The sequence below is a fragment of the Oreochromis aureus genome, linkage group 22 (genome assembly GCF_013358895.1).
Source record: "Oreochromis aureus strain Israel breed Guangdong linkage group 22, ZZ_aureus, whole genome shotgun sequence".
Lineage (NCBI taxonomy): Eukaryota > Metazoa > Chordata > Actinopteri > Cichliformes > Cichlidae > Oreochromis > Oreochromis aureus.
The window spans coordinates 12,907,095-13,051,273 of record NC_052962.1 but is presented as its reverse complement, the minus strand read 5'-3'; the positions used below and the strand labels follow the sequence as shown (position 1 = coordinate 13,051,273).

General features: G+C 41.2%; 2 protein-coding genes across 2 annotated transcripts; one reads left to right on the top strand and one right to left on the bottom strand.

Annotated features, from left to right (window-relative positions):
- Window positions 1-34,029: 34,029 nt before the first annotated feature.
- Window positions 34,030-127,145, top strand: dlgap3 (discs, large (Drosophila) homolog-associated protein 3). Its single transcript, XM_039605131.1, has 13 exons — window positions 34,030-34,157; window positions 56,295-56,369; window positions 100,519-101,675; window positions 109,511-109,725; window positions 112,559-112,661; window positions 113,626-113,842; window positions 115,098-115,636; window positions 116,935-117,029; window positions 118,003-118,222; window positions 119,298-119,592; window positions 119,681-119,772; window positions 119,958-120,104; window positions 120,734-127,145. Exons 3-13 carry the CDS (start codon window positions 100,593-100,595, stop codon window positions 121,049-121,051), a joined length of 3,324 nt encoding a protein of 1,107 aa, XP_039461065.1. The 5' UTR covers window positions 34,030-34,157; window positions 56,295-56,369; window positions 100,519-100,592; the 3' UTR covers window positions 121,052-127,145.
- Window positions 127,146-128,844: 1,699 nt separating this feature from the next.
- On the bottom strand, window positions 128,845-132,466 carry LOC116309486 (tissue alpha-L-fucosidase). Its single transcript, XM_031726097.2, has 8 exons — window positions 131,905-132,466; window positions 131,605-131,739; window positions 131,065-131,202; window positions 130,872-130,977; window positions 130,514-130,714; window positions 130,029-130,219; window positions 129,505-129,604; window positions 128,845-129,420 (listed from the first exon to the last, which is right to left on the bottom strand). Exons 1-8 carry the CDS (start codon window positions 132,438-132,440, stop codon window positions 129,286-129,288), a joined length of 1,542 nt encoding a protein of 513 aa, XP_031581957.1. The 5' UTR covers window positions 132,441-132,466; the 3' UTR covers window positions 128,845-129,285.
- Between the last annotated feature and the right edge of the window lie 11,713 nt (window positions 132,467-144,179).

Genomic DNA, 144,179 nt, shown 5'->3' with positions numbered 1-144,179 from the left:
AGATGGACAAGGTGAGGGTCAATGTTAAACCAATGGGAGTTTAAAAGACTGTGAGGAGAGATATGTGTAGGACCACCAGTGATTGAGAGCTTTGAAGGGATGGGGGACAGGGTCAGCAGAAACAGGTCTGGATGAAGGAAGACAGGGAAAAGAGAAAATTAAACTTTAATTTGAGTTAGTACGCTGTAGATCACCAGCGTTGTACATGATAGGATCGAGGCTCCGACCTCGCTGATCCCCACATATGACAATACTGAGCTTAATGTGGCACAGAGTGGTGATTCGAATACCTTCCCTGTCTAGAGGAGGGCAGACGCAGGAGGGTGATGGAGTAGAGAAGTAGCTTTTGAAATGCTATATGGACAGTAGTGACAGCAGCAATAACAAAACTCTTTTCACATTTTATTTCTCATATCATGAAGATCATGGGTTTAGGTGATAACCTTAAAAACAACTGTTCAAAATTTCTGACATGGATCCAGTCTATAGAAAATACACTATATTCCCTAAAGTATTCCCACACCCATCCAAATCATTGTATTCAGATGTTCCAAATACTTCCATGAACACAGGTGTATATAGGTCAAGCACCTAGACATGCACTGTTTCTACAGGCATTTATGAAAGAAGGGGTCGCTCTCAGGAGCTCAGTAAATTCCAGCGTAGTACCGTGATAGGATAGCTCCTGTGCAACAAGTCTAGTTATGAAATTTCCTCATTACTGCATAATCCACAGTCTGCTCTTAGGGGTCAGCAGATTCTGAAGGGTATAGTGCGTAGGCCTTCAGATTAGCTCAAGAACACCAGTCTTACATCGCCAAGCACCATGCAAAGCATTGGAAGACCTGGTGTAAAGCACACTGCCACTGGACTCTAGGGCAGTGGAGTGTCCTCTGGAGTGACATTTGGGGCTGGCCACTTCCTGTTCCAACATGACTGCACACCAGTGCACAAAGCAAGGTCCATAAAGCCATGGATGAACGAGTTTGTTGTGGAAGAACCTGACTGGCCTGCACAGAGTCCTGACCTCAACCTGACAGAACACCTTAGAATTAGAGCCGGGCCTTGTTGTCCAACATAAGCGTCTGACCTCACAAATGTGTTTCTGGAAGAATGGTCAAAAATTCCCATAAAAACACTAAATGAACTGTTATAGCTGCAAAGGGTGGGCTAACATCATATAAACCCTATGGATTAAGATTGCAATGCCACTTAAGTTCATATACGTGTGCAGGCGAGAGAATACTTTTTGCAGTATAGTGTAGTTGCTAGTGTGGTAGTCCACAGTGTGTCCACTTTCTGCATATGTCCACTGCATATTTATACTAAGCTTTGGAGGAGCTGAATTTATAAAATTGTATGCAAATTAAATATAACAGCTGCGCTAATGTCACTCTGCTTTTATAAATGTAAAATGAACTGACAAAATCACTATACACATAAGTTAAGAGCTCTGCTGCAGAGTAGTGGTGTCCATAGATATTTTACTAGGTGCTTTTTGCATGCTTAACAGATATGTTTGCTAAAATCTAACACACTTGATTTGCGTGTTGATTCTGGTTTTTGGCAGTCTCAAAAGAAGAAGAAGAACCCTACAGCGCACAGCTGGTTTTCCTCCCAATTTTGTGCTGTTTCTTTGAGAGTGGCAGGAATTCTGCAGAGTTTGACTGTCAGACATAATCATTTGGTTGTTATGACGAAAGTTAGATACCACAGGGTCGATTTATTCCCATCCCCTGATCCGTTACTTTTTGAGGTTCAGGTCATTTGTCCTTGTTTCCACTCTGCCCTTCTCCCTCGCTCTCTGTATCTTTATCTCTCTCATTCCATATTCAGTGCAGCCATTCAGGTCAGTTCTAATTACTGGGTTCCAATTGGAACTGGCTTTTCAATTTTTGACGCTGCAGTGGTGGAAATTGCAAGGTGCCAGTTCCAGCTTTCCCCCCAGTCTGCTGCTCAGTGCCCTCCTAGTATGACTTAATATGCCTGATACATTCACCTCACTGCGCCAACGCTTTGCAATGCAGTGTGACTGTGTGAGTGGGAGCGAGAGAAAGAACGATGAGGCTATTACTGTAAGTCACTACAAGGCCAAACAGCATGTGTAGTGCGTGTTTACACAGCATGCATTTGAATACTTTTGTGTGTGTGTGTTTTAGGATATGCGCACAGGTGAGAGAGAGAGAGAGAGAGAGAGGGAGAGAGAGAGAGAGAGAGAGAGAGAGAGAGAGAGAGAGAGAGAGAGTGAGGCAGAGAAAGTCCATGTGTACGAAGAGAGAGAGAGAGAGAAAGAGGAAGAGGCATCTCTGGGAAGGATGGGAGTGGCACAGAGAGCCCAGTCTACTCTCTTCTGTCTTTCTTTGGGTCCGCAGTGCAGGAGAAGAGAAGATTAAAGTGAAGACGCTGCTTTTGAAGTTGGGCACTGTAGAAGAAGCAGCTACAGACAAGCATAGACACACAATCTCACACAGAAACACACACTCAGAGCTCTCCTTCCTTAAAGTGAGGGAATATCAATGCTACTCAGACTGCCTTTGATTTAAACTTGACGTTATGTGATCTCGCATGACGTTTTAACATTCTCTCGACTCAACACCAACAACAACAACAACAACTGGGGGGGGGGGGGAAATGCACCTTTTGAAAAAATTAAATCCCATCAGCTATTTAAATGAGAGCAAGGTGATAAAGAAGGAAACTCATTAAGTCCTGACTGTTGCTGTTGTGGCCTGAGTCCACTTAGATACGCCAGGAGTGCCTAAAGCCCGCTCACTATCAAAGACAGGGGGTGGAAATTACAGCTGTAAATGTTTGCAGTGATGGCAAATAATAGGATTAATCTGCCATTTTCAACACACAGACAGACGCACACACACTCACCGGGTCCAGAGAAACAGGCCTGAATATGAGCCTAATGCAGAAATGTCAAGAGGTAATTGTAGGAGTAATACTGAGACTGGTGAAATGTCAGACTAACCTTCCTATTAGTGTGCAGGCTCCGACCTGCACCCTAATGCCATTCATTAGAGGCATATGGATGCTACCTAAACCATTGGTAAACAATGATCATTGACCACTTCGTGCTAATGACTGTGTGCCTGCTTTAGCAAGCATTACACATCTCAGTGAGCCTCTCAAACAGACGGATGTTTGTTCAGGAATACCTATGCACATTTCTGTCTGTGTGTTTGTTGCTGCGTCAATTTTCAGCTTTTAAATCAATCCGCATTTATGGACATCGACATGTGCCAAGCAGTCATGAAGAGTGATTACGCTTATACTGTTACTGGGATCGCAGTCAAGTGCCCGGAGTGACAAATTCCTAATAATATTACTGATTTCCCTCCAGAAGAGCTGCCTTTACAAAGTGATGCCTGTGTGCGTGCATGTGTGTGTGTGTGTGTGTCGTAAAGGGAGGAACTTAGGAAACACACAAGTCTCATAAAGTGAATATATTGGATTTTAATGTACTTGTCAAGTCAAATGGTTTCCCATTTAAAATTCTCCTGAGGCTGCAAGCGCACTCTATAGCTACTTTTTACATGACCCCAAATTCCCTTTGGTTGCACGGGGGGAAAGTACCGATAGCCTCTTTTCTCTGATGGCTTCATCCTTTTGCGTCATGCCCATCCACTTCTTTTTTTCTTCTCCCACTTACTCAGGGAGCCTAAATTTATTAAATCTGCCAACATTATTCACACACATCGGCTTAATCTGCTAAGTGCTCTGATGCTATTTCATTGTTTCACTTCTTATTTCTATGTCCAATAGTTTAGGGACTACAGAGCCACTTAAAAAGTTGAGCTGGTTATGCCAACTTTATAAGAATTTGCACCACTCCATTTTTTTAAGTAACCTATTGCAGTAAACTCTAGCATGGCAATGAAAGTATTCTCCCCATATACTGTCAATGTGAAATGTCTGTGAAAAAGTTTAGAAGACACCTCCAACTGCAATTAAGTTACTTTTTGTTACCTCTTTTAAAAATGTTTAATCTGTATTGCCTATTTCTAACACTTTGCAGCTGCTTCTTAAAGTTTTATTTGAATTGATTTCATCCCAGTGTGAAGTCAGTGAACCGAGACACACTGAAGTGCATAGGTACTGTGGTGCGCGATGCTAACGCAAAGCTAAAATCTAGAAAAATCTTCAGTCTGATTGGTAAACAAATTAAAGTCAAGTGAGTGATCGCTCATTTAAGTCCAATATCCAGCTTTCCTTAATAAAACAGTGCTCTATGGCCTGGTAGGTAATGTAAGCTCTTTGTAGCTAACTGAGAAAACGCTAATGTTAGCTTAGCCTATTCAACCTATTCAAAGAAAGAATTAAACAGATCGGTTTGTCGAAATATTATACAATAACCATATTTCTCTTCATACTGAAAAACCTCAAGAAAAAGACATTCTTTTGGGTTTAAACATTGGGAACTTTTATATTTTTAAGGTTTTATGGGTTTGGGGTTGTTTTATAGCTAGCTATAACTATTCATTGAAAAACTATTTGTAAGCATATGAAAGACAGAGTTATTCCAACTACAGGAAGTCAAAGAAAATAAGTTATTTAGTTGACCTGTTGAGTTATTTTCAAAATGAAGGTAGGTCAATTTATTCACACTGATCGCACACAGCAAATGCAGGCATATGATATGCAATCCATTTCTTCATGTTTAAATACTCTAAAATAAAAACCCATAAGCACACACTTCCATCAGCAATGCTCCAAAGCTTGCTGTCTGTGGCTCTGAGGGGACTTCTGCTTCATACACTGTACACCAAGAGAAAGGCTGCTTGAATTATTGAAGGCAGAAGAAACAGGATGAAGATGGAGAGTGAACGGGGAACTTGTGCGTGAAGAAATGAAACACAAAGTGGATGAGTAGAAATAGATGGAGATAGGGAGTGAGAGGAGGAAGGAGGAAAGCATGAAGACTGATTGGGAAGGAGCAGACAGAACAAAGAAAAGCATGAGAGTGTGGAGATGCCTGAAGAGGCAGAGAAGAGACAGAGGCAGGAGAGTGGTGGAGGTAAGTAGAATGTGTAGTTTTCCCTGTGGCTTGTTTGCCTGCTGATGTAAAGAGGAAATGGCTAGATCAGCGGGGGCTTTTACCTAGTTTAACTAGTTGCGGAAGCATGCGTGCCACACACATACTATATGGAAGCACATGCCCTTGGGGACTGAAGGAGATGAAGGAAAAGAAAAACAGACACTGTGCACTAATGACCTCTTCATGCTCAAGTTACACTGCTCAATAGAGCTGCAGAGGCTGTTGGGCTTTTCACGCTTTATTGCTCATGTCAGTGTTTATGTGTGCAAACTTTGGAGTACATCTGTGCGCGTACTCTGTGCGGGTATGTGTATGTGTGTAGTGTATGTGTCTCTGTGTGCTATAAACTGGCAAATCTAGTGGTGCTCTGACTTCCCTTGGTGCTGGCTTTGTAGCACCCAGCTGAACATGGCTGCGGATCAATGTTGTGAACAGTACACACACACTTGCATTCACACATACACACTTGGGCTTGTTTGCGGTTTAAACAGCAGGTGGCACAGATAGCAGCCACTTAATCTGTAACCATTTGGACAAATTAGCAAAGTTATCTTTTTTAATTATAATGTTTTATTAAAGGAAAAAAAAGTCATCCAAACCTAGCTGACCCTGGTGAAAAAGTAATTGCCCTGTAAGCTTGATGACTGGTTGTGCAACCCTTAGCAGCAAGAACCACAATCAACCATTTGCAGTAACTGGCAATGAGGCTTTTACTTCACTCTCGAAGAATTTGCTGTCTTTTCTTTGAGGAATTGTTTTGATTTGGCCACACTGGAGGGTTTTTGAGCACAAACAGCCTGTTTTTAGCCAATCAGAGGTGGACTTGCTGGTGTGTTTTGAATCATTGTCCTGCTTCATAATCAAAAGTTTGCTTGAGCGTGGCATGAACTGATGGCCAGACATTGTCCTTCTGGACTTTCTGGTAGAGAGCAGAATTCATGGTTCCATCCGTTACTGCAAGTCGAGCTTTGTTTTCTTTTTGGTCAGCAGCGGTTTGAAACCCTTCCATGGATGCCATTTTTGCCCAGTCTCTTCCTTATTGTTGAATCATCAACACTGACCTTAACTGAGGCAAGTGAGGCCTGCAGTTCTTTAGATGTTGTTCTCCATTCTTTTGTGACCTCCTGGATGAGTCATCAGTGCACTCTTAGAGTAATTTTGCTCCGTCGGCCACTTCTGGTAAGATTCATCACTGTCCTAAGTTTTCTCTATCTGTAGATAATGACACTCACCATGGTTTGCTGCAGTCCCAAATAACATTGTAATCCTTTCCAGACTGATAGATGTGTAGGTTGCTTTTTGAGATCTTTAAGCCTACTTCACTTTCTCATACAGGTTTAATTTAAGTGATTTCTTGATTCGACAGGTCTGGCAGTAATCAGGTCAAGGTGTGATGAACAAAACTGTATTCAGCCTCTAATAGAGTCAGATTAATCAAAGCTTATTCGAAGTTTACAAGAAGGGGTAATAACTTTTTCGCACAGGGCCAGGCTAGGTTTGGATAAATGAAATTATCATAAACTGCATTACGTTGGATTGTTTACTTGTATTATCTTCATTTGATATAAAAAAAACTTGATGATCTGAAACATTTAAGTGTGACAAACATGCAAAACATAGTAAGAAAAGGGGGCAAGAAATCCGGGAAAAGACCTTTTTACAGCACTGTAGCTGAACTGCAGTTTTTGAACCATCATTTTCTTTTGAGGCCAGACAGTACCATAAGGTGTGCCACAGCAGGTGCTGTTTCAAGGTCTGAACCAATGCAGGTTTACTAACTATACTCTGTGAATGAATAGTAACTGTTTTGTGGCTGATATGGTTTAAACTCCATGCACTTAGTTCCACATGGATATTTCTGGACTTGCTCAGTAATAGCAAAATAGTTAAAATGGAATGGCTTTCAAGAAACTTTACTCATATTGTCAGAAGTGCTTCATGATCTATTAATTATGTAAATTATTATTTATAACAGACATACGACAGGGTAGCAAACACATTAGAGGGTTACCTAGGCAACCGGCGCTGGAACGTCTGAAAGCAACCAACTGTCAGCTTCAAAGTATCATACATGTGTGAAGTGCTCCCTGTGTGGACATCTACCTGTTAGTCCAGAAAATGGTAGGTTTAAGCTTTAATCTAAACAGATGAGCTAGAAACAAAAAGAAACTCTTGTTATCATAGTAGACATTTGCTATGGTTTGGGCATTTTAACATGGGAATCACACGGTCTTATTCCCTTTGTGAGACAAGCTCAAGTGGCCATTTGAGGAACAGCAGGTTTGACAATTCTGTGTTGGCTTCATTTTTTGGCCCCATGGGTTGCCGCTTGACTAAAAGACAAGTACCAATGCCACTGTTTGATTGACAAGTACCAAAACACCACAACAACGGCTGCTACTTAAAAAGAAACTGCATTGTTGGATATACCACTAGAAGGGGGTACTTGATTATCTGGCTATTATTTACTGCTCAGTTTCTGAGCACACTGTAATCACCCTCACCTTACTGATTAAAGTTGAAGTGTGGGAAAGTTTTCTGGCAGGTAATTTCTCTATGACTGACAACGTTGCCCTCTCATTGTGAAGGCTGTCAGCGGGCAACGCATTTACTGCCGGCCAGCTGCGATGATGCACACACACAGAAAACACTGCCTGGGCTGCCTTTCAATCCATGCTGTGGCACCACTGGCCAACACAGCAGAATTACTTTCAAAGCAGGGTGTGTGTGTGTGTATGTGGCATCTGTGTGTGCGTGTCGGTGTCACATGCAGGTGTGTGTGTGTGTGTGTGCATGCGCACGCATTGATAGATGTAAAGTGTTTACTGGCAAGGCGTTCTCCTCCCACATCTGCAGATCACTCATCCTCTGGGAGGCCTCCCCTGCTTTCATCAGGCCACATGGAAAAGTGGGAAATAATTAAGGAGGGGGGGACATTGTGAAGTGGAAAAGTATAGATGAGGTAGGAAGTACAGTGGCACATGAAAGAGGAGGAGAGTGAGGAGATGGCGAACGATCGAGCTTTAGCGAAAGTCAGGAAAGCGAGCGAGGCATGTGGCGGTGAGGGCTCTACCAGTCACCATAGCAACCCTTTAAAGGCCGATCCCCAATGCAATTAGAGAGGCTTTGAGGCAGCCAGTCTGAAAATAATAATAAAAATAATGGCAAGAAAGAACAGGCAGATTTAAGGAAAACAACCCAGCTGCATGAATGAAAACCAGCTATTATGTGTCCAAGTGCGTCAGTAATTGCGCGGGCTAAATGCGGGGAAGGCGTCCATTCTTCTTCGCTAGTTGTGGGAATTTAATAATGAGGATGGCAATGGCAAGGCATGTGTATGGGTTTGATCGCGCAGGCATCTTTGATGGAGAGAAAGAACACAACGCTATGGGCTGTTTTTTCCGCCAATAGCCCAGGCCAGACTCCAAAGCAAAAGTAAACTAACACATGTGGGCAACACCTCAAGGAGAGAAGACAGAAGAATGAGGAGAGAGAGGAGGCTGAGGTTTAATTCACAGCAGGCACGGGCTTAGGCTCAGGCCACCAAGGTGATATTATCAATGAAATTAAATCTTTAGAACTTGGAAGTATTATTGCTGGCAATCCTCTCCAGTCATGTCAAAGCCCATTAAGCACAAAAGAGCACAACATATCCGGGGCACAATGCGTATCTTTTTTTTTCTTTTGTGAACACAAGCTCATTTATCATCCTTGCATAAGAGCATTGTTGTTCATAAACCGTGCATATGCAGCTTTTCCTATGCATAAAATCCTATTTATCGACTTAAATTTGTTTTTGAAAACCGGTGTGCCTCTCCTGATCTGGCAAATTCCCAGATGTAAATTGGTTTGCATGGAGACAAGCTGTTTCCTGCGTTTCAGCTAGAAAACCCCTAACGCTGATGTTCACCATCCTGTTAACTGGAGGCCTGCATTTGTCTTTTTAGATTGAAAACAGTGTAGTCACTTTCTCTCAGAGCAAAGCGTATTAACAGCGCTATTTTATCTTGTTCCTCCAGTCCGGTATCTCTTGGTTGGTGTGCTGTAATATCCAGCATATCAACCAGTGACACGTAGGGTAATACATCTTGATTAAAAGTGAACACTTGTGCTTAGTAATTTAGAGTATATATGAAAAAAAGTAATGTAAAAGCAGTTTATGTCTGAATGACAGAATATTGTCAGTTTAACAGATTGGTGGTTATTGCTTATTTCAGTACTTAATAATTTCAGTTCTTTGGCAGTTATTACAGCTTTGAGTCTTCTTTGGATAAGTCTCTACAGGTTTTTTAAAACCAAGATTAGGGCACTTTATCCCATTCTTTCTGGCACATCCTTTTAAGCTCCACTGCATGGAAACCGCCAGCTTCAGGTCTCTCCACAGATGATGTATGAGGATTAAGCGCAACCTTTGGCTGAGTCACTCAAGGACTCACCTCCTGCATTGTAGAGGCTGTATGCTTAATAGGTGAAAGGTCAGCTGATATCTTCAAGGTATTTGGCTGCATTTATCTGGTCCCCATCTCTCCCCCCATAACACAATGCTGCCACCACCAAACTTCACCACAGGGATAGCATTAGTCAGGTGATGAGCAGTGCTTGGTGTTCCCTAGATGTGGTGCTTGGAGTTCTTCCCAGAGAGTTATAGGTTTGTTTAATTAACAAGAGCATCTGTTTCTTTCTGCTGACGACTTTTAAATGCCATTAGGCAAACCCTATGCATGCTCTGCTTTTTAATCAAGAGTCTTTGCCGTGCTTTAGAATGCAGGACGATCGATGAAATGCTGCTGGGATGGTCAGCCAGGTGACCAGAACCTGAAGCTCTTTTAGAATGACTGTCATGTTCTTGGTCGCCTTTGTCTAAGCTCCAGTTTAGCCACTCAGCCAGCTTTATTGTGGTTTCGAAGTGTTTACATTTCACATTTATAGAAACCACTGTATGCCTGGAGGTACTCAACTTTACAGAGATGGTTGATACCCTTGACCTTATCTGTGGCCATCACAACAGTAGATGGTGCATGTGACAGCCACCTAGTGGTCTCCTAGTAAAGACTTAAAAGCTATCTTAGACTTGTGAAATATTTGTACAGGCAGGTTTCTTGTCTTTAATGTCTTTCAGTTTTTGAAAATAATTAAGTTTTGAACATAATTCAAGAGTTATGCTTGGACTAAATGTGAATGTCATGGTGGGATATTGTGCGCAGTTTTTTAGGGGTAAAATGACGATTTCATCCTTTTAAGGTGAACTTTACATCAGCATAAAGAGTGAGGTGCTATCCCCTAATGTAAGTTTTAGCTCCTCGGTTAAAGCAGTCTTTTCAGAGTAGTTCTGCCATCTGTTAGATGCAGTCAGATGACTCAAGTCTACCCTTATCTGTCTCTGCACTTGTACAACTAATGACATGACATGAAACAGAACAACAACAAAAAAAAAAACCCACAACCACACCTTTTAGATGGATCTACTTTCTGACGTAAAACTGGCTTTGTAGGCAATAATGGTAAAAAAAAAATGTCTCAATATAAAAGGCACTGGAAATATTCTGGATGAGAAGCAGGATCTGCTGCCTGTGCGTGCGGTGACTCAACAGCAACTTTGTTCGTATTGGAAATACTTGAAAGAGAAGCAGTGAAAGGATTTGTCATTGCCCATCCATGACAAATTGTGTTGGGGTTGCATCCTACTGAGTGTTTATATTGTAGCATTTGCATTTCTCTGGCCCGTTCCTGCAACCCCCAAAGAGAATCGATTTCTTGCGCTCGCTGCCCTTTCACGTCTCTCATTTTCACATTCTCTCCTATTCCATACTTATTTCTCCTGGTTTCTCTCATCTTGTGCTCTTTCTTCTCTTTGTACTTTCTTAAAGTCAGGATCTTTATCATTCTGCCCTCTCTTTATTTATTAATTTTTTTTGTCTTTCATTTCCTTCACTCTTTCCCCCGCCCTTTGCTCCCCGTGGCTCTCTTGTCATGCCCGCTTGTTTTATTGCTTCATGCAGTATCTCGAAGCCCATAGCAAAGCTTTGCTTCCCGGTTCCTTCCTGCACGATTTGGTGCCGGTTTCATCTTTGGCCACCTTTTTCTCCAACCTCTTTCCCTGTCTCGTGTGTTTACACCCTCCATCTGCCTGATGACTCGATCGTCTCCTTTCAGTCTCCGTGTTTGTCTTTCTCCGCATCTTCTTCTTTTTTTATTTCTTATTTCCTACCCCTCCTCTCTGTTTGCACCTCCACCGCCAAGTGTTATCCCTTCCTCCTCTTCTCCGTCTGTCTCTGTGTACTGGGTCCTGTCCTCAGCCCACAGCTTAGTTTACAAATGGATTTTCTCTCCAAAGAAACACATAACCATCTCCAGACGTCTTTATTTAACCAGCGACAGCAAATTTATAGCTGTCATTTTTGCAGATTGTTACTGGCGGGGTGACACCACATTGCAAACATACAGTATATGCGCATGTTTTACTGCATTTTGTTGCCTTACCATGTTTCTCATCAGCACTCATTCATATCCTAAGTAATCAATGTGGTTTAGGGACATTTGTACCATATTTTTTGTATACACATGAGCATGACTACCTGCAGTGACCCCTCTCTTAATCTTCCTCTAAATCCTCGGGCAAGGTCCAAATATTTATGTGAAAGAGAACCCGGTTGAGCCTCTTTGTTATTAATGATACATTAGCTTTAATGTAGCATAAAATGAAAGTTTATTGTCCAGTGTGGGCTCGCCGCCGACCGCCACCCCCATGCAATATTGGATAGGTTAGCTCAAGTGGTTAAGACTTTTCAAAACTGCCCTTTTGCAATGAATTATTTAGCATTTTCACAGTGGGCAAGTTCAGAAAAGGTTCAGGTCTGTCACACCTCGCCCGTATTTCTGCTAAAAAAAAAAAAAAAGTTGTATCACTGCCGTGAACTTTAATCACAACACAATTTGACCTGACATTTCTCATAAGCAACACGGGAAGGTACATTAAAACGCTTTTTCAAAGTAATGAAATTAGAGAGGTGACCTATTTTTTTTCTTTCTTTCTTTTTTTCACATACACAGTGTAAATTTCCATGATTGTAAAGCAGTGGTGCACAGATGAACCAACTCATTGACAAGCAATTAAGTAATTCGATGACTGATATAGAAATCAGATGCTCAGAAATATCTTGAACAACTGTCCAGAAAATCTGAATGACTTTCAAAGATTTGGCCACCAAAAAACGTTCCAGTAAAGCTCGCTTTTCTCTTCAGTGAGAGTGGCTCATTACACACCTGCTTAATGCCTTTCACGTGTGAGGAATATTCTGGTACCATTTTGTGGTGTTGCCAGTTGCGAAGAGAAGATGGGCATGCTGTGGCCATAATTGAAATATCAAGACTTTGGACAACAGAAGACTGGATGAACGTTGCCTGGTGTGCAGATTGGTGAGCCTCTGTGAATTGTAGCCAGCGTTTCCTGTTCTTAGATGACAGAAGTGGAACCTGGTGCAGTCTTCTCCTGCCCGTCTGCTTTAAGGTTTAACATATTGTGCATTCAGGCATGCTCTTCTGTATAATTTTATGTGAAGAAGTGGTTATTTGAGTTACTGTTCCCTTCCTATCAGCTGGCTATTGTACTCTAATCTCTGACGTTAACAATGCACAGCTGCTCACTGGATATTTTCTGTTTGTCTGTATAGCAGTAACCCTAAAGGTGGCCTGTGTGGGAAAATCCCAGAAGATCAGCAGTTTCTGAAACACTTCTGAGACCAGCAACCAAGCCATGTTCAAACTCACTTAAATCGCATTTCTTCCTCATTCTGATGATCAGTTTAAACATAAGGAATTCTTCTTGACCATGTCTGCATTCCTCAATAAATTGTTAATGTAAAAATATTAATGAGCAGTTGAACCTGTTGGCTGGAGAGTGAATATCTGTATGTCTCTGATATACAATTGTAAGAGCCACCCTGTAGGCTGTGACTATCCCCTGCATTCATCTGCTGTTGTGTCATCATAAGCAGCAGGCCACAAAGGCCACAAAGATTTCGAGGTTTGTGACACTTTCCACCCCGATACAGCTTCTCAATAGGATTCGAGAATGAGGCGCACAGTGAATGAAACTCCATCAGCATTCTTGGAGTAGCCCCAAACCATTTAGCGATGACAATACTATAGTGGAAGCTGACATTTCCCAGACAATGATAAAACTGGCAAGACATTTCTCAGAAAACCTGTGTCAGTCACAGGGATAAGATTCTTGTAAAGGTTGTCCAGGGTTTATATTTCCACCATGCTACCCTAGCATATTATGGTCAAATCTTCTGACTTGTGCCAGTTTGACATATATATTTATGAAATATTCCCTAGAGTGTCGGTAGGAAGAACATCAACAAAAAGCACATAAGATACACAATATAACGTTTGGGCTGTTCTACAACTACTGCAAATATATGGACTATAGTAAAAGGAAAATATATTCCACTATACAATATATAGTTGATAATGTGTGTAGTGATACGTGTACAGAAACACTTTACCTTCAAATCCTTACACAGATTTTCCTTCTCTCTGTCACATTTCCTCTCAAAAGGTGCTTTGTAGGCTCGCTTCATTATCACGTTATGACTTTTCAGCACTCTCTCCAAACCGCAGTAAATCAGTCTTAATTTTATAGTACTGTTTGTGATGATCGTGTTGCAGATATCTTGTTACTGCTGGAGCTTAAAGAATTCTCTTCTGCCACCATCGTTGTTGGGTATCCCTAAACAAAAATAACACAAAGACAATAAAGAGCTACAGCTGAGTGATTACGTACATACCCATTTTACCTGTGTGGATGATTGATAATGCTGAAATTCCTTTGTCTTTGACTGTACCTGGAGACCACACTCTGCCAACATGAGGTCATGCTTGATTATATGGTCCACAAGTACAGAAATTGCCAATATATTTGGAAATGTGTGTGTGTGTGCGTGTGTGTGTGTGTGTGTGTGTGTGTGTGCAAATAAAGCTTGTGCAGATTGTGCAGATCGCCTTGCAGCCTCTAAATGAATAATCGGGTAACACATGCTGATAAATGATCAGGGTTCACAGCTTGTGAACTGTGGTGCTGAAAAATTAGCATCATTCAGCTAGCTTACATAGCATTAGCTAGAGGATCATATGTTAGCTCGGATATTTCCAGACAGAGAAGTGGAGACTTACAAACTGGTGCTTTGCTCTACGGTACTTAATACCAGCTATGAAATTCCAGGTCTCTATGCCCCTGCATGTGCTAGTCATAAATCCCAGGAGTCTTTGTCACAGTCTTCCACCCTTCACTGTGGGTCAACACTACACAGAGGAAAGAGACACAAGCTTTTGGTGCTTTAGAAGTTAATCATTTATCCATTTGAATTCTCAAGGACGCAGATCACAACAACTGCAAAGTATGGCTCCTTGGAAGGAAAATACAGTGAAATGACGGGTGGCTGAAGATTTTCACACCACAATATATTTTGAAGAGTAAAATTAAGTGTAACTCCTGTATTCGGTCTCACTTGCTGGACAAATATTGTTTAAATTAACAACATTAAACAAAATTTTAACATTTTTGCCAAATGTGTTGAGAGATTTTCAAGTAGTTAGTCAGCAGAGAGTAATCTAACCTATTTGATCACAAAGACAGAGTTGTTTAAACTCCATACTCCATGCATTAGTCATTTTTTCTATAGGTGTGCTCAAATATTTGAAAATTGTAACAAAACTGTCATTTTAGACTGAAGCCAAGCAGCTGAGAAAAACTGTGAATGTTGATGTAATGACTTAAAGGGTTTAAAGTTAGGATTAAATGGATGTTTGAAAAGTAGTGGTAAGGTCAAAGGTTGCAGCGATGAAAACCTGTTTTTGTGTGCTTCTGCAGTTTATTCAGATTTCTCTCAAGGTTAACAACACCAATAATCTCTCACCTTCTTACCTCTACATTTTGCATGGCAGTGATTTAATGAGCTTCACCGACAAAGGAAAGTTCTATTTAAAGAGTGTTGTTGTGGGGTTTTTTAACGCATTTCCCCAATGTGTCTTCCAAAATGCATGAGTTTGTTTTCCACTTGATATACTTGATATATTTGATTGTTGCTCCATCTCTAGTATGCGCACAGTGCAATGCATATTAATACAGAAAACCAAATGTATAATTCAAAAGGAATATTTTCAAAGCTCTGAGACCTGGGGCCATAAACTTGCACCATGGATTTTTGATGCCGGGGTTGGGTTATCCATTCTGAGTGTACAGTATCTGAGAAAGTGCAATGTATACAAATCGTAGGGGGCTCAATTCTTACGTGGTGCAGAATCCACAAGTCCATGCAATCTCCATATGATTATTATTATTAAACAACACCTGCGCAGCTCGTGATTATTACATACTGCATACATCAGAGGATGGATGACATGCAGGAGATTTACAGCTGAGAAAGCAGAAACTGCACAGAACATGAGGAAGATGGATGTGGAAGTGTACCGATGGGACTAGAGTGGAACAGAGGGGGGTGGTGTGGGGGGGATAAAGATGTTAGGATGTTTTTGAAAGTGTGGGTGGGATACAGTTTGACAGAACATATAGCAAAGGCTAAATACACACATGTGGCCCAGGCAGGTGCTGTGGTCACAGCCGTAGCCTGAGTGAGAGAAAGAGGCAGTGTGAAAAATTGATGTGCCCTACTTACAGCAGCTGAGCGGAGACAGGAGCAGGAGGCAGGGGAGGCTGAAATGATGTTAGATTTTAGCAAGTAAACCGTGTTTGGGTTGTGTTTTTTTCCCCTTTTTTCTTTTTTTGTGCATTACATCACGCCAATTTGTTCTGGGCGTGGGTGTGCGCCTGTAACTCGTTTAGCTCCATGTTCTGCTAACATGCAGTGTGGCTTTGTTCTTCTGTTTTTGTGTTCTTCTTGTTTTTCTTTGTTTTGTTTTTTTTAAACATGATGTGAGTGTTATTGGTTTTCAAACCGAATGCTACTCCCCTATTAATTTAACATCCTCAGCTTCAATCTGGCCAAAATACAGAGACTTTGCTCCTTTTGCACACACCGTCCGCTCTGGAGGCCTGGGCCGCGCAGCTCTCATTAGCCCATCTCACGCTCTTCGGCACTGTTTGACCAAGTGAAGCCCTTTATCTGCTGTCCTCCTATTTAAACGAGGTGGGGAGAATATCTGGTCCCTAAAGGAGTCAGCAGAATGGAAACCGCTGCACGTTAATCAACACACCCGAGCTCCACACAGGAACAACTAAGGAGCTGTGCTGCTTTAGCCCGTTTACTCCAAGGAATAACTTAATGACCGAAAAGGATTTATGAGGGTTTACGCTGCCGGCCACATAGAGTGTTGAGTATTTGAATTTATGCTGCTCTCAGCAGCCTGCTTAATGCACTGTAGTGACCATGACTCACCTGAGGGCTGAGATAACTATTAAAGAGAGCTAGCTCACAGCATTCAACTTGCATCTTTTTACTTGTTAGATGGGAATAAACTGCTGGTGCAAGTTGGAGGTGCTTCAGGCAGACGCATCTGTAACACTGGATTTCGCTCGCAGAATACCTGTAAATCAGACTTTCTTGTTTACATCTCCCAACTTTTGTGTTTTTCCTGTCATCCGCCGCCATTCACAAGTCACAGCATTTGTATCGGATTGACAGGACATCCTACATCTGTTAGCGGTGTCTTAATCTCATAGAGACGGCAGCATTTTATCATTCTTTCTAAAAGTATATGTGGAAGTGCTGTAACACAGAGAGAGAGACACACAGACTCAACAATGCATTAAGTCTCAGGTGACAAACTGCCTCATCCGAAACCTGCCGCCATAGAGAGTGACACATAATGAAAACACAGCGTTGATGTAATGGGTGAGCATAGCTGCTTTGGTGGAACTATTGTGTGAAATGACACACAATACTTTTAAGTGGGCTTCTGCTAAGAGAACATCTTTTGATTATTATTGTTTTTTATGTATTCTTCCCTCCGACAGGCTCACCCCATCCAAACAAACAGAATATTAATGATGAAAGTGAATCTAGAACATCCTACCCATGCCTATACTCCCATACTCCTGCTGTTCAAGTGCAGAGATAGCAAAGGCCACATTTAAAGATTAGCTAGTTTAGCTAGCCTACCACAGAATGCATGATACAACTAACATCACTCAGACATCTGGTTTGGATTAACAAGGTCCCCATAAGTATGGAGGTCTTCCTCATAAGTGTGGGGTAACATAGAGCAGGAGACTGACAGATGGAAAAATGCAGCATCAGCATTGATGTAGTTTCTGTACTTTTCTGTTGGGGTGACCAGAACAGAGCCTGAAAGTGAAGCATTTGATTTACTGGTCCATTTACATCCCTACCCTTATCTATGGCCACAAGCTCTGTTTAGCGACCAGAACAAGGAGATCATGGATGCAAGCAGTGAAGATGTGCTTCCTCCAAAGGGTGTCTGGGCTCTCTGTTTGACATGCTTTGTCATTTTGGAGGGATTCAGAATAGAACCACTACTCATCTTAATGGAAAAATGCCAGTTGAGGTGGTTTGAGCATCTGACTGGGATGCCTCGTGACCAGCTGCTAGGTAAGGTGTTTTGGGCATGTCCTACCAGGAGGAAGCCCTGGGACTTACCCAGGTCATGCTGGAGAGATTACATTTCTCTGCTGGTTTGGGATCCCCTTCGCTGTTCCACTTGAATGACGTATTGTTGTAGCAGTTAGCAATTAGCCTATAGCCTATCGTTCACTCAAAAGGCGCAAATTAATTTCGTAAGTCAGGGTTCAACTGTATTTTAAACTAAGAAACGCTTATTGGTCTTTACCGTATCATAAAAACATGTAAAAAAAACCATCTAAATAAAATCTAAAGCTGGAAAGTTTATGAAACAAAATATGTGCCAGTGTCAAAACTTTTGACCATGACTGTTAAAAAACCTAAAATTAAGCGAGAGAAAAACAAGAAAACGTCTGGTCGAGCACAGTTTAAACATTGTCATATGAAAGTCCATCATTTGGAGCAACTTTACAGTTACTTTTAGTTGAAGACAGGATTTAAGAGTGATGTAAGTCCATTTAAACGTGTTGTGTTGAGTTCAGCTGTGAGGAACATAACACAGATTTCACTTCTTGACCAACAGCTGACTTTACCCTACGAGTAAAGTGAGTCCAAAACAGACAATGCTATTGGTTACTGTTATTATATAGCAATTTTTCCTTGGGAGAGCATTTTTCCAGCTGGATGGTGAGTTAGCACTCAGTTCAGCAGTTGTAATCGTTCGGTAACCATGTCTCTAAATTCCTAGTGCCACCTTTTCTGTGGTGATAAACAGAATGCCTTCTGTTGCTACAGGACCTTTATTCTCTACCATATGGGAAAAGTTTGTTATATTTTATTATCAGACATTTTAGGCTTATTACATGAAATTTCTACCCAACAAATAAACAGTGTGTTCAAAGTGTCATTTCTTAGCTCCACGTATATAATTCCAGCACCTGTCGTCCCTTCCTAAAGTCTTTATCAGTATATTATGTTTGTCCATCTGCCTCTCGTTTAAAGCGTCCGTTGAGCAGGCCTCGTTTCTCTGAGGATGCAAGACGTGCAGGGTAATTGAAAGGGGGCAAGTCAAGCAGATGGAGATGTGTGTGTGTCTGTGTGTGTCTATGTGTGTGCGGTGAAGGGAGCAGTGTCTGGCAGGAGTTAAATGGCTGGATATGTTAACTCCCCAATGAAAGCCAAAAGGAAGGCTTGCCAGATCCCACACTCTCCTGCACACGCACTCACAAGCATACGCACACCCTGCCACGTGCCTTTCATAATTCCCTTTCCATTTTGCCTGCCATTCATCTGTGTTGAATGCTGGAGGACTGGTGTTTAATTGTTTTCCTCCCCCATTTATTCTCTTATCCCATTGGAGTTTCTTGTATGTTCTCTACTTACTACCTGTGATTCTCATTTTCTGTGGCGTTCTCCTCGCTCTCCTTTCTGTTTAGTTAGGTATGAGACTTTTCCTCAAGACTTCAGGGCTTTGCTTCTGTTCATGGTTCAGACAGGCACTCGCCACAGTGTTTGCAAGCACAGATTGTCACATTTTAACATCACAGTCAGCATGAATTAAAAATTAATATTCTTTTCATACCAAGAATTTTCTGTGCTCATGAGAGCTTCCAAAAAGTAGTAAACATTCAGATTTCTATCAAGCGGTTTAATTGCCTAAATGTAACCAAACAGCAAATGAAAACCTCAACAGTATAAATGAACTCTGTGAAATGACTTACCATCCTTTGAGTCTTTGGAATAACATCATCTCATGTAGAGAGACACGAATCAACATGGTGATACAAAAAATAATAATAACAGTTATGTCTATGTAAACAAAACAGCAGAAGAGTATATTTGTTTCTACGAACATGAAGACCAGCAGAGGGGTTTATTATGAAGGATATGAGTTTCACAACGGTGTCTTTTTCTATTAAGCTGGGCTTTCTGCTTCAGGCTCTGTGTATGCTCACATAATGTCACTTTGACTTCTTCTTCTGCACAAAACGATCCCTATGAGCGTCACCTACTCCAATCAGAGATGTCATCAAATGATGAAGACGATAAAATAATGATTTAAAAAATGTATTCATAATATTATTATTAAAAAATATTTAACAGTGAAATGCAACACTGTTGCAAGTCAATGCTGTAGAAAATTGTCAGTCTTGATAATTGGTACACAAAGTGGTAAAATAAAAATTTGAATTTGAATTCAATTGTGAGTGCGCTTTCAGTGCAGTAAAAGTTACTGTCCCACTGTCTAATAAATGGCCAATGGACGACTACTACTTTCTATTCAGTTTGAGCACTCAAAGTCTCATTCACCCATTGATGCACTCATTCATACAAATCAATGGCTAAGCACTTTTAACCTATAACATTCACACGCTAACACTGCAGTGGATGCATCTTGGATTTAAGGTATTTTGCCCAAGGATAGGTGCCACAGAGTAATTATTTAATTACTTAATTAGCTGAACCATCATCCCAGTCACAATTTGATTTTTTGCACAGTAAATTTAAGCTCCGAATCTTATTCTAGAGAATGAAATAAGTCTGATCAAATTCAATCAAATAAAATAGCTGTGACAAAAGGAACGAAGGGCAACCTTAGTGTAGTGAGCAGGCTGTTAAACTACTGAGCAGTTTAATGTGTTCTTACTGTGCCCCCATTTAAGCACTGTTAACAGTAAGAATTAAGCCTAAAGGGGTCGTTTTTCGAAATCAGAACTTTAATATCTCCAGCAAAAATCTACCAAACTGTGAATTTTGTGTGCTGTTGCATTTCTACTCTCCATCTCTCTCTTCATCTTTTTGTTCTTTCAACTTTGCCATTGGCATTCTCAGTTAGTGGCAGCTACCGGGCCGAGAGGGAGATGGAAAGATGTTGAGAGAGAGAAAGAGAGAGAGGAAGAAGAGAGAGGGAGAGTCTTGATGTTTTGCTGCTCTTGTGTTCTAAAGGAAGGTTCCACCTTTATCAACAGTCTAACAGGCTGCTGTGCTCACTCATCTGGCTTTTTCCTCGACTGTTTACTGCTGGGTGTCAGGGCCCACACAGTTGATGGCGTACACGCACGCTTTCATACTCGCACATCTTTCTTTTGTGCTTCAACACGTGCACAAACCGACACTTTTACTTGACAAAAAAAGCACTTTCACCCAAAACTAATATTGACAAATATACCCAGTGGATTTGTGCATTTTTAACAGCTGATTGATTCCACAAAGCGTCTCTTTTTTGGAAAACTAGAGGCCAGTTTTGTTGCCTCAGCATTAATAGAAAATCTTGTGTAGCTTGAGAACAACTCCAAGGAAACCACTTCATCTCCAAATCCTTGACTGTTCATTTAAGGATTTAAAGGAGCTTCTTCAAGACGCACAGAAAATAATCCAGCGTTTCTATAATCCTGCGTGAATGTGCACACTCGAGCGGTCATCTCACACGTGCACACACGCGTGCTCAAATCACTGTAGCTGCAGACAGGCTCGCAGACATACACCTGCTGCAGATGCTCGGTGTGTTTCTGATAACCTTCGGGAATGGTTTGCCTGTGCGTGTCAATCATTCGCCGTCTTTACTGCGATCTTTATGCCTCCCCCGTTTGGCAGGATTTGTCACATGTGAACCGAATCTTTGATGGTTTCCATACTTCTGAAATACTCCTGGATCTTCTGGCCTTTTCATCCCCCTTCTGCTGTTTTCATCTGAGATGAAAATGAATAGACCTGTCAATCAGCCTTAGCTAGCCACCTGGAAATCATAGGATTTTGTTTGGAATACTTTGTACGCCTGTACTTTGTAATGCAAAATAATGATTACCATCATGAGTGTGTGCCCCCTGAAGGACGGACGGCATGTAAGAGCTATAAATATATCCTTACATGATAATGGGGTGTCTGTGGCTCAAGAACTCAAGGAGGGCCTCTACAAATCAGAAAGTTGGTGGCCTGATCTGGCTATTCCAGTGTGCGTGGCACTTTAGGGCTCTCCACGTGTTGATCGGAGTGTGGGGTGCTTGTTTGAACACATGTTGAATGAAGAATATTGTATAGAGCACTTTGAGAGCTCGAGCAGAATAAAAAATACTGATGGCAGCCAGTGCCTCCTAATAAGGCACCCATCGTATAAATTTGAAAATCCTTTGAAAATAAGTTATCGCGTTCAAAAGATTTTCAGAAACCAGACCTCTGACCTTGACCTTGAGGTTGAGGTCAGTGAGATATAAACTCATCTGAGATTTTTACTAGATGCAGCTATGGTATTAATTTGAAAATCCTACTTTGCCTTATTCTCCAGTTATCATTTTGACAAACTTGGGTGTCAATGCCGCCCTTACAACTGAGAGGTGAAAGTACTTTGTAAGAATTTGTCCTTTTACCAATGAATACTGTCTTAATAGTCTTACCCAGGTGTAAATTAGCATTAGCTATTTACTTTGAATACATCTAATTCTGTCATTAAGATTATTTCCTTCTGCTGAAATTTATACAGTATGTGGTGAGGTGGTTCTGTTCTGGGACCTCCCCATCCTTCCTCACGCACACGTGAAAAGCAAAAGCCTGGAGGTGTGTTACAAAGCAGCTTGTAGAAGCTTCCATAACGTGCCGTATATCAGCTGAGCCATCGTGGTTTGCCTTTACTCACTCTGCAATCAGATTTTTTGGGCAAATTAAAACCCTGGGACAGTTTCATGAGTGCAACATGTCTACTTATTCTCTTTTATAGAACAACAAATTTAGTGCATTACTTCAAAAAGTGCATTACTTTAAATGTATGTACCATTATCCAATTAAAAAGAGAAAAATATAAAAGATTTGTAGCCAAAATGTCCCAAAATCTTTTCCTGTTGTGTGATTTTTTTTCCTAACTGATTTCACTGACAACTTGGATTCATTCTCCTTACTTAGCTGAAGATGACTTTGCTTTTCCTTCCTCCAACTTGATTGTGAGTGAGGATGAGCCATTTGGAGTCACAACAACTGCTTTTATTTTCTCTCTGTAGATTGGCTGAGCTTCATGGATGGGGCTTGGTGCGCAGATAACAAACAGCTCAATATGTTTTAAAGTGACTCCAGAGAACACTGAAGAAAAAGACAGGGGCTATGAAAAACCCTCTTTTAAGTCTCTCTTTTGCCACACTGCACAGAAATTAGGGGAGGGAAAGAAAAGTGTGCTGTCTTTTGCTGTCTCATACCTTTCAAGGAGTCTGCAGCTGTAGAGTCAAACAGGACTCCATCTACTGCCTGACAGAAATGCCAGGATGTTAAATCCTGTGCGTGTGACAAACGCTGAAAAATACCCTTGGTCCTCTTAAAAGCAGGCAGTTTGAGTGTCAGAGTTTGGAAGCTTAATTGGCCAATATGTCAGTAGTGGAACAAGGCGCGAGAGAGGTGCGGACATCTGCAGAGCGCAAGTGCATCACCCTCCAAGGCCTCTCTGATTTACAAGATGTTAAAGCTAAATGTGCACTCCATTCTGATAGTCACTTTCCCTGTGGTCAATTCTGCGTCGAAACCCAAGTGTGAAAGGTGCGTGCTGTCCTCATGTTCTTTTAATGTGCCCCCTGAGTCCTAACCCCTGTGCCTTTTGGTAAAAAAAGGTCAGTTTCTAACTGTAGGATGTTACTGACAAATTAGAAATATGATTATCTGTAAATGTGGTTTGGAGTTGAGCAGAACAGTGCTGTGGTGGTTAGCAGTGGTGAAACGCAGTAAGAAGGGCCTGGGTTGGAATGCAGATTTGAAAGGTTGAATGGTTGTCTGTCCATCTGTGTTAGCCCTGCTGTAGATGCATAAGTAGAAGAGAATGGCTGGATGGATTATTTGGAGTTGCAGCTAGGACTATACACAACTTTTGTAGTTTTGCCTCTGTGGATTTTTAACCTTTTTGCATTAGCTTTTTAGGAATTACAGCCATTTTCATACACAGTTCCCCATTTTCAGAGGCTCAACATTAATTGGGCAAACTAAAATAATTTTAAATATAAGGATTAGTTTTAACACTTGGATGAAAATCCTTGGCAGTAAATGACTGCCTGGAGTCTAGAGCCCATGGACATCATCAAATACTGTTTCCTCCCTGCTAAGCCTTTACCGCAGCCATCTCTAGCTGCTCCTTGTTTGTGTTTCTCTCTTTTTACTCAGTTCTGTCTTCAGTAACTGAAAAGCATAATCTGTTGGGTTGCCTTTGGAAACTCTTGGGTTGATTTTGCAGTATGCTTTGGATTATTAACCATTTCACATGTATAGGACCGTTTGATCAGTTTTGCAGCATTTAGCTGAATATTAGCAGAGTATAGCCTTGTGCATTTCAGAATTGATTTCTGCTGCTTCTGTCAGCAGTCACTTCATCAGGAAACACTACTGATGATAAATATTAAGCACTGCGAGGATCAGACTTTTGGTCTTTAGTGTCACCTGATGCTGGTGGCTGTGGAAGGGTATATCGTGAGCCGTGTGCAGAGGAGCGCAAGTGCAGCAAGAGGTCAGCTATGCCATTAATCTTCCACTTGCTTTGCTAAGAGGTTTGGCCATCTCCTTCCATAATTGCAATGAGTATTAGCTACATTGATTCAGGTATCTTGGGCTGGTTGCATTCAAGGGTATGGCACACTAACATGCTAACTTCAGTAAATATCTATACAGTTCAAAACATGCTGTCAAGTCTTCACATTTTGTTGACAGTTATTTTTTTTAATCTTTTAAACCATTTTTAAACTACTTTAACATCTGCGAACTTGGCCAGGTCTCTCTTGTAAAAAGACTGTGATCTCAGTGGGATTTCCTGGTAAAATAAAGGTAATAGTAATTGCACCTTAAAGTTGTGCACATTGTGAAGCTGGATGGCAGCAGTGGAAATGTCCAAACTATATTATTATAAGCCTTTTGTGTGGATGTGCTGATGTTTATTTTGTGTGTGAGCATTTTTGCGCAGGCACAAAAGGGTAGGAGAGTTCCCTGAAGGAAAGACCTCATTCCAAGGCCGTGGCTGTCGATATTACAGCTACAAATCAGACCTCCCACACCGCTGAGAGCAGCAAATAGTACACACTCCCATGCACAGGCACACTCTCGCAGACTCCATCGAGTACGAGAAAGTTTTATTACCAATCTCTGCCGATACAGCTCCCATGCTACAGTTTAGACTGTGCGAGAGTAGTTTCAGGTCTTTTTGCCTTGTACATCTAGTTTGTGCGTTATGCGCTTATGCATGCATGTGTGTTGATGGCTATGTTTTTGTTTGTCCGGGTCAATGTGTGTGGACATTTCTGGGCACATGTGTGTTTTACGTGCACTGGTTTGGCCTGTTTGCTCAGTTGGGAAAACAGATTGTGCTCTATCTGGACAGGGATGTGCGGTGTAGCAACGGTGGAAATTGCTTATCATTTGACACATTTTGTCTCTGTTGCCATTTGCAGAGCATTTACAGAGGATCGCAAAAACCCATGATGCATTTCTAATGCTTTGTGTGACCTTTTGCTTCAGATTCGAGTGGTTTGACATGCTCATTTCAGCATTATATCACGGATTATCGAGCATATGTGCAAAAACAGTCACATATTCTGTTAAATGTTTAGCGTGGTGTTTGAATTAAGAGAAAACTTCTGAAAAGATTTTCCCTGTTCGTTTACATCATGCTTAAAGGAAATTCAAGCAAAGAGCTGTGACTAGTTAGTTAAGACTGATCTTAGTGACATCCCCATCCCACCAGTAGATCACACTGAATTAGCAAAATATCCTCTGACAAACCTATGTGGCATAGAAGCTAACCATCTGTAATCATTATCCATCTCATGAAGATTTGCCATATCTATGCTTATAGATAGAGTAAATAGAGAAATTAGGAAGCAAAAAAAAGGGGGTCATGGGTGGCTGAGGGAGAAAGACCACAGAGACATTTCCAACCTGTTAATGCCAGTAGATGGAGGAGGTGTGAGACAGACTCATATCACAGTTGTGTCCCTCACATGCACTTTCCTCAAAGTTGTGAAGTTGTGAGCTTGGACTCCCAACCTAACCTCAGACATTAGCTTTTCAATGTGAAAACACAAGCAGATGCATCGCTTTTAAAACAAAAAAACTCCTGAACATGTTAATTATTATAGAGAAATAATATCAAAACATTTCACTTGAATATTTTTTCTTTTAATAAAGTAATGCTCTAGAAAAATAGAAGTGTTACTTCTTATTTATAGTAATGCAATGTTAAACCCAGTCCAGATTCCAATTCCACTGCTCCTGATTCCAAATCTAGATCAGATCTTGGTTTTAGTTACTTGAATGTGTGTGGTTTATGTGCTAACATAGGTGTGCTACATGATTTGGTACATGCCACTTATTAATTTATCTGTAGTGTCACTGAACACATCTTTAACAAATAAGGATATTAAGTATTGATGGGTATAATGAAGCTTATGCATAAGTTCAATAAGGAAGATCTGCAGTCACTCATCTGTCTGCTTCCCAGGTGCTGGCAGCTAATCTAAGCTTTACATCACTTCCACTTTCCCACGCTGTCAAGCTGACTGTGACATCACAGGCGTAGTCCAATCAGCTTTCTGCTGGTCTTCTTCAGGCCAATCAGCCGTCACTCTGCGTACTTTAAATCTTCCTGCGCATCTGTCATTCTTCCTTGCAGTCGCCTTCCTGCAACCCACCTCCTCCCCATCACTGCCTCTCATCACTCAGGCTCCATTCAAGCCTCCATCTTAAACTCCACCTCCAGTGTCTAGACTCCAGGGGGTCCTGCCCTAATCCCTATTACCACTGGGATTCTGTTCTGCTGTGCTTGGCCATCAGGGTCTAACCGCCAAATACCTCAAATTGAATTCTGTACATCAATAAATAATGTTGTCAGTCTAACCAAACCTGATCTTTAATTGTTTACAAACTATCACAAAGCTTTCATAATTTAACACTGTTTCAGTTTTTTTCAAATTATATTAGTGGCCAGTGTCTTGTCGCAACATTCAGAAAAACCAGAATTCTCAAAACCAAGCCACAGCTCATCTTCAAGCAAGACATGAAACATTACTCTGAACAAGGCTTTGTTCACAACCTGTTACACTTTGATTGGGAAAGAATTGATCTCATAGCTGAGATCAGAGGTGCACAAATCCCTCACACCTTTAGATACTACAAATTCAGCAGGCTCTGATGATTTGTAGTCTCTCTTTTTAAAACTAGCAGATGATAGTACTGCTTCTCCAGTTACTTATCTTTTTAATCTTTCTCTCGATACCAATGAAATCACAACCATATGGAAATGTGTTTTTCCTCACCCTCTGTTAAAAGGCCCCCCTCCAAATTATCTACTCTTGTTAAGATCATAGAAACCCTTGTTATTGAACAACCGAAAGAGCTCCCTGTTTGTATATACGATTTTAATTGACTTTAACTCCGGTTTCAGGAAAAAATACAGAACAACTACTTTTATCGATTCAGTAGACATCAAACAAAACTGTATAGCCCTTCTTTTTACTCTAGCCAAGGAATTTGACAGAGTGGATCATCAATTTTTAAAGCAGGATGGTCCAAAAACCAGAAAAGGAGTCCCACAGGGATTGTTTCTAGGACCACTATAAAGTACTTTGTTTTTATATAAAACAATCTTGATCATAATACCATCACAGCAAACTTTCATTTTTATGCTTATTTTATGGTGACATACTGCTCTGTACCTACACATAACTGGGTTCTCTATCAGCTATAATCAACTTTTAATACCATACAATGCCTGTGTAACTGAAGACTTGTTTTGAATGCCGACAAAACTAAAACACTGAGGGTCTCAAATGCATAATCAAAACCATCTAACTGTTCATGTATCAATATAGTTCAGAGCTCTGAGTTTTAGTTAGTATCTCAATATATACGTTTAGGAACTAATATTTATTTATTTCTGTCTTTTACATCTCACATTTAGGAAGTCATGAGAAAACTTCAATTGAAACTGTGTTTTTACTTTAGAATCAAGCCTTGTTCCCACCTTAATGGGGAGGCAAACGAACTCAACAACTTCTTCAACAGATTTGACCAGCCCACAACTCCCCCACCCTCACCCTCACCCTCACCTTTACTACAGAGCCCTCTCCCCACTCTCCTACCTCCCTCGCTTCCCCCCCTTCCTGACACTATGACACCCCCCTCCTCCAACCCCTCTCTCAACAGCAGGACATCTCCTCCCCCCCTTCCAATCATCTCCCAGTGTCACAGTGGATCAGGTCAGGAGACAACTGAGGAAGCTTCGCCCCAGAAAGGCAGCAGGCCCAGACAAGGTGTGTCTTAGGATGCTAAAGGCGTGTGCTGCTGAACTTGGGGAGCCGCTACAACGAGTCTTCAATCTCAGTCTGCGACTGGGGAGAGTGCCCGCCCTATGGAAGACATCCTGCATCGTCCCGGTCCCCAAAAGGAACCAACCCAATGAGCTGAATGACTTCCGACCGGTGGCACTGACGCAAGGGCGTCGATTTGGCATGGACGGAAGGGACATGTCCCCACCAATATCCAGCGATTACTGAATTGTCCCCACCAATAATTTGATCTCTGCGAGTAAAGAAAAACAAACCCGATAGAAAGAAAAAACGATCTGTCAACGTCTCATTCACCCAGCGGTGCAGAAAGATTTAAATTACGTTCTTTCCTACGTCATGTGACAAATATGGCCAATGTGATTGGCTGTGCCTTTCAGGGAGCTCTGTTTAGTTTTAGCAGCGGCAAGCCTGCGCTGCGAGGAGGAGAGGAGGATGTCAGCAAAAAGGAAGAACCTGGATATAAGAAAGTATTTTTCAAAGAAACCTGTAAGTCACTTAAAGTCAAGTTCACTCATAAAATGTGTCCGTCATAATAACGTTACAGGCAATACCAGGCCATACATGCCAACCCTCCCGATTTTCCCGGGAGAATCCCGAATTTCAGTGCCCCTCCCGAAAATCTCCCGGAACCACCATTCTCCCCAATTTCTCCCGATTTTCCACCCGGACAACAAAATTGAAAAATCATATCCTAGATTGGCCCAGCCAATTCCAGTTTCCAACAATAGCCGCTACTACTGCAGCTACTCAGTATTAATATTACTCTTATTACTCTTTCTGGGTCGCGAAATAAACTTTTAACATATTTTCAGGCGAGAATGTAGTTGTGTAAACTTCAAATAACTTAAACATGTTATTGTTTGGCCTTTTTCAGTGTTTTATTTGTTCGTGAGTAAATCGGTTTGGCTGAGATTAAAGTTATTAGATTAGATTAGATTAAATAAAACTTTATTAATCCCTCGGGAGGGTTCCTCCGGGATTTTCACACAGCTGAATAAATGTCGAACAGAAAACTGATTAAACAGAAGTGTGAGATGGTCGAGAATCTACGCAAGCGCCCGGTTATATTTTATTTTATTTAGACAGCAAGGAGCAGACGGCAGAGGTGACGTAATTATGAAGGCTAGATCCCCCAATTTCACAGTCGCTCATTTCCGGTCTACCCGGCTTTCGGAGGACCCGGCCCACTTAGACCGCGAAGGCCGGGTCCTCAGGTGGACGCACCCTCTGAATTTGGACACCCCGGCCAGTGAAATTTAACTTATTTTTTTTCCGATAAGTAAACACTGTAAAAACCCTTTGAATGTCTCCCTAATTCTCAGGTCTCAAGGTTGGCAGGTATGTGCTAGGCTTTGGCCCACATCAGTCTAAAATTGTATGTAACCATGAAAAAAGTGTTGCCGTGTCCACCAGGACAGTATAGTATAGACAGTATAGTATAGACAGTATAGTATAGACTCCTTCACATAGTGGACATTGAGTTGTTGTGTGGGGCACCACTAGTCCATGTCTGTTGCTGTAACAGTAGTTCATGTTTAGAATAAAAAATCCCAGCTCACTGAGTTGATCGGGGCAATAGTGCCTATAATGTTGCATAATTTTACTGAGAGATCTTTTACTTTGTGGTCATCTTAGATGAGTAGTTTTATGGACAAAAACCAGCAGGTCATTCAGTGTTCCCTTAGTGCTAATGTATCAGAGATGTTGGTGTACTATAACTGAAGTAATGTTGTTAAGTCCTTAAAGTCATATTCTTTTATTGTCATGACTGTGTTTGAAGCTTTTTTATTTTTGTATGATACCTGATTTATATGGAATATGGCTGAAGTAAACTAAAGTCTAAAATCAGTCATTTGTTTAATAGTAATTTAACATTATATAATTCACATATAAAACTATGAATTGTAATTTTAAATGGTTTAAAAGCATGTAGAATAGCATATGTAGGCAAGTATATTTCTCCTTTTTTTATCAAGAAGCAAAGACAAAAAGGAAAAAAGAAAAAAAGAAACAGGGCAGGGTTCGGTGGTTGAATCATCCGTCCCCACCAATGCCAAAACCAAATCTACGCCCTTGCACTGACGTCACATCTTATGAAGACTCTAGAGCGGCACTTCCTCAACCTCCTCCGATCACAGGTACAACATGCCCAGGACCCACTACAGTTCGCATACAAGGCGGACGTCGGAGTGGAGGATGCCATCCTGTACCTCCTACATAGAGCCCACTCACACCTGGATGGGGGAAAAGGCACGGTCAGGATCCTGTTTCTTGACTTTTCCAGTGCCTTTAATACCATCCGGCCCTGTATGCTCCAGGAAAAACTGAACAGGATGGAGGTGGACCCCTGCCTGGTCGCTTGGATCTCCGACTACCTCACTGACAGACCACAGTACGTCAGGCTGAAGGACATCACGTCTGACACTGTGGTCAGCAGCACAGGAGCACAGCAGGGAACTGTGCTGTCCCCTCTTCTCTTCACCCTGTACACCTCTGACTTCTGCTACAACTCTGAATTATGCCATATTCAGAAGTTTGCAGATGACACAGCCATCATGGGGTGTATCTGGGATGATCAGGAAGAGGAGTACAGAAGTCTGGTGAGGAAATTCGTCACATGGAGTCACACAAACCACCTGCAACTCAACACCTCAAAGACCAAGGAACTGGTTGTGGACTTCGCGAGGTCCAGAGAAGGTCCACTGCCAGTTCAGATAGAGGGGGAGGAGGTGGAGGTGATCAGCACATACAAGTACCTCGGGCTGTGGGTGGACAACAAGCTGGACTGGTCATGCAACACAGAGCACCTGTATAAAAAAGCCCAAAGCCGACTGTACTTCCTCAGGAGGCTGAGGTCTTTCAATATCTGCAGGAAGCTCCTGAGGATGTTTTACCAGTCGGTGGTTGCTGGAGTACTTTTCTATGCTGTGGTGTGCTGGGGGAGCAGCACAGCAAAGAAGGACTCATCCAGGCTGGAGAAACTGATCAGGAAGGCGGGCTCTGTGGTCGGCATGAAGCTGGACACTCTGGTGACAGTGGCAGAGAAAAGGACACTAAAAAAACTGCTGGACATTATGGACAATGCTGGGCATCCTCTGCACACGGCCATAAACAACCAGATGAGTCTGTTCAGTGACAGGTTGCTTCTCCCAAAGACAAGAACCAACAGACTTAAAAACTCCTTTGTCCCACAGGCCATCAGACTGTTCAACTCCTCTCTGGAGGGGAAAGGGAGGGGAAACAGGAGGACAAAGGAGGGGGGAACAGCTAAGCTGTAGTGCCTCTTCACTTCACTGTGCAATACTTTTTGTTAATACTTTTTGTTAATAGTCAACGGTGCAATAGACTTCAATACTTGAAATGTGCAATTCACTTGTATTCTTATTCCTATTTATTCTATTTATCCCCTTTGTATATTTTATTTATATATGTCTCTGTATTTATATATGTGTGTATATATAATCTGCTCACGCTCTGTAACTTCTGTCGGTGCTGTGCTTTTGGAAACCGAATTTCCCAGAGGAACCCACCCGAGGGATTAATAAAGTTTTATCTTATCTTATCTTATCTCTTATCTCTTCTCTAATGTCTGTGCTGAATGATGATTATTTATATCCATGTGTTGTCTCAACTCTTTTATATGCCAGATTCTGGCTATGATGGAACACTGAGATTTATTACGAACCTTTAATCCCAAAATGTTGATTCTGTTCATCTGGACGTAGCGTTTTCAGTGGAAGAAACATTTTGTCACTCATCCAAGTGACTTCTTCAGTCTCAGTCTCTCTTTATAAGATTGAGCTGACTGCAGGTTTCCCCAGACTGAAGAAGTCACTTGGATGAGTGACGAAATGTTTCTTCCACTGAAAACGCTACGTCCAGATGAACAGAATCAACCTTTTAGGATTTACATACCTGGATTATTAAGCATGCATCAAGACACGAACCTTAAAGCTCTTACCCACCACTGTACATGGCTTGCTTGGTCTGTCATTGCATAGACATAACCACTAATATATTCTTTTCTGTAAGACTGTTCTTGATCTGCTGCTATCGGGGGAAAGTGGTTCAGCAGTGATATCTCAAGGGTAGCCAAGGCAGCTTCGGATTGCCTGTCTACCTGCTGGGAGTGTTTGTTGCCTCATAGAGGAAACATTTGGTGCATCAGCCTTTCACTGAGTAACTCAGAGTAACTCTAACTGACTACAGCTACATTGATTTTCTTCGTTTGTTAAATAGATTAATGACATTTACCTAGTTACAGCAAAGCACATCTGGATCTTTCACTCTAGTGAAAATTAGGCTCTTTTAAAGGTTATATACTATATCTGAAATTCTCACTGTTTTCTTGTTTTACTCTTGGGTGTTAAATCATGTATCTGACTATTAGTTTGCATACTTTCAAGCATTCACGCATGCACTTAAAATAATGCCGCCAACAACTATAAAGATGCTGTGACAATTAACTCCCACATTATGTATCATCATCATCATCTTGATCTTGAGGGTTTGCCATCTTTTTTTTCTGAAAAATTTAGCATTAAATGTACAATGATCAATGGCATCCAATCTGAAATAATTCCATGTAATGTATTTTATATTTGTCTAACATACAATACAATGGGGAGTGTTAGTAACTTCCTGTTGACGCTGGTGAATATTTTGAACAAAGGATTTCATCTGTACAGAGTACGGAGTAGATGTTTTGAATTGCTTCGCCTCATTGTTCACTGTTTATTTTTTCTGGTACAGGTAATTCTAACACAGAAACCACGCACGCTGCTTTTGTTCTGCATCTCTATTTTAAAACATATGTTTGAATTGAATGTTTTGTACTGCAACCTTGGTGTAGTTGAAACGCGCGTATTTGTGCTTCTGGGTCATGCAGTGGCATGAATTGAAGCATTGTCAGAGTACTGCAGTTTGTTTGCTGACAGAAGCCTGTGATACTGTTCCTACAGCAGCATACAATATTTTTTGATGAATATATTATTGCAGTTTATGTGTGTGAGTGAGAGTGAGTCACCCACACAGTAATATCCAAGCCTTAGATCTCTGAATTAATAAAGTTACATAAAAAAAAAAAATCAAAACAAAATTCTCCAGGAATCAAAAGAAGACATGCCCCGAATCGTCACATAGGGAGAAGTCTGGGTCCAGGCAGCTGCTCTGTCAGGCTCCTGCTCCACGATAAAGTGATCCATGGGGAGAGAGCTGGACTTTGGTGGAGCAGCAGTCTTCTTCGAATTGATTTGGCTAAGTGGCCATTTATTGTAATTAGCTAATGAATGGACTGGTTAAATGGGACAGACGCAGGGTTGTTTGACTTAATCCAGTTTGGAAAAGAGTTTACTGGAGAGCAGTTCCCCTGTTGCAATGAATCAAACAATGTGCTTCATTGGTTTTCTGTTATAGAGATACATAGTGCTCACTTTGTCTTGAAATCTGCATTCATAAATCTGGATTTGTAATAGCCTGGAAGCTACAGCTGTTTGCCCAAAGCAGCCAAAAGGTCTGATTATAAGAGATTTTTTCCCGCCTATACTGGGGGCAACTAGCATTTACTGTAAAACAAGAAGGCTAAACCAACGTGAACAGATTTCATGATCTATTTACATTCATTATTTACATTATCTGGAATTACCCATCATAACTGCAGAGGACAAGCACTCTTTAAATGATCGTAACTCAGTTACTGTTTGTGCTTGAGAAAAAATTCAAGTGGTTTCGGAGAAGAATAGACGAGCTTTATGGGGATATCACAGTAGCACAAAGCAGTCATATTCAACACATTCACATGGTACTTATCTTCTTAATATAATATATAAAAAAGATGGATAAAACAGGAACGTTGTGTCATTTTTTTCTATTAATTACATTGGTATATTATGAATGTAGCAAAAAGATATAAAAATACAGTTATAAGTCTAAAATGTATGCACTCCACAAAGCCAAGCAGTGGACCCTGTTTTTGCTGGGCTGATTCTGGCCCCCAAACCTTATGTTTGTCTGCTATTGCTAATTTCGCTCTGTAAAATCTTTCAGAGCAGGAAGTGTGGGAATTTGTTTTTAACTGAGCTTTCTGGGTTTGGTTGCACATTAAAGTTAACATGGCCGTTTTAATTCATAACTGTGCCAACGTGGACAGTTGTCTGCAGTTGACCTCTCAGCCATGTTTAGTTGGTTTTGGAGCATTTTAAGTGGAGCTGTCTGACATGTGAAATGGCTAGCTGTGAAGTACAGCCCATCCAAGAAGTTGGTGCTCCAGTTTTGGTGAGTGAAATTCTGAATTCTTGATTAGCTTGTTACTGAGCACTAATTAGCAGGTGTCTGTATCTGTGGGCTGTAGCAGTAAATAAGATTATAAATTATAATCTTACATTTGACTCGAAAAATAGAAAAATGGCAGCTGTGAAAATAGCTACAAGCCACCGGGTGACATCAAAGTGGCTACATCTATCTTATAGATGCACTTTAAGATTGCAGTTCTAAGCTATCAGGTTTAACACCAAACACCTTGACTGGGGGTTGAGGCTGTTGGTCTGGAAATATTACAGGAAGCTGTCATGTAGCAGAGGCTGCTTGAGAAAGGTTTAAAAAACACAGTAGGTGTAAAACCCAGAAAGGCCTCTGTTACTGCACATACATCTGTTAGCATGAGCATTTAGCTAGCTGTTCTCTTAGGCAGACAGAAGGTATGTGACATAAGAAGCTGGCAACATCTTGCGTGATTTTTTTTAGAAACTGACATTCAAATAACTGAGATCACTTAACGCACGTTTGAGTTCACCTCTATTTGCTACTGTAAGCAAATGGCTAGGAAAACAAAGGTTTGGCAGGGTATGACTGATAATGGGAAAACATTTATCCTGTGAAAAATCTCCTTCATTAAAACCAGCATAGCTTCAAAGCTATTTATTAAATTGAAAAGTAACACTCAGCTAACATATTTTAATTAGAGGAAATGTTAATATGGCTTAATTTTTCCAATGACAATGCATGAATTTATATTTGTATTTGTGGTTAAGATCCCTTGGACAAGCTAAACAAAGCACAATTAGGTGTTAGTGTAGCAAAGGGCTTCATGGAAGGGAAAGGGAAAAGAAAGGTGAAAATACCAAGGAGAGAGAGACGGAGAAGCGAAAGCCGAGTGGAGATGCAGACTTAGCAGAGCAGATGGTTTCAGCGTTTTTTGCCCGGGGCGCTCCGAACTCACAGAAATGACTACAAGGAAAAAGAGAGAGACAGGGAGCGATGATGAGCAGGAACACTAACTACACATCTGCCCTTCCCTTCCTCCAGTGCTTCAGAAGGGCAGAGGGAGTAGACAGAATACTGGAGGAGTTTTGACAAGCATCAACAACACTGTGCCGCAGTGTTCACGGCAATCACAGTGGACACATGGCATCCATCATCCCACGATACGTTTAACTAGCGCTCTTTGCAGAAAGACGTGATCTGCAACTATCGGTCGCGCTTATGTGTTTTTTGTAGGTGAGGCTGAGTGCTTACAGGAGCATTTTAAATAGGAAATGCAGCAGAGCTTCAGCTTGAGGACCCGTTTGACAGCCAGTAAACTTGGTGTTGCTTCACCTAAAAAATACAGTGTGGACAAACACACACACACCTATGCACTGGCTGGCTAAGTGAACGGTGAATGATAGATGAGAGTGGAGCTTTGCGGTATTGCCATCTGTTCAGACACGAGATAGAAAGAGTTGAGAGCTTGCGGTTCGTTGAGCTTCAAGCCCATCGCAGCATCCAGCTCATCTACTGTATACGCTCCACTGATACCTGGTGTGTGTGTCTGTGTGTGTGGACCAGAGCCTACTGTAGGGAAGACTGATTGCGTCTTGCTCTGTAGTACTCTTGCTTGATATCGTATCATTTACAGTATGGTAATATCTGGCAGCATTAGTCCATCATCTCTATGCAGAAGTTGATCTAAAGTCAATTCAATCTGTTTCTTTTCTCATTGAAAATCGCTCACCGTCTTACTGCTGCACAATCAATTTTCTCTGACTCTCCCCGGCCTCCTCGTCTACATGTGCATCCTAACTCCCTCTCCGTCTCCATTACACGCCTGCCATTCTCTCTCTTTACACACCAACGGCCCCTTTTAGACGCAATTGCTATCAATCGATCGTCTCATTTCTACACTTTTACCTCTTTCTGAGTTCGGCGCAGGTGAGAGGGAAAGGTGGGATTTTGTTCAGGTGTCTCTGTCTGAAAGGGAAAGAATTAAAGAAGGGGGAGGGGGTTGATTATAAGAGTGAAAAGTGGGATGAAAGTGCTTCTTGAAAAGCGAAGAGTACGATTTTTTTATTTGGCTCTGAATTGTCCGACGCGTCTGGATCCCCTCGCAGAGATGACTCACGCAATATGACATGATGACACAGTGTGAACAGCCACAGTAAGACCAGCCAGTGAACAATATGACACACAGGCGCAGATGCATAGAAAAACAGCCTCGCGAAGTCAAATACAGCGAAACGCAACGCTATTTTGAGTGCTCCATTCGCTGCTGCAGTGTTTGTGGGTGTGATGCAATCACTCCATTCGTCACCCCCCAACGCTTCCTGATGACTGGAAGGTTATCGGAGGCATGTCATAGCCGAAAGCCAGCAGACAGCTTTGCCCTTTACAGCAGAGTATCGTAGCTAATTAGAGACTATGAGTATGTCACTGGACTTCAGTGTGTGTCTGTGGCCATCCAGCCGTGGCTGCATGAGCCTCTTAAACACAGGAGTGCTTTCGTTCCACTCACCCTTTCAGTGGGACCTTTGAGATCTGATCCTAGGTTTTACTGGGAGGCCAGGCTGCCACACAGGCCCTGAGAAATCATAGCTTTATGTTTTGAAAGAAGATATTTATTTTTGTGTGTGTGTTTTCTAATCCTGCTATACCACTCTAACTGACACAAAGACATTTTTGCCCATTTACTTCAGAGTTTGTATCAGCTCCATAGCTGTAAAGCTCAATCAGACTGCTTTTCGAGGAATCACTACTTCAAAGAATTGGCAGATACTTGAATAGTTTTCTTAACGACAAACTGACTGTTCAGCTTCTGATACTGCTGCAACCACCTGTCAAGCTTTCCCATCGCTAATGGCTTGTAGCCAGTGTGAGTGTGTGATAGCAGTCACACGTTGACAGCTGAAAATCTGTAGTCATCTTTGACACATTGAGACCTTAATTTTTAGCGGATGAGTCAGATTGCTAGTTAAACTTGCAGCTGTAACTAGCATATTTTATTGCATCAGCTAGTTAAAAACTGGCATGAGTTAGTTTTCATAAGCTGACTAATATGTTTAAAAGAAGAATCTTATAATATAATATTCCTCCTCCTTTATTTACATGGGGTCGCTATAGCAGGTTACTCTGTATGTTAGGTTTACCAGAATTTTACACTGGATGCCCTTCCTGACACGACCCCAAAGGGATATGTGTCTCCTCCCATGATCGTACTGGGGCTGGTTCATGTTTTTGCAGCTGTAGGGCTGCCACGATTAGTCGACTAGTCACGATTACGTCGACTATCAAAATCGTCGACGACTGATTTAATAGTCGACGCGTCGTTTGAAGCTTTGTAAGATCACAAAAGACGCAGGAATCAGTAGTATGATTTAAGAGTGTAATAACGGACTGAAACAGAAGATGGCAGCACTGCATGTACAAGGATGCCAGCTGCCATTAAACACCGAAGAAGAAGAAGTAGCTCTGTCCCAGAATTCACAGCGCAGCCCAGCTAAATTTCCAACAATGGCGGCAGCTAGTTAGTTTTAATATTACTCTTATTATTCTTTCTGGGTCACAAAATAAACGTTTAACATATTTTCAGGCGAGAATGTAGCTGTGTAAACCTCAAATATCTGGTCAGTTTATCAAGACACCACATATTTTCAAAAGCGCTCCGACGTTTTCGGAGACGTCTGTTATCCACTTGCTCGATAGCTAGCCGGGGGCAAGGCTCACTAGAGCCCGTGAGAACACCGGACTCCCGGCAAATCGTTTTCAAACCCACCGCCTCTTTCTCTACTCAGGTTAAACATATATAAGTCACTTAGATAACTTAAAAATGTTATTGTTTGGCTTTTTTTAGTATTTTTATTTGTTCCTGAGTAAATCGGTTTAGCTGAGATTACAGTTATAGTTTTACACAGCTGAATAAACATCAAGCAGACAACTGATTGTCAGAAGTGTGAGATGCTTGAGAATATACTCCGGCGTCCAGTTATATTTTAGATAGCAAGGAGTTTATTAAACTTCACCGAAACAATCTACAAATTTCATTAAAATTTAATAAACTATCATCTTGTCTTTATTTTTACTTAGCACATACCTGAAACACTTAAAGTTGTAAGCTAATGATAGTTATATAAGAGCAGATGCATGCTGGTGCAATAAGCTGTACGTTTTACGTCCAATAGATGCATGATCTGATTAGTCGACTAATCGCAAAAATAATCGGTGACTAGTCAACTATCAAAATAATCGTTTGTGGCAGCCCTATGCAGCTGTTGGATGTGTAAAACGCTGCATTATGGATTACTATACTACAGAGAGAGTGAGGGACACAGGGAGAGAGTGTGACAACCTGGACACAAAAGGGGAAAGACCAAATAAGCAAGCAAAAGAAACAGAAAAGTAGATAACTAAACTAGGAAGCACAGAGGGAAGTAATACTAAACATCAAAGAACTAGGCATAGAAGAACAAAAGTATAATCACAAATAAATCCAGACATAAATGAAGATGCAATATAATATAGTCCAAAAAACCTCAAAACACTGGTAGCAGACCCAGGGATCCTACGATAAAGTCCCTAAATAATACAAAGAAACCCCAACAATTGGACGACCTCACTGCGTAAACGATTTGGTGACAGTGGGAAGGAAAACCTCCCTTTTAATAGGAAGAAACCTCTGGCAGAACCAGGCTTAGTGAGGGGCAGCTATCTCCCGCGACCGGTTAGGGGTCGTGGCAGATGCACGTTGAGTGAACTGGTGATTCATAATTGGCTGCGGGTGTGAAAGCAAAATAGACAAAACAACTAAAGGTCATAGATTCAAGTGCTTTATATGAGTGTGTATGAAACAGAGAGGTGTTGCTTTGAGTGATCAGTAAAACTATGAAAGCGGTATTTATCAGTGTCACCCCACATCTATAGTTTAGCAGGTTACAGTTCAGGCAGGCCACAAAGTCAAGTTTAGTTACAACCCTGTCAGGTTAGTTGAATGCCCACCCACATCAAACGGTGGGTCAAAAGTACACTTCTGTCCCTCTAATCTCATAAAACACACACACAATTTCAGCTTGCCGCACATCCCTGCAACCCACCCTCATCACAACACCAACATTTCATTTTGAGGCCGACTTAATCAGTTGTCTCGTTAATTTCTTTTGACTTTAATAATTTCATTGACTGAAATATATGTTCGATTTTTCAAGCTGCAGGCTTTATCAACCATAAAACAGTCTCAGGTGGCGTCGGCTAGGCTGTAAAATCCACCAAATCCAGTCATGCTACATTAGGCAAACGACTACAGCATGTGCTACTCGTGAACACAACCTTTAACCTGAACAAATTAATGCTGCTAATGATGCACAAGCCTTTTAGTATTTGCTCTTTTTAATTTTTTTTTAATATATTTTTTGCTCTTGGAGTCAGAATGTACACATTTCTCTGTAATTCCATTTACATGGCCTAACTTATATATTAATCGCTTGAAATCCCCACTGTGTATTATAGGAGGCTGCATATTCGTTACCAAGCCTAATTCAAGGTTGAACAGATGAAAGTACACATGCACAGCACTTTAAACTTGAAAGTGCACCAATACAAAAGCCTATAACACATTAAAAGTGTTGGAATGTACTTTGTGCTGCGCCCAATTTCACTGGAAGTGCATTCTCTATTTCAGCTTCACCTTTATTGAGTGATATGAGAGCTTTTCCAGCTTTGAGAGTCTCTAGACTCAAAACAAAAGAATCTCTTGCGGCTATATCATTGCATGCTGTTGTGCAGAGGTTCCAGCCAAAAGTCTTTTTGTCTTTTGACTGTGCTTCAATATGCTATAAACACAGGAAACTTTTTGGAGAGATGAAGGCGCTAGAATAAACACTAAATGATATAAGCAGTTCAGAGTTGAATCATTTCGAGGTGAACTTCTTTTAGAGACTGGGCTTAATTGATCCCATTATGACAGGATTGTATCTAGGCATACAGACATAACTTGAAGCGACAGCCAGGGGCATCTCAAGTCGAGAACCATCTCATTGGATTCCAGTTCATAGTGTCTGATAGCATTCGCAGTTTCCAGCAAATGCTTCCTGGCTAAATGGTAACAATTCCCCTGGGAACAGTGTGATACCACACCCCCAAGCGAGAACTTCGGATGGCATCGTCTCGTTACTTCTCGAGGTAAACAGACCGAGACTGCGGGATATGCTTACCGAAAGTGAGGCAGGTTCTCATCCCATCGTCCTCCTGCTCTTTAAAGGCTACTGCTGGGAAATTTTGTGTGAAGCCATTTCATCAGGAGCAACTTTGTCTCAGCTTGAAACTTGCACTTGTGAAGTACGGTACAGGAAATCACTGATGCCAAGCTAGGAAAAAAATCAAGATAAAAAGGCTGCAGACAAGGGCAAGGGAGGGAGGACGGAGTTCACAACCTGGTGAGTCCACAGTGAGCTCTGATCTCAGGCATCAGCTTTTATGGATATAGATTTAAGAGATGGGACTAATTAGATGAATGGCGCTCACGCTTTCTGCACTTTAATCCTTCTAGTTCTCCTAGTTCTAATCTTCTAGTTTATTTCAGAAGTGATTTCATGAACCTGTTCTCTGTCTGCAAAATCATATATGCCCAGGCTGACTGCATGCCATAAGCATATTTGATGGATTGAATTTTTTAAGGGTCAAGTTTGCACACTCTGTTTGCACTCTGCCCGTAACCTCAGGCCAGCAGAGAAGAGAAAATCGGCTGAAAGAAGCAGAAAGTGAAGAGAAGGTTAGCCCAAAGTGTGCAAGACAGAAATGTGGAGAAGTTTCATTTCTTTTTCTTTCTGTTTTTTATACTACTGCCTGGGAAATTGTGTAAGGCGGTACATGCTGTTTTTCTAATCCTCTGCTAACAGCTCACTCTTTCCTCTTCACTAGCTGGTAATATTTTTTTCCTCCTTCATTTAACCTCCATCTTCTGATAAGTGATGAACATCAGAGGCGCGCTGAGTTTAGGCAGTTTCTCTCGCTCTCTTTCGCTCTCCAGCTCTCCTCTCGTGCTTTCCCAAAAAATGAAAAAAAGAAATCAAAAATAACTGAGCTGCGGGCTTTGCTGTTGTGAAGGACAGCAGGGAAATGTAACTCTATTCTAAGTTACGCTCCTGCTGCTAGCGCACTGCATAGCAAATTATGCTTTGTGCAGCTTGTGGAGCTCGCCTCCGATTTAATGAATTAATAAAACTACAAGAACAAAAGGATGCTCTCTTTGCAGCAGGCCTGAACTCATGAGCTCATACTTTATAATCAGTGCTGCTGCTTCAGTGCGTGCATTCTGTATCTGTTTTGGCTGCATACATGACTGTGCATATGGATATATGCTTGTGTCAAGGGTTCCCACCCATATTCTCGTGCAAAATATATGTCACTGAGTGTTTTGAGTAGACTAGAAGCGAGTGCGTGGGGACGGGTAGTTGTGCAAGGCGGCGTCTCGTGTGAAACTCTTTTATAGTACACGATTTGGGGGAAAACACTGTCATTTTGGAAGTGAACTGCTATGTAGAAGTTTGACCAGCGCATAAGAAATGCATGAATTTAAAAGAAGCAGCAACATGCTCCCATGAACACTGCGGGGTCTGGACGGAGATCAGGTCTGACAGCTTTCTCTGGCCAAACATACATATTGCATTTGTTTGTGTTTTTTGGGGCGAAATTCTAATTCGTATCCGAAACAGATTTTAAGCGGAACTAAAAAACAGACTCTCATGAGCAGTGACACAAAAACTTAACTGCACAGATACACACAAATACACAAGCAGTGACATGTCAGGCCTAACATGAATCGCTGTGAAAATATTGGCCTTCGACATGTTTATACAGACTGTCAAGTATGAAAAATTGATTAGCAAAATGCCACGTGCTATCATATTGGAAATCGGAAGCGTTTCAGCGTGTGATTGAAGATGAAATGAGTCCGAGGCGCGGGCGACACACGCGTGGAGAGGGAATGAGAAATGCTTTTTTGTGTCTGTGTGGCGCGGCGTCTTCGCGTGTGAATGCTTCCCGGTGTGTCAGCACTTTGTTCCCGTGGAGCTGCTGACAGTGTGTGGATGTTCTTGCTCTGTTTAATGAGCAGATCTCGGGATTAACACGGGAAGATAACGAGAAACAGCATTGCGGGGAGAGAGTGAGAGTGCCAGTTGTTCGAATTTTCAGCGCCCTGCTCGTTTGGCTGCGCGTCACAGTGGCTTGTGTTTCCATGGTCCAGAAGTCAAGGTGAGCTGATAGATTCGAGTCCAACTAGCTCGCTATACGTGACGCCCATTTCAGCTGCTTATGGGAAAATCCAACCAACAGATAAAACACAATTACTACTCATGGTCCACAAACACATTGGGAGAAAGCAACAGCAACACTTCTATGTTACTAAGTAACAGGGTAGGAGCCAGCATTGCCGGACAGAGAATGTGCCCCCAGTCAGCTTCTCCATGATAACAGGAGATTATTATAGCTACAGGAAATGAATCAATATGAAATCATCCCCCTCAGATGTTATGGATACAGCCAGTTGTGTTTTCTTATCGAGTTGTCAGGCATCATGAAGGTAACAGGAGCTTTTTCCACTAATCCATTCTCCAAAAACTGAGAGGGTTCTAATTCCTCGTCCTCATAGCATGAAAACATGAATCCTGTAGCAACTGGGTTTTTTTGTGTGAGTGTTTTTTTAACAAAACACCTCAATTCTTTTTTCTTTTTTTTACCTGCTCCTTGCAGAGCTTTCCCTCGGGTCTTAATGCATTGAGATGGATTCCTTTAGATCACAGCCACGTAGTACAGCGGGAGCCTCACAGAACAAATTCTACTCTAATCCCTGTATTGCTTAAGGGCTACAAGCCAAGCAGTAAGGATGGCATAGCACATTTCCATGGTCCACAGATGAATCTCAGTGGGAGAGAAAAATGAGTTATCTCTCTTTTTACTTTGCTTCTTTTATCTCGGTTCTGCCTCTGTGTGAAGCCGTGGTAACTTTCTGTTTTTGCCTTTTTGTGTCTTCTAAACTTTACCGCTCGTATGAGTGGACACAGAGGCATTTAGCTAATGCGCACAGACACTGGCATTTCTTCCCTTCATTATCGCTTGGGTGGCATTTTTCACATCCATCTACTTTTTGCAGTTTCACAACCCCTGTTGTGCATGTTCAAGCACGGGTATAATGTGCAGGCCTGCAAAGTTCAGAAAGAGCCAGGTCATTAAAGGTTCTCTTTATGGTTTTTTTTTTCTAAATCACCAATACACGAACAAATTGCATCCAGATTTTTTTTAAAAACCAAAAAAACCCAAGAATGTCACCAAGTCTTTCATTTTGCCTCTACCAGCCTGTGAAACCACACTGTATGTGATTGCTGGATTGTGGGCTAATGTTACAAACTACCCAGTGGCAACTGGTGACTCAAAAACATGACAATGATGAAAAACAGACTTTAGGAATAAGCTTTAAAAAAACAGACTCCGGTAAAGCTACATAGCAGAGGCCAACAATGGATGTGGGACAGGACCCCTGGAGATTTGGTTGAGGATCTCTAACTGGCCAGGATAAGGTGGAAATGCCGTTAAGGGGCGGGTCACACACATGCAAAAGTCAGAATGACAGAAGAGCACAGAGATTTAAAGCGTAACAGACGCTGATTTGCTCGTAGAAGAAGGAGATTTTGAGAGTGAGTTTGACAGCGTGGGAAAGCAGAAGCGATGTAAAGAATAGACTAGCCCAAAAACCCGGGAATGAAGGCAGATGAGTGAACACAGATCTTCCTTATTGAACTTGCATAAAGGCTTCATTTAGCTACTTATTATTACATTCTATCATTACAAGCCTCATAGCATTCACATCGTAGTCAGCTTTGGTAATTTCGATAAACTGGCCTTTTAAACAGCCCAGAGTGAGAGATATAAACACATATATTTCACTTCTATGAAGCTGGACATTCAACAAGAATAACAATACCACGAATTATGAATTACCAGGCTGCCTGTTGCCATGTTTTCTTCGTTACAATGACACCATAGCTACAGCAAATACTGACTTTGTATTTACTGGAGACAAGGGGGAAAAGCAATAAACCAAACAATCAGTAGTTTTGCCTTTAATAAACAGATTAGATTGTTCAAATAAAAATAACCCGACAGCTGTCTAACTCAGTCTGAAGTCTGCTGCTGTGTAACAGATGATTTAGCTGTAAAACTGTTACTGTGTGACAGCTCAGCTGTCTGAGGTGCTCCTGACTGATCCTGTCGGTGTCATAACTAACTGATCGTTATGAATAATAAATCAAATTGCTACTCTTGTACCACAGGTAAAGCTCATATAATCTGGATTTATTAAAAAAGAAGTGTCATGAAGTGTTATGAGTTCTTTGTTATGAATTAGCGTTAGATTCACTTTACATGTTTAAAGATTATCTTCATAACAGCTGTAGGTCCTGATGAATCTGGTATTCTGAGAGCATTTCAGAATTAAAGGCTGTCTGTCTTTTTTGGATACTATAAATATAGAAAAATCCACTCAGTAAGCTGTCCACTCAAATAAAGACATCCTCCATGCTGGTAGCGGCACATTTTCCTCACCAGGATACGATGCTAGGTGAGTGAAGCCATGGGTTTAGTCATGACAACTGATGCAGTGAGGACCAAAGCTGTGCCAGTAGGGCAGAGCCCTCCACCTGTTCCAAGTCCATTAGTTTAACTGTTAAACAGGCTCTCAGAAATCCTACATCAGGCTAACTGTTGCATTGGCCAGTAAAAATAGATAGATACTGCTTGGTTAAAAACTTTAACTACAAAGAACTGTTTATGTGTGTTTGAAAGAGCCCATTAAATTGACATTTGTAGCTATGAAAGTGCACTAAATTGATATCAGAGGTACATAACTACCATGACGTCACCCATTTGTGTGACAGATTTATTTTACAAGTTGTACAGAGATTTGGTAGTTATTTCCTCTTGTTTCAAAAAGTAGAGGAAGACCAAGATACCAGACCAGATAGGGTTAGCTGGCTTGCCTTAGCTTTGCTGCTAATAGCATATGCTATCTATACTGTTTATAGTATATGCTATTTATAATCACATTGATTTGACCAAACAACAAATGATGTAACCTTACAAAGCAAATGAGTAAAGGTCTAAATAATGGTTGCCTTCATTAGTACTAGCTGACAGAGATGCAAGGCAGGGTTGATTAGCCTGCTGTGACTTAGCTCACAGCATATTTCAAAGGGTTGGTAGCTTTGGTCACTTTTTAGCCTTGTTGTCGTTACAGAAATGCTTCGATATCACAGCATACATGGCACAAAGTAAAAACAAGTTGTTGTTAATAACAACAATTTTTTGGATGTAATCCAGCAAATCATTGACAAAAGTCGCCATTCCATCTATTTCGATACTCCTGAGATGGATTGAAATGGATGTGGAAAAAACGGGTAAAGAAAATCCTGAAGAGAAAGCGAAATCTCTTCGTGCGTGTGCTCTGGTCACCCGTGTTGTCATCACAGGAAATAAGGTAATCACCTCCCTCTAATGATGCGGTTGCTCATCGCCGGGGGGGCAACCGTGGCCCCATGGAGGTCTGATGTTGACAATCACCACACGCGCCCGCAGCAGACATACATCAAGACGCTCACGAGCATGACAGCCAATTAATGAGAGAGATGGGATGGAAGGATGAAGGGGAGAAAAGAACGAGAGTAAGATTTAAATCTGCAACATTCCTCATTGTCAGAACTCTTCGCGCCACTTTGCTCCCATCTGCTAATTAGTGTTTGGTTGTCCCTCACTTTCTCTCTCACTCTCTCTCTCTCTCTCTCTCTCTGTGTCTCTCTGCCGGGTTTAGGTCTTTTTGACACTTACATTGCGATTCTGCTGTTTCCAGCCTTTTTCTTGCTAACTGGTATAATTTGAATATACATGATATATAAATTCATGTATGGTTTCTAATTGGGATTTGTTGCGGCTCTGTTTTACATCAGAGGAAAAACACACTTATCCAGAAACAAGCGCAATATGTTGTGTTTATTTTCAATATATACATATGTTTAAAAAATAAAAGACAACCAGAGGAAAATCTGAGGGTTGCCACTGGATGCTTTTGTTTCCATGACTTTATGCTTGCTGCAATTAATGTCCACACAAGTTATGTGTGGACGTGGGCGTATATATGTATGAAGCAAATAGGTGCAGCAGTTACCTAGAGACTGACGAAGCTGCTGTGACAGTGCTGGCCTTTAGCTGAGCACCATGTGATGGAGTATTTTACATCCGCCCCTGATACGCCGTATCTTCCATCTGCAAAAGCAATGCATTAACCCAATATGACACCAGGATGTGCGTACCTGGATTCCCCCTTTTTTTCTAATCCCACCTCTGCTTAAAGGTCACCGGATCACTTGTTTTTGCAAATAAAACTCAGACACACAGTTACGGGCGTCCTCCAAATGGCTGTCCCCGAGCAGGAGAGGCATGCATGCAGCCAGTTTTGATGCTCGTTATACTGTAATTAGACACACAAACCTGTGCGCACAGTGCAAACAGAAATATGCAAATTGCAGTTGTGGCAGCCAGTGCATGACGAGTGTTACGCCCAGCGGTTCCGCTGAAGACAACAACAGGTTGATGACGATTTAAAGATAATCACTTCCTCTCTTCTTTATTTATCTTCCTGTTTTCTACTCTCTTATTTATTGCTTGTTTTAATGAAAAAGATTGAAATATCCAAAGAGGGCGAAAGAGGGAGAAATACGCCCTTACTCTGTTTTAATGCCCTTCCTCTCCATCTCACTCCCTCATCTGTAATGGGGCTGTTTGATGATACACTTCTTTTTTTCTTTTCTTTTTTTGGGTGGCGTGTCCTTTTACATGAACAAAATCCGTCCATAAGTGCCGTGTGCCTCATCTTTGAGCGGCTGCATTTTAAACTCAATTAGCGCCCGGCAGACACAAACACAAACACACACAGGCACGCACGAGCACAGCAACAGCTAATTCGCTCTTGCCACAAATTAGAGTGCAATACACACATGCATGCGCACGCACCTGAGTGGTGAGGCTAATTTGCCCGAGCGGACCTGTGTGAAAGGAATAATGAGGCTTTGATGACTTCACTTGAAGAGCCTCGCTCCTCGCTGACATCATCCGTGACCCTGGTGTGACCCCTCAGACTTTGCTCTGATTCATTCCCCACCTCACATCATTGCCACCCCCAGAGGAAATTTTCTCTCTCCTGATTGGCTGAAGTTTAGCTGTGCCAGATAGAGTGAAAGGTGGAAAACTACCACCAGTTCTCAAAGGCTGTGAATCGGATATGATAGAGAAGAGGAAACACTTTTTTTTGTAGCTGCTATTTGGATCCATTGAGAAGAAATCTTAAGCCACTGATGTTTTTCTTTTTTTTTTTTTATGTGAAATAAAAAATCCAAAGTGCACTTGAAAATTGGCTTGCTCACTGAAAAGTGAGCAGAAGAAGAAAAAAAAGGAAATCTCCTAAACAGCTGAGGAAAGAAGGCTGAAATAAATCAAACGTGATTCTGTGCACATGTCCTTTTTATTCAAGTGTTACAAATGCAGCCAACATCAACACCCCGCTTGTTCTCATGGAACAAGAAACCATTAGCGAAACGTGAAAAAGGTTTTTGAAAAAACAAAAATTTCTGAAGAGAGCATCTCTTACGCTGAGAATCGCAGCGGGAATCAGGCTGCAAAATCTTTCCATGTGAACATTTGAATGGGAGCCCTGGTTTTACTCTCGAGTCAAAGTGACTTCTGAGAGGCGAAAAAGGGCTGCAAGCAAATGAAATCAGTAAAAGCGCCATCATCGAACAAATTTCATCTTTTTAGCCTCGACTGTTGCTTATTGGTGTGAAAACGAGAGCAGTTTAACTTGCAATCGGAGAACGATAAGTAAAATCAATGAATTTTAAGCCCCTGAGATGGTTTGAGTGTAAAGCAAATAATTGAACTGTAAATGGTTAAAGCAGCTGACGCGCGGGTTTCAGCTGTGAGCCAAAAGTCACAAATTTGTCAGTAATTCCTCATCACAGGGTGCAATTTAATCCTGCTTTGTCAGATGTCTCTGGAGCTACATGCACAGTGACCTGTGGAGTTGATGCCTTGATGTACCGGAAATAACAGGTTGATGGGATGGCTAATTCATTTTTTACTCACTGGTGACATTTAGGCATTACAAACTAAGTGTTTAGGTTTATGAAAACGGTGTAGTTTTGGCTAAAACTCATCTTTCACAACACTAACCCCACTCGTTGACATATGTCAAGTTGGGAGGGCTAGATCCCCGTCTCTATTGCCATAACCTTTAACGTAAAGGGCACACACACCAAAGTACACCTTCTCGGTAATAGAGTCACGGCAGCTGCTCTGAGGAAACCGTGCTACTCGACACCCCGGGGACGAGAACTGAATTTGTTGAAGGCTCAGTGGATGAATGCAGTTAGGATTTCCTTTAAAGCTGAAGAGAAAACTGAAGAGCGAGTTCAAATTTGTGCACTGTAAATAGCTGCAATGCCTGCTTTATGAACTTGACTCAGTCACCTCTTGTTTTATATCATCATGCTTTTCATTCATTTTCGTTTATGGCTAATTTTGACCTCCTTGCAGTATTTTTTTTTTTTTGCCTGTCATCAGTCATCATTGTTGTTCTTCCTGTTTTTCCTGTTTCAGGTCATTTCCTCACGTATGATCTTGTTTTAGCCTGTCCTCTTTGGGTTTGCAATTTGGTTAGCCTTTTCGGTCTGGCCCTTGCTCATTTTGTCTCCCTCACTGACTGCCTTGAAAATTTTGGTCTAAAGATTAGTATTTTTTTGGATGGGTCAACTATCTTTAAAAACCCTGTGACTTGTGCAAATACCGAGATTCTCTCTCAGCACGATGCAGTGACGCCCCCTTGCTGTAACCTCTGTATCATATTACCAATACTCTGTCTGATGCTAATGGACAGGCTATGCTATGTCTTCAGACTCTCTGTCTCGAGGCAAGTAAATAAATTGACACATGCACAGTGGAGCAAAATGGCATCATGCATCATTCATTTCTGTAATCAGTGCGCTGTCAGTATATTTGTCTAATGATCCATAACGCATTAGCAAGCTTGGAATTGGGTCTCGGGTGAAGGGACACTGATAAAAAAAAAATTGCATTTAACGAATCACACGTGTTTGTGCACATTTTAAAAGAGTTGCAGCAATCAAACGTACACAAACTCTTTTCCTGGTCTGACTGACAGTAATGAATGTGATTTGGATTGTTTGGGTGCTCTGGGGCATCATTGCCACCGATATACTCTCTAGCAGCGTTGAAATGAATTAATCATAACTTTAGCCATTCCCCAAACTGCTCACTTATGACTGGCAACAACAACAAAACTGAGGCAATATGGGGCCACTGTACTCAAACGCAAATCTGTTTTCTGGTTGTTTTATTTATTTATTTATTTATTTATTTCAAAGACAGTTGTCTCGGTTTCCTCTGCTGTTACTCGTCTTCCTCTCCTCGTGTCCTGTGAGAAACGAACAGTTTTACAGCAATAAATGAAGCGGCCAAGCTTTGGCGAGGAAAGAGGGAGTGAGGAGAGAGAGGTTTAAGATGTGCAAGTGGAAGGTAGTGAGAGGCTAAGAGGAAAGAATAGGAGAGGGTGAAAGATTGATTAAGGAAGTGTGAAGGAAGAAGAAACACTCACTGTATCCACCTGCTGCCAAGGAATCGCCTAATGAGAACTGAGGGATCCTTAAGAGGGAAGGGAGAGAGAAGGAGGCACAGAGAGAGAGAGCGGTACAAATGCTATGAAAAATGGTGAGCTGTCAGGTGAGTACTGGAGGGAGAACCGAGCTTTAAGCGTTTTGCCCTGACCACAGAGAATAAGTTTGTGTGAGTGCACCCATAAAGATACAAGACGGTGAAGCATTGCACAGCTGCATCTGCAGCTGCACTACACGCATATTCAAAAATATTTGCAGTTCATGCGATCCTTAACAGACATACAAAGATGTAAGAGTGGTGCACTGTTCACTTGCTTGAAACCCTCTAGAGCAAGGAAACTGACTTTTTGCATTTCATTTCCCACGTCTCCTTGCCCTCACCCCTCCTTTTACATTGTTTTCGGCCTTCCCTCGCCATTCTTTTCTCTTCTGCTCACCGACCTCTGATTCATACTTTCTTAAAAGCATTACTGACGCCTCACTCTAATGTGCAGCGTGTCCCCGGGCGTGCCTTGAGCTGGCACATTCATTTGATTTGTGTATAGTCAGAATATAGTCTCAAATCCATTAAGACAAGAGATGAGGGTACTTGTTTAGGATCCAGGTGTTAGTGCGTGTGTCTGCATATTAGGGGGAAAATGCAAAAACATCACAGACATGTTGATAAAGTAAGGTATTACACACAAACTGTGTGAAGGCTTTGTTATATATAGAAACATTTGAGCTGCTTGGATTTTTACAATATCCATCAGCTCTGTATAGAGCTCCCTTTTTATTCCAATATGTGCCTTTCTAGTGTCACAGGCACCTAAGAAATACGTTCTAACACTATGAGGGGCTTAACACATTCTCAGATGTTCCACGAACTCTCTGAGGTCTAAGTCATTATCAGCCACGACCTTAACCCTATCCTAATACATTCTAACTCACATAATTTGAAACCTATTCACATTTTACCCCAAAATACAATTTGTCTTTCTCCAAACATTAAGTTCATCACCAGTGACTCCTTAGACAACACTTATCAGTAATCACTCCCATTATGAGTCGGACTCTCTGTCAAACTTTGCCCATTAAATATGCCAGGATGCATGCATTATCTATTTTGGTCAAAGCTAAACAGAAAGGTACTCAGATTATAAAGGAGACTTATGTCTGTAATGACATTGTAATAGACTTATGTGTATTTTGAAGTGCTTCCTTAAAGGGAAGAATGACCTTTTGGGTTAAATGGGACAGAAAAAAAATCAACTAGCCATAGTGTGTAAGACTGAATGGTTTTCTGTCTCTCTGTCCAGGGTGTACCCCGGCTCTTGCTAGTATAGGCTCCAGCACTGTAACCCTAAAATGAATAAGTGGTTAAGAGGATGGATGGATGAATAGATGAATGGATAATAGTCATAGAAGGTGATGAAAATAGGTTGTTGGGTGTGCATATTAACCCTTTTGTGGATGTTACATTTTCTGCACCCATGAGTGTGCAAGTATACAGTCCAAGTGATGGGAACTTCATTGTTACCGGATGATCACTGGGCATGTGTGTGACATCCTATTTGTTCAAACTTGGTGGATTTGTCCTTGAGACACACACCAAATGTGTACTTTAGGTACACTTGGAAATAGTATAAACTATTCTTATTTCTTGTATTTTCTACTGCACTGTGTCTAGCTCTCGGTCATCTCACTCACAGCCTGATAGAACAACTTTTAAACTGCGCATTAATGTATACCTGATTTCTTTTTGTGTAATCTCCATTTTGTGGTTATCACAAAACTTCATGGCGCTGTGGGATAAAGATGATGAACGGTATATACCATATGTAGAAAATGGATAGAACTGTTCAACTTTTTTCCCTCTTTTAAGCCGACAGAAATCCTCTATAGGGTATGTTTTCAGCGCCGAAGCCAGTGTTCTGTTAATAGGATCTAATTGGAAATGGCTGGTGTTAAGGAAGTTGCTTGGGTTGTCTGAACTTAATCCTGTAGAAATCCCTAAGAAGTTATTAAAAATCTGTGTGCAGTGTCCTAAATGTAGGACACTGATTCGCAAATGGAACTAAGCTTCTAGACTCTTTGGGTTTAGCAGTTGCCCCAAAGTTGAAAATACAGTAATGCAATGGTTTTGACAAAGGCTCCTATGTTAGGGGAAAAAATAGCTTAAATATTTTTTAACAGCATATTTTGTGTTCACCAGAGCCATCGAGCAGCTGTGACATTGCACAAAAGGGAAGTTTTTCCCCAATGTCATAATATTAGCTTTACCCGTATTACTCTTTAGAAGGTGAAGATGCTGATTTGATTCTATAGTGAGACATGGGCCACAAGCCTCGGTCCTTAAACATCATATGAAATATGAAGCCACCGACTGTGTATTGAAGACCTGTTTTCTTAGCTGAAACATTAAACTCACCTGGTTTGCCAACCATTCAATTGCGCCAGTGTGAACTTTTTTATCTAGCAGGTAGCACCACTCTAATGTGTTATTTCAGTCACAAAATCAGTGATCTTGGGCTAGAAATTAGACTAATGAAGAAAAAATGGTGAAAACAGTATAAAAATAGTTATATACCACTCTCATTACTGCAAGAAAGGGAAACTTGTCCAGCTTGGTGTCCTTAACCACTTGTGTGGTGGTTAATTCACTCAGCTTACAAAATACTGCTAAGCTTAAACAAATGGAAAGCCTTATATTACATATATAATGCTTTTACGCTCTTTACCTGCACCATCTATAGAAGGTGGTTTATTAGAGCCATTAAAACAAAGCAGGGCTGCTGTAGATTGTTCTGCAGCAACCGCTGTCTCTGCGGTCTCTCGTTGCAGTGGCCAGACCAGACCTGTCCTCTGCTGACCCACTATGAACTGGCCGTGCTGCTCAGCCCTGTGGGAAATCCTTGGTGCATGTCTGGCCCTAATTAATGCCCCTACTGCAGTCTCTTATTAGACGGAGAGATGGAGAGAGCGAGTGAGAGGGAGAAAGAGAAAGAAAGAGAGAGAGAGGGAGACAATTAAGTATTGATTATATTTGCATAAATAGCTGCAGTTGTTTAAAGCCCGGTATGACCCCACGTGTTAGCGCAGCACTCTCTGGGCGCGCATTGGGAGCAAAAATAAAGAGACGTAGAATGAGGGTAAAAAAGAGGTGACCGGAGTCGAGAGAATGCATGGATCTCCTGCAATGCGACACAGCCAAGGCTCTTTAATCGAGCCATCCCAAAGGCTATGCCACTACGTGTTAACTTCGCAATTTGAACCAATTATTGCCCCATTAGCGAGTCCACTGTATTAGGCTGGCAGAAGATAATAATGTTTTTCTGTTGAGCTGGTCATCAATATAATAGCTCGGATAAAACACCTGAGGAGGTGCACTAGTCACTTTAGTGGTACTCTCTATATCAGCGGTGGCACCTAATAAATGTGGCCTTTGTAATTGAGGGGAAACAGAGTGGAGTGCATGGAGAAAAGAAGAGAAAATAATTGCTGTTCTCCTCGCCCACGTTGCCCTTCTTCCTCCCTGCTGCTCGCGTCATGCACCCCCCACTCCCGACCCTCAGCGAGGTCAGTCCTGGTGACTAATTATTTAGGTGGAAGGACTACAAAAAGTTGTTGTGCAAGTACAAGTACAGAGTCTGAGAGTGCAAACAGTGCAAGTGTGGATGTGGGTGAGTGTATTATATGCATCTTAAAAGCGTCTATGAGGATGTTGAAATCTATTATTAAATAAGCTGAAGCCCACTGTGCAGTTTTAGGGGTTATGTAGAGAACAGTTGTTACCAAAGAGTGCTCCAAATGGCTCGTCCAGTTTATGCAGAGAGATAAAAGGAAATTGCAAAGTTCACATAAATGTTAGGATTTAGCTTTTTTTTTTGTAAATCATGACAATAATAAGTTTTTTGTTTGGTTGGTTTTTTGTTGTTTTTTGAATTTTCAATCACTGTAATTCCATGCAACTATCCAGATGTTTAAAAACATACACTGGAAAATGTAATAAATCAGAATATATCTGAAAAAGTAACAACTTAACGTCTTATAAGCATAGTAGTGGCAGATGCTGTTTAGCCCCCAACATCTCTGTAACAGTGCCATATGCCATTTTGGCATATGGCTCAATGTGAAATAAAGGAGAAGGTGTAACCTTTGGGTTCCTACAAACACTGAGCTTAATGTCCAGGAATAATTCAGAATGGGCATGATATGATTGTGTGTATGCATTAAGCAGCAAAATCATAAGTACAGTGATCAGCTACAACCATGATGCCACCTGTCTAAATGCATTGCATGGTTTGTCTTGTTCTGTGAGGTAGCAGCCATTGGGGAATGCCATGTGTACTGAAAATGAAGCCTTTGGTTGTATATGCACATATATCCCAGGACATTAGTGCTCCTAGCAGAGCGCCACGTTGTAATCAGATAATCAGTGTTATTCACATCACCATCCACTGCCTATAAAGTTGAGGCCGATCGTGTGAGTCACTTACTCAGAACCAGCTGCTCGTTTCTGTCGTATCTCCAATCTGTTACATACTTTTATCGTTGTTTTTAAAAACACTGAAATATATTCATGTGCTGTTGTGTTAATAAAGATCATGTCAGCAGCCTTGTCTCTTGCTGTGTCTAATTTTAATTTGATGTTTTTGCACTTGTGGGACACTATTATAACCTAGTACTATAAATAATTACTGCAGTTTGCGCATCACTGAGTATTAGATACAAGCATGATCCGACATAAAACAATTTCTAGTGTAGAATTCATTTCAAAGCAAATGAATGAATTTGCATTGAATATGTCTGGCAATGATTTCTTTTGCTGTGAGAGAGCTGACTTGAAGTTTCTCATTTGCGCTCTCCAGTGTATTTATGAATCGAGCAGTTTGTGTTACTGGAAAACGAGAACACAAAGCAGTGTGTGTGTGTGTGTGTGTTTCTTTCAGCACTGCTGGGAGTTTTACCTTCTACATGTGCACCATACATTAACCGTGTGCCATGGACGTGTTTGCGTGCGAGAGAGCATATCAGTCTGCGTGTTTGTGCACGAGTTTAACTTCATATTTTGCGTATGACAGTGCCAGCAGGGCTGATCAGTGTCCATGCTGAGGGCTTTGTCACAGCTGACCTATATTAGATGAAAGCAGCTGGATCAGTGGCCTACAGGGACAGCAAAAGAGTTGTGTTCTAATTATCTCTGCAGCTAGCTAGCGACACATCACACCCGCGCACACACCCATGTACACACACACACACTTTTTGCGACAAAATCAATGGAGGCTCGTGAGAGCATCTGCCATGCTCTGCTTGACGAGTGACAGCAGCACATCCTCCATGTAGGATTGGCAAAAATACACCGCCTCCTGTCACACGATGCATGTTAAAACCATTTTGTGATGACTTGGGTCTCTGAATGCTACACTGCATGACACTGAGTAAAATATCATTACCAGGTGATCACAGCGAAAATGATTTCATACTGTTGCCGTGTCCTTTAGGGATTGTTAAAACACATCCAGTGCCTCGTTGATGATTTCTCTTATGGATTTAACTGTGTAAATGTTGTGTGCATATTAGCTGCTGTTGCCATGGAGCACCAAAGTAACACATGCCGACGGTGTGCATTAGCTATAATGAGGCACAGACTAACAGGAGGGGGGGGAGAAAGTCCCAGAGAGGTATTGCTAACAGCTAGCAGTACTCACTGTACTCATGCTAATGCTAATGGATGGGTAATAAAGCATGCACAGCCCTGTGGCATCCTGTAATACCACCACAGTTAGCTTGCTAGCATTTTATGTCACACAGACAAAGTATCCTATTTTCCTGTTGGCGTCTTATCGCACACACAGCTACACACACATGTTCTCCCATCAGGTGACACAGTGTTACTTTGTGTAAGCCTCGGTGTGTTTCTTTTCTGAAGTTCAATGATTTCACAGTTTCTGCTGCTTTTAGGAGGTAATTGGATGCAGCACACACTCAATTAAGCTGTTAGCCTCTGAGTCATCCCCTCCTCTTTCTTTCTCTCGTTATTGTCCGTATCTCTTTTCCATCCCTTTATTTCCATGGCTAATTTCACTCTCTCTGCTGTTATCTCGTTCTCCTCTTGTCATATCCTCCTATCATCCACCCATTCGTGGCTCCAGGGCCTGGCATTCCTAACAGGGGAGCTGAAGTGTTAGTTAGGCAGCCAGGGGAGCCTTCTTGTTTTGGGACCGACAGGCACATCTTCCACCACATTGCAGGCACCGCCGGGGACCCATTTACAGGTCGGAGCTTATGGGGAGGGGGTGCTTTTCCCATAACGGGGAGAAGGATGTACTGTAGAGAAATGGAGCTAAATGCTTCCAGCCGCATGTGTTAGATCTGGCGCAAATCTGCATGTGAGGTTTTTATTTGAGCTTCCCTGATGTTGTTTTTCCTTTGTCTCTCCCCCTGTCTGCAGAGTGACTGGGACCGAGTTATTTTTCCATCCTTTTCTGCCTATACGCATGGAGCACCATTTCCTGATGAGACTGTGGTAAGTAGAAGGCAACAGCACAATCACACATGAATGTAACTCCTGCAGCTACACGTCACCTGTACCCACATACGAATCCCACTTCTGTCTTCTGCGTCCTTGAAATCCATCCCTCGGGGATTAACCCACGTCAGTGAAACAGCTCAGAGAAAGCGGGATTCTGAAGCATGCCGCTCACTCTCCTGCATGGCCTGCCTTGTGTTTGATCTCACATTTGAGGCAATATTGACTAAGTCGCGTCTCTGGAGATGTTTGCTGTTGTCGACCGTCATGGCTGAACACTACATACAACAGTTTAAGCTGTCACTACCCTGCGTGGGTTGGTTGAGAAACATCGACATGACAAAGTTGCCATACTGTTGGCCTTGCATTTTGGAAAGAGACTGATGGCAAGAGGAAAATAGAAACAGTAGATGGAAAGATGTCAAGACAAGTACAGACTGGCACAGTAGTAAAGTAAAAAATAGCTGGCATGACTGACCGATCGTGCTGGCCCGAGGATGTACTACTATTCTTAGCTTCAGTCTCCTCTTTTTTTCTCCATCTCCCCTCACTTTCTCCTCCCTCCTTTCTCTTGATTCGCTCTTGTGACGTCAGCACTCTACAGGCCATCTGGTGTCTGGAGGTACCCTGGATCTATCTACTCTTTCTCTGTAATTGGCTAAAACCATTCAACGGACTTCCATCTATCTACCTCCCAAACATTTGTCATTTTATTTATTTATCCTCTCTGTTCGTTTGTTTAGCCTTCGTCACCTCAGCTAATACAGTTACACTCCTCTCTTTTTGACCATTGTTGGATTTACCATGTTAATGAAATGCTGAAGCTTTCACCTAATTACAGCTACAGAGAGGGCCACTTAGAGGCTAAGTGCCCTGTGTTTGTGCATTTTATCTGATGTAATACAAGGCCAGGATGTGATGGGATGTTCTATATAAGTAAAATTACACATGCATCACATTGTTGCTGTCAGAACCGGAAACTCTCTGCAACATGCCTAAAATGGCCTTGTTCTGTCGCCATATAGCGTTATCATTCCTGTCATTGTCATCTGGGTAAATATATATTCTGACAGATTTTGTGTGCTCTGCCTGAAATAACACACATTAGAAAATAATACACAGGTTGGACACCAAAAGTAGTCTTCTCTGCTATGAATACAGATCGACTTCTATGGTCACTGAATGATCATTGTCATGGCATAGCCTCTTACCATAGGGTCTATTCAGGTAATTCAAGAAGTTCTAAGATGGTTAAGATGGTTAGTCAATCAATCACAATCAAGAACACCCATTATAATGATAATTCTCTTTTAACTCTTAGTCTCTGCACAGGCGTTTTTACTTATGTGGTTTAGATTTTAGGAAAAGTTGACTCTACCTAAAAATTGATTTAGTCACCTTGACGTCCCCCTTTGGTTTGCTTTCAAATTTTAAAGTTCATTTGATGTCTTGGTTTTTCAAAACATCAGTGATGGATCTTCTTATTAAGAACCCAAGGACTTTGATTGATACACTAGTGACTTGTCAAATATATCCACACCTCAGATCTAACCTGTTTATCATCTATTTAGGCATTTACTTTGTCAGTTACAGTGGGTTCATCATGTAGATTATGTGTGCGCCTGAATGCATTTTTTAAGAAGGCTTAGGGTCCATAGAGTGGATAAATGCTTTATTACTATCTTATTGGACAACTGTTGAAGCCATTATCCGTTACTGTATTGCTACATGGTTTGGCAACCTTTCTGTCAAGCTCAGATCCCAAGTTCAAAATTAAAAGTGCTGGAAAGATAGTTGGCGTGCTCCTGTCATTTTCCCTTCAAGAGTCAGCGATACAGCAGGGTCTGAAAGTTACTGAGGACAAAAATCACATCTTTAATAAGTATCAGGAAAAAGCTTTGGGGCACCAAACTTTAAGTTAAATAGGTATAAATTTTCTATTGCCAATATCGGCTAATTATTCAATTGTAATTAGGGTAAAACTGTAAATGAGTGTTTGTATGTGTGTTTTATGTTTCCCTCAGTTGTCCAATTTAAATTTCTCCGAAGGGACACAATAAAGGCTAATCTAATCTAATCTAATCTAATCTAATCTATTTCAGTCTAAAAGAGAGCAAATAAAGGAACTTTAGGAGTCACCCCCCTGCTGGTCATTCAAAGGAATGCAGGCTTGCAGCCCTCGGCATTGACTACACTTTTCAGTATGAGAGGATACTTCCACCTTATAAATTCTGTTCTTTTCAGTGGCTTTGCTTTACTAACACATCCAAAACTGTCCTTGGAGTTTTCTTTCAACTTCTGGTAGATTCTCATTCAGGTGTCAACTGACAAAGTGGGGCTGGAATACATTAACAGAGCACAGCATCTGTGCTTTTCCTGCTGGTATAAGTCAAAATATCTACTGCAGAAAAAACCAAATTCACACGGTCAAAGTTAAATCGGAGACCATAAAGTACATTTAACAACATCAATTCCATGAATAGATAAGAGCACATTCGCAAAGTAGCATATGAAAGCACTGACAGAGTTTGTGGCCATGTGTAAAATGAATTTTGTGGTGTGAATGAAAAACTTTTTCAGAGTTCTCTTTTTGGCCCAAGGCACTTTTTAGTGGCTGCCTGATGGGAGTAGCTGTAAGGAGTGGTGAAGGAGGTCTACAGGGCCCTTAGTAATGGAAGCTGTGAGGGTCTGAGAGTTGGGTTTAAGTGGTGCTGGTGATTTTGGTTGCATGCTTGATTATTCCTGTGAGCTTTTTCTTGATTTCCACTGTGAAGAAGTTGCAGCAGGATGCTGTTTCTTGCGCTGTACCCTAGGGACTAGGCTGGCATTCAAGAACAGCTGGAAAAGCTGTTCCACCCCTACAGTTTATATAAAAGATGGATGTAGCCACTGTGATGTCAGCGATTGGTTAGTGAAGTGCCATCATGAGTCCTCGACTTTGTGTGTTTTTGGCTTCCGCATGTTGGTTTTGGGAAATGGGGAGTGACGAGTAAAGGCTGGACTTGGCTTTGGCACAAATAAAAAATGCATGCTCATTGGCTACTAACTTGGGGTTGACAATTCATTAACCTTCAGTAGTGGTCAGAAATGGGAGGTTTGGGCATTGATGCAAACTTCTTGCATCTTTACTTCTTGTCTTGTAAAGTTTATGTGCATTTCAGCAGCAGTAATTCTATCAGAGTCACGTCGGGCTTTCCTCCCTTAGTAATGTTATGTTTTTGTAATTTGAATGCTATAACTAAGGACTTCCTCTTGACTTTTCACATTAAAAGTCTTGCTGCCTTCCATTTATGGGCATATTTAATGGGAGAAAGTGTTGAGTTTTGCTGGTTATGCCTTGACATCAATTAGAATACAGCTTGTGACTACGTGTTTCACTGACAAGTCCACATGAAGCTTTTAACTGATAACTTGTGAGGAGTATTTTGCAGAGATGAGTCACTTTCCTCCATTTTTCTCCCTCACTCACGTCTCACTTCTGAATGGTTATAGGTGTGTGTGGCTACACAGGCTTTACTGCGTGCATGCGTGTGCCTGTGCGGCTCGTGGATCTGTGCCCAGTCTTCCCGCTGTGAGCATATGGTTTCTGGGAGAGTAACTTCAAACAGCAGCTTTTTGTAGCACTGAAGGACAGCATCTCATTAGGACGTGTGCAGTTTGGTGTGTGTAGCTGCAGACAGAAGCGAGCCTGCATTAGAGCAGGTTATCAATTTAGTTTTTTGATTATCTGCAGTGGAGCTTATCAGGAGGAGATAAGAGAATTAGTGCGAAAATCATTTTCCCTGAGCACTCCTGCATCCCAACGTTGTTCCCAGCAACAACGTACGAGAATAAAATCATCCCATTTTATGTTCTAATTTCTATATTTCTCTCACTGGTGCATTTTTTTTCTTTTTTTGTTCAGATAGGAATCTTTCTGCAGTTTTTGGATGATAAAAGTTTTTTATTATCGCTCTTCTTTATCCAACATGCACAAGAAAGGGACGTTCATCAAAGGCAGAATTTTCTGTTTAATGTTATTCAAAAGAAATAAAAGGAAAATGAAATATACAGAACAAAAATAGAGTCTAGTGCAGAGCAATACTGCAAACCTTGGTATTGATCTGATGCCAGGTAAATATTGCAGATACCCATACCAATGTTTTTAACCTATAAAGACAGTTTATGAGAGCGCAGCGTGTTATGATTTATGAGCCAAATCATCATTAATTTGCAAATCTTGAACACATTTTAATAACTACTAAATCACACCCTTCAGCTTTTGGGTGTTTTTGGAGACTGTAATGTAAATGTGCCTGTCTCTAAACATGTTGGGTCAGCTTCTCTCATTTAAATGTACTAAAGACTATAAATAAAATAGACACATTTCATTTCCAGAACAATTATTAATCTAACACAGGTCAGTGGGATACATATTAAACCTTAAGAATAAAAATAAAGCATCAATCGAAAGAATACCAATTCCAGCTTTGGTTTTGATATTATTGATATTTGGATCGAGTCCAGGTCGAGAGAAAAGACAACCAGAACCAGTGGCTGTATTCAGTCCAGAAATCAATGAAAATTATAAACTGAACTATTATTTTCCATGTCTCGATCTATCCGTCTTTTTTGCCCCCTGGTCTCATTCCCACCCTCATTTACTCTCTTTATCTCCCGCCGGATGATTTATGGATATCTTTCATCAATGCTAAAAGCAGCGCTCGTCTGTTCTGAACTACTGAAGACCTGTATCATAAGATGAAAGAAAAAAACGGAGAGACTAGAGTTAAAGGCTTGCAGCCTATGTAATGCGTTTGTCTGCGTGCAAGTGTGTCACAGAAGAAGAAAAAGAGCGATGAAGTCGAGAGACGACAGGCAAAGGGAGGCAGAGACTGTCTCAGCCGTCACATGATTTAATCAAAGCCATCCATCACATCAGGATAATTAGACAGCAGCATGGATCGCACGGCCAGAGCCCATCAGTTAGAACGCACGTACACACAAACGCGTTCACACCCATCTGTACTTCTATCCAGAAAACAAGAGAGGGGGGACCCGGCACAGTCAGCACTGTATCCATTCAGGACTGTCATAGCAAAAACATGTTGGCACAAAATTTAGACATAATAACTCAGCGACAGACAATGGGGAACGGTTTGAGCGAGTCGGCCTAAGTTGGTCTCCATTAGTGGGGCTTTCAGTTCTTGATGGCTAATTAATTGTGCAGAATAAATGCTGGCAGTCAGAGAACTCTGCACAAAGCCAGATAATGACCAGAGTTCACGGCCTGACTGCAGACAATGTCGACAAAAAAAGTCAGAAAGTGTCATTTATGTCTTAAGACCTGTCCTACAATAAGAGGAAAAAAACTGAACAAAACTCTGCTTACTCCTAATCTAGCTTTCCATTGTGTTTTAGATTTTATGATAAAACCTGTACACAAAAAAGGCGTAAAGCTTTAAAGCCACACTAGTGGGAATTATATGATAACATGTGATGCAAAAGGACTTGTATTAACTTGTATTAACAAACCCTCACATATTAATCTTCCGAATCTGTTTTGGACCTATTGCCCTTAACATTATATGCTGTAGTCGAGTCTCTGCACTTTAATCACATAATTTCGAGCAGCAGTGGGTAGCTGTTTCCACTAAATGGGTCTAAAAAAATTAATCTACATTACCAAATGTCAGGCAGACTAAACACAGAGGAGCCTTTGGCCTCTTAGAGATGGTGTTTTTTTGTGTGTGTGTGTTGTTTTTTCAGATGGCAGTGAAGTTTAAATAGAAAATGCGAACGTGACCCCAAACAATGCTGAATTGCCCACATCAGCTTCATAAATCACATGGCCTCTAGCCAAAAAAATGCCTCGTGGCTTAAATAATTTCCTCTTTGCTGTGCTTTGAAATTTCCTTTTGTTAGTGACTTTTGGTTTGGTTTGATCCATGAAATACATTTCCTGAGCCTTGAAAATAGCCTTTGTGTTGCAAGGCAACATCTGCTGCTTAAATAGTGCGGGCCTCAAGGGTGTTTAAATTGTACCAAGTATAAGTATTGTAGTTGAGAGAGAAAGATTAGTGCTGCTGTTGTTAACAGCTACTATTATCACTTCAAAAGACTTTTCTTTCATCCTCCAAACATTACAGTTGAGCTTAAGGTGGATTTGGACTTTGGACTTTTTATTCAAACTCAAAAGAACAGAAGCCGAAGATGTTTGTCGTAGTATGGTCACACCAAAAACAACATACTTCAAAACGCTCTAGGTAAGCCTCACCAGTCTTTACTTCCTGTTAAATGCTGCCACATTGATTTTGAACTGTGGACTTACCAAATGTGAATGTCCACCTTCCAGCCAGTTCACCTTTTTCATGTGACTTAACATCAGTATGGGAAAGGCAAAATGAGGCCTTCTTCCGCTGTCTCACAGTTATTTTTAGCAGTTTTGTTAAGCTAAAGGTCAGACAGTAGTCATATCGGATGGACTTGCGACTATCCAATCAGGTTTTCGCAGCTGCTAGCAAAAGGTAGAGGAAAGCACTGCTTGAAAATCAACTCAAATAAAAAAATGGATCACCATTAAATTTGCTTATTAGTGCTTACCATTGCTCTGGCGATGAATCCTTAATCTCCTAATGGCAGCGTTACTGACCCAATCAAATCAAAACCCTTTCATTCTGGATTTTCGATACAATTCATCACCACGTGGAGCTCTGGCAGAAACATTAAGCCTTTCTGTATGTCTACTGCAAAATCCCAGAACTTGCAGTGGAAATGTATTAAGGGAACCAGAGTGATCCTAGCTTCTAGGTTGGCAATCCTTGGTGTACTCTATAATTTGCCACTGTTGCTTTTGAAGCTTGATGTGCCTTCAGTGTAACGCCCCCCCCAAGAAAACCTAAAATAAATGAAATCCTGATGGGTTGTTAGTCCTGTGATGGACTGGTGACCTGTACAGAGTGTACCCAGCCTTTCAACCTATGACAGCTGGGATAGGCTCCAGCTCCATCATGATTCTAATTGGATAAGCAGAAGAAAATGGATGGATGGATCTTGATGGCCAATTAAATCTGTTGTTTGATACAATCAGTGGAAATTTCCATGAAGTTTTGAGTGTCTGTGTAACATCTATGCATTTATCTATATGGTAATCTGTAGATACAGTCTATGCTATTGGAATCAACTTTCTAGTAATGCCCAAATGCGCATCAGACCAACAGATAAGACTTGGTGCTAATATGATTTCTCACTCACGTCCTTTGTTGCAGATGTGTTGCACCTTCACATCGCCTTTATTAAGCCTTGCTTCCTCCCTGCTTTCTGTCATGCCCTGAAAACTGTTGGAAGCCCTTTCTGTCTTTACGCAAATTGTTTAATGATGCTCCTACTAAAGTGCTTTCTTTACGTTTGTTAATTGTTGATTTTAATAAATCAAACAAAAAGGAGCACCGATGCCTTAATCCTCCTGTCAAAAGAAAAAAAAATAATGATTTAGCCAATTACATGCAAGTCATGTGATAGGTATTGCAACTAGAGATTAGCACTAATCCCTTCAAGATGTATTTTTATTGTCTTAGCTCATAATCAACCAACAATGTGGCTTTAACGCTCTGAATGATCCTGTTTTAATGGTAATTTTAAGTTTGCATTGATTTGTTGTGGGGGAGTGCAGTGGATTTATGGGCTCTCACAGGAATTTAAAAACAATATAGACTAATTAATGTGTGCCTACTCTAATAAATGTATGCCAGCGCCTGTAGACTGGCTGATCCTGCGTGATGACAGTAGGCTCTGCTCTTGCTGCGCGCACCGAGAGGTCGTGCCCTTTTTCTTTTATCTCTCACATATTCTCATTGATCTCGCGACCAAGTTGCAAGAGTGCGGCGCTCGGATTAGAGTTTTTCCTCTTGTTCTTTCTACCTCACCCCCCACCAAGCTGCGACAACCCTCATTTTCTCTTTCCCTTTTCCCTTCTCGAGGAAAAAGGCTGCAAAAAAATAAAAAATATCACATCTTCATTTGCCATTATCACCTCTATCTCTTCTTCGGATGCAGCCTTTCACACTGCATTTCATTTTCGCTTGTGACCGAGTTGTCGGTGCAGGTAATAAGATGGTTTGAGCAGAAAACAGAATAGAATTGTCACAGAAACGAGCTTGTAACAACAAATAGATTTATTCAGCTATCTAAAAGAAACTGAAGTCTGTTTCATTTCTGATGTCTTTTTTTTGTTTGTTTTTTATCCTCACATGCATAAAACTCACTTGATCACCGGTTTACTCAAGTAAAAGAGTGGGTAGATTCTTGGATATCATTGCCATTGCAGCAGTGAGCAAGTGACTGGATCAACTTATGAGCAACACACACCTCGGCTTTTGAGGGCTTTCTTAAAGCTGAACATAACACTGTTTAATTTGGGTGCAACTCCTTGTCGCAACCTAGGTTTTAATATTTTCGTGTTTGCCACCACGACAAATGAAAGGCGGAGATGTGATATTGCAGCTGCACAGAAGAAACGTCCCAGAAGTTGCCAGGCAGAAAAAAATAAAGCTGAACAGCAAACTTATCATCTCTTTATCTCTTTTTGCCGACTCAAATAAGGAACTAACACGACTCTAAAGTAGCTCTCACAAATCCAGACTCTGACGAATGTCTGTATCCTTGGACCATGTTTGCATTTGAAATTTGAAATCTATGTTAAAATAACATACGTGCTCTATATCTGGAACAATATAGAGAGTGTGAATGATTTGCTGAGGTTAAAAATGGCACATTGCAGCTATGGTTACCATGGTGAAAGCAGCTTATAGCAGACAAGGCCTGTCAAGAGAATGCAGAGAAAGCCCTGCGGTCATAGCCTTGAACATGTCCAATGTACACTGTGCACGTAATCAGCGTGGCCGGACTGCACGCAGAAAACTGACACAGACGGAGCACACTGAGTTTGATGCGCACACACACATACACCCTGACTGGTGGGTTTCAGCATTGTGCAGCATGTTGTATGTCACATTAAACAGTTGTGCAAATTTCAAAAGACAAGACCTGCGTTCAAGGATACTGTGTTAGCCAAAATGAAGTCTCATACAGCCGGTCAGGTCCAGCCCACTGAATAGCTTTGAGTAGTGTGAAAATTGCTGAGAAGAGGAGCATGATTTTTGGACTTTTCACTGAAGTGTAAAGAATGGATCACATCATGAGAGTGGTTATCTGAGCTGTTAATTTCATCCAAGACAGAGGTCTGAATCACTGTCGCCCGTGCAGCCTTCTTACCCAAATCACACCTGAAGTAAGGTGGTCAAGCAAAGGGGACCGTATCCATGTGCGTTTATGATTTCTTTGTTTGCAGTCTCACCGAATATTGGAAAACTACACTGTAAAAAAAAAAATCCTAAAAAACCAGTAATATTCTGGCAGCTGGGGCGCCAAAATAATACCAGAAAATAACAGAAAATAACTTTCTCATAACAGTTATTTTCAGTAATGACAATACAGTTTGTTGCCCTAATTTTACATGGGATTTTGCCTTTTTCAAGTGCTTTTAAACATTAAATTAGGAACATTTTAATGTGATTAAACAATGAAATTACCTATAAACCAGGTCAATGAATGCGGCAATATGAATAATAATACTTAAATGTACAGAAATATACGGTTAACAGTTGGTTTAAATAACAATAATGGATTGCATTTATATAGCGCTTTTCGAGACCCTCAAAGCGCTTTACAATTCCACTATTCATTCACTCTCACATTCACACACTGGTGGAGGCAAGCTACAGTTGTAGCCACAGCTGCCCTGGGGCGAGGCTGCCATATCGCGCCATCGGCCCCTCTGGTCATCACCAGTAGGCGGTAGGTGAAGTGTCTTGCCCAAGGACACAACGACCGACACTGAGCCAGGGCTCGAACCGGCAACCTTCTGATTGCAAGACGAACTGTCAACTCTTGAGCCACGATCGCCCTAAATAACATTAATTGATGTAAAAAAAGTTTATAAGAATCATTTTATATATTTTTCCATAGTATTACATTTGAATTTAACAGTTCAATCTTTCAAATAACGGACAAATATTTGTGAAATTATGATACATTTGTGAATGTATTTTAACAATCTAAATATGCATATGTACAGACAAATATATTTAAAAAACAAGAAAATTATGTTTTATTACATTTACAGTGATTTTATGTTATTTTACATTTGAAATGTAAAATCACAGTCTATTTATGTAAATGTAATGATATTCTAGAAAAACAGTACAAAACTGTAAAATACACAGTAAAATACTTTTATATTACATTTCTTTTTTACAGTGTAAGACATATTGCTTAAATTACACTTTTTTTTCTTGACATCGAATAAGCTGGTCATTATATAATAATGTACTTCCAGTATGTGTTGTTTTACTTGTCTGGCCAACATGAGGTAATAATGCGATCTATGAAGCCCATTAACTATGAAAACAACAACCCACAGTCATGAAAAACTAAGTACACCACCGCACTCAGTATCTTATAGAACCACATTTAGCAACAATAATTTCATTTTCTGTCTGACTTTATCAGTCTCTTATATTGTTTGGCAGGAATTTTGCACCAGTCTTCTGTACAATGTTGTTTTAGTTCACTGAGGTTTCTTGGCATTCGTTCATACACGGCTCCTGTAAAGTTAAATTTAGTTCAATTTTTCAATTCAGCTTTATTTATATAGCACCAAATCACAGAAACAGTTGATTCAAGGCACTCATTTCAATCAGGTTGTGAAATATTTTGTAGTTTTGCTGTCATGCTTGGGATCATTGTCCTGTTGCATGACCCAATTCTGGCCAAGATTCAGCTGTCCAACAGCCTCACATTTGACTCTAGATTCACAGTTGTCTTTAATGTTTTCCACTTGTGAATAATCTTTCTCACTGCAGAGATAACACTTATCTGGGATAACACTTCCCAGATTGATGGGCAGCAACAATTGCTTCTCTGATAATATTGCTGATGTTTTTTCCTACTTAGCAATTAGTTAACACACACACGTAAACATGATCAAACATACTTGCTCAGGTTCAAATTGAGCATCAGAATTAAGAGGAAAAATAGCCCAAAAAAGAGAAAATAAACAGCGAGCAGCAGTTCTCTGGTTGAAAATGCCTTGTTGAAGCCAAAGGTCAGAGTTGATAGAAAGTAAATAACCAGTCAATACAACCAAGGTATGCAGATGAGCATCTCTGAACCCACAACACATCCAACTGCAAAGCTGATGGGCCACTCCTGACAGTTAACAACAAGAATCTGAAGCCACAGTTCACAAAGGTTCCCCGAAATTGGACAATAGAAGATTGAAGAAACGTTGCCTTGTCTGATGAGTCTCGATTTCTTCTGCAGCATTCGGACGGTAGGGTCAGACTTTGCCATTAAAAAAATGAAAGCATGAATCTGTCCTGCCTTGTGTCTACAGTTGAGCTTGTTGTTGGTGTAATGGTGTGAGGGACATTTTATTACCACAGCCTACCTGAGGGCTGTTTGCCAACTGTGTATTTAGAAAAAGATTGTTTCCGTCTTCTGATGCCTTCTTCCAGCAGGATAAAACGCCACTGTGAGTTCACTGTATTCGAATGACTTCCAGTGTCACCAGATCTCAACCTAATCGAGCACCTTTGTGATGTGATGGAACAGGAGTGTCGCATCATGAATGTTGCGCTGACAAATCTGCAGCAAATGCATGATGCTGTCATGTCAGTATGGACCAAACTCTGAAGAATGTTGAATCTATTCCACGAAGAACTAAGACAGTTCTGAGGGCAAAATGCAGCCCCTCTCAGGCCTAGCAAGGTAAAAATTAATAAAGTATCGATTGAGTATATATTAGCTCTGTATACGTCTCTGTATATATACTGAATTGTATTTTATACAGGCTTTTAGTAGTAGTGAAACTGTATAACTCAGTCTTCAATTCCTTTCAATGAAGAAAAAATGAAGAGAATATCAAAAAGAAGGTTTAGGATTTCTGTAAAGACACGACACGTGACAGAGCACAGAGGGTAGGGTATGATACGTGAAATCCACGAGTGAGCCACCTGCCAACCTGGCACTTGACTTTCACTTATTTTACATCCCATCACTTTCCACCACTGCCACATTTGTCCTCCCATATCCTCTTTTCTCTATCCTCATTTTTTTGTGTGTTCTTTGTTCCCTTGACTATGCTTTGACACTCCAAAGCTCTGCTCCCCTCATTAACTCTCTTTTATGAGGATGCAGATGACAATAATTGGTTTGAAAACAGGAGACAATGGGATACAAGGATTATCCCCGGCTCACACCCACCACCTCTAGCACCCCACGAGGACAGTGCAGCTCTGCATCCTCCCTTCGACTTTCTGTCCATGTCTCTCTCCTGCAGCTCTTTCCTTTTACACGTCTTTTGTTTCATCACTGTCCTAACTCCTTCCCCCTCATCTCTTCTTAACCCTTTTCAAACTTTTTTTCTTCGCTCTCTGGATCTTTCCCACATCCTAATGTCGCCCTCTGAGAAGAAGCAAAACAAATACAATATGTATAGGAAAGTGTGCGACGCCTGAGTATTTGGATGTATGCTTGTATGTGAATAAGTGCCTGCTTGTATTCCTCTGCGTCTGAATAGGGGCAGGAGGGGGTGGAAGAAAAGGAGGGAATGAAAGGTCAAAACAATCATACTGCTGTTATTACTACCATCCTCGCCACCTCCATTACGTCCACTGCCCACGACCACTGATAACGACGAAGGGACAAGGCTCCTGAACTCCAAAGATGGCAGGGTTAGCCATTCTCAGTGACTGATATTTCTGTATTACTTGTCTTCATCTTATCTTGAAGATGTGTATAATTCCTGCGCTGTTAGGACTGTATTTCACTTCAATCATATTATTATGTCTGATTTTTCTCTTGAAGACTGTTTCCAAACCCTGAGACTGAGGTCAGTTTATTTGGGATTGACAGACAGAATTTATTGGCTTTGTTAGGAGTGTGAAATACCTTTGCACACCAGGCTGTCCACCCCGGAAAGTTCCATCAGAGTCCCCTTGGTGATGGAGGAAAGGGGGCGGATGCTGCATCACTGACTTTGGACACCATATTGTAAAGGAGGTGGTGATGGAAAGGTGAACAACATGATAAAAAGAGAGTTAAGAAGGTTTGGGAGTGGGAATAGATGGGTTATTACTATTATTAATATTAAGACCATCACCACCTGCAGCACTCCCACTACAAAGCATCAGCAGCAGTGGTAGTTCAAATAAATAGCTGCATTAAAACAGATAATGATAACTTGATAATATTAACAACGACCAGCAACCACCAACGGGAGTTATAATATTATAATAAAATAATTACGCACCAGCAGTAATAAATAAATATGAGCGACATAAAGACTGAATTAAATTAACATAGACTGGACTTGATTAATTTGAAAAGAAAAAAAAAGCCTCCCTTTATTTTTCAAACTCCTTCTCCCCTCTTCCCTCTCTGTATTTTCTCAGGGAAATAAATCATGCGTTCCTGCCAGAATTAGAAGTGACAATCACACAGCCATGCACACCGGCAAACAGAAAGAGAGTTCTGTGAAATGATAATGGCATCTGATTAAACACTGTGACTAATGCGATGTCATCTTTCCAAGGAAGCCTTGAACCTGTGACAAAGTGTTGGAGGGTGTGTGTGTGGGGCGGGTTGCAGAGGGTGGGGGTGAGGCAAAGACAGTGAGAGAGAGGGTGGGTGGGTTAAGAACACAATGGCTGCGGAAAGTAAGATATAAGAAAGAAGAAAGTAAAGGCACACCGTCATCCTCGACTTCACCTCATGCAAAGTGGAAGAGAAAATGTCAAGAGTGGTCGTCCCGCTCCTTCTCGTCGCTCTCCATCACTGTCTTTTTCCCTGTCGTTTTGTCCCTGCGTCTCCTTCTCCCCATCTGTTCTCTCCTCATTTCTGCGTCCTAAAGTCACTCTCACCGTAGCCATGGTTTATCCCTCACTCCATTTCTCCTTCCTGTATTCTCTCCATCCCTCCCTTCCAGTGAGGGCTCTCAGGTTTCAGCTGTAACTGCTTTAGTGCACGGGATAATGGTCTGTAATTCACTTCCAGCTCCTCTTTGCTGGTCAGAGGCCCACTCATGTACAAGCAGAGAGAGGTAATCAGTAATCTGTGTGTGTGTGTGTGTGTGTGTGTGTGTGTGTGTGTGTGTGTGTGTGTGTGTGTGTGTGTGAGAGAGAGAGAGAGAGAGAGTGTGTGCGTCTGATTGTGTGTATGAGGAGAGTCCTGTAGCGTTTGTATTACCTTTTCAGCCACACTGCTGTGAGTGTGTGTGCTTCTTTCTCCTCGATTGCATTCATACATGCACATTTATACATTTTCTGGATGAATGAAGCTGTGTGGGGATGTTACGTAACCCCATGTAAAAATTAAATGCCCCTAGTGTGTAAATAATGAATACACACACACACACACACACACACACACATTCTCTTGGTTACGAAGAAGTAACTAGGAAGCAACAGCCCCTCTGCCCCCCACATAACCCACTGTGGCACCACAGAGTGAGACTGCCCTGGACTATGAATAATAGAGGGATCCCATATGTGTCAGCTTGTAAAACTAGATCACCAACTGTGGGCCCAAGGAAGTTGGGTAGGCTCAGGGGTGCCCTAGGGCCTCTAGGGCCGGGGTTTAAGGCTAAGCAGGACCAGGCACAGTGTCCACTGTGTGTTGCCCGCCTCGGGGTGACACACAAAGTGGGGACTGAAACAGCCTGGATGAACATGGCAGTAGCATCTACATGTACACTTTTATCTTTGGTTTAACTGCACTTTTTGACCCATAATTGCTTTTATACATTGGGACTACATGGGGGTTATATTGGGTGCATGTGCCCCTATTTTGTTGCACACTTTCTGGAACTGAAAATAATTCAGTGAAGATTTTCCAACTTATTTTTATAGCTGCTATGAATGATATATTTACATTAATGTGAAATATGCCACTTGTAGAAATGAACATGTAGAGACTAATTATGTAGTTCTTATGTCCCTCACAGCTTTATGAGACTCTTGAGAGAGACTGTAACATCCTAACCACAAATTATGTATAGCCATACTTGCCAACCTTGAGACCTCAGAATCAGGGAGACGTTCAAAAGGGCTGTTTGGGGGTTAGTCGTCATATACATATACACACAAAAAACTTAAATTTTACAGTGTTTATTTATCGGACAAAATAAGTTAAATTAAATAGCTGTCAAATCAAATTCTTTTTTCCAATCATTTTGGAACTTGCATGCATATTTCCTTCTCTTACTGGTTGTTGCCATTTCTCTTCTGCTTCCTTTTCCTTTGTTCTGATTCCTGCGCTTGACTTTGAGGTGTCACCGTTATTATTGTCCGGCCGGAAATGGCAGCCCAGTTAAGGATGGTTTAGCAATTTTGTTGTCCAGGTGGAAATCGGGAGAAATTCGGGAGAATGGTGGCTCCGGGAGATTTTCGGGAGTGGCAGTGAATTTGGGATTCTCCCGGAAAAATCGTTTGGCATGTATGTGTATAGCCCGAGTCACACAGGCCCAGAGACTGATTAGCACCACCCTGGCAAGCTGGTTACTGTGCGTTCATTGACTGGTTGGACAGAAGCACAACCATTCATATGAATAATGTTAATATATTAATGTTAATTAATATTAACATTATTTGGGTAGGTTTGTATACTAATATGTTATGTTCATGGCTTTAGCTACCCTTAAGTGGCCAAAAAAAAAAAAAAAATGTAATAATAACATATGTAATCTTTTTTTTTTATTTAAGACTTTTTCTACATAGTCTTGCTCTGTGGAGGTGACAAGTAAAAGAAAAATGTCTAAAGGGACAAATTTGTGCTACCGTGGCTATTTTTATGCTGCGCTCATTAAATTCGAACCTGCACATGGTCAAAACAGGCTGTCTGATAGCTAAAGTCCACTGTCACTCAGTTTCATCTAAATGATTTTCCACAGTACTGAAAAAGGTTTTGTAACTGTACTGATGCTGCTTCAGCCTGAGAAAATTTAAATTCAGCTCATTTTTTAAAATGACTCTAACTCATGACGGAAAAGGGCAAAAGTTCAACAATGAAGCCATGAAATGTTTCCATTCTAATGAACAAAAACACCTTTATTTAGGTATACAGGATTGATTTGCCAAATGTAGGCAAAATAAGTCAGAATGTAAATTGTACTTTCGAGAAAATGACAAAATCATGTGGCCACATAAAATAATCCCGACTTTTCACATTTATGAATCTGAATACATTGACATTTATCTACAAGCAGCAACAGAAACACCACAAAGTGTGTCAGAGGACAGAGCCATGACCATTTACACAGTGTGTCGATAGCTTCCACCTAACTGGTGCATTTAGTTGTTCCAGTGCCTTTTTTTATTTAAGCCTCCTTAGATTTGTTTTCTTTCCCACAGTTAGTAAACTTCTCAGGTTTTGACATGGGTGTGTTGTCGCTGTCACGGCGCTGGTCCTTCCCTCCGTTGGCAGCAAGGTGTAGGGCTGCTTTGTTTGCCGAGATGTGCTCAGCAATTCAATTTCACAGCTCCGTCTCAGAGGAGAGCCCAAGAGCATAAGAGGAGAAGGGACAGTAATTGAAAGGCAGCAGAGCTCATCCGATGTCCCCTTCTTTGACATTTTCTTTCCCTTTTTTGTGTAATTTTCTCTCATATGTGTGCGTGTGCCATTGTTGGTCTGTTTTGGACAATTGACATCAAAATGAACTATCATGAACACAGCTGACTTGGTGTTTTCTCTTCCTTCGTCCGCGCTTTTATAGGCTACAGAAAGCTGGCCTGGATTTGTCCTAAGAATGTGTTTTGATCTCTGCCTCGCTTTGAATCAAAGCCCTTTACTTTAACCAATAATTAAATTACCTGCTCGACAGCAGAAATAATAATTTTGGCCACATAAAAGACTTGAATTTGAATGAAAAGGTACATTGTTACCTTTTAATCTAGTGTTTTTTCCCGCTTCAGGTTAGATTTTTGAAAAAAGTTTTCTTTAAACTTTAAAAGAAGAGTGCCAAGACTGGAGTCTCCAGTATTTCAATAGCAATATTTTTTATTACTAATTTAATTACTAATCTAAGTTTTCCTACCATTTATGTGACTTTGTAAATATGCTCCAAAACCTAATTTTGAGTAGGAATTGTATGAAAATAATCCAAAAAACAGATCCACTATGACAGACTTTATATTTAGTTTCTTGGATGTCTGGTCATCGGCCCTTTCTTCCCTCGTTGTGACTCTCGACTGCAAACAACGGGGTCTTTTACTCCAATGTAACTAGGTCTGAATGAATGTTTTGGTTGTGATTTTGGCCAGAGAGGAAGAAACAGAGTCACGCTGCATAATTCACAGGGGGATGGGAGATTATGCGCCATCTGTGTCCATATCCCGGTGGCCCTGTCACAATTGATCCACAACCCTTGACCTTTTCGGAATATTTTCCACTCACCCTGTCATGCGCGCCATGTTGGTGTGTGTGTTTGTATTTTTGGCGTGTTTAGAGCGTGAGTCAGCCTGCTGCTCGATAACCTTTCCACTGGATCGCAAAGTGCAGGTCAGATGCGCACCAAGAGTTTTTCTCTCTTTATTTTGTTGTCGCTGCAATCAAAGGTCAAGGAGTTGTTTTTGCTGTAAAGTAAGCTCAAGGAACAGATTGACTTTTTTTGGAAATATTCGTCTTTTGCCAAGTTATCGTGACTGAAGGATAAGGATACCTGCAGGGCTGTAGTACTGTCATCGTTTTCAATTTAGGCTGATTCATGAGCACGGTGGTATTAGCTGCTCTCTACCCAGAAATCACTGTGAAATCATTTTTATGGTACTTGTTTTGCTATTGTTTGAAACGGGTGTTGCAGACCACATGGTCCTTGTGTGAAGTTTGTTGTATGAAGCTCAGCTTTTGGCTAAAACAGCGCCTCTCCTTTGCAGTGTGTTAGTAAACCTCATATCCAACGCATTTTTATTTCAGGTCACAAAGTCATCAGCTGGTCTCTGTGCCAGTCTACGTTAGCTGTTTTGTCAGCCGATACCTTCCTAAGCATACAAGTAGCAGATCTCATATAGCTTATCCATAGCTGGTGCTGAACTGCAGGCATCCTTACAGTCCAACTCTTCCTTTCATTTTGTGTGTCTGACAGAAAAGACCAAACAGTCTAATGTCTAGTGTTGAAGCTGCTGCGACAGAGAATTGACTCTCTTACAACAAATTTCTCCCTTTATGACTGTTTAGATCAAATGATGATTCCAGAATGAAGTCTGTGGAATTAAGATATATATTATTGTAAATAAACATAAAGATATATCCATCTATCTTTTTTGTCTTATCCAATTTAGAGTTGTATCAAGGCTAAAGCCTTTCCAAGCTGTTTTAGTGTAAGAGGCAGGACCGCACCCCCGTGCTGTGATAAAATATTCTGTTTTTGTATATGTAATTCGTCCAATGACCAGGATAACACACCAACCACTCTTCAATACAATATTCTTGCAAGTAATGTAAGTTGGGACCCAGTTTGATGATGACATATGCCAGTGTTGCAGTCAGAAACCCTTAAACATAACTGGAGGACTGTGAACTGAAATCTCTTAGCTTAAAGATTCACTGAAAATCCCTTCACTCCTTTGTAGATTCATATAAAGAGTTTTTGTGTTGTGAATACCGGCAGCTATGGTGCGTTCAGGGCACTGCAGTGGAGAATTAATAAACTAAAATTATATGATACCTAATACTTTCCATCTGCATTTTGATCTTGATCTTCTTTGTTGAAGTGGTCCTAGCCTTAACACAGGCAAAGCGGGAATGCCTTTGAAGCAGCAAATCAGCTATGTGATGAGCTTGAACTAAATGACTATCTTACTGTAATTCTTGCCAGGGGTGGGATGCTTGAATACAAAGTATAACATGAAAGGGCCCAGAGTCTCGGCTCTCCCATAGAACACATCAAAGAGCAGACAGCCGAATGACATCAAGCTTCCCTCTGATCCTCAAGGAATCAAGAATGGGAACGAGTGGTTTACGGTGTTCCGTAAATCCAAACGCCGTCCTCGAGTGTCCCCACCCGAGCAGTTCTCTTGAATTTTCTCCACCGCTCACTCCCTCCTCTCCCTGATTCTTAGCTTCTGCAGTTGATTCACAACTCCTTTTTTCCCCTACCCCTGTCACAGCTGGCTGAGAAGCTGAGGCCGTTAAGGGTTAGTATTGATTTGATGAACGAAATCGTTCCGCTTTCATGGCACCCTTGAAACTTAGTGAGGTCACACTCCAGATGCCTGCGCACATACACAAGTACAGTGGGAGGAAGGGAAAAAAAACCCTTGTGGCCAGCCAGACTGTTAGGTAAGGCCACCCTCTCTCTCTGTCTCTGTGTGTGTGTGTGAATTTGTGGGATGTCTAGGTAGCGCTAATATGTTGTAGATTCTTGTCTGATTGCGATTAATTAGATGATGAGAAGTGTGCGCTGACAAGCTGCTTATTCTGATTAGAGAGATCAGCTTCCTGTGAGATGCAGAACTAACGAGGCTCGTGAACCTCGACACCAAGCTTTCTTAGCGCATTTGCACCTTGTCTGCACTCCTCCTCCCACAGATTTACTTCACCCCTTTGGCTGCAGAACACTCTGGCTCTTTGCTATTCTACGTGTACATCTGGTGGCGTCCAACTAGTGTCCGGGCGATTTTGGGGAATCTTTGACGCTTTTCCCTTGACGGGCATCACCACCTCTTGTTAGTCCCAACGTCACAACTGTGCAGATTTCCATGGTAGATAAAGTAGAGACTTACCAAACAGGCTTCATCTTGAAAACAGCTGCTATGCTCTACAACCACAATAAATCCTGAAAGCAGCTAAACTGTCCCATAGACCTAAGGAGAACTATTGAGAGCTAACTGACAGCAGTTCTACATCAGCGGTCTCCAACCCCTGGACCACGGACTGTTACCGGTCCGTGAGTCGTTTGGTACCGGCCCGCAAGACTTGAGGCTCGGCTGTGAAATTCATGGTTTTCAGGGTTTTTATTGGTTTTTAGTGTTATTTTTTATCGTTTTTATCATTAACTTGGTTTCCCTGGGTCTTTTCCTGTGTTTTATGCATAAATCTTCTTTTTGTCTGGTACCAGTACTGGTTTTATTTTGTTGTATTTATCCGCAACACCTTAAAGGCTGGTCTGTGAAAATATTGTCGGACATAAACCAGTCTGTGGTGCAAAAAAGGTTGGGGATCGCCGTTCTACATTACAGATTGGACCCATCACAGCTGATATGAGTATCGATTAGTGCAGTTACAAAGTAACAGGTTTAAAAAGATTTTAATTGAAATTTCACAACTTTACTGTGAGCCAAAGTTGCTCACCACTCCACCACCGTCTTGCCCTAGCATGTGGGACTATTGAGGTTTGATTGTCCAGAAACACAGTTTATATGTAGATGGAGAAGTGATGTGTAGACAGATGTTGTGTCTTAACATTGCTGTACCTGGATCAGTGCACAAACAAATTGTCGCTTAAATGTCACATTAAAAAAAATCATTTCCTCATCATCAGTTTAGAAGTGAAACGTAAAGGCTTTTTCCCAAGTGAAAATAAGCTGAATTTCTTTGTGAATATATCTGCAGCAGATGGGTAAACTCCTTTGCAAATGTGTAAATTTGAGTTAAGGTGGATTTACCCATGACTACCTCACTGAATATAGCTTTTCCCTCTGTGTAGAGGCTTTCTCAGCTATAGCTGTGTAGCTCATCTGTTTCCCACAGATGGCTTGTCAGTCACGCAGTCTCCAACTCACAAGAGAGACAAAATTCCTCAAAGTTTTACTAACCATATCCCTCTGAGTCATCACAAAGCATTGTTGTTTCTCCCAGATTAAAGATATTCTCTGAGGGCTTATGGCCGTCTATTCCATCGTCTCCATTGAGGAGTGATGGACAGATCAGTCTTGCTATCTCAGGGACACATGCAAACACACCAAAACACATTAATGTGCAGACCTGTAAGGCCGTCCGGGATTAAAAGAGTGGAAAGCCACTTAGCCGCTATATCTCACACAGTAAACAAAACAGTACGTATGTGCATTCACTCCCACACAGAATTCAATTTCACCTTTGGAAACACACAAATCACGGGCACATCATCTTCCACTACTGCAAGTCAGACAGCTAATCAAGTGGTTGTTTCCATGAGTTCTTCCCTCATTAGCATTCATTAGTGTTTTCCTCTTCACTACTTCCATGATCCTGATTATCTGTGGATCTGCAGTTGGCTCTATAAGAACAGAGGCTTCCTCAAAAAGCAGGACAGATGCAACAGACCTCGTTAATCAAGAGCGCACGCAGCCAGATTTCATTATTAAACCTAGCCTACTTTTAGAGATAATTAGTTATCAATTAGTGTTTGATTCTAGATGAGGTATCCTCTGAAATAAAATCTGTGACCCCCATGACCTTGCCATCTGATTTCATTCCAGTCGAGAGACTCTCGGGCTCATTTAAAGGCGAGCTGTGAGTACAGTTTTATCACACTCTATTTTTTTGAAGACAGAGGGGTTATCGTCGCTCGAGACCTGTGATGTGAACTTCGACATGCAGTTTAAAAGAAGTCACCACAAGTAGGGGTTTAACAAAAGATTGAAGTGCCCTGTAGCAGCTTAAGATCAAGTCTTATTGTGAGCTTTATAAGGCATAAAAAGTCCCCCCCAACACCCCCACCACCAACACACACAAAAACCCAACTCTCTGCTTTATGTGTATTTGTGCAACTTTCCAATCACTTCTGTCTTCTTCTACTAGAAGACACTTAAATTCTTTAATGCACTCACTAACTTAACTCATAACTGAAAGCCAAGCTGTCTCATAAAGTACTGTGTGAATTTGATTTAAATTTTTTTTTTTTTAATTGAGTTTAATTTATTTGTAACTGCAAGTTCACACCAAGTTATCCGTCTTTATATTGTAACATAAAGTCCTTACGAATTTAGAGAGAGAACCCCAATCTCTGATCAAGCAATCCTCTATGAGCAGCACTTGGTGACAGTGGGAAGGAAGAACTCTCTTTTAACAGGAAGAGAAGTGAATGATGTGAAAGACCATAGAGGAGTGTACAGACAGACCAAGTGCCAAAAATAATAACAATAGGTGTGTTCGTCATCATCGGATTGTTACGCCTCTCTGCAGCCCCTAACCTCTTTGCAGTGCAAGAGTGTTCAGCTGTTGCTAATTGATCACACCTAGTCAGGTGTGGATAAAGGCATACCTGAGGCAGGCTCACTAGTCTTTGTCTTAGTGGTACCAGCTATTTTAGCCAATTTGTTATGTAATTTAAAATAAAACCTCTTCTCTGTGAAATTCTGGTATTAGTCTCCATATTTATGTTGCGGCTTTTCAGCCAGATCAAACTTTATTTAACCCTGTGAGGGAAACACTGGTCAACAACTTTAGTCCAGACTGACTTGCAGCAGCTGTTTTTAAAGATATCTGTGATTCCCAGAAGATGAAGAAGTTTAATAAGTTTGGATCAGCTGTGTGTTTACTATAAGTTGATGAGTGTTTATCTGACAAAGCTCTAAAATCTAAAGTCCTGACCTCTTCTAGCATCTTCTGGTTATATTAGTGATTTCCTAGAAGTCCTGCAGTTTATGCTCATCATCTGTCCTACATCAGCATAGTTTTTTATTACAAAATACCTCTAATAACAGTATCAAGTTTGTTTCAATGTGCCACTTTCAGCTGAAATTCTATACAAACATTCATTTCTGTATTTATGAACATTACTCAAAGGAATGCAGATACACTTCCACAGAGACTTTTCATTATTATTATTATTATTATTATTATTATTATTATTATTATCATTATTATTAATATTCTTATTCTGTATCTGGCAAAGAATTAGACCTCAGGTGTAGCTATTATTTTATTATTACATAATAATCATTATCAGATATCTGCAAACTAATTGGGTAGTTAAGCTGTTGGACTTACATAATAACACAATTCTGGAATTATTATTGTTTCAGGCGTGACACAAATCACTGGTGTTATATGTCAAAATACGAGAAACAATGGAGCAACGGGCATTTGTAAAAGTGTGGTTTGTGTGTTTTTAGCTTATGTAATTCTATCCGGTCTAAAAGAAATTACCAACCTTTTTAAGGTTACATAAACATTGACAGGAATCTTAGCATGCATAATTTAAGGGTAAGGTATTCCATGGAGGCCATAAATATATTTTTATATAACTACATGACTGCAGAAGAACATTCCAGGCTCTCACATCTTTTTTAGAAGCCCACCCAAAAACAAAATGAGCTTTCTTGCATTATTCATCCCAGATAAGCCGACGCAAACTCGACTGGTCTGTTTGATCTTTTCTTTGACAATTTTATTAGATCTGCAGACTCATTTTCATTTTATCTCACTAACATTTTATTGAACTGGCAGTTTTGATTGCTATAAAAAAATAAAAATCAAAGGCACAGTGAGCCACAAACAGCAGGGAGATCCTCTCGTTCCTTTCACCCCTGCACTGAGATCTTCCCATTCTACTCTACTGAATTGATTGCAAATCTTCTATTTATAACACCTGTAAATTTAGACTTTTTTCTTTTGATTGCTTATGAGAGTTTTATAGATTATGTCAGTGCTACAGCAGGTAGAAAAGTTTCCACAATCAGGCGTTTCTTAAGGACATCTCAGCAGTTATATTTGTATTGGTTTCAACAATGGCATGATAAACGAGGGCTTGTATCAGCGCTGATTAATGAAGTCTTCATTATCTCCTGTTTTCCCTCTTCTCTTCGTTCTCGCGCTCGCCTGCTCTCATTGTTTTGCCCGGTTAGATTGCGCTGATTTCCTACTTCATAATGAGAGTGCGAACAATAGCAGGATTTTTTATTTTTTGTCTCTTCACTTCTCCTCCTTTGCAGTACTTCTCCCTTTGTCTGCGTCGTCAATGAATGACTTCTGAATGTCACTCTCTGTCTTTTTAAATCTCTCTGAATGTGAGCATTTTCATTGATTTTTAACCATGAATGGTGACTGTATGAATGAGGAACCATTTCTATTTATACCGCTGGTGACTTTTCACTGTGTGTTATTTGGGGAGGGTGACTATAAACTGAAACACCAGTTTATGAAATTCAAAAGCTGACATGACTAAATGTCAGATTTTTCAAGCGCTGGGTAACAATCTGTCTTTTTCTTTGTATTCTTACATGGCAATGTGCGTATCACATTAGATGCTATCTATTACAGAACTGAAATTACCCTCAGTTAATTTGATTTCGATAATATTCGGATAATAGAAATGCTCGTCTCTGTGATGAATATCAATTGAGCACACACGTTCATATGGCACACAGCTGCAACCTCTGGATGTTAGATGGACTGGATTTCAAGGATTTTTTTCTTTCCCCTTCATGTGCTTCCTGTCTCTCGCTCTCTCTTTTCTTTCTCTGACGCACACTTGACACAAAAGAGTACAGTAATAACAAGAAGCAGCCACGTTTCAGCAGGAACAAATTCATCTCTAAGTGAAACAGATTACGATTGTCTGGCAACGCTGCATGTAAGCAGTGGTGGAATTACATAGATCACTCATCTCTACCGGAAGCAAAAGTCTCTAGTGCTGGAATATATTGGCACCTTTGTAAATGAGACCATTCTCAGGACCGCTGTAATGTCCTAGAGGTCTTTTTATACCTGTGGATACCATTGTAGCTTTTTTTCTCAACACCTGATGCAGGCTAATAAATGCTCACATGTGTTGCACATAAAAAGCAATCAGCCTTTGCTCTAATTGGCTGGTAGTTGCGAATCTTTCAGGTTTTTGAATGCCAACCCTTAAGACCTTTCAACACTTCTAATTATGTGTTTTACATAATTGAAACCAAGTCGTGCCAGTGCATGTTTCTGCACATTAGATGTCCAATGGCCATAGCTATATTAGGTCTTTCTGCCTTATTTCTTTTAGCTTTTTTGTAGCCTGCACTACCTTCACACCTCTTGGCTGGTTTGGGGGATTTCATCCACCTTTTCACTTTAAGTTTCAATTCAGTTTTATTTATAGAAAACCAAATCACAATGACAGTCTCTTTAAGGTGGTTTATGTTGTAAGGTAAAGACCTCATAAAAATGCAGAGAAAACCCAAACAGTCAAATGACCTCCTGTAAGCAAGCGCTTGGCAACAGTGGGAAAGAAAAACTCCCTTTTACAGGAAGAAACCTCCGGCAGAACCAGGCTCAGAGAGATGTGGCCATCTGCAATCACCAGTTGGGGCTAGGGGAGGGACACAAGACAAAAGACATACTGTGGATATGTGGAGTGGTGTATAAACACATTAAAAAATGATGAATGAAGATGAAACACTCAGCGGGAAGATCCCAGCACCATAGGCCTATAGCAGGGCAACTCAGGGAGGATTGTGGGTTACCTGATCCAGCCCAAACTATAAGCCATATCAAAAAGAAAAGTTTTGAGCATAATGGTAAAAGTAAAGAGGGTTGTCTGTCTCCCACGTTTGGGAGCTGGTTCCACAGAAGAGGGGCCTGAAAGCTGAAGGCTCTGCCTCCCATTCTGCTTTTAAATACCCACAGTCTGAGAGCAAAGTGCTCTATTGGGATGATGATCTTGTCTTTAGGATAAGATGGTGTCTGATTATTCAAGACCTTGTATGTGAGGAGAAGTTTTTAAATTCAATTCTGGATTTAACAGAGAGCCAGTGAAGAGAAGCTAATATGGGAGAAACATGCTCTCTGTTTGTACTCCCTGTCAGCACACTATTAATGGTAACAGTGGTACTTTGTGTTTACTGCTAATGAGTAAATGACAGCATGTTCACTCATGAATTAAGAAGCTCAACACAGTTAACCAAGACTATAAACATCAAATATGCAAAATAAATTTTACATGCTTGATTTGCCAGAGGCTCACAGACTTGTCCATCTGTAAGATGTTGTTAATGAGTCTCACGGATGAATTGTAACTGATCTGACAAAATATTAACGATACCCAGTGTTGGCTTTGTTGCTTCCACCTGTTTGAGTTTATTAAGTTACTGCAGCTTCACAGGGTCCAGAGGTAGATCCCCAAAGTGGGATAGTTCATTTACACATATGTAACAGCATCATTAGTCTCTTTAGGTAATTCATTTAGTGTCTAGTTATTACTGACACATAAAGAGGAATAGTAAATCCTATTCTGCTTTTTAAGACAGAGGCATTTTGTATTTTGTATATATAAGTTTTTATAACTTTTTAAAATAAAAAATAAAAAATGATTAATTTAAATGAGCTTAATATATATATAGGGACTGGCTCAACACTATTACTTACACTTTGCTAGTACAGGGCAGGACCTCCTTTTGCCTAAGAACTGCATTAGTTCTTTGTGGCATAGATTCAATAAGGTGCTGGAAATGTTCCTTCGAGATTTTGGTCCACATTGACATGATAGTGTCAAAGAAATGCTACAGACTTGAGGGCTACATATCTATAATATGTATCTCAAATGCCACCACATCCCCAAAGTTGGATTGTGCAGGCCATTTGAGTACAGCAAACTCAGTGACATATTTGTGAAACCAGTTTGAGATGATGTGAGCTTTGTGATGCGAAGCGCTATCCTGCTAAAAGCAACCAGCAGAAGATGGGTACACTGTGATCATATAAGTGGACGGGCATGTTTGGCAAAAATACTCAGGTAAGCATTTAAGTTATGTTCATTTGGTACTAAGGAGACCTAGGTGTGCCGAGATAATATCCACCACACTATGACACCAGCAGCAGCCTGAACCATTGATAAAGGATACGTGGATCCATGCTTTCATGTTGGTTATGGCAAATTCTGACCCCACCACAACACTTTGATGTGGTCCAGTCTTCTGTTGTCCAATTTTGTTGAACCCGTGTGAATAATACCTTCAGTTTCATGTTCTTAGCTCACAGGAGTGGCACCCTGTGTGCTCTTTTGCTGCTGTATCCCATCTGCCTCAAGGAACCTGCTGCTTACTGGATATTTTCTCCTTTTTAGAACATTCTCTGTAAACCCGAGAGATCGACCCAGTTTATGAAATACTCACGCCATCTGCTACCAATAACTTTTCCATGTTCAAGCTTGAAGTAAGTCTTTCCCCCCCAAGCTGATGCTCAGTTTGAACTTAACCAGGTTGTCTTGACCAATCCTGACCAATCATAAATAAACCGATAAAATATTATCCCCTTTCTCTTCTGGACTATTTAACGGGCCTTCTCATTGGTTTATTGCCAATGTCTAATCATTAAAGTGCTGAAAGAAGGGTTAGAAATGTTTGTATTACTGAGCATGCATCAAGACCAAAGAGCTCATTTAAAATCGGTCTTAATCCTGAGGAAAAGCTTTTTGGGTTTTTTGTTTTGGTTTTGATTTTTTTTTCCTTTTTCTTATTCTCTCTTTAGTCTAACTAGGAAGGCAAAGTAAGATATTCAGTCCTGTCTCCTAGTTGAAGCACCAGTGGTGTACACGTAGGTGTACATTTTTTAATTGTCAGCTTTCTTTGGTAAAACCTACTAATCTACTCACTACAGCATGATTGGAATTGAGAGCGCACCTGCTCACATTGTATTTATATCCCACTTCTGAGTCATATCTGGGATGAGGATCATACAATGTTTATAATATGGCCCAGAACCTCATATTTGTATGCCAAATGTCAATGCAGTTAAAAGCTAAATACCCCACATCCTTAAGAATAAGTCTCAAGTGCCAAGCTAACAGCTCTGCTCTCATCTCACATCAGGCTTTTATTGTGTCAAGATATGAACTCAAAGCAGAGAAGTACAGCCTACCGCAGCACTTGTTGGGGTATTTTCTTTCAGTATTAGGGTAAATGGCTAGATGTAAAACATGAGTGGGGCTCTTCAGTCACAAAAACCACTAGTGTGCACCCTGCAGAGCTCCACATTCAGTCTTCCCTTCTTTGTGTCGTAACCATGTGTGTGTGTGTGTGTTGGTGGTAGTGGCTTGATGGGGTACAACTAAAGCCATTTGTAGAAGGTAGCAGACATGTACACACTATCTCTGCCTCAAAACACAATACTTTCACTGCCTGTTATTTCTCACCTATTGCACAGCTGTGTCCCTATCGGCAGGAGTGACAGAACAACTCTCACCACAACACGGTTTTTATCTTTCTGTGTGTATCTGTGCGTTGTGTGCTGTGTGCGTGTGTTTTTTCCCACCTGTGTACGTGCACGTGTAAAATCCATCTGACTACTGACGCACACAGCATGTGGCACAGCGGACACAGCCTGCCTTTTGACTAAATGATGTATACACATCCCATTTAGTGACCTCTAAACTGTTTCTTTTTCACCTTAATGACATTAAGTGTTAATAAGCGTCCTCCGTTGTTTTTTTCAATGTTGGAACTCTGCAGACCGTGCACTACACTTTGAGCACTGATATTAGTTGGCTGTAATAAGGTAAGGGAGACTGGTGTGAAGGGAATGTGTGATGGGGATAATAAAGAATAAGAAAAAATGGAAGAGGGGAAGTAAAGGAGTGAAACAAATGAAAGGGAAGGAAAGCAGTGGAGTCAGCTCTACCTCTGTATTAGTTTTACCCTCAAAGCTGCTGGATGAATGGATGGAATTTATTGAGCCCTCAAAGGAAAATTACCATGTTACAGCAGCAGCAGCATAAAGAATAGGAATAGCATAATGCACAAAATAAAAAATCTATTAATAGTAAAAGTACCATAGGCCAATAGGAAGGTCTTATGATGTGAAATTTTATATACAGAAAAAGTGATAAATAAATAAATATAATAAAAAATGAAGTTGAAGAAAAATAGAAAGATAAGATTGAGATTATTTTAGCATACAGTATTTTAAATGCCATTAATAAATAATATTTACACTATAAATAAATCAAGAAATACCAAGAAAGTGTGGTACAGAAATGTGTTATGTCCTGACAGGTGTGTTCATCTGTTACAAAAAGGAGGATTGTTGCAGAGTTTTACAGAGAACGATATGAACGATTTCCTGAAGGGTTCTATATGGCAGCAGGGTTGGATAAGTCTGAGGGAGAATGAGCTCTGCTGTGCCTGCAGTGTGGAACAGAGCGGGTACGATGGATGGTCCATGATGGAGAGTAGTTATTTCAGTGACTCAAACACCTCCACTCCCCCCAACCGACACCAGCAAAGTAAATGGGATTTGCTACTACAGACTGGCAGAAGATGTCCAGCATCTTGCTGCACAGATTTAATGGATCTGAGTCTCCGTAGATTCTGCGCATCTCCTTCTTGTACACAGCATCACTGTAGGTCCTCCAGTGTAGCCTGTAATTGAGGAGAGCACCCAAGTACCTGTGGCTGTCCAGTGTTTCAGTCTCTGGGCTTAGTAGGTTTAAAATCAACCGCTTTCTCTTTGGTTTTGCTGACATTCAGGAGTAGGTGTTTCTGCTCTACAAAGCTCTTCACCAGCACCAAAGCACTGCAGTGCCATCAGAGAACGTCTGCAGATGGCATGATTTACTGCTTTACTTAAAATATGAGATGTGCTGAGTAAACAGGATCATCCTCTGTGGTGCCCCAAACTGAGGCCTCTCTGGCACATAGTCAGTAATCCAGGAGACAGAGGAAGTGGTGATGCACATTCTGAGCAGCTTCTCAGTCTACAGAAATGGTTGGATGACATTAAAGGCACTGGAAAAATGAAGAAAACATGATTCTCACAATGCCACCTTTACTGTTAAGGTGAGAGTGAGCACATTGCAGCAGGTAAACAACAGCACCATCCACCCCAGCATGAGGCAAGTAAGCAAACTGAAGAAGGTTGAGAACACATTTCATCTGCTAGCTAAACTGGACGAGATCTAGTCTTTCTAGCACCTACATGATATGTGATATCTGAAGTTGTTAAGGCCAGAAGGGGCTTTTTTTTTTCAATACCGGCACTTTCCTCCTCCTCCTGCACTTTCCTGCAGCAGACTAAGGCTGAAGAGATGCTGGGTAGCACAGAACTTCAGGACCCTTGGACTGATGCAGTCAGAGCTTTGCTTTGGTGTAGTCGCTCCACCTATCTCCTCAACTGACAAGCTGTCACAGTCATATGTACAGCCAGAGGAATCTGAGAACAGATAGGGTTGGGGGCACAGGGGATGACTGGTGGAATGGGGCGTGGCTGAGGAGGTGGTAAGATTCGTGCTGCGTGGAGAGGGGTGTTCAGTACTGAATCCACTGAAGAATGGATTCAGCAGGAGGGCAACCCTGACTAGGCTTCCCTGCTGCTGATGGTCTCTTGATTTGAGGCCAGTGGTCGAGGCCACCGGTTCAGCTGGAGTTTGGTCTCCAGCTCCCACCAATCTTTACACTTAGACCGTCTTCTTTTCATTCATCGGGGGCTTTAGGTCACCGGTAATCCAGGGCTTGTTATCAGGAAAATAGTGCACAGACCTGGTTGGGATGGTGACATGTTTGCAAAACTGTATATAGTTTAGATATTCTGTGATGTAGTCTATATAGTATGTTGATGTTGTCCTCAGTCTACAGTGTTGAAGCAGGCCTTGCAGTTTTCCTGACGCTACAGCTGGAAGTGTTTGAACCGCAGGGACAGGGATAGGTATTAACAGGACCAGGTTGTGGTCTTATCTACCTAGTGGGATCAGAGCAGTGGTTCTGTATCTATCTCTGGTGTTTGGACAGAAGGTCCAGAGATTTACTGGCCCATGTTTTACAGTATACATGCTGCTGAAAAGTTGGCGTGGAGTGGAGTCCAGATTAACACGGTTACAATCACTAGGGATGGTGATTAAAGGCTCTGTGTGTGTTTATGCAGTAGGTCAGCAATAGTCGTGTATATGATGTCACATGATGTAAACAAATCAAGATGGTGAAGTAGAATTACCATCGTAACTAAAGCATAAATTATGGTCCCACATATCTGTCTGTCTGCAACAGCAAAGTTCACCAAGAACAGGACAAGTGCAAAAAATTTAACCAAAATAGAGCAGGAACAGTGCAGAGAGTAGCTGCAGTGGACACTCATCATTATTTTTAACCTCTCAGTTTCTCTTTGCTGTATTGTATGTTACAACTTTGCTCTTCTCTGTGCCTGACTGATAGACCAACAACAGCACCAGCAAGAGTAGTCCACAGATCAGTTGTATCACATGTTTGTGACACTGCCTCTGTCTGACAACAAACACTCTGCGGGTAGACAGGCCGTCCGAGACTGTCCGCAGACTGCCTTCGCACTGCACTCGGTCAAGCATAAAACATGAATAATATGAATGTATACTCACAGCTAAAAGTCTGGAGAGCAGACGTTCCTTCACTGCAACTAATGTGGCAGTCCTAGATCAAAGCACAAGCCTAAGCTGGCACACACATGCAGACATGCATGCATTATGCAAATACATGTAGACATTTTGCATGTATACTTTATTTGCATTTCAAACGTGCTGAAATTTGTACTTCAAATCAGTAAACAGACACACATTTGATTCCTGATCACAGATTTACGCTCGGAAAATGAACTAAGGCTCATCACCATTACTCTTCAAAGCGTACTCTGCTCCACTGTTTCATGGTATACTGAGAATTGTGTGATATTTATGCAAATTTATTCTACATGTAGTAGTCTAGTTCACCAAGTAACCTAGCAACACTAGAGTCAGCTGGTTAAAAGGCTGTTGAATGTATGGATGTATGTGTGCGTTTGTGTTTGTTCATCAGTCTTCGTGACCACCTTGGACATTGCTGCACTGTACATGCATGTGCAGCACATGGAGGATTTTAAAGTGTCTGGGAATCAAAACTACATCACTGTTAAAGTTGTAAATTGCCACCAGAGTGACTATGTGATAATTATTTGTGAGTTACTTCCTCTGATTTTGTCCTTACTCCTGTATGTTTTGCTGTGATTTTTTGCATCTCGGTGCTCACCCGTCAGTCAAATAAGCCCAGACCATCATAAGCAGTTTTTTATGTGTATTTTTTTCATATAGTAACTGACATTTCTTTTTTTCTATCTCAGAAAATGTAGAACAAAGTGAGTACAAGTTGTATGTAGAAGAACTTCTGGAGCATTTTGATCAGATCACGCAATCATCCAGAGCAGATGTTATTTTGCTCATTAGTCAGGGAATTGTAGATATTCGAAATTTGCATGAGAAGGACTTCTGTGTGTCAGAAAACTGTGTTTATGTCTGTGCATGTGAGATAAGGAGAGTAAGAAATTTCATTTGTGTCAAAAAGCTGGGAAGAGCAAATTGTTCCTGCCAGTTTATAATGGCAGTTCAGAATTAAAGTTCATTCTTTACCTTGTTTCATAAGATGCTACAAAAGAGAGACCTGGCACTTAACAAATCCCAAATTTAGGGAAAAAAACAACAAAAATGAGTCAAACTTAAAATCTATTATGGAGGAAAATCAGCAAACTTTTGAAGATTTTTTTATCGGATTTGACTGTTATGATTGTATGATTGTTCATTGTATCCCAATAAACAATGAAGTTTAAGTTAGTTCTGATATTATTACACAAAGTGCCCAAATATGTATTCTGAGGCAGTTCACGATGACTTGTGAAGCTAGCTTCTTGAAGGACTTTTTGCTACCAATGAAGTAAAATAACTCACTCAAGTTAAAAAAACAAACAAACCCGAAAAGCAAAGATGTCTTTAAAAGGTTTAAAAAACAATTCAAAGGCTGTTGTTCTTTATGACACTGTGAAAACATAAAAGCTGCCATTGGTGTGTGACTTAATTCTTTTCTAAGCCTCGGTCTGTGCATCTACCTTTGATTTTCTGTCAAGAGAGTTTGTAAAACAACGCAAGCGGCTCAAGGTACTCATGGGGGAAAAGAAAGAGAAGCAATCCATAGAGAGAGTGGCAGAAACAAAAAGTGAGGTGGAGGTACAGAGAAAGAAAGATATTTGTAAAGTGACGAGGTAACAGCTGAGAAAAGGATTGACTAAAGAGAGGAGAAATAAGGAGGAAACAAAAAAAGAAAAGAGGGAAGGTAATAAGTAGGTGGGGGTGAAATATGAAATCCAGTTTGGGAGCCCCTCATGTGGTGTTGTACCACGCTCATCTTTCAACTTAAAAAAAAATATTGATGTCAGGTACTCCCTCTTAATACATTAAGGAAGGAGGGAGGGACACCTAAGCCTTGATTATACTCTGTTGTGGACAGATGGAGACACAATGGCTGACTAGACATTCCTGTTATCTTCTTTGAAGACCACCTGAAGTCCGTCGCCTGGGGCACATGCCCAGTTCTTGCATTATGACGTAAAGTCACAAAAAACTGGCAAGCACATGGATGTCCGCACATTCTCTCAGTCTGATGACGAAATTTATGTCACTCTGACCCAGGCAGGCTCGCGGTCATGGAAACTATAATCAAGGCCTTAGCCTCTAGCTACATCACGTGCATGTCGGTACCGAAGGACTCACCATCAGAGGGTTAACCCCTGATGTCTGACAGCGGATTTTTTGAACTAGCCTGTTACATTGTTCTTTCATCACCTCTGATCCCTGTTTATCCCCATCTAATACACCATTCATGTCCTCACATGTTATCTGAGGCAGAGAGGGAAAATGAAGGCCAATTACAAGTGAGCAGCACTCGGCTAAGTGGTGTTGGTATTTTCCTTCTCATTAAGTCACAGTCAGAAGCTCTCTCAGGCTGTTTTCAGTGGCATAAACATACAGCTTAATGCTAAATGTGTGTTTTTTTTCATCGAGCTCACTGAATCAGACTAATAGATGTTAGACGAGATGGTCAGAGAGGAGTGCATTTTAACATTATCAATTTGATGTTTTTATATTTAAGGTTGAAAGGGTGGCGAGAAGAAAATAAAGAATAAGTTAGCTGGTGTTCAAATTCTCCAAAACTCTTGACAGTCACAGCAAATTCAGGAAGTCAAATTGCATTAGGTTTTTAAAATAATTTGTACGTAAACAGGCAACGGATTGCCTTAAAGACACATTAAATCATGAAGGATGTCCTCTCACACATACAGTTTTCATAAAAATTAAAGTATTCATTCAAGAAAAAAAACTAACATCAGTTAAATAAAAAACTAACTGTGTATTTATGAGAAGCACAGAAGGAATTAGTGTGAAGTTATTTCCATGCCCCTAAGTCTTTCAGCATACCAGGAGCTCTGACACTATGGGCCACTTTGGGTTACAGACTTCTGTCAGCAGTCAACACTGGTTGGATGCAAGTGCTTATCAAAAGCATTGCATTGAGTTTTAAATATTCTTCTTGCCTGCTCTAGATTCCATTGGTATTAATGTTAAAGTTTAAAAACATTTCTAAGCGTAGAAGATGCATTACAGCTAATAGTGGGATTGTCGTTACAGTGGATTTCAAGAGGCTGTTAAAGTAAGTGGGAAGTTCATTGCCTTATAATGGACAATTAAGGGCTAAGTGGGGCTAATTAGCATAGCATTGCAATCAAAAATAGCACAGATAGGAATGGAAGTTTTGCAGGTGATGCACTAACATTGTGCAAATGTAAGTACACAGACACAGGCAGTTAATTTACAAAAGACCTGCACGATCTGACCAAGAGCAAATTAGAGTGTCTAACTATGTAGATGGAATGAGGATATGAGTAACATACTAATAGAAAAATAATACAGTGTAAGTGTAGGTTTCATGCATGTGTCTCTCTTAGGAAACAGCGTGAGGGTTCAGATCGTGAAGGGGAAGGGGAAGCAGAATCGATATGTTCTCATGGGGGTCTTCGATATAAGTCGATATAAATCATCTGTCAGATACTGAGACTCTGAATTCCAAGAGCTCAGCTGGAGTGCAAGATACATGCAAGAAAAGGGCTGCTGAACTACATAAAAACTCCAGAGTATACGCCTGAAATCTGTGTCTAACTGCTGAACTGTCAGTTGAGGAAAAGAACACTGTTCACCGTCAGATCTGCACTGCTCTGCATACTTAAGTGCACAGTCTAAATGTTGTCTGCATTCTTTGTGATGCAGTGGGTGTTTATTAATATTAATAAGAAAAATCCAAACTCAACTAGCTTGCTTACATGTTATGATACAGTGTTCCCCATTTTTTTAGGTTAAGAACCAATTTGAACATAATATGAATCTCCTGTTCCTCCAAATCCAAAAGGTGTTTTTTAAGATTAAGATCTGGTGACTGTTGACGTCACCAGATCTGGGGACCTCAAGTCACAGCACTCCTCTGGATTGTAAAAGCTTAATCAATCTTAATCACCAGTTCAAGATGATTTCATGTTTTTGATATCAAAAGTTATCCTGCTGGAAGCAGACATCAGAGGATGGATATGCTGTGGTCAGAAAGGGATGAATATGGTCAATAACAATACTCTGGCAGTACCGAGGGGCCTAAAGCATGACAAGAAAATCTCCCCCACACCATCACACCACCACTGCCAGCCTGGACCATTGATACAAGGCAGGATGGATCCATGCTTTCATTTTGGTTACATCAAATTCTGACCTCACAGTCCAAATGCTGCAGCAGAACTTGAGACTCATTAGACCAGGCTACATTTTTCCAAACTTCTATTGTCTAGTTTTGGTGAGCCTACACAAAGCCTCAGTTTCCTGTTGTTAGCTTACAGAGGTGCCACCTGGTATGGTCTTCTGCTACTGTAGCCCATATGCGTCAAGGCTCAATGTCCTGCACATTTACAGATGCTCTCCTGCATAATTTGGTTGTAATGAGTAGTTATGTGAGCCACTATTCCCTTGGATATTATGATAAAGATACTTCCAACCTTCAATGAGAAGACCATTAAATATATAGTAACTATTCAGCATGCTGTTCTTATATTTATTTGTAACCTTGCTTAGTCATGGACACAGTATCCCCTTATACCAAACTGTTTTCGTGCCTTGAATTGACCAAAGTGGACAGATTCATGCATGCAAAACAGCACAATCCTCATATGGGTCACTGGAGTGTGCAAAGGGCAGTGAAAACTACCCATTGTGTCAGAATACTTGATGTTTTCATAGCAGCATGTTGAATCCATGGAAAATTCGGATGATAGCATATCGCTTAGAATTGTCTTTGAATTCCAGAGATGTATATCTGTGATAATATATTCTGGACTGCCATCACACAGACATCCCTCAGGTAGCTTTAAAAGAAAAGTCGTGCTAACCCTGCGCCCCCTTTAAACTAATGGTGTTGGTTTTGTTGAACATTTTCTGCCAACCTTTTCTGAGAGACCGGAGTAGAAGAATAAAGGGAGAACACAGGTTTGTGCAAGGGAATATGGGAAAGACGAGAGATGGGAAAACAGGGCAAGAGGAGGAGGAGACGGAGAGAGCGCAATAGAGGAATTGCCCCCTAGGCACTCTTCAATTTTGCCCTTATGATGGGAGCATATTTCCCCTGTGTTGTGGCCATCATCTCTCTGTCTTACACACACACATCCACTGTCATGTTCCCTCTGCCTCTCATTCTAGCATTACCTTTCTGTTCTTCTTGCTACATTTCTTCTCCCTTCTCACTCTTTATTGTCCCTCATAGGCATTTCCAGCACCACTCAATTGTCCACTGCCTTCACCAACAACTATTTCAGCATCTAGAGTGTGTATGTGGGCGCACATTCATGCGAATGTGCAACCTACCTTTCAGCACCGTCATGTTTATATATTAGCTTCTGCCACTTCCCACTGAAAAGTCTACAGCGCCTTGCAAACTTGCAAATACAGCCATTATATACACATTTCTTTCCTCATTTTTCTTAATGTTTCACACCCTTTTTAACCACCTGTGCCCTCCTCTCTGTATGCACAGAGATAATGAGCTGCAGTAGCTCAACTTGGCTCTGTAGTTGTGTTTTTTATGGGTCCTCTTCTCCAGGTCACCCTTGAAATCTTCAATCTTTCCCATCATCCCTGGTTCTTTCTGGATCATGATGGGTTAGCTACGGCAGTTACTCGGCTGCCAGAGAACAGTGTGTGTGTGTGTGTGTTTGTGTGTGTGTGTGTGAGTGTGTGTGTGTGGTGTGGTTGTGTGCATATCGGAGAAAGACAGTGGAAAAATGAAAATAGATCATTCATGGCTAAAAGCTGAGAAGAGCAAATCAGTCCTTCTGCCAGTTTCCCAGCATGCATGTCTCTGGCTTGAAAAAAAGGAAGTGCATGCCAACACATAGCTGAGCCAATCCTCTATTATTTCCTATTCCCATAGTCATACATTTCACTATTGTCTGTCCCACTTGCCATTATGGACTTGCAGAGTGCCTGTGGTTAATAGTATCTTTGAAGTATCAGCACATATGGGCAGACACCAAACTAGCAAAAACTTTCCTATTGTTTGACTACAATTCTATAAGCGTTCTATGCAAGTTCACCTTGTTTTCTTAAATGGGTTGACGTTATCTGCCTCGGACCACGTTCTAGCTTGGTTCATTGTATCTGCATTCAAACAAAGCCAGTATTCAGGCACACAATACCCACTGCCTCGCAGCGCTAGCCCATTTTAGTAAAAGCCAAGGCTGTGCCTGCCTTGTCCAAATGATTGTCTGCTATTGTCCCCCATTAAGCTACTGTCTGTAGAAAAACATATGGGGAGAAATATATAAAACTGTTAATTCATGACATACGCAGATGAGACTAAATGACATTCAAATGTACATGTTTTTGCGTTATAACTAAGCATTAAAATAAATGATCTTATTGGATCTCACTGCATGCTAAATATTAAGCTATTATTAGCAGAAAGCTAGCTTACCTTTCTACTTAGCATCCAAAAAACAAGTTAAAAAATGCTACATTCTATTCTAAAAGGCTGTCATCATTTATTTCCTTTATTTCCTTTAAAAATGCAGCATGATTAAACATACAACGGTAGATCAGAACCTCCACTCCTCCGTTGAACAGAAGCAGACTAGTGCTAACACGGTAGACAAGTTAAGGTGCTGGCTAGCTTTATATTAACTGTGAGATTAGCAACACCAATTTTCCTGTTTCAGACCAGCAGCTAATTCAGTCAACTCTGTGTATATTCACCCCAAGTTAAGTGATTGTGTGAGGAGAGAAAGAAAACCATCCTGAATGCAGTAAATAAAGAGCAGAGTTTCCATTTTAATCCAGTGGACTGAAAAATGTGAATATGTGTCAGTGTTCAAGAACAGAATAATTCTAGTCAGGACAGGCCACTCTGTCACCATAAACAGTATTTCAGTAAAACAATGCTAAACTTCATACTGCATCTATTACAACAGCATGGCTTTGTAGTAGAAGAGTTGTGGTGCTTAACTGGTCTGTCTGGAATCCAGGCCTTTGACCAGCTTTGGTGCATCATGAAACCAAAGATACCATTGCTGCACAATGGTAAACATGGCCCTGTCCCATTTTTTTTTAATGGGTTGATGCCCTTAAATTCAAAACTACTTTTTTTTTCTAAGCTTAAATATTTCATTTCTAAATAATATATTGGTTCATGGGATTTGCAGTTCATTGCATTTTGTCTTTATTTACATTTTACACAGCATCCCAACTTTTTGGGGGACTTGTGATTGTACGTTGCTCTTAAGTGTTTTCCTCCTGTTCTCTCCCCCAGTCTTCTTGTTCCTCTGTACTTTGTGCATCCTGATTTCCTCTTTTTTTTCTTTTGTTTCCTCATGTCATCTGGCCACGTCTTGCCATGATAACTCACATACAGACTCACAAAGTGGAAACAATTCCAGCCACGCTGTAGATGCTGATAACTGATTAGAAGTGGGCATATATCATGCAGCTATGATTTTTCCTGCCTATCTGTCTCCCTAATACTCTTCATGAAAATCTCTTATGATGTTTTTGAGCTACCTTGCCTTCAGACAGGCAATAAAAAATGATAGTAAAAAGAAAAAAAAACATTTATCAATTAGACTTTTCCAGGTGTTACATTTTACATTTCACTGATTTGAAACACCCTTTGACCTACTACCTACAGACCCAGTGGAGAGCGGGCAGACTCAGCTGTTAGCAAAGTGGGTCAGAGCAGCTGGCATGAGCGCATGAATATTTAAAATGAAACAGCTCCAGACTAAAGCCTCTGTAACAATCACTTCGATGCCAAGCAGTGTTAAACAATAGCAGCGTGTTGTACGGCTCCAACTGAGCAGTTACTGAATATTTCTGCCTACGCTGAAAGGAGGGGGAAGGTTACCAAACAGTAATAGAATTACTGAAGGAAAACACAAACTAGAAACCATCGCACCAGCTGCACTGCCATCCGGTTCTACGATCCAATCCATCAGAGACTTAAAAAAAATGAAAAAAACAGACATAGGTCAAATTTAAAGTTACAAGTGCAAGACAAGAAGTTGGGAAAGGGTGCAAAGTTTCCAGTGCCTGTTTCCATTTCCAAGGTCAACCTTTGTTTTCATCTGAAATAGTCCCCTAAAAAGTTTTGGCGATCCTGCCCCGGCGACAAAATCAGTCCACAAAAAAATCTTTATTTGCAACCCTGAGTTGAGTCACTACCGTATTGGCTTTGTTATTGTTTGCATTTCTTTGGCGTTGCTTTCAGTCCATCAGGAGTGAACCTGAGCTGATCATGTTCACTTTTACTAAAGAGACAAGACTTCATGACAGACTGGAAACTATTCACTTGCTGTCAGGACTGAAAAAACAACAAATGTGGCATACTTCAACACTGACAGAATAGTAGCTATGGCATTGGCATTGTGGGCAATGTAGATGCAATTAGAGCCTTTTACAGTTTGTTTCAGCGAGGCGTTTTCCCTCTGCTAATCAATATACTGTGTTTACAAGGCATGCTTCTGTGAAGCAGATCAATCACAGCTGTTTAGCTCTGCGTGCTCGCAACATGTAGTTACTTTTCGGGTAAGGTGCACTCCAGGCTACACTGCTTAAACGTGCCATCAGAACATACACGCATGCAAAAAATGAAAATAATACCTATCATGATGTCTTAGCTGGTAAAGACAAATGGGAAAAACAGAGAAAGTGCATATAATCAGTTTAAATAGTGGCATTTAGTTTGATTTTAATTTGAAGAGTGTTGAAAACACTTTGGAGAAATAATGGAGAAGCACCTTGAAACTCTTTTGTATTTGTTGTGTAACATTTGTGTAAATAATGCTATCATGCCTCAGTTATCTCAGAAGACATGCACAGAAGAGAACACTGATGGATGGCAGAGGCCATGAGATGAAGAATGGAAGCAAACTTTGTAATTAACTCAACACATAGTGCTGACATGCAGAGGGCCAGACATCCTGACAAGTTTAAAAATGAAGAAGAAAAAACAAGGAGCTGGGGAGGGAGAGACATGACTGGAGGATGGATAGAAGTAGGTCAGAAAGAGAGACTAGAAGAGAGAGAGAAGAAGTGAAAGGGAGAGACAGAAGGAAATAAAGAGAAAGTGACAGCCAAAGTTCAGATGTGTCTTTCATACCTTACTATCTTAGCGGTCTGTGTGTGCATATGTTTCCTTTTGGTGTGTGTGTGTGCACAGCCACATATTCAGTGTGTGTGTGTGTGTCATTGTGATTGACAGCTCCCAGCCAGCAGCTTGCTCCAAAGCCAAAGACTTCATAATAAACAGAACATGGTTTAATTTACTCCTTCAGGCAGAGTGGTGGTGCTCACTTTGCAGTCTGCTAGTACAACACACTGCATAAAATATCTTTCTCAATAAGTTATTTGATATTGAATTCAGATTCAACGTTGAATCGCTGTTAAAACATGAAATATCAACATTTATTTTTATATGTAAAACAGAATACACAAGAGATCCTTGGTGTTATCTGACTTGTATACTTATGATAGAAGAAATTGATGTTTGTGTTCAAGCTGCTACAGCACTACCAATGCGTTTGCGTCTAAATGCTATGTTAGCCTCCATTTTGTCACAGAGTGATAACATAGTAGATAATGATGGTGCTGCCATCATTCTCAAGGTTTTCACGATGGGATCGTTGATTGGTCTTTAGGCCTGTGTGACTAGAGCTTAACAATCAATTTCACAGCAGCTCTCAGCAATCACTCACAGTCGGTTGGGGAGACCAATGGTTGCCAACGAGTCTCCAAGCCTGTTTTACTGGGGCCTTACTAGTACCCAATGTTAGCTGCTATATTTTCTGAACATTGCTTCAATTGTTAATGTTCATTTAAACTTTTTGGTTTTCAGACCAGACCAAGAAGCTTAAGGTTAGTCTGCTTTCTGCATTCCAAACAAAACTGATGTGTGTTTAGGAGTATTGCCCAGTAGAGGCACCCAATTGTGTCCAAGTTTCAATCATCTAGCTGTTGACTTGAGGTGAGGTTGAAGAATTTGAAGAAGGGAGTCCTCTTTCTCCCTTATTCTTTGGTGCAATGTACTGGTACCACTGGCAGCTAAACAGCCCCAGCCCATGATGCTACTGTCACCATGCTTGACAGTTGGTACAGTGTTCTTAGGTCTGAAAGCCTCCAAACATGCAAACAATCAGGGTAAAAAGCTCGATCTTTGTCTCATCTCACCATCAAACTTTATTCCAGTAGGCGTTTGGTTTATTCATGTGGGAAGCTCTAAATTTCAATCCAGCTTGAAGGCGTCAATTTTGGGAAAAGGACTTCTTTCTTCTTTACAGTGTTTTACAGTGGCCAGCATCACTGGCCACTGTAAAACCCATTTCACAGTGGTCAGTGATGCTGGTGTTCCAGCAGTTCTCAGTCCATGGCAGGCTTGAGCCTTGGTGGTTCCTGGGTTGTTCTTGAACATCCTAACCAATTTCCTCTCATTTGAGGGTGACAGTTTAGGTCTTCTTCCAGTCCTTGGCAAACTGGGGATATATCTGAATAACTTGTACCTACATAGAATTAATTGTAATGATGATCCTGGAATCTGCAGTTGTTTAGAAATCACTCCAAGAGACTTTACAAACTGATGTGAGTCTATCATTCTCCTTCTTAAATGTTCACTAAGCTCCTTAGACCGTCCCATTGTTCAACCAAGATGGATACTATCTTGACTGTGTGGTAGTATTAGTAGTTCTCCTTCTCGATGAATCTTTTTAAGTATGGTTATATAATGTTGAATACTCATCTAAACTATATTGGTTTGGACTGAAATGTTTGTGCTAATTATGGGACCCAAAACACCACTTTTTTTATTACCAGTGTAGCTGAAAGACTACAAATTAACAGAACCAGAGTGCATTTTGTTAGCTCTATTACCTCCAGGTTAAATCTTGTGCTTCAGTATTACAAGTATGTTGTTATAGGGCAGTCCCATCTTCTAATTCATGTTTATGGAGACACAAGATCTGCCCACTATCAAAATTTTCAAGTATTTTTTAAGGGCTCACCATTATCCACCTGATTTTTAAAAATCCTCGAAATACTCCTGCTGGAAGCAACACAAACACACAACCATGGAATGAGGGATAGAACGACAAAAGGAAGATGATAATAATTCATAATGTCACAGGTACTGACTTTACTGTCATTATTAGCTCCTGGGCTTTTGTTGTTTTGACTGCAACATGCAGAGTATTGCACAGTAATGGCAGCATTGTTGCATTTCCCCGCAGGAATTGTGCACTGCTTATATCTTGTCAAAAAGGAAAATGCTTACAGGTTTTATTTTTTGGCAGTCAAATGATCACAAAGCCACAGAGTTAATGAGAGGTGGCTCGGTCCGCCCAGGTGGCACAGCTGTCTAAAATCTGTCCATGGTTGGACGCTGACTTGGAGAGGTCCATCGTCACGGCCACACCAATGACACGGCTGGATGTGGGTGAGCTTTCTGGGTGGCAGCTCTCATTCAGCCAATCAAGGCAAACAGGCCACGCTCTATTTAATGATTATCCCAGCATCTGTCCCCTATCTCTCATCTCGGCGTGAAAGCCGGCAAACACAAGTGCAAATACACTCGCAGGAGCTCAGTGAATCCCATCCAGCCGAGCAGCTCGATATTGGCTCGCATCGAGTAATTCAATCTCAATTTAATCAAATTTAGAAATGATGGCAAATGCTCGTGTGCATTATGAACAGGCTGTGTGCCCGTGATTCATTATATAGTTAGTGGAGAAGTGGTTAATAGAGGATGTGATTACACCAGCAGCAATTAATGCCAGTCCAATGAAATGCATGATTACTACATTTGGAATGTAATCTCAGTTGTTATCCATGCCATGAGAAGAAAGGAAACCCAGAGATAGCCTTCATCCTGTTTACATTCTGTTTACTTTTACTTAGGTTTTACTGCTGCTTAACAAGGTACTAGTTTCAGGTCCTACATTAGCTTTGTGGAGAGGATCCCATCATCCCGCTACTCTTTCATCCTCTCGAGGCAACAGTAGGGTTGGTTTTCACCTAGTCCCGTGGATATGACATTGCTGTTCATTTGATAATCACCTGCCGAAATCCCTCTGCAGTATGCTTGGATGCTTGCAGCCACTCTCTAGCTCCTTTGCATTAGGATGCAGGTAATCAATATACAACCTGCTTTCCTCGGCTTTAAATCACAGGAATGCTCAAAGACTCCCTGCAGGCCTGGATGGAGAAAACGACAGACAACACGGAGCGCTGGGCTGATGAATAAAACGATAAATGTCAAAGAGGAGCAAAAGCTGTTAGAGAGAGGGAGAGGAACAACTGAAGATACACGCTGAGAGAGAAAGAAAGGCTAATATCCTTGATTTATCAGCCCTGCAGTCTTAGAGATGAATAAGAAGAGGAAAGCTGTCTCCGGCCGCTTATTGCAGCCGCCGGATGAATGTTCGCTTTTGCTCTGTTTTGTCTTTGGTTGGGTAAAAAATGAAGTGGAACATCAATAAAAATGTTAATCAGAAAAAAACAAAGTATTGTTTTCACTTTCAATTCATGCATCCATTAAAACGAAGAAAGAAAATAATCCTGACATCAATCAACAAAATCTACTTCCTACCACAAATGTCCCACACTGCACCTCCCATATGTGTGCCTCTAATCTTACCTTATACCTGTACTCAAAGTTTTATAAAAAAACATCCCTTTGAGGTCTTAGTCCTTTCTCACAGGTATGAGAGGCCTAATTAGACAAAAAAATAACTCTCATCCAAACAGTCTACAACATTGCAATCGTTGTTCCTTTGCTACACTTAAATAAAATGTCTTCACATTATTTCTTGTTTTTCTCACCAGGTGAGTGAGGTGCAGCCCTGTCACGCCCACAGCGCCCCCTTTCGGCCCGGACGGCACACCATGCCCCGGCGCCTATGAAAGGGTACCATGTCAGCCGGAGCATGTCTCAGCATTCCTCGGGTGGTGGCGGAGGAGGTCCCTGCCACTGCGCGCCTGATGACTGTGACGGTCCAGGCAGAGACTACTACCACGGTCACAGCGATGGCCACTTTTACCCCGGAGGAGGTCCGGTTGAGGCCCTGGCGCTGGAGAGGCACCACTCCCGCTCACACTCCCATAGTCACTCTGGAGGAGGAACCTTTCCCCGCTCCCACCCCAACCAGCACCCACCTCTCCAGTCATTTGACTCTTGTGAAGAGTGCCTATCCTCAGGCCACGGGGGGAAGATGCACCGCATGCCCTCAAACATGATCGACCAGTTTGAGAAGCAGGTGCCCTTCCATCATGATGGCTTCCACACACTGCAATACCAGCGCACTGCCAGTGGGGGTGCTGAGCAACGCAGTGAGAGCCCTTCGCGCATACGCCACTTGGTCAATTCGGTGCAGCGCCTCTTTGCCAAGTCCCATTCCCTGGAAGCGCCATCCAAACGGGAGTACAACGGTACGAGGGGAGGAGGGGACTACCGGAGCGAGAGAGGCGGGGGCCACAGGAGTGGAGGGGAGGAGGGCCACTACTCAGGCCACCAGTCTCGCTCCACAAGGAGGAACAAGTCTCGAGAACGTAGCAAGAGTGGAGACTCGCGGCATGAGTCAGGCAGACGCCACCGCAGCCGGACAGCAGGCTGGTGGAGCTCCGATGACAACCTCGACAGTGACAGCAGCTACTTGGTAGGTGGGGGTAGACCGGGGTATCCCAGAGGACATGAGAGCCTGGATGCTGCCATTCAGGAGCTCACCATGAAGAAGCCCAAGGAACGAGGCGGCGGACCGGGGTCTGGGGAGTGCATGGCCTGCACAACAATGGCTCTGGTGGGGAGTGAGGGAGGAGGAGGACACCACGGGCATCATGGTCACTCCCTGAAGAGGAGCACCTGGTCAGCCATGACAGTGAGTCAGGCTAGAGAGGTGTATCCTTCTACCAGAGGAGGAGCCTATGACAAAGCCCTGGTGCCCATTGAGAGCAAGCTCAAGGAGAGGACCTTCCACTATCTCCAGGTGTGTCTGTCCCTACATATCAGCAAATGTGTAATCAAATATATATGTGGTTTGGTGTTAAGCAAAAAAAAAACAAACTTCTTTTTAAGTAATGAAAAGATTGTCTTGAACTTTTGTTTTTCTGTTTCCACTGTCTCAGACCCTTGAAGATTAGGCTAATTAGTCCGCTGCCATAACGGCAACTGTTATTGTGTACGGGACTTTGTAAAAACGTGTCGAACATCTCACATCTGCTGCCTCTGCTCTCAGTCTGTGTTGCATCTCCATGTGTATATTTGACAGCCAGTACAGACACACACACACGGTTCATCTAGACAAGATGAAGCCTGCTCTTCAGTTATAACACAAAATCTGTCAATGCAGTGCCTTCCCACAGGCTTGTGAGGAAGTATGGGCTTGTATAGCTGTGCTTTAGAACATAACTGCTGTGAAACAATCAGAAAATAACACATGTAGCACACAGCCACATGTCAGTACTGGAAACACTTTGATTTAAGTGAGGGTGTTGCTTACCACTTACTCGCTGTGAATTCAACAAAACTGCATAAACTACCTTCAGCTTTTTTCACATCGTGTAAATTGGCTCAATTGGACGTCATACAGACTTTGTATTTGGAAGCTGGCAGGTTAAAGATGATTTAGTGATCTGACAGCCTTGGACATTTACTTTCTCCATGGATGGATTATCATGTCCACGAGCCCAAGGCAACAATTTGCCACAGGCAAAGAATATACAGCACAAGTATACCCTGTATTCCTTTTGTTTTGTTTTGTTTTTTTAATTACTACTTTTATGTTATGTTCTAGACACCCCAATAGATATGATTTAAGGTATGAAACCCGTGCTTTAATATAAATAAATTGAAAACATGCTGCCATGATTGGCATCTCCCCCTAGCATTCTTTGGAATATTTGATGTCTTTAAAGTTAAAACTCAGTCTCCCAGAAGGTTCCAAGGTTCAGTGGTGATAAGTGGCAAGCGATTTAGTTTTCTCTGCCTTTCTCTGGGGAGCATCAAATACCCTTAACTATAGGAAATTGTTCAATATAATACACATTTTCTTCTACAAATAATGTCAGAGGGTGAAGCCAGCTTCCAGATTTCCCCGGTCTAATAGTACTAGCACTGCTACACCACAACCAAGATCTTCCCCAGGAGGCAGGACTGTAGGCTCTGTCAGATGCTGACAGTTTACACTTGCCGACGTGCTAAGTTGACATTTCTCCTATAGCCTGTCTGTGTTTTCTCCTTATTGACCACCAGACGGAAATTTGACCTATAGCCTATCCAGTTATAGCTTATGCTTTAATGGGCTAATTGGCTAAACGTTTAAAAAAAAAAAAGGAAAAAGTCCACACACTACCTCACCATCATGTGAGGAAGGTGCAGAGCTGAAAAAATATTACATAGAAAATAATATCAGTTTTCTCACTGCAGAGCACTAGTTTTTTTTATTTATTGCATCTAGTAGTGAATGCACAGTGTATGTGTGAAAATAGTAATCTCTGTGGTACTCCTTCAAGTAAGATGTCTTTGTCATCTTTGTCTTTGTCAAAGACGACAAAGACAGACTGCTTTGTAGAGCTTTTCTGATTGCTCAAGTGGCCAATCAGAAAAGTTTAGGTCTACAAGCCCATCCTTAAGTTTCTAAAGTTTTACCCACTGAGCAGTGACTGCTGGGGAGGTAAAATACCCATTGATTTTAATTTAGGCTTTGTCCCTCCAAAGGTTAATTGTTTTGACGAAAGAAAGGCAACCATTGTCCCTACAATTTTGATTTAGACCCTGTTTTTTCCAGTTGAATACGCAAGTAAAGTTATTCAGTTACTCAAAATTTCATTTTCCTGCTATAGAAACACACCTTTAATAGCAACATGGGCAATTTTTGTTTAATTCTAAGAAATATTGGAAGTGTAGTTTCAAAAGCTCAAAAAAGCAAATTGGAAGAAGAAAATACAAACAAAGATGGGTACGATCCTTGTGGTAAAGCCTTTGGATTAATGGGAAAATGAACAACAATTTTTCAAAAGCATGAAAAACCCTTTTTCATAAATAAAAGTTTCAAAAAATCAAGTGAAAAGTACAGATTTCTCTTGGTTAAATGTCTGTCTAAGAGGCCAGATGGACTCTCCTGGCATTTTGCTGTGAGTCAGAAAACAATAATCATCATCACCCACCGTGTTATTTACCTGTCCCTTACAACAGTCACTTACCTGCCTCCTGTCAACACGCTGTAACTTGAATCTGCCGCATGCAATTTTCAGAGAACCCGTTCACTCATTTTATCTCCTAAAACGGCAGAAAAGGTTAATTAAAGGCTGTTATTGGCTGTTACAGTGGCATCTCAGAGAGCACACACACGCACGCACACAAACACGCACGAGCTCAGAAACCTCCAGCTGTGTTGAGGTAGAGCTGCCATGCAGGCTGTGTTTCTACGGAAACAGCAGGTAGCCACAGGAGTCCCTGGTGTTTTTCCAACTCTCATCCTTTAGACACAGCTGAGGTCTGCTGATAGAGGAGACAGAGAGAGCAGGGTCGTCTGTGTGTTCGTGCTTTTCTGAGGACAAACCCCACACAGTTTACCCCGTGCTTTAGGCTACCATCACATTCTCCCCTTAGGACACGAAATGAACTTCCCTTGCTGCAGCTTTTCTCGTATCTCCAGGTGTCACTGGTGGTTTTGGGAGGCGTGGAGAGACAGTGTGTTGAGTGAATTTTGTGCCTGGCTTAGATGTGCCAGGGCAGGCCAGATTGATCCACGGCTTCAGAGCAGACAGCTCACTGGAGCTGCAGATATAAAGCTGTTCAGGTCTGTTTCACCAGGATGAAATGTCAGGACTAACAGCAGCACAGGTGCAACAACTCCAAATTGAAACTGCCTGAGAAAGCAAGAGCAGATATCATACACCCAACAGCTGCCTTTAAACTCTATTACTTGTGTATAAAAGGTGGCACTTTTCATGAGAGACTGGCAAATAATTTATATTGTAATGTAAAGACTCTGCAATATTAGTAAGAGAACAACAACCATCAGATGTTCACCTGTGAATGAGCACTTCGCCATAGAGAGAAGGAAGAACTGCTTTTTAACAGGAAGAGACCACCGACAGCTCAGGGAGGGGCAGCCATCTGCCTTCCCTCCCTGTGGGACTGAGGGGAAAGAAGAGAGTAGACACAAACTTATTGACATGTAAAATTGGGATCAGGATCAACTGATACAGTACCAACATTAGGTTTATCAAAATCAGAGAGTTTCAGGCCTAATCTTAAAAGTACCCAAAGTGGAATCCAGATCAACAACAGAGGGGTCTGTATCACTATATGCACAGAAGTGCTCTAGTGAAAGAAGACATGCAGAGGGTTGGCATGAAGGAAGAGAGTGTAAGGGACAGGACAGGATGGTGGGAGGTGATCTGCTGTGGCGACATGAAAGAAAAGCCAAAAGAAGAAATCCCATTTCCACAGGTCTGGAAAACCAAGCACCCTGCCTTTACAAACATTTGTGAAAGAATCGGTCATTCTAAAGTGCTAATTTAATTTGATTGTGGTGCTTCAACAGGATGCCAGCACTGTAATAAACCACTTTGTGAAATATCTTCCCTCCTAGGTATTCCACAATCAACTGTAATTAGTATAATTGCAAAGTGGAAACATTTAGGAACCACAGCAATTCAACCAAAGTGAGTCAGACCAGAGCGCAGTCGATGCAAAGTGTATAAAGTTTGGCAATGCTCTCCTTACTCACTAACTGCAGAGCTCCAGACTTCCTCTTACATTAACATCAGCACAAAAACTGTGTGCCGGGTGCTTCATAGCATGGGTTTGGCTGAGCACCTCCTATGGTGTGATATTTAGGTGGCACTGTACTTCTATCCATATAGTGTATCTGATAGCTCGGCCGCACATTTTTACCCCTAAGCCATAAAAGGCTGATGGGCTATTGTCGTCACCCTGCCATGCAGGCGAGTGGCATGAGCGCCCATTTTTGTGAACGTGATAACTCAAAAATGAGCTGTCGTAGGATTATGAAATTCATACTGTAGGTGCAACTACTAAAAGTCTCTGACAAGTTCGATTCTCAATGACCTGATTTCTGAAAATCACCTAGGAGGCTGAGGAGTAGCACTATTTTATATTTTGGAAACTCTAGGAACCACAAGTAAGCCTGAACTGTGACAGCAAAGTCCTCTATTGAGGTAACATTGTAATATGAGGTGTTTAAGATACGATGGGTGCTGATCTTTCAGAACTTTGTATGTGAAGAGAAGGATTTTAAATTCATTTCTGCATTTAATTAAATTGAAATTGAGCAGCCACAATGTGGATCTTTCTTTCTAGTCTAACTTGTTATTCTTTTGGTCACTACCTCTAGCTGCAGGTGAGGGTCAGGACTGAGGTCAGTCAATAAATCGACAGCCTCGCTTTCATCTTCAAACCTTTCACCTCCACACTAGATTAAACTTTGAATTTCTCCATGTTATGACTGAATTATAAATTGGCTCTACATCTGCTGGATTTATGCAAACAGTCAAAAGTGAAGAGCTAAATGTAGGTTGGTCCACATTAAGAAAAATGCTCTACAAAGCACTGACAAAGTAGTTTTTATAGCACCTGGAAGCATAAAGCACATGGTCAAGTATGCTACAGCACTCCCTCACTCGTTGCAGGGTCAGTCTACCTGCTGTATGTTATTTCCATGTGTAAAAAAATACAAACATGTACATACAAGCTAATACTTACACAGGTTTCCTGCAAAGAGTCAGGTCCGACTAGCAATAAATGTAAGTGAATCTTTGCCAGTCAGCGGTCAGAGGCAAAGGGACATGTGTAAACTTTCCCCCATGGCGTCAACGCCAATCACAATGTGTGGCATCAGAACCTGATGCTCTCCGTTCCCTGAGCCTCTCACCTTCCCCTCAGCCTGTGTGTGATAGATAAAAAATGATTAAAAAAGAAAAGAGGGCCGAGGAAAAAAACGCTGAATATGGAGTAAAAGGAATGAAAAGAAGAGCAAAGCAGTGAGGGACAAAGAGTGTTAGAAAAGACGAATGCAGAGGGACCTAGAGACGGTAAAGCAAGCTCAGGGATAGAAAAGAGATAAAAGAGGTGATGGTAGCCAAGGGGCAAAGCAAGAAGAGGAGAGAAAGGGGCGTTTGAGGAAATGAGAGAGATAGTGGAAGGCCACAGGGATCACGAGATTAGGCTGAATCATCTTTTAAGTGATGACCTTAAAAACACACACTCAGCTGGATGCCAAACCCCGGGGCCTTGGCTATGTGTGTGTCTGGGTGTAGGTGTCGGTCACATGCTTGTATATGAAGCTGCACCTGACAGCGTTTACAAAAAAATGAAAACTAAAATGAAAGGCTGAGAGGTCCTTCAGCCAAAACAGCTGCTGTTAGTGTGTGGATGGTGGAAAACTCTCCTCATACTGTGAAAGAAGTAGTACGAGTGAACACACACACACATATATAAACACACATATCAAAGTGAGTGGTCCTCCACAATAATAGCATGTTATGTGCGAGGTTAATAGCTATACTCACGAGCTATGATGCTAATTAAAGCTGCGTTTGTCAACATAAGGGGTCATTCGTGGCGAGAAACCCCCCGTGACCTGATCACCTAATTCTGCATTTCTCATCAGCTCTACTGAGATTTTTCAGATCAGTTCTGGGTTTTGGCTGAATATCTTATATTTTTTATGTGTAAGGCAACATCAAGTTAGTCTTTAGACTTTCCTAACAAAAATAAATACATAATAGTCTATAAGGTTTATAAGGTTTGGGGAAACCTGCAGTCAGCTGAGACTGAAGAAGTCACTTGGATGAGTGACGAAACGTTTCTCCCACAAAACGCTACGTCCAGATGAATAGATTCAACTTTTTGGAGATAATAGTCTATACATTTAACGAGTTATTAATTAATTAGTATATTGATGTATAATACTTGGACCATAAATATAAACTTTACTACATTGTGCTGTCTTTTATGGTCATGAAAATATCTCCAGAGTGTTGAGCCGTTGTTGTTAGTTTCCAACATGAACCTGTGCACAGCTCCTGACATGTGGCGCTGAAGGCTAAACAAAGATCAGCCCATTGTCACCAAAACTCTCTCTGTACTAGAAATTTAAATGTCTGATTATTTGGTTATTGATTCACTTCAATTTTATTTTATTTATATAGTGCCAAATCAAAACAGCAGTCGCCTCGAGAGGCTTTATATTATAAGGTAAAGACGCTACAATAATACAGAGAAAACAATCAGATAACGCTCTGTGATCAAGCACTTGGCGAGAGTGCAAAGGAAAAACTTGCTTATAACAGCCTGGCAGAACCAGGCTTAGGCAGAAGTAGCCATTAGTGGCAACCGGTTGGGGGTGAGAGGAGGGAGATGGGACAAAAGACACACTGTGGAATAATTAATAATTTAATGTAGAGTGGTGTCTAAGCATATAGTGCCATTATTAGCCTCCTGTAGTTCTTTGTTTTAGGTTTTTGAGTGAAAGACTGGCCAAATGCTACTTTAGCATGTAGCATGTGCCTCACATCAGCACAACACACATTTAGAAAATAGATGAGAAAATACCAGTCAAGACATCTTTCATGCTTTGTGTAATTTGAGACCAATAAAGCAGCTCCAGACTGAATCTCAATGCTAATCAGTTAGCTGAGGTTGTCTGATTAGAATTTTTTTAATGTGTTGTTTTATGTTGTATTATTTCTCCAAAGTAAACAAAAGGTCATTTTCGAAGTGTTAAAGGCAAAAAAAAACTCAGATTTGTGATGTGTTTCATGCTTGACTTCACTTCCCAACTTTGGAGTAGTTCCACATGATAATCAGTCACTTTGGGGTTGCCTGTAATTGCTGAATTTGCAAAACTTCACTGACACTCTGTGATCTCTTCCTGGGTGTGCTAACGCCTTCATGTATTAAATTAGGGCAACAGTGGGAACATGTCAGCGTAATTCTTGGGGTTTATTTCATTGATTCTTAATATTTCTCTCTGTGTTGTCTTACCCTTTAGTGTCTTGTCTTGACTGCACTGCTGTGTGTGTTGTTTTCCCATCAGAATCATTTGCTCGTCTGTTAAATTGCGTCTTCTGTTTTGTGTTTTTGCCACCGCGTTCATGTCTTTCTCCCACTCCATGTCGCCACTCCTGTCTGCTGCCCTCTCTCTCTTGTCTACCTGTTTTTCTCTGTTTTTATTTATTTGCTCTCCGTCTGTCGGCTTTTGAGCTTACGTTGTTTTTCCTTCTCTGCGTCAGTGTTTTTCCAGCTGTCAGAGTTTCTCTCTCTCTGTAAGTCCCTTCATCCTATTCTCTCTTTCTCTAACATCATTACTCATGTATGCATATGTGTGCATGTGAGCGTGTGTGCACGAGTGCAGTTGACTTTTCGGTTGTGTTTGCCCTCCAACCCAACACTGTGTGCACGTGGGCCAGAACTGTGCTGCTAAATAAACCTTTTACCATTCGAGGTGTGAAATATTTTTCGATTAAGAAATATATTTCTGTTTTGAGAAGCCTTCGGATCTTGACAGCAGATATTGAGAAGAAACTGCAAACAGTGCAGTGGAAAACATCTTCAATATCTCGGCGTTGATTAATTCACATCATGACTAATTCCTTTTCCCTTAACAGTGGGTGTAGAAGAGGAATGCATACTTACTTTTAACGCATTTAATTGTTTAACCTACTAAAACCATGTTGGTCCCACATGGTTGTTACATTTTTACTCACAACCTGTTGCAATTTCAGATCAGTACTAGTTGGTCAGTTTAATGGTGATCATGTGAATGTTTGGGTGGATGTGGATGTGCCTCAGGTCCCTTCAGAAGACTGGGGAGGTGGTTATAGCGGCGGCGGAGCAGCTGACAGCGGAGGGGAGATTCCTTGCCGTCGCATGCGGAGTGGCAGCTACATCAAAGCCATGGGTGACGATGACAGCGCTGACTCGGACACGAGTCCCAAAGCCTCGCCCAAATCCACGCTGATCGCCCAGAGGGAAGCCTTCAGACGCTCTATCAGCATGGATCAAAGGTCAGATGGCACAAATTCAGCTTTTATATTCATGCTGAAATACTTGTATTTACCCTCGAGTCACCTCTCTGCTTTCAAAAACCATAAAAAACAAGTTTATTTGGTTTAGTTTGGTTGTCTTTTTTTTAAGCAGTGCAAAAGCAGCATAGCATATCAAATAGGAATTGCACAGATGTGACAGAAGTAAACAATAAAATACAGAAACAGACAGCACTGGGATGACAAAGGAAAAAAACAACAACCTGGAACAAAATACAGAAAAACAAAATAGCAAGTTAGTCCTAGTTTGGATGGTTGCTGTTTATCCGAACATTTCCCCACAGGAGGATTTTTGCATTATGTTACTTTACTGCTTTTTTTTTTTTGGTTTGTTTTTAGAATTCATTCCTTTTCTATAACTTTATAAGAGGTTGCAGCTTAAATACACAGCACTGTTTGATTGTGCCTTTAAGGCTCACTCTTTAAATGTGGACAACATTATTTTCCACAGTGTGGGTGAAAATACAAAACCATTGGATAATTTTTTCTCATAGCTTCATAAAATCTTTTAGACAGTCTAAGTCTCCCTCCTTAGAAAAACCCTGCTATCCAAAATCTTTATTTTCAGTTTGTAATATGATAAAAATCTGATGTTTCCAAACACATTTTGGGATAACTGTTAATTTCAGACTTTAAAAAGATCCTTTCAGACTTAGAAAATTCAGATCTGTTTCGTTAAAGTAAATAAAGGAGGGTACAGCGAGGGAAGATTGATCCCTGTTCAATTTCTAAGTTTGTTCACGTACAAATAAACAAACAGTCTTTAATTTTATGGTGGTTTCATTTTAATGGGGAGACAGAATATCAACCAAAAATCCAGAAAAAAACACATTACATAAACTTTATGAACTGAAATGCATGTTATTGAGTCAAATATTTGAAGTCTGTGTGTATGCTCGTGTCGAACAGATTACGATTAATCAATCACTTACAGATACACCTGTTCTCAGCTTGTTATGTGTCTAAAACAAACCTCTCCATAGAATCAGTTTCTTAAATTCCATCTTCCCCACCACCTTGGGGACGACCAAGGAGATGTTTAAAGCACATCAGAGACAAGATTGTAGACCTGCTACAGGACCATCCACAATAAGCATGTCAGGATGGTGACAACTGCTGGTGCCATTATTTGGAAATGGAAGAAATATAAAATGACCATCAATCAGATTCTGTCTGAAGCTCCATGTAAGAGCTTGCCTCATGGGGTGAGGATGATCGTGAGAAAGGTGGTGGATCAGAACAAAACTACACAAGAGGAGCATGTTAATGATGTGAAGGCAGCTGAGACCACAGTCACAAATGTTGCTCACAAGGTGCGACTCCTCGAGAAGGCAAAGGAGCAGGCCCGTCTCAAGTTTGTAAGTGAACATCTAAATGATTCAGCGAAGACTTGGGAGAGAGTGCTGTGGTCAGAAGAAGTCAAAGTCAAACTCTTTGGCATCATCATCATTTGGCATCTGCTCATTGAGGGGGCAGTAGATTTTTTTGTTTTACTTTATTTGACCTTTATTTATACAGGTAGTCCTGTTGAGACTAAATGCATGGGGCCATGTACCATCAAATCTTGGACAAGAACCTCCTTTCTTTAGCCAGAACACTGACGATAGGTCATGGGTGGGTCTTCAAGCATGACAATAACCCAAAATAAATGAGTGGCTGAAGAAGAAGCACATTAATGCCATGGAGTGGTCTCGCGAGTCTTCAGACCTCAGTCGTATAGAAAATCTGCAGAGCTTTGATTTAGCAGGTTTCTTTAGACACGAGTGAACAAAATCCTGAGCTGTGTGCAAACCTGGTGACCAACTACAACATCTCACTGCTGCGTTGGCCAACAAGAGTTTCTCCACCAAGTACTAAGTCATGTTTTGATTGGTGATCAAATACTTATTTCACTCAGTGACATGTAAATCAATTTTTAACTTGTATATAATTTTTTTCCAGATTTTTGGTTGATGTTCTGTCTCTCTTCATTCAAATGAAGCAAACATAAAAATGAGACTGTTCATTTCTTTGTAAGTGAGCAGACTTACAAATTTAACAGGCGATCAAATCATTGTTTCCGCCAGTGTAAATACTCTGGAGATTATAGATAGAAACTCAGTGACCCAGCAATGCCCTAATAGCAAGCACTTAACAAGTGGGCCAATCAAAGAACACAGAGGACAATAAACATCAGCTAGGATGAGGCACACTGTGCTCTGTACACATGATTTCACACTCTGTGTGAAACTGAGTGCGTAACCCTTTAAGAAATATATAAAGACGCATTTCAGTAACATTCAAGCACCATTTATTTAGACAAATGAAGATTTCAGACCATAAACTGAATTATTAAACTAAATTATTCCAGAGCTTGCTGTAAACATCAGTAAAAAGATAACACCAGCGGATTTCAGCTTATGAGGAAAGAAACCGAAAAAGGACGTTAATGTTCTTACATTATGCAGTAAATACTTTCACATAGGCAGCCTTGGGAACCTTTTCACATTTAACTGTAGCTCTGCTTGAACATCATAATAACTGCTGCAATGTTCAGATTTTATTTTTCATATAAAATGAACAAAAATGATAGTTCCCTAATTGGCATGGAAATGCACCGTCACAGCACGGAAAATGACTCCAGCTGGCTCAGTTATGACACATGATACAGTGAATTTTTATTTGATGGCTCACCAAATGGTGGTCTGTTTGTGTTGCAAACATTTTTTTGATAAAAATAGCAACGTGAATGGCGGACGTGTAAACAGCCACAACAAAGAATCAGTACTAACATTTATGCTTGTGTTTATTCCAGGCACTCGTGTAAACAGTGTACAGATTCTTACCCTAACAGCCGAACCACACCCAAGACCCACACCCGCTCCCGTAGCTACACCCGCTCTTTGACCAGCACACAGGTAACGAACAGCAGGGTGAGGCTTTGAAGTGTGTAAACCGTCCCTAGAATCGCCTGTTTTTCTACATAAATATGACCTAAGAGATCTGTTCTGAGACCTTCCTGTCCTTCCGGGTGCAAACACGAAATACGTAAGCCAGCGAGGTACAGAACAAAGCAGGCACGGATGACAATGGATTTGACGTTGATTACATCAGATACAGCATGAAAGGCATAAATGGGATGAAGGTGAATTGCAAGGCATCTTCAGATGTCTTCAACTGTGGGAAGGCTGAAGCAGCTTAAACAGTGCATATTTTATGAGATGTTAATGTTCAGAATGGCATCAGTGGAGGCATTAGCTGATGTGGGCTGGCATTGTGGATTTCGCCTGAGCTGCACCGAGCTAACGTTAAGCTCGATTTGATCTGGTCATTCGTTTATTGAGGAAAACGATCCGATAGTGCATGTCTGTGAGAGCGTGAAGAGCGTGAACATTGACGATTAGCAGTTAATTTGAAGCTGAAATTAGATCAGGGAATTTCAGTCAATGGAATGAAAATGGGATCTATCATGACTGGGACAAAGGTGGTTTCTGAGGACCTCAGATTAAGCTTTGTAAATTAATCAATCCAGTCCACAGTCTGACAGATTATGTGTATAAACGCCAATTCAAGACCACCGTTACCCTCCAAAGGAGGTTTCACTCGACTGTGAAGTATGTCACAGAAAAAATCTGACTTACATCAGGATATTTGTCATGAACAAAATGTCCTCAATGACTAGAATCTAACTTAAATTTCTTTAGGACTTGTGTTAAACTGCAATGACTTTGTAGATTATATTTGTGTAGAAAATGACAAAAATGGGTTCACAAACTTTCAACAGACAGTTTCTTTGGGGATATAAATTGTGCATCTGACATCTGTAAGACAAGTACTGATGTAGGAACTCTCATCCCCTGCACCTTCCCGCTCATCCTCCAGCTCGGAGAGACGTTAAACCGTCAGTTCGAAGCCGTGTGTGGGACCATGTTCGGGGAGGTGGAGTCTCAAGCTGTCGAGGCGCTGGATCTTCCAGGAGTGTTCCGCACTCGCAGCCACAGCTACGTTCGCGCCATCCAGGCCGGATGTTCCCAGGATGACGACTGTCTCTCCGTCTTCTCCATGTCTGGCCCCCAGGGAAGCATCAAGGGCGGGGCCGGTGAGTGTGCGGTTTGAGTCCACCAGTATGCAAAAGTCTGGGGTGTCTCTGTGGAGCGTTTGAATGCGCGGCTGCCTTTTATGTGGCGGCAGCGCGGCGGGAGACACAGTGGGAGATGAAACTTTATGACAGGCTGTGTGCATTTACGTTGACAAAAGCAAATTCATGCACACACACAAACGTGCACACACACTCGTTGCACAGCTGCATCCATTTTTAATATACAGCCTTTTCTTTTCTTCGCTATTCTTTCAACCTCTAATGAGCTCTGTTTTTTACCCCTCTCCTCCTCCGTGTTTGTGCGTACATATGCATGCCATAGGCTCAGCTGTATATGTGTGTGTGTGTGTGTGTATTACATTTGTGCATGCTCTTTGTTCTCTGCCATCTCTGCCTTGCCTTTGTATCTCATCTCTCTCCGATCACCCTCCCCTGTCTGATTGCAGGTTTCACAGGCTCAGAAATAGGTACAGGAACCCATGTGATTATGATGATAGCTCAGTGTCTCCAGCTGCCTTTTTGTCTCTGTCTTTTGGTTTCACTCTTGATGATGTTTGCTTTGACAAGTCTTCCCAATAATGCTTAAGCCTAATATTCAGCTGTTTTTATTTGCCACAAAATCCATCCAGTGTTTCCTAAAGCCTCTGTGAAGTGTTATCCACGTTCAGCACAGACCCCTCCCCGGTACACCAAGTCACACAACACACAACACAGGGTGGGTTACAGCTTTGGAGTGAGCAGCTTTGCACTCTGAAAATAAACTCTGTTCAAATATATATTTAAAGAAACTGTGAGGGAGACAGATCGTGCATGTCTTTCTTAAATATTGCTCTCAGGAAAAGGCTTTGTCTTCTTAAGAGTTAAATTAGCTGCGGGGAAGAGGTTTTTGCTTCGCTATCATGTCTGTCTTTTCCAGTGCATCCCTCCCTGCCACTCACTGAAATTTATACTAAAAGCTGTTTTTTAATGCAAAGAAGTTGCACTTTTGTATCTTTCCTCTTCCATCTTACACTGGCAGTAATTCTTAATGGCTTTATCGTTTTTCTCTCCACCTTTCCATGTTTGTTTGCCTCTTTATGTCAACCGCTTTCCTATTTTTTTTTCACTCCTTAACTTTCCTGTCACATTCTCCTTCCAGTCTGTCCCTTTTGTAAGTATCGACCTCCCCCGCTCCCTGTTGATATATTACCCATTTTGCTTTTAACAGCCCACTGTGCCTTTGTCTTCCTTTTCCCCTGCTCTTCTGACACTTCAGTCTTTCCTTATCGTAAAGGTGCTCCTCCTCCACTCCCACCCCGCATGTCGAAGTCTTCACTGTCGGTGCGAGCCCAGAGCAGCACAGAGTCCACCCAAGATGCCTACTTCCAGAGCAGCGGGCAGTTGGTCTCAAGCTCCGGTCCTGGACGCCCCAAGCAGCACAGCAACTCCGTGGACCTAGGTAACTCTGACGGGCCATCGGGCCGCACCTCCAGAGGAGGCTACTACACCGGCAGCGGACCCGGGCGTTCCCGACAGCACAGCAACTCCGCAGAGAGCCTGGACGGGGTTCGGGGCTCAAGAGAGCTGGTGCCCTATGGAGGAGGTCCTGGAGTCGGGGTGAGGGCCAAACACAGCAGCTCAGCTGACAGCCTTCTGGAGGGACCGCCGAGGCCAGCAAGAGAGAGGGACGGCAGAGTGGGAGGCAGTCTGGGGAAATCAGCCTCTCTGCCTCAGAACAGCATCATGCTGAGTAAAGCTGGAGGGCAGGACGAAGGGCGTGCTGTCAGAAAGTGGAGGCCGTCCATAGCTGTGCAGGTGAGAGGAAAACCCAAAATATGCCTTTACTGTCTTCTGCCAGTTTTTTATTTTCATTTATTTGAATTAGGCTCTCTAAAAGATGATAGAAAATAATGAAAACTGCAAGTCTTCACATTGCTTGTTTTGGTTAAACTGCATTCTTTGTCCACAAATCCAAATTTGATTTGCAGTGATACAAACTTCAAAAAGCAACAAATCCTCACATGTACCGAGCCCGAACGAGCAGATGTTTGGAGCCTCTGATGAAGGCGCAGTAGTTTGCACAGTTAAAGGCTGTGAACTAATCACTGCACTCCAGCCCCCCTGTTCTTCCCGAGGATGTTTGGTTTTTGTGCTTGGTGAATAACTTTATAGGCAAGCTTTACAGATGCTAATTTTCAACTCAGCTAAGCCAAGAGAAAAATGGTTTCAGCACCAATCGAAATACAGTCCATTTACACAAAGAACATGCATAATCCCTCAGCGTTAGTAGCTGCAAACCATTTTCTGCTCCATGTGAAGACTTTGTCGAGTTTTCCTGCGATCTAGGTGCAAAGTTTAGCTATTCAAAAGGCTATAGATCCATAATTAGCATACAGGCTTGGGAGTGGCATCAATATTCTGCTATAGAGCTATACTTTTATTAAATAGGGACATTAATCTCTGACATGTCTTCAGAGATGGTTAGTTATTTTTTAAGCCCCCTCTAAATGAATGAACAGAGCCTCAACACTAGTTTTCATACAGCAGTCACATGGACATAAAAATGACCTGAATAGAATCACCAGTCAAACCTAATTAAACTCAAAAGTTTAAAAACTTTTCCCAAAGTCAAATAGCTGAAGTACTATTTCTACTACACAGTGTCCCATTATCATGATGTCATTAGTAGCTCAATCCAGGATAGTAACACGATCGGTGTCTGGTCATCCTGTCAGAGCTCTCAATAAATGCCGTTACAAACTCCCAGGCATGGAATCGTGTCCTCCTGAGAACCAGCCTATCTACCCTACTAAGTCATGATGTGCTAAATAAAGGACATCCTGGACTTTCCATTGATATCTCATGTGTTTGGGTAGCCTCTTTTAGCACCAAAGACGAAGGAAATCACAAATAAAGTTCAATGGGAAGATTCTTCTTTCCTCGGTTCTCAGGAGGATATGCATGCAGGTGTTTTGAACCTCTGCTGTGCACATGCATCCATGCAACACAATGATTGCATTATATATTCCCTATATGTTCAGCAGGGCAGGGTGAGGTTTCAGATTTCATTCTCTCCACTCTGACTGTGGTGCTCGTGTCTTCCTCTGCTGCAGGTGGATAGCTCAGAGACCCTTTCAGATTCCGACACGGAGGGCAAAGCTCTGACCGAGGTCCACTCTGTAGGAGTCCAAGTGGAAGACGACAAAAGGTACCAGGAAAGTAAAAATCAAAGCGGCAGAAAAACTACTCATCTTTGAATTCCAGTCTAAACATGAGCTGTTTATTTTGCCTGACATTTAAGCTGCTTTCATTATAGAAAGAAACAAACTTGCAAACTAAGACGAGTGTTTGTTTATCTCGCTAATTTATCTTTGCTCCAAAATATGTAGCTTCATCAAGAACTTTTGGTCTTTGCACAGTAATTTATGTGAATAATTTTCATTTACAATTTGAAAAAAAAGCCTTCGTCTCCTGAGCGCCCAACAGAGCAGCCACCTATGGTTGATTTCTAGGCTAGATCCTATTATTTCATTTAACATTTCATCAGAGATCACAGCTTGAACTCGGCAACACTTTCTTCCAAGAATGTGTTGTTTTTCAGCCATTAGTGAGTGTAACCATGACTACTGCAAATCATACACTCTACATGACTTTTGCACGTGACTCAACCCATCTCCTAATTATATCCAGCTTTGCCTGCAGGTCAGATTTGCACGCATGCATGCAAACACTCGCAGCATCGCATACTTCCAAACCCCCGAGCGGTTTGTGATCGTGCATGCCTTAACAAACCCCCCACGCCCGCCACACCCGGTTGTCGAGCGCGACAGCGTGACATCGCAGAAAACAGCAGACTGATAACGGAAATCTGAGTCACCCCTCATCAGACAGGAAAGAAGGGTGAGGAGGAGGTGGGGTATAAACTTGTAATAGAGTTAACGATCATCGCCCAGTCCACCGACGTGACATTTTGCCCACACTGGTGCGTCATATGCCAGAGGATTTAGCAGGTCTTATCGTAACCAAGTGAGTAGTAGTGAGTGCAGTGACATGGCAGCCTTACTCAAAGAAGAACGTGCAGTTAATAGAAGCCAAAAAAATAACACTATAAGAAGGCATTTGCATATATTTCTCTGTGTGACTCAATTTCTCTGGGACTGCATTGACTCCCTGTCTTGCAGGAGAGCTCGTTTCAAGCGCTCCAACAGCGTGACGGCGAGCGTGCAGGCTGACCTGGACCCCGAGGGCTTCCCGGGATTGAGCATCGCTGTGCCGATGCAGGACAAAAGCCTCCAGTTTGGCTGCTCCTTCCAAAGGCACTCGTCTGAGCCCGAGTCCGCCAGCCAGTATACAGAGTGCCATCGCACCGTCCACACGCAGGGACAGTGGGCCTACAAAGAGGTAGGAGTCCAGCAATACTCCTGACGGATCACAGGCAGCTGTTGAAGTTTTACATAAACAATCAAACATATAACATTTTGGCTTCAATGATCTCTGAAGGAAAACTTTTGCCACTTTCACTTTAATGCTCCTCGGGGCTTCATTTAGACATAGTAAATGACAAAGTCCTTGCATGTGCGTGATTATTTTGATAGTGGCAACACTGACAGCAGGACGTGGGGACACCCAACATGTTTGCATGTCCTCAGGTTAATGGATAGAAATTCATGGCGTATTCGGTGTTTAGTTAACTTGCAATCTTACAATAAAAAGACATTTTCTTCCATATACAACATCTAAAAATCAACATTTTTTTCTGAATATTTTGGAATCTGAACTACTCATTTGCTGGGAGACCTGACAGATCAGCCTTGGGGCTGAGAGTAATATAGACGGAGACAGCTGAAGACACCTGGAGGCTGGTTTCCTCTAGTCTTGTTAGATTTTATCCTGTCAAGGCTGAAATGTAATTTGCTCAAATACTGTATTTAGGTACAGCTCTGAGGTATCAGTACTGCACTTTCATCATTTTTCCCCCTGTATAACACTTTATAGTTCCACTCATTTCTGAGGAAAGAGTTTGACAGCTTTAATTACTATGATTTATACACACAAAACATTAACATTAGCATACTAACATTAGCTGTCAGGTAACTTTCTTGGTTATTAGCTTGGCTAATGTTACTGCAAGAGTACCCTGGGTCTTCTAGCTTGCACTCGTCAGCTTCCCTGCCTTTAGGAGCACATATCGTTTTCTCACTGGTACTGTCTGTGAAGTAAAAACTTTAAATAGCAATGCAAGTGGAGCTGGCCGTGAGCGTGTCCTTGTGCATTTGCATGGCAGAAGGATTTGCTTAAAAACAAACTATTCCGTAGTCCTATTCATGATTAAATATAAAAATCTCACTGGGTATATTTAAACTGGATCAAAAGTGGAGTCCACACTGCACATTTGTGGCATTAATACTAGTATAAAGAGTGGCTGAGGTTCAGCAGTGGTCCGAAAACAGACTTTTTTTTTCTTATGTTATCCCAGGACTTTATCCAGACTGGCTACACCACTGAGGCCTGTCAAGCTGACACACGGCCCCACCAGCAACCGCACCTGCCTCCACGTTCCCACTCTCCTCTCCCCATTACCTCTGAGCGTGCTTGGGCGGGGACACCATCCCTAGAGGGTCCCCGGAGCCTGCCCGACTCGGGCCGAGCCTCTCCCTGCATGAGAGATGGAGAGTTCTTCTTACGCCTCCTGCAAACAGAGGTGGAGAGGATGGAGGGCTGGTGCCAGAACATGGAGAGAGAAGCAGAGGAGAATGAACTTCCAGAGGAAAGTGAGTGCGAGAGGACAACTCGAGATGAAGATTAACAATGAATAATTCTTGGGTTTCTCAAACTCCGTGTGTGCTCTTTCCCTCCTAGTTCTTGAACTGATTCGAAACGCAGTTGGCAGTGCCCAGATGCTCATGTCTCAGAAAGTCCAGCAGTTCTTCCGCCTCTGCCAACAGAGTGTGGTGAGTATGTGTGATTGCATGCAAAATCATGACATTACATATGGCGCATGATTTTTGCTGTGATTCGCTAAAGGGCTAGATTTGCTCGGCTGCAAACACCTCACCGGTGAAATTAGTCTGCAAATCCCCATGTAATGCTTTGCGACCCGTTACTTGTTAAATCCTGTCTCCCCCCGCACACCCAGGACCCATCAGCCTACCCTCAGCCCACGACTCAGGACCTGGCTGCCTTCTGGGACCTGCTCCAGCTCAATATAGAGGACGTCAGGGTCAAGTTTCAGGATCTCCAGAGGCTCAAGGACTCTGGTTGGAGGCTCCCGCCTGAAAAGAAGGTGAGAGACCCGGGGGTCCAAACCACCCTGGTTTCCCTTCAGCACTCCCCCAGAGCTAAGATGGCAGTGTGCAGGCGAGTAGCGCAGATGGTTGTGCCCTCCAAGCCTTTGCAGGCTGTGAAAATACAGAACAGCAAGAGGAACTGAGCTGAGCTGAGCTGCCCACAAGACTGCGAAATCCAAAATGTGCTAGAAGTCTTTTGCATTTAATGCAGCGTATTACATTATTTTCTATAAAGGTTTGGCTACTCACTGATCAACATTATTCAGTCAACAACAAACTAACAATTGTTTCTCTTTTCTTCTTTTTCTTTGTGCATTACCTCTGTTTACCTTCTCCCATTTCATTGCCTTTTACTTCACCCAACGCCAACGCATGCTGAGATGTTTTTTTGCTGATTTTATGTGCTTTGTCGTTATGTCTCGGTCCGTGATTCTTCCTCACTTGAATTTTTGCCCTTTATGTTGGATTTTCTTACCTTTTTGTTGGGTTTTCATCCTCCCTCTATCTCCTCTTGTTTTTGCATGGGATTCTACACAACCATACAAAACCATATTTTTTTTTCCCCCCTCACTTCCCAACTCGGTTAATCCACTGCCTGTTCACCTGATCACCACGACTGGGCTAGGAGGACAAGAAGCTTCCTCCACCCTTACCAAAGAAGCCAGCAGGTGGAGTGAGTGGCAGCCTCCGGGCTGATAGCGTTGGGGATGGGGTTGCCGGAGGTGGAGGAGGAGGTGGGTCAGGGGGCCTGGTGGTGCCTCGCGTCGGTGGGCACACCCTGCCCATCAGGGAGAAGTCAATGGACCTCGGGGACCGTCAGAGGACAGAAGCGAGGAGGCGGCTGCTGCAGACCCGGCGCACTGCCTCCTTCAGGCAGAACTCGGCAACAGAGAGCGCCGACAGTATCGAGATCTATATCCCCGAAGCCCAGACTCGACTCTGAACACCGAGCTGAGGTGTCTCCCTCCCACCTTCTCACCCACCCTCACCCCCTGCGAAGCTGGCCCGCGCACCAATCTCAGTCTGTCTCCGAGCCCAGTTTTGGATCCGCACATTGTTAATGCGCTACTCCCCTCTAGCATTTCCATCGAAATCAGTTATCATACTCATTAAACAAGCAATGACAGCCATCGTAGTGTCTTGAAATTTGGATATTTTACAGACACAGAGGCCTAAACGTGAAATGGTAGCTAGCTAGCAGACATTTTTAAGTCTTTTTTTTTGTTTTTGATTAATATTATGGCTGAAGACAAACAGCAGTCCACTTTTATAACCAACCGAGGTTCACGCAGTAGTAGCATGCCTGTGCGTGTTTACCGAGCACATCTCCATCACTGAAAAATCAAGGGCTTAACAGGTACAAGAACTCATACAGAATCTCCCTGTATGGATGCCGTGTGCAGTAAAACCTCATCCTTCTTTGTGAGGTTTCTTAATCACATACAAGATGTGTCCATTCGCTTCACTGATGCTACCGGTGTGGATGAACAGACATGGATGAATTCAGCATCAGTTCTAATGCCCTTAAAGTCAGATGGCTGGCAAACCCCAAAGAACATCCCTCCCAGTCGTTGTCAGCCAACTACAGCTTGCACCTTTCACCCAGGTGCCATCTGTCCCCTGCGGCACTCGGTCAGAGACTATGAAATCACTTTAAGTCTCTCTCTTTCATTCCTCAAATCCCGTGTTTTCGTTTGACTACCCTCAGCATTCAGCAGTGAGGCTGTTTGAATGGGCAAGTGCTATTTGTACATAGAGTGCACACTCATGTTTGCCAGAAGGAGCTTTTGCAGTGTAGCATCACAGCCTTGACAGCTAGAGAGCACTGCAGACATAAAATAAATAAAAAACTAGGGGAGAGAAGCCGTTTGCTTCTTATGTAGTCCTTCTGAAGTTTCAAGCGTTCAGGGGTGGGGTTTCTGTGAGCTTTTAGGGGAGAATATTTTTTCCAAGGCTTTTCAGGACTTTGCTGAGAAAGCCCCCTTTTTCACTGTGAGACTATAGCACCACCGAGTGGTTAAATGAGGAGCCAAACTAATAACAATGTTCTGTAGGAAGTTCTCGCCACTTCAGTCAGGAATTAACAGACACCCCGATGAAACAGCCATGACAGAAGATGAGGGTTTTTTGGGTGGGGTGGGGCTTTTGTTGTTGTTGTTTTTCGTGCTTTTTCACACTTAATCAGTGCTTTCCCTGGCGCGCAGTGCATTTTCTCTTTTCTTGGAAATTGTTTGAGTGGATTTCCCCCAACTGCTTAATTAAGAGGGCAGCGGATCACAAAATAAAAGAACCGTCAAAGTCTTCAGCAGAATCTGCTTGCTTAACTCAAAGTGCCGTCCTCTCAATCTCACAGAGCCCTGATTACAAAGAAGGGATGATTTCTCTGAAGAGAGAAAACAAAAAGGAGTTGTATTCAGTGAACAGCAGTGCCCTACGAAACCTCCCCAAAGAGACATCAAACACAGGAAACCGCCGAGCTGCCAGACAGAGTTTGGCAACTGTGGTGAAATTAGCTAATACTTGATTAAGTGGAAGTGTGCGTGCTTTGTTTCTCGTTATTTACTTCCTGAAATTCTCTTCTCTGTGGTCTCCGCTCTGCAAAGTGTAGCACGATTTGAAGAGTTTTTGAAGGGGGCCTCATTTGCAAATCTACTTCATAACACATATTTCTGATACAAGTGTTTTGTATGGATGTTGCACAGAAAAATGGCATGTGTGTGTGTGAATGCACTGGAATTAATGCTTACAAAGGGCTGCGAGTCACAAGGGACATGTGACGAAGCCCGGCGAATACTAAAAAGTCCAAATCTGCCATTTTGACGATAGAAAAAAACCCCAAGCCCACACACACTTAATTTGAAAAATCTTTTAGCATGACCTGTTTTTTCTTTTTTTCTAATATTTGGATGGAATGTGTTGGAAAAATGGGATATTTTATTGGGAGATGTATATTTTATAATATAATCCACATTTCTAGATTAGTAGAGATTATTGAGTACAGTATATGTACGAATTTAAAAAAGCATATATCAAATGTGAAATTCTACAGTATTATTATGATAGATTATAGCATTGTGTGATACTACAGTTGTGTGGCATATCCAGACTCAGTACATGTGAAAAAGAATCTCAAACGAATATTATTATCTTCAGTGTGTGAGTCAGGTTCACAGGGTATAACTGGCAAGAGTGTTAATTGCCAAGTGTGAGCCTCCTTAGGCCTACTGTATATCTTCTTCTGTGGTTCTAATGACATATACTGCTGTATCCCCTTCCTGTATTTCCTCTTTAGAGCCAACTACATGTGCCTAACCAGCTATATGTGGAGGTTTCCTTTGAACACAGTTTACAGTATATAAAGAAATGTAAATAGAAAAGTATAAAATATACAGAGAATATTGGTAAAGAAACTCTTTTTACTGTACTGACACGCCCTCTTTGATCTCCCCCACTTTCACTTGCAATACCCACACAAGACTGGCAATTCTATTGATGTTAATACTGCATGCTTTATTACAGCTTCCTTTAGCAGAATCTAATGGGTTTTTCTTTTTTGGTTTTTTTTTTGACGGATAAAAGGAAAGCACTTTTTGTAGCCTTTTTTTGTGATTTCAAACAAAAACAACTTGGTAGGATTTTACACTGTCTTTGTACAACGATCACATCCTCGGAGGACACTGACGTCGACGTCCTTGAAAACCGCAATCGATGTTTCAGTTCGACTCCGAGGCGATGCGCTTAACAGCCTCCATGTGAAATGGCCAATTTTATGTTTAATTCATTTGAAGGCGTGCGGTACGGAGAGCGGCCTTTTTATCCCCATCATACTCTCTCCCTGAAACTTGACAACATCTCAGCTGCGTTTTTGACCCAGCCCTCATGAAACAAAGCACAAAGACCTGCTTTATTACTGTAACTCCACTGTGAAGGACTCTTGACTCCACCCTCGCAATCCTCAAAGCTACATTCAGAGGGATGGCAAGGTCTTTCCATTATGAGTTGGCCTCGAGGGGCTCCAGGAATCTTTTAAAGGCTTTGTTGGATATTTATCCACAGTAGCAACAACTACTCCTACTACTTTGTCTTCAGTTCTCGCTGACATTCTCCTCTATTGTTTATCATAATTTGAGGTGTTAGCCAGCCACCTTGCCTTGTGATAACAGGTCCACTGAAAACACACTTCTGGTGGTTGTGATTTCCACGGTTTGCGTTCTTTACTGTATCTATTCGTTGTTCGATATCTGCACAGTACACTGGAGTTGTACAAACATGACCTGAGCACTCACCGACACAACAGACAGACTGCTATATGAACCTTTTCACCTCTTTCTGTAAGTGCAAAAACCCCACGTGGACAGCCAGATGGATAAGCCAACTCTCAGTACCTCAGTTTCTAGCAGCAGTGTCTCCAATCCCCAACCCAGGCCTCTGTCCTCAGGGGATTCTCAACCAACAGACCCTGAACATACAGCGCCAGACCAGCCCTGCAGGAATGTTGTTAATATTCTCTGAAAGTGTGGAAATCACACGTCATTTAAGCCCAGATTCTCTTTCAGCCATTCTCCGAGACTGGAAAGCGGAGCGCGGTAACATGCAGGAGCTGGCGATGGAGGCGATCGTAGCCGATGTGCTACGTGTGTGCATTTGCTGTGTGCTGTGCATCTGCAACAGACTGAAGCTGGAGGGGTGTAGTAGCAGCAGATTTGAGTTTTAATTTTACATTTCTGTGAGACAGAGCTGCTCTGGAGGAAAAAGCTAAGTCACTGAATTAACCCTCATTACGAGAAGCAGAGGAGGCAATTTTCTAAAAACATTTCGTTTGTGTCATTATTCTCAGCAATATTTAAAGGTGATCAAATGTGTGAAAAAAAAAAAACATTTTCAGACAATTATCAGCATTTGAATACTTTTAACCAACAGCAATAGGAAATGTTTGCTTAGCATTAGCAGCACTAGGATACAGGAGAGCGAATTGGAAACCACTGGAAATTAAGGTCAGTGTAGAGAGATATGGAGGCTGTAACATTATTCAAACTCATACATCAAACTTAGCTTATTTAAAAGGGTGGGGGCTAATATATGTTTCCATGTTTTGGTCCTATATAAACTGTTCCAGTGGCAAATGGCTATACAAAACAAAAACTGAAATAAGCACTGGTTTCTGATGGTTTTTCTGTTCTTGGCTCTGTAGGATATAGAAGACATCAGGTATCCCTAATATGGCCATCTCAGGTGCACAGCTCTTGGCTGTGAGCACAGAAGCCCCGCCCACCTTCAGTTCAACCCTTCTGTTTGTGAGAAAAGGCCAGTCAGAGGAAAGTTGGTTTATAGCAAGTTTTAGCTGAAACAAATGATAGGACAGGTTGTATCAAGGCCCAATATATCATCAAAAGATCAAAGCTATACACATTTATTACATACAGAATGTGGATCCAGCCTACTGAGACTGCTAGCAGTTACATATAAGCATGCTGGATTGCATCAGTTCTTCTCACGTACTCGTGTTTAGCTGGAAATTTAAGTTCAGACTAAGGAATTAACAGAGGTGATTATAGTCTTAATACACTGAGCAACTATTGCTGAAAAGCTGAGTCCATATCTAATAAAAGAAATGTTTGCATTATCAAAAGATCCTAATTGTTAAGCAAGCTTCCTTAAATGTTCTTTGTTGCTTCCTCTCTGCCTCCAGAGCAGCTCAGCGCCAAGCAGAAGTTTAACTGAAACTCCAATGTGCCTTTAGCACTGAGGTGTACTTCTGTATGTGTGCGTATTAGCACTGTAATGTCGCTTTACAGTAGACACGGCTAGCCATGCGGATCAGAGAAAACTGAGCAATTACTGTGTAATTAACAAAAATGATACCCTGCCACCATCGTGTTTACAACAATGTAAATACCTGTTACCAACAGACGTTGCTCTTCTCAATATTACACATATTGTTATTGCGTCATGATTATTAGTATGATTGCTGTCATTAAAATGGTTATTAATTGCCATCCCTTCCATTATTACAAACGGTGTTGTCAGTCACAGCCATGGGGTAAACATTGTTCTATATTCAAGGATGAGTCTTGTGTACAATAACGAAACAAAAACTAGAAAAAAAAGTTTAATATCTAACGAGAAAGTAAATAAATCGCTGCTACTAAGGAGACGGAGTAGAGGAAGAGGAAACTGACAATAACTCTGGGAAGATATTTTTCTCTGGGATCACGGATGGACACTCCCGTGCGGGGTGAGATCACCGAGAGAAAAGTAAGCACTGAACAGGTGGAGCGAATAGAAGACCCAGACCTATGACCTTCTTTCTCCGTGTGCTTTTACTCCACTCTGAACTCTTAGCGCTGCCACAACAGAGACGCAACACAGACTTCAAACTGATAAGATGCTCCACTCTCTGTGTTCTACTCTATAATGTAGCAAAAAACACAATAGCCCCCTCTTCTCCTTCTCTTTCATGTCTCACCATGATTTCTAAATCAGACGGGTTTGACACATTAAGCTTTTCTGTCTTTAAGCTCAGCTTTATTGTCGTGCTTACTTGTTTTATACACGTTCGATTCAGTGCCAAGACAGCATACTGTACAGTTAAAACATTAAATGATTTTGTTTTGCTTTATTTGGGGTTTTTTTGTTTTTCATCCTATAAAGAAAAAGAATTGACTGGAGCATATAGCAATAGAGATGCCATAAGATATGAACTTTCACATTGCCACCAGTGAATACACAACGTGCATGAACACAGCGATCCGAACACGTGCTGGACGGCAGTGGAGGACGATGCCCGGTGTAAATCCTGATTCTGTTTGTTGTGTTGTGCTTCTCATTTTGTACATACGAATTGATTTTCTGGATCTCGTAATGACTCGTGGGTCTGGATGTGTCGAAAGGAGCACGCCTGATAGCGCTGAAAGCCCAGAGAGATGGCACACTGTGACGTGGTTTACCCCAACACAGAATGTAACACTGTCAACGTTGTCGAAACATTTTCTAATGGCTAATATTATTACTATTAATATGATTATTATAAAGCTATTTTAGCGAGGTAAATGAGTGGGTGCTGCGTCTTCTTTGTGTGTGTTGATTTTTCTGATTAATGACCAAATAAGTAGGAGTTATATGTAAAGTAATCTAGACATTATGTGTGTCTTACTGGGAAAACTCCCAAAGAACTTTAGCAACAAGTTTTAAAAGAATCTGACATGAATACAAATGTGATAACGGGAGGATTAATTGCCACTAATATATTTTTATTTATATATACTGTATGTAAAAGACAAACAAAGCAGAGTAGCTCGTGGATCTGATGCCCATCTTCGAAGCAACCACTTCAAGAGGAAGTTTATAAGTTCATTACCAGTGTTGGTCAAGTTACTTGAAAATAGTAATTAGTTATTAGTTAGAAGTAATTACTGATTACTTCTCCAAGACAATAATCTAGTTACTTTACTGATTACTTATTTTCAGAAGTAATTAGTTACTTTATTACTTAGTTACATGATACACAACTTGAATAGGTAATAAACAATAGACCTTTCAGCCCAATTCTATTTTTTCTGCATATTTCATGATATAAAATTGGATCAAATAAAAAAGTCTTTTTAAAAATTGTTTTATTAATTTTAATCTTCTAACTTTATTCATCAAGCAAAAATGTAATTATATGCAACATTCTCTGACTTGAAGAAATTTGTTTAACATTTAAACCTGTTATCTGCATACTTCAGCATATAAAATAAAATAATGTTTTGTGTTTACACTCACTCTTTCAAATAGATGCAAGTAAAACACCGCAAAAAATAAATAAAATGAAAGGTTCAGCCGCACTAAGTCCTGTTGTGCTTAAATCTATTTCCACCTGTTTAGCAGGAGTGGGGCCGGTGGAGGTTTATCTTATATTATATCCCTTACTTTACTAGTTACTTGAAAAAAGTAATCTGATTACAGTAACACATTACTGCCCATCTCTGTTCATTACATACTGTCGCAATAGTCTCGACAGTGGTGTAATTTCCCTTTGTGTGACTATACCAGTAAGGTAAAGTGGAAATGGAATGCATTTTCTGAGCTTTTTAGTAGTTTTACATGTTTAAAAAAAAACAAAAAAAAAAACCAGCTTTTTTCATGATGAATATTTCAGACTAAACTCAAGGGTAAATCACTTTATAGATTCACATCTTTTTGCAGCATTGATGTATTAACCTCGACAGCACACGGCTAAAATGTAAAGTAGAGGTCAATGATAAGGATTCTCCAAACCGATTTTCCATTTTTCTCGCGTCCGTCACCGCCTGGAAGGATTTACAATGCAAATTCTAAGCAGACCCGATAAACCTATTAAGAAAGGCTAAAGGAGAGGACAAAAACAATTTAACGCTGGCATTCTCTGTCAAATGCTCAGTCCCTGTGGCCATTCACTTCTCAGTTAAGTGGAAAGTCAGACTGACACATTCAGGGGACATTTTTGTCAATTCGCACATCCTAGGAATTGAAAGCAGTCAGTGGTTACTTATATATGAATAAGGACCTCCTGTGGCACTTCAGGGGTTAGAACATCAACGCAGTCATCCATTAGTATAGATGTCATAACATTATCATGCCCCGCAGGTTTGTTACTGTCAACTGAGGCACTGATGCATTAATAAAAATTGAAGGTGCCATTTATGCTTTTAGCAAATCCTAAAATACCTGCTTGCTGACTGACCCTGCATTGGAAGCTTAATAATAACAGAACAATTAGAAGACGAATCAAGTTATCTTTTATTCCACCAATTTCAAAAGGAGGCAAGTAGAAAAAATAAGTGCTTTGTATACAATCTGCTCATTTTCAAAACAAACTGCTGGCATAATGAATCATTTCTGAAACGGCACTCAGCCGAGAAACTGCCAGAAAAGCTCCACAAGCTCAACAGCAGAATCCTGTTTTCATTCATAGACACGCGCTCATGAAAAAAAACAAACACAACTGAGACACAGTGACAGTAAATCTTTAAGCCTTCAGAGCGTCAAAGCGATCACCGAGGAGGAGTGTTTCATTCTTTCACTCTGGAAATGATACAAACTCATTACACGGGTATTTTCCTTTCAAGACAGACTGTGAGTTTCCCCATTAATCTACAATCATTAAAACCTGAGTCGAGTCATTTGAAATAATTCAACATTTTGGGCGTTCGTAGCTTACTGCACTAAGTCCAGTCCAAGCGTCCATGCCTGAGCAGGAGTGTAAGGCAGCTCTGGCAAAAGGACAACAAGGCCACCACCGGGGTTGACTGGGGCCCAAGATAAAGGTGTAGGATTCCCCACCAAGAACACCTGGGCAAGAGATAAAAACAGATCAAAAAAATTAGTTCATGTTTTTCAACTGTGAGTACGACATGGACAGCATTGTTTCTTTACCTGTGTGATGGATGAAGTTTTGGGTGCCAGCAGTTTCACTGTGCTCATCGGGGGTTTGGCTGTTAGGATGGCATAGACTGTCAACCCTTTAGATGTATACCTAGAACAGTGAAGACCATTACAGAGTTTTTTTTCTGCATACAAAAGTACCAGCACCAAACAAAGTAAAAATCACCAGGACTGGTGGACCAAGCAAGGTAACACAGACTCATTGCCTAACTAGATCAATACAGGTGATCATAGCTAGCTTTATTATGCACTTTACTGTGAAAATTCTCAGCTTCCTCACATTGAAACAAACACCATGCTATTTAACATACGTGTTGCCAAGTACAACAGTACTCATCCTGTCTGTATCTGCCCGTAACCTGCACTAATCCTCAGAGCTGATTAGCTCTCCCACTGCACTAAAACTCTCATACAGTTGACAGATTGTGGATAGACTCATCTTGAATCTAGAGAGTCAAGAAAATGCAGTGAAAATACAGTGATGTGATCTGAGTCACATCTCCCTTTTTTCTTACCAAACTGGTACAGTGGTGTTTTCTGACTGCACCCTCCAGGGTTTGGAAGAGTAAATGGCCTGCCCGTTGACCTCCAGCCAGTCTCCAACACCCCTTAGCCTCTCCTCAAACAAAGGGGGGATCATCCCGTCAGGTGTGGGACCCACATTCAGAAGGTAGTTACCCCCAAAAGCCACTGTGCGGACCAGATCCTGCAACAAAGCAACAGCAGACACAAGAGGAAGCAGCCAATAAAACGGTGTTACAGTCCAGATAAGCAAAAGATGACTGATCCATTATGGCCTAACCATCAGAAACCAACAGAACAAAAGGACAGCACACTTGGCTTGGATTAATTGATTAAATACAGCCATTATAATTACAAGAGTATTTCCTGAAGGCTGTACACACAAGCAAAGATTAAAGATATTCTATAACAACCATATACAACTAAAAGCAACGTTAACTTTAAATGCAGAAGCTAATATCTGTGTGCATATCCTCACCTCGATAATCGCAGCCAATGGCAAAAGTTCGTTCATCTTCATGTTTCGACGGTAACCCCAGGAAAGAGTATCCACAGATGTGCATTTCTCCCACTTGTGTGTGGGCAGCTGGCCCGGCGTGTACTTGTCCTCGCAGTTGTAGTATCCGCCATGTTTACAGGCACAGCCAGCTCCCCATCGGTCATTAGTCACAACGGTATCCTAAGAAAAAGAATGAGGACTACTTTTGCTACCTGCAGTTCAATACACCACAGCTAAAGTCCAGGAAGCACAGGGGGATGTCTTTTTTGCAGCATCTGAACTTTCAAAATAAAAGCAAGTGCACAATCTATGACTACCTTGTCATAAAGACACTCACTTTAACTGGGCTGTCGTTGTAGAGCCAGGCCAAAAATTCGGTAGAGTTCCAGTAGGTGTCAGGTGCTTCCCAGTCTCCGTCAGACCAGATCACTTCAGGTCGATACCTCCAAGGCAACAGGAGAGCAAAGGTTTAAATATACTGCTGGCATACATGTATAAATTGCTGATGCAATATTTTAAGCACCACAGACCTTACAACCATGTTATAAAGCTCTGGAAGTAGTTTCTGCAGCACAAACTCCTGCGTTTTGAAGCCATTCTTCTTATCAATGAGATAGAGAGGGTGGAACCACTCATACAAGGAATTGTAGAGTCCATAATGCAATGACCTAAAAGGGGAAATTACAGACGTTTATTAAAAAAACGGCAATACGTGCAATTTAAATGACATCACTTGGGAACACATCTGATCTAACCAACAATTACAACTGATACACATGGCTGCACCGTTATTAATGATTCATCTTAACCCAACAATCATCTGTTGGTAAAGAAGTTTATGACAAGTAAGTTCCACAAATATGAAGCTTTAAAGCTTTTCTGCATCGTTAATGACACTTGACTGACAAATGAAGAGCTCTGAACAGGCTGATCGATATGAAAATACAGGAAGCTCTGTAGGAGGAAGGCAGTGGGTTAAAACTCACTGGGCTTCTCTGCATATCAGTGTCAGCCCATCTGTCAACAATAACCACCTTTTTTTTTTTAGCATCGTAACTTAAGTTTTTCACCTGTTGCGCACTGCCTCTGCCAGGTCTCCCACCAGGTCCCTGTGAGGACCAGTATCAACAGAATTCCAGTTCCATGAGTTTGGAGACTCCCAGTTAGTAAAGCCTTCGTGGTGTTTGGCAGTCAGGACCACATACCTGTATTGACGAGGGTGTGCAAGTAACACAGGGTACGTGTACTGTGTAATAATACTACTACTACTAATAATAATAATAATAATAATGATAATGATAATGATGATGTGTATACTGAGAGAAGGCGAGGGTCAAAAAGACGATACAATATTAAAGAGAAACACTCACTTTGCACCAGAAGCTTTGAAAATATCCGCCCAATCATCCGGATTGAAGAACTGCGCGTGAAACTGACGAGCAAACTCCGGGTAGGTGAAGCCCGGTGGGTAGTTCTGGGACATGTAGTTCACATATTTCTGGTCCGGGGGCTGCTGGCCCTGCCAGTGCCACCAGAACCACTCGCTGCCAAAGCCGGGCACAGAAAACACGCCCCAGTGGATGAAAATTCCCAGTTTGGCTTCGTCGTACCATGAGGGCAACGGCCTGGCGTCCAGGCTCGTCCAGTCCGGGGTGTAGCGAGCCGCAGTTTGAGAAACAAGAGCAACGACAACAACAAACACGGTTAGCATGATGACAGGTGAGCTTCCCCGCAAACTCCTGCAGCTGCTCGAATGAGGATGTTGAAGGAGCGTCACATTTACAGTTCCCCTGACTGTGTGTCCAGAAACGGAACAACACGAGTCCAAATGTCCCACAGGCAGCTCGGTAAAACAGTGACGTTTTAGGTCCTTTCCGCTAAACTGTGCCAGTTTTATTTCCGTCATATGACTCGGAGCCACTATCACGTGGTTGAGTTTTTCTTGGGTTTTTTGTTACAACTTTATTGAAACAGGTGGCCAGAACAAAAAGACACCTGCACATGTAAAAATAAAGAAATACGTATTTGGGTATTTGTGCAGCATTTTTTCTTGGGAATATTGAATCATATATAATTTTTTGTTTTGGACATTATTAAAGAAATTAAAGGAATCTCTAAGAATATCTTGACTTATTCTTAATCAGGAAATTACAGAAAGGCAATTCTTTTATTTTTTGCGTTATTTTTCTTCAGTAATTTTGACTTAATTCAATGTGTGTATATGTATTCATGTATTAATATATTTAATGTTTTCATAAAAAGTGCTTTAAAAATAACGTTCTGGGCGAAGAGTTTTCAGTGGTCACCCCTCCAAGTGACTTCAGTCTCTGTCTGCAATAACAATAACGGCTCATAACGATCATTAATAGTCTTCAAATTGTTTTTGACCAATGTGTACTGAAACCAGCAAAGTGAATCAATCGTGATCCATCATTATTCGTGTGTTCTCAATATGAGTGGTGCTGTATTGATGGCTCTAGTTTTGCAAAAAACCTGTATTTTATAGACATAACACCTGACAGATGTTAAGGTGAGGGACAAATAAGAGTATCCAACATCTGGAGGCAGATTGCTTTTAATGGTTTTGAAGATGACTGAATTTTCCGAGGGAGATGTTCTCTGCACATCTGATTACAAAGAAATAAAAATCCCGATCTCGCTCCAAAACAAAGTGTGTAATTTTGCAAGTCATAAAAACTTAATAATAAACTCGAGGAAACATATTTCTAAGGCATATTTTCTTTACCATTAATAACGAACTTCTCTACATTGGACAGTTTTCTTTGGGAATACCGGGATGCCGAATGGGAATAATTCAGTCTTTACTACCACATTCATGTCTCCAAGTCATTCTCGTTACTGCGCGCAAGCTCCGTCGTGGAGGACTCGATCTGTGGCTCGTTTTTGCACCTCACACTTTATGTCCGTCGAGGTGTCCGTGTGTTCTTGGCCGGATGTGTACTCGGCTAAAGCTTCCAGCCCTGCCGCGATGAGGACGTCCTCTCCCTGCGTCTTCCGGCTGTAACCCAGCCTCTTCAGGGTCCGCCGGGCAGTTGCAAGTGAGATGGGTTTCTCCACCCCGCTGCTGTTGTACATGGCATGGATCTCCTCAATCGTAGCCTCGCTGTTGGCTTCCATCAGCCTTTCCAGTCTCGTCTCTCCGTTGTCGTCCACGAGCCGCTTCCGTCCACACGGCCCCCGCTGACTGAAGGTTTTCTGCTTCTGGCACCATTCTCTGTAAACTCGAGACACCGCGGTCTTTGAAAAACCCAACAGGTTCACTGTTTGCGAGATGCTGAGCCCGCCGTCTCGGGCTCCCACTATCATACCCCGCTGAAACTCACTTAAATCCCGAGACTTGCCCATGGTGCACAAACGGTGAGAAGCGCTGCAGAGCTAAATACTCATTCTACTTCGGTGGTTTTCGGTACATTGGGCTGGAATAAAGGCTTATTGTCGCCCTCCTGAGTTGCCTTGGTGATTTTTCGATTTTTGCTCTTAAAATATGCATAAAGTCCCCCGGAAAATCAGCTATGCAGCCATACTACCACCAGGCCCACCACTAAAACTAACTCGTGTTCATACACACACACTTGTAAACTAAAATCAGCAGAACTTTAAAAAGCTCATCAGACTCGTCCTGAATGAGTGAGAGACAGTGATCACAAATTAATCCACCAATTCACAAGATGATTTTATGACAAATCATCTCTCCCATTCAACATCATCATCTTCATCAGAAAGGTGGTTTAAACTAGCTGTGACCCAGAGGATTCTGCAAGTCGTCATAATTTTATGTCTTTATGCATCACCCAGCAACTTTTGGTCTGTAGGAGTTATCTTTAAAAGTTATGTGTTATTTCAGTTACAACCAATGTTCCCTCTAAGCTGCGCACGTGCGCAATTGCGCACTGCTGGCACGGTCTCTGCGCACAGAAAATCTGTGTTGCGCACAAAAAAAATTAACCTGAATTGAAATTAAAATTAATACTTTAACAATTCTGTCATAGGGCGAGAGGGGGGTACACCCTGGACAGGTCGCCAGTCTGTCGCAGGGCCAACACACAGGGACAGACAACCATTCACACTCACATTCACTCGCACATGCCTTGGCTGCATTTAAAAAAAAATAGCTGCAAAAATCTTTTTCGTTTGCCAAACTGAGTTACTTTTTTGAAGAAGTAACTATATAATTAATTGCCCAACATTGGTCATTATATACTCTCTCCCAGACCACAGGCTCATAATACAAGTCAGAGCTTTTTTTAAAAAAGAAAGAAAGTTGTGTTTTCAAAATTGGAGTTTAAGTTATTTTTACTTCCAATAGTGTTAACATACTACACAGGTCAATGACTAGATTTTTTTTACATTTTCATTGTAAGTGGGCTAAAGCAGTTAATTAAAAGTAGTCTAACATAAATGTAAATGCTGTAATTTGATTATTTTAATAAACCATGTAACTTGGATGGATTAGATGCCGGTGTGACCACAGTGCACACGTCTGATGTCGCTCACAGTGGTCCAAGGGATCGCTCAGGGAGTTTGTGTGTTCGCTCAGACACGTGAAAAATTAGAGGGAACATTGGTTACAACTCTGTATTTTTGTAGTTGTTTTGAGAACAAACCACACGTGGATAGGTAAAAACCAGATGATCATTGTTCTAGACAGTAATCAGTTCTGAGGCCAGCGAGCCCAAGTGACAAATAGAGAGGCAAGGCAGAGATGGTTAAGACACCTGCAGAGGTGGATATCGGACTTATGGACAAAGGATGTTAAAGACTGAGCTGTAAGATAGGAGAAAAGAAGCAAAAAATTAAAGCAAAGTGGCCTAATGCTAGAATTCAAAATCTCAGTTTGAGGTTCATGTTGATTCTCTTTCCATTATGAGTTTTTCACATTTCAGCCCAAACCTTTGCTATCTTATTCATATTAGGAGCCTTGTATGTGATAATGGTCAACGGTTGATAGAGACGGCTGTCAGGTTTGGAGTAGAACGTGTTGGTCGTGCTCTGTTTGAACCCATTTGAAGGTTTCTATTATCGGAAAAAAAAGTACAATGCAGTAAAATTATATCGCTCAAAATTAAATGACGTATGATAAAGCGATAGTTCTAATTGTTACTCCATAACAGTGTAAGAGATACTCCAAGTTTTGACCTGCCAGCATCTTTGCTATGGTGAGAACAAGAACCTGTGTTGAAGTGAGTGAAGTGGCACATTTGGTTCCTGGTAATATTGGACGTTGCTGCAAGAGCAACGGCAATATGCAGCAACATGTTCCTCTCAAAAACTTAATTTCTCTACGTGGTCATATCTCTAAAGGTCAACTTCTCTTTGCTTATAGCAGCTCACATCACTTACCCAACAATTACTCCTGGCCTTTTTCACCAGTTCTGAAATCTTCATTAACTCCATCCTGTTAAACTTGAATGGCTTCATCATAATGTCTGTATACAATAGAGAGCATTGTATCAAAATCGAAACAGCAGGAAATGACCTCACTAGTGAAGTCTTTATTAGAAGAAAATAAAATTTCAAAACAATAAAAAGTTAAATAAAAAGGCCAGTTCACTTTTTTTAAAGCGAGCAGTTGATGGCCCAATAAATTCATTGCAGTAAATTAATTATTTTTAATTCAAATTCTCATTTAAATTTTTAAAATGTTTATGTATTGTTTCAAAAAGAAATAAAAGTAACCAAAAAAAAATCAAAAAGATTAGTAAAAAGTAATTAGTAAACTTAATCCTTTCATGCATGATTTATGACAACCTCAATCAGGATTTTTTTCTTAAGTATTTTTATTCATCTTTAGGCATGAAAAGATAAATAAAAATACTTAAGAAAAAAAATCCTGATTGAGGATTTCTTCATTCATGCATGACAGAGTTAAATAACAATGATTACAATGAAACACGTCTATAGTAACATTAAACAACCAAGGGGTAGCATGGTATAGAGTGACACATCAGTGTCCAATGTAGTGGTTTATGTGCAAGTATACCATCAACACTGACACAAATACAAGAAAACAGCCTCTGAATAGCTGTCCACTGTAGTGACAGGGTGGTGCCCACTATGCGTGAAAGGGTTAAATTACATTTTTTAAGTAGCAGGTACTTAGTATACAAAATAGTTGATCAAAAATAATAGGTTTAACTAATGCAAACGGAAGAAAACATTAGATGTACTTAAGCTATTTGAGTAAGCTGGACTTTGAGCGTTTGGGTTTACAGTGCAGGATACAACAGCAGCTGTCCAAATCTTTTATCACAGACTTAATGGTCTTATGAAAAGGGAAGATAGTTGGAAAAAATCACGGAAATAACAGTGTTATTATACAGCGCTTTTCTACTCTGAGCATAAATACATTTAAAATCAAACTGTAGATGAACCATCTCTCTGATAATCAGTATTATTATAATGATAATCATGATAATTAACTAAACCTAAATTAAATTTGTGCAAACTTTAAAAACTAACTAAAATCAAACTAAAATAAAATAGAAATAGAGGTATTATTTTACAAACAATAAAATACAGTATATTAAAAGAGACCAGTCAACCAAGTTAATTAGTTCTGTTTAAAACAAATAAAAGTAATAAATAAAATTGTCATCCACACTTTTATTTTCCCCATCCAGTTTTTCCTAAATGAAGCCACGTAAAACACCCTGAAAACTTTCACATGCTTACTGGGTCTCATTCCCTGTTCACAGCCTGCCCTCCTATACTGTCACAGGTCATAACTACTGTCCCATTTCCAGCTTTCCATTTAACTCTGAGATTCTGGAGCATGCCTTGTAGCATCACAGGTCCAGGCTTACTTAGTCAATAATAACTTAAGGAGCCATTCAGACACACCAGGGAAAAGGCTTTTGTGAAAGTCACCAGAGACCTCGTCCTTGCCTTACATGCAGACCTACTCGCCATCCTCATCATCCTTGACCTCAGTGCTGCTTTCGATACCATCTGTCATCTTCTGTTATTACGAGTGGGCAGCACTGGAATCAAGGACAGAGCACTAAAACGGTTTACATCCTACATAGCTGACAGAAAGCAATTTGTTCAAGGCTAGACTGCCCACTCCATATCAGCCCTTTACAGATGGGGTCCCCCAGGGATCAATGCTAGGACCCGCGCTGCTTATAATTTAGCTTCTTCCTCTTAGATATATCATTGTCTGTTTGGTTAATCTGCTCCAAATAATTTAGAATTCAGCAGGACCAGGTCCATAAGTCTCGTAAGCTATCACATGCCTGTAAAAACAATTCACTCATTTTATCCTGAATAATACACACAGGTGTATTCTAGTCATTACACCCTTAATAGTGCTATACAATTACATGCAAGAAGATGATGGCTAAGGAAATGGTGACACAAATTAAAGAGATTAGCCATATATTACAGAGTAATGGCTAATTAGACTTTAGCCATTATATAATGTATTTTGTGCATTAAATACATAACCAACTACTCTGTAAAAGGAATAAAAGCAGTTGTTTACTTAGAGCAAAAACCTGAGACAGCATGCTGGCACAGATTTGAGCCGACTAACCACTAGAGTGCGCCACAGACTAGTTTTGCACTTGTTGCATATCTTCGTCAACTAGGTCCATTTAAACCACTATATTAACAAGTGACTCCTGGACTGTGAAAAAAAACTACATGCAATCATAAATGAGATGAAGAGGCATCTCGGAAATGTCCACAGTTTTACACCACATTTATTGCATTTATACCACGAGTGGCCCTTTTATACCCAAAAGACTTTCAGTATGCAAATATGCTTTTTTCTTCCTTTTGGACAAAGCAAAACATTTAAGTAAACACTGTCTGTCCTCTGCAAGCTCAGGAATCCCACCCTGACAGTCATGTTTTTCTTATGTACAAAATACACAGAAAATCATTTTCCTTTTTTTCAGCTGTGCAATTATAGAAAATTCAGAAAAGAAAAGACTACAGTGATGATTTAAAGGATCCATTCCTAAAGTTAAGAGTTCTGTGGTCTAACTTAGAAAACAGAAGATCCCATGGGACCCACCTAATCTTAAATCTTCACTCTAATCAACATACAAGAGAAAGTGATGCATTTCCTTGAGAATTTTATTCCAAAAACATAAACAACACAGGGGATTGGCTATCAATCTCTAATGCAACACAGTCATATGCAAACTTCAATACAAGAGCTGTAAATTTAGGTCAAAGTAATGAATAATATCACAAACTAACCACCTCCTACTACCTGTTTGAATTCATTTTTATATAAATAAATACATTTAGATAAAGATGTAACTGTACACACTTGTGAGTAATCACCCTGATGGGAACTGCAGCTGTAACACAAATCATCTTAGGACAGATTTGTGACAGCATCTTGCACAAGGGTGACGAAACTATTCACAGACAAACATGCAAGCGTACGTCAAAGTGCAACCCCAAGAGTGGATGACCACAGATGCCAGGTTGGGAAAAAAAGTGTTTAATGTTAAACTCCGGGTTGATTAACTCTGATTTTTCAGTTCCAGGGACAGTAATCAGAGTTAGCTCGATCAGCTGTGTGTAAGGAACGACTGAAGAGGTGCTGTGGCTGAATTTTGTAAATTGTTATTAATGAAAAAAAAACCCAAGAAGGACCACTTAAAATATTTTTATTATAGCAAACTTCCCTGATATGCTACCTCAGGGTGCTCATGTTACAGCTGCAGTGAACAAACTGGGCTGTGGATGACCTCAGTCCAAGTTTAATCTAAGTTAAGTAAGTTAAAATGCAATAAAGCACACGACTCCTTCTGATTTGTTAAAGCTTTAAATAAATAGCACCACTTTAAATCATATTTGGCATTTGCAAAGACTTTTCTCATAAGCTGCTGCTTATGGGAATTTTTATAGTTGATTGAAATGGTGTTTGCTCTAGTAATGACAGTGCAAACCCTGACAGCGATCGCCTTATTTCAAATGTGAAAATGTCCATGGTTCAGGAGAGTTAACGTGCTTGGTTGAGACTGTGATAACAATGATTGATTAGAGCGATCGTTATAGTCTTCAGATTGTTTGTTGACCAGTGAGTAGTTAAACAAGCAGAGTGAGTCATCTGTGATCCTTCCCTCATCCTGTACTCTCAGTATGAGTTGTTACCAACAGCCAGGTAGTTTAGACTTTAACAGCATGAATCAAAACTCCTTTGTTCCTCTGTGGAGACTTTTAAATGTTAGCCTGAAATGAGCTGAGGCTACACGGCACTCTGAGCGATGCCTGCTGTCAATAAATGTGTCTGTATCTGCTGGTGCTGTGTTTATGGGTCTAGTTTTCTACAGTCCAGGTCAAATTTCACAATGGGGAAAATAAAGCATCTATCTTTAATATATTAATGGTTATTTTGGCAATTTGAACGAATTTTACCATTTTTATTTTAACATCCAACTTTCTGTTTCGTATAGACAGAATATCTGACAGCTGTTAAGATGAGGGACAAATAAAAGTGTCCAACATCTGGATGCATTTTTCTTGTTAATGGTTTTGAAAGTGACTGAATTCGCTGAGGAAAATGTTTTTTGCACATCTGATTACACCGAAATAAAACTCCTGATCTGGCTCGAAAAACAAAGGTGTATATTTTGTAAGACATCGGCATAAACTGGGGGGAAGGCTTTTAACGAACTGCTCTACAGTGGGCAACTCTGGAAATATCGCGACATCAGAATGGTTTAATCCAGTCTTTACTACTACATTCATGTCCCCAAGTCATTCTCCTTACTGCGCGCCAGCTCCGTCGTGGAGGACTCGATCTTTGGCTCGTTTTGCACCTCACATTTTATGTCCGTCGAGGTGTCCGTGTGTTCTTGGCCGGATGTGTACTCGGCTAAAGCTTCCAGCCCTGCCGCGATGAGGACGTCCTCTCCCTGCGTCTTGCGGCTGTAACCCAGCCTCTTCAGGGTCCGCTGGGCAGTCCTCAGTGAGATGGGTTTCTCCACCCCGCTGCTGTTGTACAAGGCATGGATCTCCTCAATCGTAGCCTGGTTGTTAGCCTCCACGATCCTTTCCAGTCTCTTCTCTCCGTTCTCGTCGACGAGCCGCTTCCTCCCGCTCGCTCCTCGGTCGCTGGAGGTTTTCTGCTTCTGACACCATTCCCTGTGAACGCGGGACACCGCGGTCCTTGAACAGCCCAGCAGGTTCGCTGTCTGTGAGATGCTACACCCGGCGTTTCGGGCTCCCACTATCATACCCCGCTGAAACTCACTTAAATCGCGCGACTTGCCCATGAGTCCCCTCTTCTTCACACTACCCAGGGGTAAATGTGGGAAACCATGGATATTTCCGATGCCAAAAAACAAAACATTCTTCTTCTTTTGTCGTATATCCGGCAAACTAGATGCATTACAGTTGCATTGCTGCCCTCCACAGGAAATTTGAAGAATTGCAACGAAAAAAACCCTGAATCAAATGAATGACATGTTATCAGGCCTTTCAGGCCAAACTTCATGGCATGCTGAAGAGGTAATCAAACCATTTGATTCAGCAGTGTTGGAGTAGGGATGCATCTAAAAGCTGCAGGACAGTAACTCTCGAGGACTGGGACTAGGCACCCCGTTGTACAGGTTAGGTACTCAGAGGGACTGGGGAGCCGGATTTAAATGCAAGCATGATAAAGCGAAGAAATACAAAATGAGCAACATTTGCATTTGATACCAGTTTTTATTTTCAGGCGTTTTCCATTGTGGAGGACGAACGGTTTCAAACCTCATGTGTCCTCCCTAGTAGTAGCAAATGCATAAAAATAAAGCTTTTATGAAAACAGTGAATGAAAATTGCTTTCTTGAAAAAGACTGCATTTACGGTTCAGTATTGAATATTACATAAAATAAACTATATACAAACTGTCTTTGAATGGCGGAGATGCAGAAATGTGTGCATGTAGCACAGAGCCATGGCTCATTGTCTGAATGTCTAAATGAGTCTCACAGGCCTGAATGTACGCTTGAAGCCATTTATAATTCCTAAGTTGTTTGTCTTAAGCTATCACCACAATCAAGCACAAGCAGAAATGTTGGATTTTTAGCTGTGTTTTCAGAAGTTTTACAGTTACTACTGATAAAAACCTCCCTTATGGCCATTCATACTACACAAAGTAATTAAGCAATAAACAATTAACCCATTGAACCCCAACGACCTCAGTATCGGGGTGAGAGGGAGAACATCTGATTTAACGGGATGTACCACCAGATCTGTTATTTAAATGCAGACATGTGTGCTATCCACAGAAGCGTCAGAATCTCAGCTAAAAGCTCACAAAAAATTTCATCTACCAACAAACAGCTACAACAGCAAACGATCAAAGAGCAGGTAAAAAGATTCCACAAAAAGATGTCTGCCTTATTTGCTTGCTTATTAAGGACGGACGCTGTTTTTTTATTTTTTTATTTATTTCCCAAAATGCCCTCTGACAAGAAAGTCTCATTTCTGCTATTCAATGCTGAAGATGTTTAAGCTTCCACAAATTATTCCAAATTGCAAACCGCTTAGCTATGTCTCTAATAAAACCTCTGTAACTTTGTGAAAATAGGAAAAGTTTCTCTTTTTCACTTTCTACTATAGTCATTTCTGGGGGGGGGGTTACAGTTGAGGGAAAAACTGGACTAGTCTTGGCACGAGCTACCAGAAGATTTCTGTAAAAACGGAAGGGAAGTGGAGGTCACCCAATCAGAATTCAGAAGACAAAGCAGTCTTCATCATGTCCACCATGTTGGCTTCACAACCACAGAGCACAGAGAGCATGATAAGCTTCTTTCAAAGTTCTGTTTAGTACATTAGCACTATGATTAATGAGGAAATCAACACAGACCGGGACTCATCATTCCTCAACGGGGGCAGCAGCAAAAGCCAGTGTGAACGACCATTTTAGCTAACAGTACTGATGTTAGCTAACTAGCAATCCAGCTTAAATAGCAGTAGAGTTGGCCCCTCCCTGACACTGAGGGTCAGGAATGGAGTTCTCAAAATTGTGGTTTCTTTGCTTCTGTGTTTTAAGTGGGTTTCATTGTTTTCAAATATCTTCTGACTAATACAATTTGGCATGTGGGGACATTGAGTCTACTTGCCAAATAGCATTACTGAATTCTGTTCATCAATAAATCATGTTTAATCCCTTCTAAAGACCTCTCTGTAATAAAATATGCACCCTCTGTGCCCCCAGTTTCTGTTAAGTATATTATTAATAAATATATATTTCTCTTTGATCTGGGGAGTTGTACATTTTTTATGTTTTTGCAAGTTAAGTTTTGCCCCTTTTCCTTCTTTCAGGAAAGAGGCAAAGAGGAAAACCACAGTTTACTGTGTACTTATATTTCTATTTTACTTATCATGTGTGTTTCCATGCCATGTCTTGTTTTTGTCTATCTTCCATGTGGAGTCCTTTTGTCTCATATTTTCTGTGTTTAGTTTTTCTTTCCCTCTCTATTTTCCCCTTTTAAGTTTGTTTCCACTCCCCCCATACCTTGTTGAGTATTTATTATCCTCCACTTCCACCCTCTGTTCGTTGTCACTTCCTCCGTCACTGCTGTGTACTCAGCTGCTCCGTTTTAACAGAAGTTACTGGTAGTTTTCTGTGCTGTATGTCCCCTTGCTCTGTGCTTCCTGGGAGTTATTTTTACCCAGTCAGATTTTCAGTGGATTATTTTGAACTTGTCTCATCAGTCAGCACTAAAATTCACAGCTAAACCTGTTTTGGTGATATGATTTTGGCAGTATTACACAGGAGTTAAAATGAATGGAATAGTAGTATTTTTTGATCTAGTATCAACTACCGGTGTTACAATAAGTACATTAGAGGGGGCCTACAATGGATCCCCTTTTATCTTTATTAAAATGTCAATTTAATTCAACGAGTGTGGAAAAACAGAGATAGTGCGGAAATTTAGCTTCTTCTTTTTAATCCTGCTCACCTGTTTACAGAATGTACCACAATTTTAAAAAGGACCCGCCCAGGCTGTACTGGTCCTCTTGTGTTATGGGAGCTGGGATAGTCGCCAGCACGGTTGGATCAATATATAGACATTTAAAGGTATGATCACAGTTGTTTTTGAAATATCTGGAACTTTTCTTGCTTTGTTTTTCTATTGATGAAACCGGGCAGCGAGAGGTTTGCCTATTAAAATACAAAAGCATATCTTTACAAATTCATGGTTAGATTATTCACATGTAATTTAATTTCTAATTGTTATTTATTTAACCCTGTACTACAAAATATTGCCCATGGGCAATGGAAAGTTTTCTTGCATAGTTTATAGGAGTCGTAAATGTAAATTTGTATACCTCAGCCTTTTATGGCTTCTCAACTAAAAATCAACATAAATAAATATAATGTTTGTAAATGAAACACCCCATTTGTGTAGCTAGATTTTATACTTATCGGGCTACATGCTTATTTATCACATTCCTTTACAGTACATAAAACAAAATTAAAATGTTTTATGAAACTGAAATGTTTAATTATGTTGGCAAAGAAAATAGGAAAGTTACAGACTGTGTTTATATGAAATGCTTATACTTACTGCTTTTGGTGTATTTTAACCATTTATAATGATTATTACAGAATGCAACAGCTGCATATGTGTAAGAGAGAAAAAACGGCTTTGATTTTGCCACCCCA

Coding starts and splice junctions, on each gene's coding strand:
- LOC116309486 (XM_031726097.2), bottom strand. CDS start 132,440: ATGACGGAAATAAAACTGGCACAGTTTAGCGGAAAGGACCTAAAACGT. Junction 130,220..130,513: donor CATTGGCTGCGATTATCGAG/GTGAGGATATGC, acceptor GCTTTGTTGCAG/GATCTGGTCCGCACAGTGGC. Junction 129,605..130,028: donor AACACCACTGTACCAGTTTG/GTAAGAAAAAAG, acceptor TCACTGTTCTAG/GTATACATCTAAAGGGTTGA.
- dlgap3 (XM_039605131.1), top strand. CDS start 100,593: ATGAAAGGGTACCATGTCAGCCGGAGCATGTCTCAGCATTCCTCGGGT. Junction 113,843..115,097: donor AAGCATCAAGGGCGGGGCCG/GTGAGTGTGCGG, acceptor CTGACACTTCAG/TCTTTCCTTATCGTAAAGGT. Junction 115,637..116,934: donor GGCCGTCCATAGCTGTGCAG/GTGAGAGGAAAA, acceptor CCTCTGCTGCAG/GTGGATAGCTCAGAGACCCT.